At 48.4% G+C, this 121,896-nt stretch overlaps 1 protein-coding gene across 1 annotated transcript; it reads left to right on the plus strand.

Annotated features, from left to right (window-relative positions):
• The first annotated feature begins 43,915 nt into the window (after positions 1-43,915).
• Positions 43,916-121,676, plus strand: smyd2a (SET and MYND domain containing 2a). Its single transcript, XM_072508982.1, has 12 exons — positions 43,916-44,339; positions 53,309-53,372; positions 64,885-64,995; positions 72,333-72,393; positions 73,939-74,063; positions 85,832-85,899; positions 94,956-95,058; positions 95,903-96,013; positions 100,624-100,744; positions 106,556-106,730; positions 119,444-119,555; positions 121,390-121,676. The coding sequence occupies exons 1-12, from the start codon at positions 44,179-44,181 to the stop codon at positions 121,468-121,470; spliced, it is 1,293 nt and encodes a 430-aa protein (XP_072365083.1). The 5' UTR covers positions 43,916-44,178; the 3' UTR covers positions 121,471-121,676.
• The last annotated feature ends 220 nt before the right edge of the window (positions 121,677-121,896 follow it).

The following is a 121,896-nucleotide window of genomic DNA, read 5'->3' on the forward strand; positions in this document are numbered from 1 at the left end:
GACTAGCCGCTACTCCCAATTTCAGGCGGCCGAATCAGCGCGGCAGGGGTCCTGCGCGGCCGGAATGGCGAGGCAGGCGTCCTACGAGGCCGAACGGGTCCAGGCGATCGAGTTCCTCCCGGCCCGCGGCCCGGACGAGGGCGACCATTTTGTGCGCTTTCCCGCCTCCCGCGTTTGTGCACGCCAAAAATGACGTTGACACAGAGGGATGTGATGCGCAGGCCCGCTCGACGCAAGACCGAACTGCGCATGCGCGGTGGCGCAACGAACGCCATGACGTCACGACGTGCGGCAACTGCGGAGCCGCACATTTAAAGCGGCAATGTCCTGCAAGAAACCGACAATGCCTCCGCTGTGGCAAGATGGGCCACTACGCTACCTGCTGTCGAGTAGCTCAACCTGCCAATGTTCCCCAATTCCAACAACCACGCAGGGATGTGCGGACCATTCAGCCTGCTTACTACGAGTCATGCCCAGACGATATTCAGACCAGTGACACAGACGACCGGGACGCCTTCCGTGTTGCGGTCATTGTTGGGAACTGGATGTCTCCAGCCAGGACCCACCAGCCGTTGCAAGTGAACACTGTCAATCTGGGTGATGAATGGTGTGCCACCCTAACGGTCAACCGATCACCGATAACATTCCGTCTGGACACTGGCGCATCCGCCAACCTCATAGCATGGTCAGACTTCGACGCCATGAATGTCAGACCACAAATTTGGCCATCCCGTTGCAAGATGGTCGACTACAATGGGAACGTTATCCCGGCTTTGGGATCCTGCCAGCTCCAGGTGACACACAACACACACACGGCCACACTCTCATTCGAGATAGTCGGGTCATCAAAGGACTCCCTGCTAGGTGCACAGGCATGCAAGGTTCTACACCTCGTGCAACGAGTCCACGCTCTGTCTCCAGAAGGCACATCTAACTGCCCGGATGCAGAATTCAGGGCACAGCTCCAATCGCTCCTCGCCCACAACCAGGAGGCATTCGAGGGCATGGGAACACTGCCCTACACCTACAGAATTCGGCTCAAACCGGACACCACCCCGGTCATTCACACACCTCGCAAGGTCCCAGCGCCACTCAAAGACCGCCTCAAGCAGCAGCTGCAGGATCTCCAGGGGTGCTATCCCGGGTCACAGAGCCCACGCCATGGGTCAGCTCCATGGTGTGTGTTAAGAAGTCCTACGGCGAGCTCCAGATCTGCATTGGTCCAAAAGACCTCAACAACAACATAATGAGGGAACACTACCCCATACCCAAACGGGAAGAGATCACAAGCGAAATGGCCCGGGCTAAAATCTTCACAAAACTGGATGCCTTGAAGGGTTTTTGGCAGATCCAACTGGATCAGTCCAGCCGAAAGCTGTGCACCTTCAACACCCCTTTCGGCAGGTTCTGCTATAACAGAATGCCATTTGGCATCATCTCGGCATCCAAAGTCTTTCACAGGATCATGGAGCAGATGACGGAGGGCATCGAAGGGGTGCGCGTCTACGTGGACGACGTCATCATCTGGTCCACCACACCACAGGAGCACATCAATCGTCTCCAGCGCGTCTTTGCGCGCAAAAAGGGAAAACGGCCTGCGCCTCAACCGAGCCAAGTGTTCTTTCGGCCAAACGGAGCTGAAGTTCCTGGGGGACCACATTTCCCGGTCAGGGGTCCGTCCGGATGCAGACAAGGTGAGCGCCATCACAGCCATGCCGCAGCCGGCAGACAAGAAAGCAGTGCTACGCTTCCTAGGCATGGTCAACTTCCCGGGGAAGTTCATTCCCAACCTTGCCTCCCACACGACGGCTCTGCGCCACCTCGTCAAGAAGTCCACGGAGTTCCAGTGGCAGCACACACACCAGCAGGAATGGGAGGAGCTCAAAATTAAGCTCACCACAGCCCCGATATTGGTGTTTTTCGACACATCTCGTGACACTAAAATTTCGACTGATGCCAGCCAGTCCGGCATTGGGGCGGTACTCCTACAGCGGGATGACACTGCGTCATGGGACCGGGTCGCCTATGCCTCGCGGGCCATGACCCCCACAGAACAGCGCTATGCGCAGATCGAAAAGGAGTGCTTGGGTTTGCTGACTGGAATAGACAAGTTCCATGACTACGTGTATGGTCTCCCCCAGTTTACCGTTGAGACTGACCATCGCCCCCTGGTCAGCATCATAAATAAGGACCTGAACGCGATGACCCCTCGCCTCCAGCGCATCCTACTTAAACTCAGGAGGTATGAGTTCCAACTGGTCTACACCCCGGGAAAGGACCTTATCATTGCGGATGCCCTATCTAGAGCAGTGAGCACACCGCCAGATTCGGAGTGGGTTCGTCTGTCAGGTCGAGGCGCAGGTGGCCTTCACATCTGCAAATCTCCCAGCTGATGACTCCAGTCTGGCCCGTATTCGCCAGGAAACTGCGGCTGACCCCCTTCTACAACGGGTGATGCGCCTAATGACGGATGGGTGGCTCAAAGGACAGTGCCCGCAGTTCTACAATGTCCGAGACGACTTGGCCATCATTGATGGTGTCCTTCTGAAGCTGGACCGGATTGTGATTCCGCACAGCATGCACAAGCTGGTTCTCGACCAACTACACGAAGGCCATCGGGGGGTCGAGAAGTGCAGATGGAGGGCCCAAGAGGCGGTATACTGGCCGGGCATCAGTGACGATATTGCCAATATGGTGCTCAACTGCCCCACCTGCCAAAGGTTTCAGCCGGCGCAACCTCCTGAGACGCTTCAGCCCCATGAGCTGGTGACGTCCCCCTGGGCGAAGGTGGGTGTGGACCTTTTTCACGCGTTGGCAGGGACTATGTAATCGTCATTGATTACTTTTCCAACTATCCAGAGGTCATACGCCTGCACGATTTAACATCGTCCGCTGTCATAAGGGCCTGCAAAGACACCTTCGCTCGCCATGGCATTCCAATTACTGTCATGTCGGACAATGGGCCCTGTTTTGCCAGCCAGGAATGGTCGTCCTTTGCTGCTTCGTATGGCTTCACACACATAATGTCCAGCCCTCTGCATCCCCAGTCCAATGGAAAGGCGGAAAAGGGCGTTCACATCGTCAAGCGGCTCCTCTGCAAGGCTGCTGCTGCCAGATTGGATTTCTGCCTAGCCCTGCTGGCCTATCGCTCGGCCCCACTAGCCACTGGCCTCTCACCAGCCCAGCTGTTGATGGGTCATGCCCTCAGGACCACTGTGCCATCCATTCTGGTACCCACAACCAACCATGCTCCGGTACTACACAGAATGCAACAGTAGCGCGTTCGCCAGAAGATGGCATATGACACACGGGCAACTGATCTTCCCGCCCTGGCGCCTGGAGACGACATCCGCATCCACCTACCAGAAAGTGGCTGGTCAGCACCTGCCGAAGTTCTCCAACGCGTGGCTCCCCGCTCGTTCCTGGTTCGCACGCCTGATTGATCCATTCGCAGGTGCAATCGGCGGGCTCTTCGCCTACTTCCACGCTCGCTACGGGAACTTACACCGACACCGTGCCCTCCTGTTGTTCCTGATATCGACTTTGTGGAGCTTCCTGCCACCATGCCCCTTCCGTCGTCGCCCGTGGCCAGGCCCATTCCTCAGCCGGTGGATCTAGACCCACCCTTGAGGCGGTCAACCCGAATTCGTTGCCCACCTACTAGACTGGACTTATGAGCCTGTTTGTACATTGAACTCATAATACCACTGTGTTAATATGTTTCTGTTCTTCCTTGTCATTACAGGAGTTTGTTTTTGTCGTTCAACATTTCCCCGTTCTTTGTTTATGGTACAACCTCGTTGTTATCTCGCACCCGACATCGCCCCTTGTATATAGTTTAGCCCCATGTACATGCTGTAGATATTGCACGCACACACATTCAGCTGCACTCAGTACACATCTCTATTTATAACCACATAGGCACATGTTCTTGTACAAAAGGGGGGATGTCATGATATTCAGGTAAACATCATAGCACATCCATACTGATGGACAGATCAACGGACCAAACAACACACACACAACACCACAGCCAATCACAGGCAAGAGCATACACAGTACAAAACAGGGAACACGACACTTCTTGAGCATTCCAGCAGGAGACAGTTCAGGGCACAGAGCTCATAGCAAGCCACTCAGACATCCACCATGTGCCGAGTGCCACTACAAGGTAGTATTAGGAATACGTCCACAGATTCTAGGGTTATGATCGAACCTCAGTAACCAGTTTACCACTGTAAATAAACGTTAGCAATAAAACTGAGTTGTACCATTCGCAACCGCGTTGGTTCGTCTGTGTAGCAGAGTACCCAACACATCACTTAAGGGTCATGAGGCCGCATACAGTGAGGGGTAATAGGGGCCCGCCAAATTTCAGGGTTAGGCTCTGCAGGTTGCACTGGAAGTCCAGGCCGAGTAGCAAGGCAGCGCAGAGGTTGGGGAGGACATAGAGCCGGAAGTTGCTGAACTCTATGCCCTGGATGGTGAGGGTGGTGATGGAGTACCCCCGGATTGCCACGGAATGTGATCCGGAGGCCAGGGAGATTCTTTGGTTAATGGGGTGTACCGCGCGGGAGCAGCGCCTTACCGTATCGGGGTGATGAAGCTCTCAGTGCTCCTGGAGTCCAGAAGGCAGGATATCTCATGCCCATCGACCTTCACCTTTGTCGACGTGGTCGCGAGGTTGTGCAGTCGGGACTGGTCGATCGTGACAGAGGCGAGACGCAGCTGGCCGTCGGCGGTTGCAGGCGATGAGCGGCCCAATGAGGTGCCCGACGGGAAGGGGTCCTGAGGCGGGGAAGATGGCGGCACCCACAGGCCGCACGTGTCCTGAGGCAGGCAAGGTGACGGCGCCTTGGGCTGCACGTGTCCTGGAGCAGGCAAGATGGTTCCGCCCATTGGTTGTGAGGCAAGCAAGATGGCGGCGCCCACGGGCCGCACATGTTGTGATGGGAGCAAGATGGCGGCGCCCACGGGCCGCACGTGGTCTGAGCCGAGGAACATGGCGGTGCAGGGACAATAGCGGCGATTGAGCGGGCCTGGCACACTGCAGCGAAATGTTCTTTCTTGCCACAGGCCTTGCAGAGCGCGCTTCGCGCCGGGCAGCGCTGCCGGGGGTGTTGTGTCTGGCCGCAGAAGTAGCACCTGGGTCCCCCGGGGTTGGTTGGCTGCCGCGTGGCGCAGGCGTGGGGTTGGCTGGGGGCGGTCGCTGATGGGGTCCACGATGGGGTGGCCGCTGGCAGGGTCCACGATACCCAGGAGGGGTGGGCCGAGCGGTCGGGGCATACGCCTGTACGTTGCGTTAGGCGATGTGAGCGAGAGCACTAGTTTCTTGGTTGCCGCGAGGTCAAGCACAGCCCCTTCTAAGAGACGCTGGCAGATGTAGGCCGACCCTATGCCCGTAATGAACGCGTCTCTCATTAGCAGGTTAGAATGTTCAGCGGCCGAAACGGCCTGGCAATCACAGTCTCTCACCAGGGCGAGCAGGACACGCCAGAAACCTTCCACAGACTCACCGGGAAGTTGGTGCCGCGTGGACAGGAGGTGTCTGGCATAGATCTTGTTGGTCTGCTGAGCGCAGTTCTCCTTCAGTAGCACCATGGCCTCTGTGTAGGTAGGCGTGTCCTGGATGAGGGGAAAGACATCGGAGCTCAGCCGCGTGCACAGAATCTGGAGCTTCTGAGTTTCTGGGATTGGGTCTGTCGCAGATCCGATGTATGCTTCAAAGCAAGCTAGCCAATGTGCGAAATCCTTTTTGGCGTTGTCTGTTTGAGGATGCAACTGCAGGCGATCCGGCTTGATGCGGAGATCCATCTTTGTAAAATCTCTGTGTAATAAATTGATGCACTATCAATTACGACGAGACGCGAGTAGAGAGTAATCGAGGCTTTATTACACAGAGATGTGTGGCCTCCTACAGCTGCTGCCGAAATGGCTGCCGTTCGGAGAGCACACGCATTTATACTCCGCCTACTGGGCGCAGCCAGCGGGCAGGGATTTATCCCTGTACCTGTAGTACAGGGGCCTTACCGTAATACCCTCATTTGCAGTGCAGTATATAGCAAGGCTGGTTCAGTTAGACTGAGTTACTACATTTGGATTAGCAGAGAGTCGAACTCATTGAGAACTGTGCTAATAGTTCAATAAAACACTTCAAAGTCTGGAGCATCTTTTACTCAAAACTGCATCAAGTGGCAGCCTGTGTTATTCCAAATTATATAACACAACATCCGCCAATGCTCCACCCCCAATGGACCGAGTTCCTGACTGGGCAGTTGACGTGTGATCTCAGCCGTGCGGGACCCCGGCGTGCGGGCTGCAGACTGTGTCCAGAGCCGCCACAGTCAGTCGGGAGCCATGCTGCTGGCGGAGGGGGGCTTCCGCGAGGGCTGGGGGGGGGGGGGGGGGGGGGGTGGCCAGGGGGCACTATCTGGCAGGTCAGGTCCGCGCATGACTGGCGCCAAGTTCTACGGCACGACCCCTGAGGGTCGTCGCCGTGCACATGCGCAGCCATGGACTCGGCCATTCTCCAGCCGTTTATTTCATGGAGGTTGGAGGGTTTTCACGGCGCGGCTGCTAGCCCCTCACCAGTGGCAGGATTGGCGAGGGGGCACCACTGATTTTGTCCACAAAAAACGCCACAGATCCTCCGCACTTAGCCTCAGAAACAGAGAATCTGGCCCTTAGTCTCAGGAACGGAGAATCCAGCCACATGGTTTCAGTAGTATTACATGAAAGGAGGCCGAAGCCACTAACAGCCAGCCTATCCTGTCTAGCTCTATCCACAAAGATGCAACTAACTATATCAACAGGCATTGTTGTACCTATCTGGCAATAACTGTGGAAAAATGTTTTGACAAGCTACAGTCAACGGAGAGGCTGATACAGAATGTGCCATCTGCTGCAAGGACATCTGCAATAAAATATTGCAAAGTAAGTGACAATAACAATCAGCTACGGCTCCCCATCTGTCTCCAACTCTTTCTAGGCCTGTTGCAATGGACTTATATGGAAATATGGCATGAGGGTGATCGATCAGTCCGCTCTCTTCACAACCACCTCCTGCAGTGCACCACCACTTCAGCAGCCATTAGACAGGCGAGTTGGTGTTTGCCCGCAAACTCATGCCTGCACATTGGCTTTCCTTCCATTTCAATTTCCCCTGTCATTTCTCCAGCCCCCTCCCCCACCTAACCCCAGCCCCTCCAGCCTCCGCAAAGGCTGCCAGTGGTTCGAGATATTTTTTGAGCCTTTCCAAAGGCCTTTAAGAATTTATCTCACTCTCTCTCTCTTCTATAATTTCCCTTTAATTGTACATATCCTTTTAAACTGCAGCTGCTTGCAATTTCCCACCCTCGCTGCAACTGTGCTCCTTCACCCATCCAAATCTGTGCACGGAGCTGTGAATAATTTTGAAACTGTAACGACCCGTGAAAATTGAGATATTTAAGCACGTCCTCGTTCTGCCAAGATTCATGCCCGTTCTTAACTATAAAACACAAAAGCAGCTTCATTGTGGTCCATGGAGTATCGCGATTCCTTTGTGCCCACTTATCTCTAACAGCTCTTGTTCGCGGTATGAACGGCTTTTCCTGAATTTTCCTTTCCTGCATATCCATCACTTGTAATCAGTGTCAGAGCTAACCTGCTTACTTCTTTGCACAGCGACCTAACACAAGGAGTTACGTCAAGTGCAGCAGCCACCACCCTATTAGCATCCATGTTGATAAGGAACCATAAGGCCTGCAGCTGAAGTGAATTTCAGGCAGCTGTTTTATAATGCTCTGATTCGAGATTCACAGCAGCATGAAGCCTACAGCTGGAGAGTCAACTTTCTGTGCCAGTCTGACTCCTGAGGGAATACTCTGGCAGAGTTCATATTATGACTCTGGAATTGGACCTCTACATTACAGCAATGTCACTGTTTACAGGTAATTGTAACAACAATGAACCGTTGCGAGTGTAAGTGTGTTGGTATTGCGAACTGATCAATAAAACATTTATAAGATGTTGTGCTATAAAAATGCACTGGTTTGTATTGGAGTTTAATGAAAGAAAATGGATCCCGCACTACAGTGAGAGGCAATAACAATGACTTCCACTGGTGTAACATGAATGGTATAAAGAAAAATCCCAAGGTACTTCACAAATACCACCAAGCAGTAACAGTAATGGTGTTGGGAGTCCCTCCTCATTAGGATAAGAATGGAGCTTGGCAGGGCCAGAGTTGAGTCGTGCTAGTTTTCACAACTCCCCGGCAATGGACTTCAGGCCAGAACAGCGCTGAATCTAAACTGTCTAGGCCTTCATATCAGCACCTAAACAGCATGGATGATAACCAAAGGGTTGAGCGACTGATGAAGAGATTGGAGCTAGATATCATCATCGTGATATGGAAGCTCGCCCTGTGCCTGTGGATGACTCACCAAGGGCAGAAAAAGAAGAGGAGGACAATAGTGTTAGATTCTGGGAGTCCCTGGAGTTGGTATTAAAAGGGATGAGGAACCCACGTTGGAGAAGCACTGTTTGTAGTTAATTATGTCAAATCAAAACCATATAAGTGCAGTCCTGATGACAGAGAACAGTGTTGTGTTTGGTCCCTTGTACTATATGATACACTCACCAAATACTTTGATCTGTCCAAACCAAGATCCTTTTATTGTGTCTCGTGCGGTAGGATGACAATCTGTTACAGAGCACATTATCATGGAGTCTTGCTCTGGAGTCTTACTCTGGAACTTAAACCTTGTGCTGACCAATTACATGTACGTCTTATTACCCTCTATCTCTTGTTCTGTCGCTGGCTGGATGTGCCTATCTTTATATTCAGGTCCCAGTCCCATGACCTTGATCTTGAGACTGCATGGTGTATCTGTACCATCTCCTGGTGGTTGAAGGTCCCATATCGTCCAACTATGATATGGCACATAGGCATATTACCACATCCCCCTTTCTCACAAAATATCAATGTAAATTTCTTTTTACAGGCAATATTACATATCACACTTTATGCAGATACGACATATCACTGATACAGTGAGCAAGTTTTACAAAAAGTGTCTATTTGCATTCTGTGCAGAAATCAATGTTTCCAATCGGTGTCCACGTCTTCAGAGTCTGGTTCACTTGCCGACTTCTTGCTTGTCTTATGCTTCGACCTGTGTCATTGAATGACCTTTGTCCAAGACCCCACCATATCTGCGTCAGCGGTTGCTTTTGCTTTTGTTTTCTGGCATGTTATTGCTTGTTACCTGCAAGTGCTTTCGACATTGGTTGACTGGCGGGATGTGGTGGTTCTGCCAGCATTTTCTTCCTTTATTTTTAGTTTCTGGACCCAGTGAAGTGTGTCTCTTGGTTGCCTTCTTTGCAGCAGCCTCTGATGTTGCACTGGTCGCAGTTATGTGGTGAGGTGTCCAAAGAGGTCTAGGCATCTCCTCATCTCTGGTTGGTGTGAGCACGACCATTTCTACAACCTGATCAACATTCTGGATCACCTTGGTTTCTGGTGCCGGCATGGAGGATGGAACCAAGTTTGGCGGTCTCACCTCATCTCGGCTTGCTGGATCATCAGTGGCTTGGTCGTCATCACTGGAGATGACTATGGATTCTGGTTAAACTGATCCAAGTCCTGGGTCTTCTAGATCAAATGCGTGGTCCATGGAACTGCATAATGGTACGGTCATTAGGTTGCCTTCAGAGTCAGTGTCAGAGTCGCCTAATAGTTCAACCGCCACATCACTGCAATCAACAACTTCATCGATGTCCTCCCACTCGTCCTCTGTGTTGCTGGCTACTTGAGAGTACGTCATTGGAGCAGCTTCCAGAACTTGTGATGGGATATCACATATCTCCGAGGCCAGTATTTCTAAGATCGGTACGATTTCTTGTACCTCTGGTTCCCTCAATGGCCGATCGTCAGTAGTATCAACAGCTTTTAATTCTGCTTGCGTCATCTCCAAACCCCCGCTCTCTACAGAGTCCAGCGCGGTCCGGGCTTCCTCATCAACATCGCGTGATTGTTTGCGGACCACCAAAGACTTATCTCTGGAACCTCATCGGTGCTGCTGGAGAAGAGCTGTACAAGCAGCTCATAGTGTTCATCATCTGCCTCACCTTCATCATCGTCCGTAACCTCAAACCGTTTTTCATGGTATTCGGCCTCGGACTCAGTAAAGTCGTCAGACTTTTCACCTGAAAAATATAACTTTGCATACGGAATTACATGTTTTCAAAACAGGGCGCCAAGTTTAAAATCAGCCTTTTGTTTGGCCGCCATTGCTAGGCTTAAATTCCACTCCGTGGAACTTGAGTGGGACTGAAATAGTTGAAGAACGATTCCTTGGATGTGGTTCTTGTTGCTATTTTTGGGTTGCTTCAACCCCTGTAGTTTGATTTTGTTCAGGTTTCTTGGGCTGTTACATTACTGCCCTCCCTCCAGAAAATCGTGCAGCCTGTGGAGCTGATGATCTGCGGCTCATCCATACACGATATCAGCGGCTGTGGGCCCAACTGATACACTTTAGTGATCACCTCATTCGTGAAATACTCATTGGGCCTGAATGTAAACTCAAGAGTGAAGGTCCACAGCTTTCCATTCTCTGTCCATTTAACACTCACATCGCGCAGATGTTTTAATACGGGTTCATCATATCCTCGTATCATGCCATTGAGTCGATACACGTTCTTCAAAACTGTTAGCCAGAATTGCGGAATGCTCGCCGGCAGTTCCGTCCCTAAGCCTGGTCTTCCACGAGGATTTCTTCTACATCCTCATACACCTGCACACCGTGATGTCTTGCACTTGATTCACTGTGTTCAGGTGACCAGCTATCTCCGAGGAGATTTAACCGCTCAACTAGATTCAAGGATTCACACGATTTAATACCAATTACTGAGTCCACATTCAAATCTACAATATGAAAAAGTATTGTGTGCTTTATGGCTGCCACTGAGAGCACTAATTCACAAACATCAAAAGTCTCTAGCGTTCTTGCGCTGAAGTCTACCATGAGTCTCGCTTAACATTTAGCTTCTGCAAAACATGCCGATTTACTAGGTTGGCTGATGCTTTCGGGTCAAAGTCACACTGAATGAAAATATCATTGAGCATTACCTTTGATTTGAGTACGGACGTGAAATTGTTCAGACCTTCTGATTGTCTTCATGCTTTGCTCTGATTCTGCTTCCATCTTTGTTTCTGTTCACCATATGGTTACTCTGCGTGATGAGATCAACTTAAAATTGTTCTTCTATGTTGATTTCATCTATAGCATACACCGCTCGTGCATGATCTATGATGGAGCGCGCAAAGCATTGCTTTGCAAAGTGCACAATACAGCCACACCTGGAACAGGCTTTTCCGTAGGCCGGGCATTGACATGAGGGATGTTGAATGCCACATTTTTGGCACAAGATGGCGGCACCGGCTCCTGTCAGCCGCTTAAAATGGCCACCTGTACTGGGACCACGTTTCTCTATGATGTGCGTCACAGCACTAATGGCGCTGGCTTCTTCATCCATGTTGGCGGCAAACCTTTTTGAGCAGAGTGCGCCTATTCTTTGTGCAGCCATCTCGCTCACCTGGCAAATCTTCACTGCCTTTTCCAGCACTAAATCTTCCTCCTGCAAAAGTATCGCCCAAATCTTATAATCAAACACACCATACACAATTTGGGCGCGGATGAAAGAAGATTTTAAATCACCGAAGTTACATGACTGGGCCTTCAGCCTCAGGTCTGTGAAAAAACTATCAAATGATTCACCAGATCTCTGGGTATGCATACGAAACATATAGCACTCAAACATATCATTCTTCTTGGGGGAACAATGCTTATCGAAGCTCTTCATTACTTCGTCAAAATTCTTCTGATCCCCCTCACTTTCAAAGACAAATGAGTTATATAGTTTGAGCGCTTGTGAACCTTCCAATGTTAGCAGCAACGCGATTCGCCTTTCATCAGGCTGGGCCTATAGGCCCACAGCCGAAACATGAAGTTCGAACTGCTGTTTGAACAGCTGCCTGTTCTCACCTACGTTACCGGATATCTGAAGCTGGTGGAGGCACTCAGTCCGTTCATCTCGAGCTTCAGCATTTTAATGTGTTGGGTCACTTCAGGTTGCAGTTCACTAGACTGGTCTTCAAGCCGAATGCATAGCGTTGTCACTGCCGTTGCCAACCTCAAATCTCCAGCAAACCTGGTACCATGTTGTGTTTGGTCCCTTGTACTTTATGATGAACTCACCAAACACTTTGATCTGTCCAGACCAAGATCCTTTTATTGTGTCACGTGTGGTAGGATGACAATCTGATACAGAACAAGCTTTCATGCAATCTTGCTACTCCTCTGGAACTTACACCTTGTGCTGACCAATTATATATACATCTCATTACCTTTTATCTCTTGTTCTGTCGCTGGCCTAATATGCCTCTCTTTATATACAGGTTCCAGGTCATTTGACCTTAGTCTTGAGACCGCATGGTGTGTCTGTACCACCACCTGCTGGTTGGAGGTCTCATACCATCCAACTATGATATGGCCCAGAGACATGTCACCACAGACAGCATGAGAGGAGGATGGCTTGATCATTCCTGTCAAATGGTGCTGGCAGATCGAGGAGAACAAGTGAGAATAATGTATTATTGTGTGATGCATTAAATGCGGCTCACACTGTTCTGAGACCTTTTATGAATAGTTGGGGGGGAATGAGATTTTACTGAGCAGAACCAAAGCATGTTTACCCAGACCCATTTAAACTGTGAAGTGGCAAGAATGATTTAGAAAAAGAAGGAAAAATCTAAATTAGTGTTAAACTTTAAGATTCTTCACTTTAGTTTTCAGGTAGTTTTTATTGAGATGCTGTTGTTCAGTTAAGTTTACCTCACATTGGGGGAGGATAGCACGGTGGCATAGTGGTTAGCCTTGCTGCCTACGGCACTGAGGACCTGGGTTTGAATCCCGGCCCTGGGTTACTGTCCGTGTGGAGTTTGCAAGTTCTCCCCGTGTCTGCATGGGTTTCACCCTCAGAGCCCAAAGATGTGCAGGATAGGCGGATTGGACATGCTAAATTGCCCCTTAATTGGAAAAAATAATTTGAGTACTCTAAATTTATAAATAAATACATTTTAAAAAGTTTACCTCACATGGGATTGGGTCAGCCATGGCTCAGTGGTTACACTCTTTACTCTGAGTCATCAAGTCGTTTTCTAGACACTTGAGCATGTAATCTAGGCCAACACTGTGCATTACGAAGGCAATACTGCTCTGCTAGCATTGCCAGTTTCAAATGAGACCTTACACTGATGCCCTATATGGCCTTGACTCTATACTGCCCTCTGTAAAAAGAAATTCCATGGAACTATTTTAATGAAAAGCAGAATATTCAGGCTAATATTTATCAACAAAAATGAAAATTGGAAGAGATACGTAAGGATATCTGACCTGATAATACCTAAAGTCACCCCAATATCCCACTATGTTAGTTTACATATTATAATAAATATAAAATTAAAATAAACCCACTTGTTGGGTTTACAATGACCTCATTTTATTGGAGACTTATTAACAATGTGGATGACGGGATAATAACTACGTATTAATAGATTCACTAAATAATGGTCAATGGGATTCAATGTAGGCAAATGTGAAGTCATTCACTTTGGCTGAAAAAAAGATCCTTTCTGAATGGCCAAAAGCTAGAATAGTAGAGTTTAAAAGAGAATTGGGGGTTCAGGTACATAAATCAATAAAAATGCAGGAACACAAATTATTAATATCCTGTGACCAGGTAGAGAAATTAATCAAGAAGACTAATGGGGTGCTAGCCTTTACATCTCGAGGACTAGAATGCAACGGGATAGAAGACACGCTTCAACTATACAAAGCCCTGGTTTGAATATCTCAAGTACAGCAAGCAGTTCTGCTCACTACAAATTAGGAATAATATATTGGCCTTGGAGGCAGTGCAACAAATGTATACTAGAATGATGTATGGACCCAAAGGGTTAAATAATGAGGCACAATTACACAAGCTAGGGATGTACTCTTGGAATTCAGAAGGTTATTGGGTAACTTGATTGAAGCCTTCAAGATCCCAAGTGGAGCAGGTAGGATAGATGGAAAGAACTCTTTCTACTAGATGGGGAGTCTAGGACTTGGTGGGGGATGTGGGGGCAGGCGGGGGGCATTGTCTAAAAATTAGGGATGGCTTCTCAGGAGAGAAGATTGGAAACATATCTGCATACAAAGGATGGCAGAAGTTTGGAACACTTCTACAAATGGTAATTGATCTAGATCAGTTGTTACATTTTAGATCTGAGATTTATAGATTTTTTAAAAAGAGATATTGATGCAAAGGCAGATGTTGGAGTTAAGTCGCAACCATGATCTCATTGAACGTGGAACAGGTTTGAGAGGCTGAATGGTCTACGCCTGCTCCTGTGTTCCTGAGATCACCTTCAGATGATACATCTTCAGGCTCTTGCAAGATTACAATATCCAGTTTGCATAGTAAGGGGATTAATTCTTAAGACCCTTGATCATTCGATCATACAGTTAGGTGTTCAGCCGTAAAGCTAAATGCCAGATGGAGGTTGTGACAAAAGTTGAAATATGTCTAAAGTCTCGAGTCTGACAATGTGATGCTTTCCTTGTTCATTCTGCCGATGACCAGTAGATGGCAGCAAGTGAACATTAATGTTAGTTTGATGTATGGCACTGTTAACTCGCAAGTAAATCTCCCAGCCAGCCGAGGAGTTTTGACTAGTTACACAACAACATTTAACTTCTTCGTGCGAAAAGAATTTGATTTATACACAGTTTGCATTGTACAACAACATGGAGTAAAGTTTGAGTCAAGTGTGCTATTAATATTACAGCACAGCTGGAAGAGCATGAGAGACTCCTGGTTAGCTATGCTTGAGGCAGAGTGGCACATCTCAAGCTATAAGCCTCTAGCAACAGGTTAGCAACCTGTCCCAGGTAAAACTCGTTATGGGAACAGATGAAAGTCTGTGTTGTGCATCATGAGGTGCGGGAAGGAAAACAAAAACTGCTGTCTGCTGAAATATTTTTAAAAATAAATTTAGAGTACCCAATTCATTTTTTCCAATTAAGGGGCAATTTTAGCATGGCCAATCCACCTAGCCTGCACATCTTTGGGTTGTGGGGACGAAGCCCACGCAAACACGGGGAGAATGTGCAAACTCCACACGGACAGTGACCCAGAGCCAGGATCGAACCTGGGACCTCGGCGCCGTGAGACTGCAGTGGTACCACTGCGCCACCGTCTGCTGAAATATAACAAGATACCCCAGTGCACTTCAGGAGAGACTTAGAATCATAGAATTTACATTGCAGAAGGAATTTACACTTACATTTGGCCCATCGTGTCTGCACTGGCCCTGGAAAGAGTACCCTACCCAAGTCCCCACCTTCACCCTATGCCTATAATCCAGTAACCACACCTAACCTTTTCTGGACACTAAGGGCAATTTAAAATGGCCAATTCACCTAATCTGCACATCTTTGGACTGTGGGAGGAAACCGGAGCACCCGGAGGAAACCCACGCACACACGGGGAGAACGTGCTGACTCCGCACAGACAGTGACCCAAGCAGAGAATCGAACCTGGGACCCTGGAGCTGTGAAGCAACTGTGCTAACCACTATGCTACCGTGCTGCCAAACATCTGCCCCTTGATCCAGTGTGAGTGGTGGCTCAGGTGGTAGCACACTCCCCTCAGTATCAGACGATTCCTGGCTGAAGTCCCACTCAGGGTCTGAGCATAAAATCAGGGCTGATACTCCAGTGCAGTACTGAGGGAGCACTGGTGGTGCCGTCCGTCGAATGAGGCCTTAAACCAAAGAAAAGCTAAGGAGCCCTCCCCGATGTCCCAGCCAATATTTGTCCCTCAACCTGTTGTTATGTTGCTTCAGATAACACAGGCTGCTACTTAATGCAGTCTTAACTAGAGGATGCTCCAGACTCTGAAATGAGTTCAGCGTGTTTATTGAACTATTAACACAGTTCTCAAATGAGTTCGACTTTCTGCTAATCTAACTGTAGTAACTCAGTCTAACTGTACCAGCTTGCTCTAAGCCACGTGCTGGGGTGTGATGCTGCTGATCAACCCTGTCCGACTCTCTAGATGTCTGTCTGTGGAAAGAGGCAGGGTGTGAGTGCCTCATCCCTTTTATAGTGTTTAAGTCATGCCCCCTTGTGGTGATGACACCTCTGAGTGTCCTGACTGCCCATTGGTTGTGTCCTATTCTGAGTGTTCATTGGTTGCATGTTTGCATATCATGACACAACCAACATTACTGAAAACAGGTTATCTATCTCATTGCTGTTTCCTGGAGTTAGCTGAGCACAAATCAGTTGTGCTGATTCTTACATCACAACAATGACTACACTTCAGAAAGTACCGCATTGTCTGGAAAATGCTTTGAAGTGCCTGGTGCTCATGGAAGGCGCTAATGTCAATGCAAGCCTATTTTCTTTTACCTCATGAATGGCAACACTCATTGATGTTTCCCACCTGCAATATTGCATGTCACCCGTATTGTCTGGCTGTAAGCTGCTTCGTTGCAATGCCACCTTCTGTGGATCTTTTTCTAATATTGACGGCCATGCCCAGAAAATGCAAGTTGTACCCATGCTCTATCTTGAACCGCACATGTGCCTTTTCTAGAAATACTGCAACCCGCCCACAGGCAGCACTCCTGCATTTTCCAGCACGCCTGCAATTTTTGTGGATTCACGCCTCTTCCATAGAAATACATGGTTCATGGCAGCGCAAAGGGGCCAAGACCCACGGGGAACTTTCATGTGTTCTTTCCTATGTGGGCCTCGATTATCGCTCCTGAATCGGGGAGCAGCAGCCTGGAAATGTTTTGACCTGGCATGCCTACCTCAGGAGTAAGTGTGCCGAATGATGGGATCTTCTTTCTTGAAGAATGAATGTAGGATGGAGTGGGGCCCACTGCCCAGATGTATATGGAGGCACGCACAAGTGTTGAAAACTGGTGAAACGTCCTGACCAGATCTCTGCGACTCTATCCCATACATGCCAACTCATGCATACTCGTATCTCCCAACCATCCTCAAGCCTCTTGTAGCCCCAATGCCAACTTAGTGACAGCTCATGACACTCCTCACCCACTACTCTTTGCCGTTACATCCTCCATGCCAACTCACTCAGAATCTACCATGGGCAGACCTCAGAAACCATGTTCAGATTAAACAAAATAAACTTCACCATATATCAAAAAATCAAACCCATTCATAAAAACCTATGTAATACAATGTAGAGTTGGGGTTGCAATAAGATCAGCATAATCTTACTGAATGAGGGAAAATGATTGAGTGACTGCGTGTCTACACCTACTTCTAATTGATACGCTCATATTTAAACCCCCTCAAGTACATATTTCCTTACCAAAACCAACGGTTACATCCAGTACTCCACATCAAATAAAACTAAATATTTAATAATATCTTTGAGCTGCCAAGCAAACTGTGGACTCCCAACCCTCTACTGGGGCAATGATAGGTTGTGAAAATCAGCCAAGCATTAATTATTCTAAAATGGTAGCACTTAGGGCTATAACAACAAACAGCTATTGAAAACACAGGGAAACAGTTTTTTTAATTTTTGCAGGCTGGCCATCTAAACTTGACAATTTTACAAACTTTTTCCACCCTTTAGGAGTTCAGGTTTCCAACATGTGGACGTCACACCCCATCCCCATTCCATCCCCAGCGTAAATGGCTTCTGCCAGATTGTGGGCAGAACGTCCGGAACCAGGTTCCATTTGCCATTTTGGATACACTGGAGTCTTCATGACTCTGCAAAAATTCCAGACTGTGGGATTGGCAGCCCACTGTCTAGAGAGAAATTGTATCTTTATTTTTTCTTCACGGAAAAATTCTAGGAATTACCTCTTCACTTACCTGGTGGATTTGAAAGCAGGGAGCAGGGAAAATTCAGTGGTAACCTTTCTACTGCCTACCCACCTGCCTCTGATTGAATGAAATTTTACAGGGAGAGGGGGAAGCATCGGGCAACCTGTCCGTCCTTAGATCTATTGATGTTCTTAAGTGGCCCCCCTTTCAAAATCCTTTCAAGCTGGTTTGACAGCAAACCATCTATGACTCTCCATCCTGCTTACAAAAGATGTTGGGCGGAATTTCCGTTGGCCAACGCTGAAGTTGGAGAAGGAGATTGGGCGGACAATCGGTCTTGATGCCGAAATCATGACAGGCACCTGGTTCACGCCAAATCGCAATTTCTCAGTGCCTCAACAGCGGTGTCAATGCGCTCTACTTCGCACATACAGTAAATGCCGTTTGCATATCATTAGCGGGCCTGGCCTGCCACGGGACTGGCGTGTCCAGGCACAGACCGCCATTTCTGCTGACCAGCCACCTTGGTCCATGGTTCTGCAGAGTGACAACGGCCATATGGGTGCCCCCACACCACCACCCCCCCACCGCACCCCACCCTCCGCCCCCAACCGGCCAACATGTAGCCCATTGTACCTAGCTGGGTATGGGGGTAAGCACCATGCTAACATGTCAGCCTTTCACCCCCTGCAGACAATGGATATTGGAATTCAACCAGCACTGGTGGCCTCCCTCCTCGTCGCCGCCACCCTGAGGATGCATGGCAGCTGTACGAGCTGGAGCTGCTCGAGGAGGAGGAAGCTGCAGCAATGGAGCCAGACCCGGAGGAACAGAAGGATGGAGAGCAGGCCCCCCGACAGGCCGAGGAGGAGGAGGTGCAAAGGAGGCTCTGCATGAGGCCTTGCGTGTACCGGCAGCGCCTGTCATTCGAGCACCTGCCGGACACGGCATGCTGTCAAAGACTCCAGCTGAGCAGGGGGACAGTGCAACATATTTGCCAGATCAAGGTGCACCTGGCACTGCGGGGGAATGGGAGAGGACATCCGTCAAGTTGACGGTCGCCCTGAACTTCTATGCCATGGGGGCCTTCCCGGCGGCGAGTGGGGACTAGTCCATAATCTCACAGAGCTCGGTGCATAGCTGCACCCGTGCCGTCATGGAGGCCCCATATGCCCGGTCGGCACAATACATCCATTTCAATACGGACCGAGTCCACCAGGATGCTCGGGTAGCAGGGTTCGCCGCTATCGCCGAGATGCCCCGGGTCCAGGGGGTGATCAATGGGTTGCATGCTGCCCTATGAGCACCTGCAAATGGCAAATTGATCTTCACAAACCGAAGGAGGTTCCACTCGATGAACATGCAGCTGGTGTGTGACCATGCGATGCACATCATGCACGTCTGTGCCCGATACCTGGGCAGTGTGCACGACGCCTTCATCTTGGTACATTTGACGTTCCTGGCCTCTCTGAGGCACACCCCGGATGTCTCAGGGGCTATCCGCTGTGGTCGTGGCTGATGACGCCTATCCAGAGGCCACAGATCAACGCGGAGACCCCGCTACAACGCCGCCCATGCAGCAACCAGGAACGTGATCGAAGATGCGGTTCAGGTGCTTGGACCACTCTGGAGGAGCCCTCCAGTATAGCATTGGGAGGATCTCCCAGATCGTGTGGCCTGCTGCGTCCCCCACAACATCAGAACATGGCATAGCAGAGGGGCAACGTGCTGGCGGAGGAGGATGAATGCCAGTCCGCATCCGACGAGGATGATGTGGGGAAGGGCAATGATGGGCAGGGCATGGAGCCCGGCAGGCATGCGAGGTCATACAACATGTGTGCCAGAGTTAACACGCACGTCACGCCCTTATCGCCTCCAGGTTCATCGATTAAGGAGACTGGCCAGGGGTTGGGACATCGCATCGCACCCCCAGCCAACTCCCCCCCCCCATGAACACTCTCCCTGTGCCACCCCACCCTACCTGCCTCACTACGGAGTGGGCCCTGGGTTGGCAGTAACAGCGGGTCTGGCCTAGGAGATGTAGAATGATGAAAACCCACTCTTGGATGAGCTCTGGTGCCCCACATTGTTCAGTCTGGGGTGGGGTGGCGCAGGGAGGGTGTTCATGGGGGGGGGGGGGGGGGGGGGGGGGGGGGAGTTGGCTGGGGGTGCGATGCGATGTCCCAGCCCCTGGCCAGTCTCCGTAATCAATGAACCTGGAGGCGATAAGGGTGTGACGTGCGTGTTGACTCAGCATTACTTGTTAACTCTGTACATCCCAGTCAATATACATATCATTACCGGTGTGGCTTCTGCCCGGGTGTCCCAGGTGGCATGATGCCGCCCTGTTATGCCGTTGTCTATGTGATGCACCAGGGACAGGAGGGGGGAGTCCAGGATGCTGAGGTGTTGTGGCACCTCTGCTGCGGGAGTCACCGACATGGGCCCCATCACCTGCCCCTCCCTTGGGGTGCCCGATAGCTCCCGGGCTACTCCATGGGACAGGCTGCAAGTGGAGTGAACCCCTGAGGCTCCCCCGTCACCTGGCACTGCCAGTGTTGGAGGCCCGCTCTCGTCTCGACTAGGGTCTGCATGCTCGCTGCCATGGAGCACAGGGAGTGGACCACCTCCATCTGGGACTGCGTCACATCACCCAGTGACTGTGCCATCTCCCTCTGGGACTGGGCCACTTCCCTCTGGGACTGGGCCACCTCCCTCTGGGACTGGGCCACTTCCCTCTGGGACTGGGCCACCTCCCTCTGGGACTGGACCACCTCCCTCTGGGACTGGGCCACCTCCCTCTGGGACAGGGCCACCTCCCTCTGGGACTGGGCCACCTCCCTCTGGGACTGGGCCACCTCCCTCTGGGACTGGGCCACCTCCCTCTGGGACTGGACCACCTCCCTCTGGGACTGGGCCACCTCCCTCTGGGACTGGGCCACCTCCCTCTGGGACTGGGCCACCTCCCTCTGGGACTGGGCCACCTCCCTCTGGGACTGGGCCACCTCCCTCTGGGACTGGGCCACCTCCCTCTGGGACTGGGCCACCTCCCTCTGGGACTGGGCCACCTCCCTCTGGGACTGGGCCACCTCCCTCTGGGACTGGGCCACCTCCCTCTGGGTCTGGGCCACCTCCCTCTGGGTCTGTGCCATATCAGCCAGTGACTGTGCCACCTCCCTCTGGGACTGGGCCACCTCCCTCTGGGTCTGTGCCATATCAGCCAGTGACTGGGTAATGCCGCTGACGCTCTCAACAATGGCCGTAGTGACTGGGCCACGCTCTGGAGGGCCGCTGCAATACCCAGGTGGCTCTGGCACTTAGCTGCCTGTGATAGAACAGCCCTGTCCTAGGCCTTGGCCACCGCCTGCACAGATTGCCCCAGGTCTTGGACATGTTGACCCATGGCTGAGCCCATCGCCCCTAAGGCCTCCACGGCGGACGCCACCTGTGCGGTATTGGCATGCGTGGTCAGCACCACATCCTGCTCCTGCACGCGGTTGGACTCCTCCAACTGCACCTGCCGGTACTGAATGCTCGCCGACAGCCCCTCATGCAGTCCCTGGTGTCATAATATACACCAATATATCATGGTGCAGACACACACTGATGGACACACAGCAAGACCAATCAACACACACAACACCGCAGACAATCACCAGTTAGAGCACACGCACTATAAAGACAGGGGACATCAGAGTTCCCGCTCATTCGAGCTGCAGCTAGCTAGTAGGACAGAGCTCACAGCCTGCAGCACAGACATTCACCATGTGCTGAGTACATCGACTGGCTAGGACAAGGCAAAGGTCTTTAGTTAAAGCTAGTATCGTGTTAAACCACAGTGAGAGTATGTTAAACAGTTAATGATTCAATAAAATAGTGTTGCACTATTTCAAGTGTTGGTGGCCTGTATGTGTTCCACGGATCCAGAGCGCCCAACACAACATGATACCAGGAGTTGAGGGATATTAGCACTTCTTAGATCTACCTGCAAGTGATCTGCCTTCCGCCAGCATGCCATCATCCTGCAACATGGACAACATCAGCCCGCCGCCGCCGCTCCACATCGCCGGCAACCTCGGGACCAACTGGAAGATTTTCAAACAGCGCTTCCAGCTCTTCCTTGAGGCCACAGACAGGGAGGACGCCTTGGATACCAGGAAGATTGCTCTCCTCCTATCCACGGCCGGGGACCATGCCATCCACATTTTCAATTCTCTCACCTTTGTGGATGATGAAGATAAAACAAAGTTCAAAACGGTCCTCTTCAAGTTTGACACTCACTGTAGCGTAGAGGTGAATGAAAGTTTTGAGCGCTAGGTGTTCCAACAGCGTTTGCAGGGTAAGGATGAACCTTTCCAATCCTTTCTCACGCACCTCCGAATCCTTACGCAGTCTTGCAGCTACGGGCCCACCTCCGACTCCATGATACGCGACCAGATCGTTTTTGGTGTTCAATCGGACCCCCTACGACAACAGCTCCTCAAAGTAAAGCAGCTCACGCTAGCGACCGCCATTGAGACCTGTGTCCTACACGAAAACGGCACAAGTCGGTATTCCCACATCCAAGCGGCTGAAACAGTGTGGCAAGGTCCCCACGAGGTGGAACGGGTTCAAGTAATTGAGCACCTCCAGGACCTCAGCCTGGATGAGGGCGGCCATTTTGCGCGCTTTTCGCGGACTCCCGCGCTTGTGCTTTTCAAATTACCCTGAGGTGATACGGTTGCACAATATCACATCGTCTGCAGTCATCCGTGCCTGTAAGGACACCTTTGCTCGACACGGCATCCCACTCACTGTTATGTCAGACAGTGGCCCCTGCTTCGCAAGCCAGGAATGGTCCAACTTTGCCAGGCGGTACAATTTTGCCCATGTGACATCCAGTCCCCTGTACCCCCAATCCAACGGCAAAGCAGAGAAGGGTGTCCACATAGTCATACGGCTCCTCTGCAAGGCTGCCGATGCTGGGTCCGATTTCTACCTCGCCTTGCTGGCCTATCGCTCCGCCCCACTATCCACTGGCCTGTCGCCAGCCTAATTGCTCATGAGTCATACCCTGAGGATGACGGTGCCGTCCATTCATGTCCCAGACCTCGACCACGTTCCGGTCCTTCGCCGGATGCAGCTGTCTCGTGCACAGCACAAGGCGGCTCATGACTCCCGTGCAGCTGATCTCCCTGCTCTGGCTCCAGATGACAACGTCCGCATCCATCTTCCGGATGGTGGCTGGTCTGCAACCGCTGTGGTTCTTCGGCCAGTGGGCCCCCGCTCGTTCCTGGTTTGTCTACCGGATAGTTCCATTCTGGCCCGCAATCGACGCGGTCAACCAGAATTCGTCGCCCACCTCGAGACTTAAATTGTGAACTTTGTAGACTTAGAAACTTTCTGAATTGTTCTGTTCTTCCGTTTGATCGTTTACATGGTTTGTATATAGTGTTCGTCTCGTTATTCTTGCTGCATACTGTTTTTCTGCACCAGGCACCTTCCCATGTAAATAGCTTAGTTCTCATGTACATAGTTCTGTAAATATGTCTTTCGCACACAAGTAGTCAGGGACATTCTCACCATACACTATTTATTGCCACACATGTACATTCTTTTATAAAAGGGGGGATGTCATAATATACACCAGTATATCATGTGCAGACACACACTGATGGACACACAGTGGGACCAATCAACACTCACAACACTGCAGCCAATCACCAGTTAGAGCACACGCACTATAAAGACAGGGGGCATCAGAGTTCCCGCTCATTCGAGCTGCAGTTAGCTAGTAGGACAGAGCTCACAGCCTGCAGCACAGACATTCACCATGTGCTGAGTGCATTGACTGGTTAGGACAAGGAAAAGGTCTTTAGTTAAAGCTAGTATCGTGTTAACCCACAGCGAGAGTATGTTAAACAGTTAATGATTCAATAAAATAGCGTTGCACTATTTCAAGTGTTGGTGACTTGTATGTGTTTCACGGATCCAGAGCGCCCAACACAACACCTGGCTCTGTCACTGCATCTTCACAGTTGATGGGACTGTCTGTTCCAGAAGCCTGAAACCCATCTGGACGGCAGCTAGCCCATAGGGTTGGCCTGCCCTCCGACCGTCCGACCCCTAAAGGGTTGCTAACGCCACCTGACGTACCGCTGCACATGTGTAGTGTAGCCAGTTAAAATGGCTAACTCCCGATTTAAAATGGCGAACGGCAATGGCTGATGGGAAAGTCAGCCAACAGGACACAAACAAGCAGCTGCGGGTTGAGTGTGTATTTACCTCTGGAAAGGCCAGACAAGATCGATACCGGCAACCATCAGCATAACAAAACACCAGCTATCTGCATATTAATGAGCAATCCCCGGGAACAATGGGCAACATTGGACAAAGTCCAATCACTTGGAACCAGGTACAGGGTCCGCCCCGAAAGGCGGGAAGCCCCTGGGGACTATAAGAATCAAGCCCAAGTTCAAATCGGCCCTCTGCTTCTCTTCTGGACCGGGTCATTCAGCAACGCGAACCAACCCTTGACAGTGACCGGTCCAGCCATCGCTGATATCTAGTAAGTCCTACTTCAATGCTCGCTACGAGATGGGTGCTCCTAGCTACCAATCTGTACCAACTTCGAATCCCGCAGGCTCAGAACCCGAACGAAAGGCCATTCGTTTCCCTGACCTGGTGGGCCAGTTCCAAGTTAAGTATAGGCCTGTTAGTCGTAGAAGTAGCTTAGACGTAGAATTTATGCATGAGTAGTGATTACTGTGTATAATAAATGTGCTTTGATTTAAATCTTACTAAGCGGTGTATTGGATTATTGATCATTACTCGGACTTGAACCACGTGGCGGTATCATAAAGATACCTGGCGACTCAAGAGCAAAGGTGATAAAACAGAGCAATTAAACTAAGGCAAAAGTTAGCAACAGCACCAAATAGTGCCCCAGGGGCCTCCTCATTAAAGTGCCCAGCCGAAGTGAGTTTCCCTAGGATGGTGGCGCGTGTTGGAGACAGCTGTGGCGGGAAGTCGGTGTCTCCCATGGACTCCAGCTCTGGGGTCTCACGGGCTGCAGGTCAATGTCTCCCTCTGTGTCAGTGTCATCATCGTCGCTGCTCGCCACCTGGGTTGGTGGTTGTGGTTGGGGTCGGGGGACACCTGAAGGGTCTGCCTCAGCACCAGCAGCTCCTGCAAGACACAAGACAACAAGACGCATGATTGCATCACGGGCCTGAGGAGGGGGAGGGGAGTGGGGTTGGTGGGCATTTTGGGGGGGAGAATGGTGTGCGGGGAGGGGGGTGGTGGTGGAGAGGAGGGTGGGGATGGGGTGGTGGTGGTGGAACAAAGGTCTGGGTGTGATGGTGGGGTGGGGTGGGGTGGTGTGGGGTGGTGTTGGTTCCAGTTTTGTCAGTATGAAGGTACCTTTGTCATCATATGTAGGTAGTAGAAAGTCTTTATTGATGCTTAGAACTATTTACAAATAAATAGTAAAGTGCACAAGCTGTCTCCATGCTTGCTGATATACATAGCTCTGTCCAACACTGAACTGACCCTGGCTGGGGGTCATGTGCTCTCTTACATCACTGTGTGGGCGGTACTGTGTGGGCAGTCCCACATTGACACCCAATTTTATGTCCACTGCACCTGCCACCTCACCGTGCAAAGTGGGGAGAGGGAGGAGGAGCAGGAGAGGAAGTCTAATTTGATCATGTTGGATGATTCAATAATTATCGGAGAGATAGCAAATGGACCAGATTTTCCGCCTCTGAGACAGAATTTTGATGCCAGGGCAGAATTAGTGGAGTTCTACTACAGCAAAACAGGCGCCGCACCTTGAGCAATTCACCGCCCGTTAAGGGGCTACCACCAGTGCCACGTGGAACACGACCGATTCCAATGAAAAACAGTGACTGATTTGCTGGATTCGGGATTGGCACTCAGGAGGCTGACCAGCTGCAGCCACAGATACACACTTCACTCCCCACACGCATGACCTCCAGCAGTGCTGCCGACTCATCCTGGTCGCCCTGCGGAGGTCATGCAGTTTTTTTCTGCAATGCTAGCCGGTTCTCGCATTGTTGCTGCCCATGGCCCTGATGACCTGTATCCAGACCCGACAAATGGTGGCAGTTGGCAACCTCCTTCCACCCCAAGGTACAGGATCGCTGTCTCTCCTCAACGGCCTCCAACAAGGTCTCCAGTTCGGCATCTGTAAATCCTGGTGCAGCTTGTCTTGCTGCCATCTTGTTGGCTGGGATGAGTGCATGTGGGGAGTGAAGTACCTTTGTCAACATATGTAGGTAGTAGAAAGTCTTTATTGATGCTTAGAACTATTTACAAATAAATAGTAAAGTGCACAAGCTGTCTCCAGCATAGTGGCCAAGTCTGCCACATCTTAGGCATTGTCGAGATTTGGCTGGCATGAGGGACCCCAATTCAGGGGGATCTCACTTCCTTGCCCAATGCCGACCTCTGCTCCGCAACTGCCCTTCAGGCCCTCCAAAAACATCCTGTGCCCTCTATTCTGCTGCGGTACCTGCGGTCCCTCTCCTGCTCTCGGCGGTTGTAAGCGGGATTGTGCTGGGGCGGGGGGGGGGGGGGGGGGGGACAGAAAATGCATTGTGTTAGACAGTCCGACGATGCATGCAGAACAGCGGGTGGGTAGCTGCTGGCTTCCGTGGCCAGGGCACCCGGCCACGGCAGCCGGTATGGGTGCTGGCAGGTGGTGCAGGATGGGGTTTCAGCCGGCCTCTGAAGGGTGGGGTTACGGGTATATCGGACGAGGGCTTGAAGAACACTGGGACAGAGTTGAAAGGCTGGAGTCTGATTAAAGAATTTACAGTGCAGAAGGAGGCCATTCAGCCCATCAAGTCTGCACCAGCTCTTGGAAAGAGCGTCCTACTTAAGCCCCTGCCTCCACCCTAACCCCATAACCCAGTAACCCGACCTAACCTTTTGGACACTAAGGGGCAATTTAGCATGGTCAATCCACCTAACCTGCACATCTTTGGACTGTGGGAGGAAACTGGAGCACCTGGAGGAAACCCACCTGGACACGGGGAGAAAGTGCAATCTCCACACAGAGAGTCACCAGAGGCCAGAATTGAACCCGGGACCCTGGAGCTGTGAGGCAGCAGTGCTAACCATTGTGCCAGCGTGCTGCCCTGATCATCAGATTTTGTCCTTGGTCAGGGACAGGAGGGACCGTGAGTGAAGAAAGTGTGGGGGTCCAGAAGGTAGCAATGGTAAACCACTAACTTCCTGGTGACCTGTGTTATGATTGGCAAATGGTAATTATCTCACAATGCAAATCCCAAAGGGAACTTGGCCCACATATCACAACTCTTTTTTTTTGTGTATTGACTATGAGAAAGTAGGTAATAGTAATCTATATTAGTTTCACAAGTAGGCTTACGTTAACACTGCAATGAAGTTACTGTGAAAATCCCCTGGTCACCACACCCCGTCACCTGTTCAGGTACACTGAGGGAGAATTCAGAATGTCCAATTCACATCACAAGCATGTATTTTGGGACTTGTGGAAGGAAACTGGAGTACCCGGAGGAAACCCATGCAGATGCAGGGAGAACGTGCAGACTCCACACAGACAGTGACCCAAGCCGGGAATGGAACCCCGGTCCCTGGCGGTGTGAAGCAACAGTGCTGACCACTGTGCTGCCTTTACTGAATTAAGAAGCTACACACTCCAGGAAATCTTCTGGTATTTTAAATATTAAACTAAAACATATATTAATAAAAGAAAAGAAAACTTATGCACACAAGATTACATTTACACATTTAAAATTAGTCTCACAGAAAATTCCCCCAAAAAGACTCCCTACTTGGTCAGACTCACAAGTAAACACCTTTTAGGCAACAGTCCCATACAGATATTTAGTCATAAGGATCCAGTAATATTACCCCCAACGCAAAACTCGTGACACTTCATGAGGCACACTACATGATCTCTCACTCCTCATTTCCACTCTACTGTGGAACTTCACAATCCTGGACAGCTTTTACAGTCTTAACTGGGTGGCAGATTTAAAACTGCATCTCATCTGGCCTAGAGTGATTGCCTGCAGGTCTTTCTCACACAGCGAACCCCCAGGAGATCTCACATGGCCACTCCTAAGCACAGTTCTCTTTCATTTTTTTCCATTGTCCTGAACCCCTCTTTAAAACTTACCTTTCCCAGATTATAAAAATTATTCACCTTGTTCCTATTTCCCCCACTTTCAACCAGAATGTAATAACCTTGCCATGTATATTTATTAAACCTTTGTAAGTTGTACACCCTTTTGCACCCCACTGATATTTAACAGCTAAAAATCCAACCCTCACTTATCTTCTAATGCAAATTTCTACCCACAGCTTGTTTACTTATGGAAAGTTAACTTGCCATCCTTAATTCAACCTCATGCCTTTAACAATAACATTCCTTTCATGTATAAACCTTTTAGACAATCAGTCCCCATTGTAAATAAATTATGTTAACACAGAGACACAAACACAAACCCACAATCCTACTTCACAGAATAACACAATAAACCCCCCAAATATTAAATATGATAGCATATCTCATCATACCTGGAGGTCTGCTCCCCAGACCTCAGTTCAATAACTCTGAGCTTAAGTTCCTCAAAATGCATTCACCTAGTCCAGATGTGTGGTGCCTGGGATTATAATGGTCTCACCAAACTCCCATGTGACCCAGCTGTGGAATACTACTCACACTGACACTCTTGTGAAGTCTTGTTTTATTTATTTAATTAAAACTAAATTAAAACTTGAGTTTAATTTTTGAACTGTTCCAGTTCCTGCTCTTTTATTCTGCTTTGTTCCTTATTTTTTGTTTGTTATCTCCTCAATTTAATAGTTTACTTAACTCTTATTTATTATTGATATATGTCAGGTTTTAGTTTACTGAAAATCGGGAAACCTTTAATATTCTTATTGTCTATTTAATTAATTTTAATGTAATCCCCCTAGATCTGATTAATTAACAGAACACTAATTAATTAAACCATTGATAAATAATACACTTGACTTAATCATAAAACAAATTAATCACCTATCTAAAATTCCTTGGGCTCCATCACTACTCTGAAGTCACTTTGTCAGATTTAGAATCTTTTTAAGATCCATCTCTGAATTACAGCATAACTTCCCCTCATAGCCACTTCTCCAGTGCCTCATGCCACCTAGCAGTTTACAAATATTCCTGGGTGATCTGGGGTGTGTACAGGGTGCCAAATAGGTGACGTTGCTGGCACCCTGCAGCTGTGGGAAGCAGCCAGATCTGCAAACCCAAGCACCACTCATTCTGGCTGGTGCCATTGTAGGTGAAGGTGACCCAATTGTTGGCCCATCAGTGACCTGCCTTATGCGTTTATGTGAAGTCAACTGCGAGATTCTCAATATCTCTCCAATAGCGCCCTGGGAGGATAGGGAGATAAAAACATTGAGGGCAGTGGTCATTTTCACAACCATTGGTAAGGTATGGTCAGGAGGCCTAGCAGGAAACGGGTCTTCCTCTGCGAGGCTGCAAATATCTGCCTCATAATTACACAAATGTTACAGGCAGAAGGAAGCCATTCGGCCGTAACTTTCCGAATAAATAATTCACCTAACACCATTCCCCCGCCATCTTCCCATAACCATGCACACTCTTCCTTTTTAGATAATAATTGAATTCCTTCTTGAAGACGTCCATCGAACCTGCCTCCACCGCACTCTCAGGCAGCATATTCCAGATCCACCCACTTGCTACGTGAAAAGGTTTCCCTTCTTCTTTCCCTTGCTTATTTTGCCAATTACGAAAAAATCCAAGCCTTCTCATTCTTGATCTTCTACCAGTGGAAACAGTATTTTCTTATCTACTCTGTCTAGATCCCTTATGATATTGACTACTTCGATCAAATTTCTTCTCAAACTTCTCTTCTCCTGAGAAATGTTCCTAACTTCTCCAATCCATCTAGGTACCTATAGCTCTTCAGCCCCAAAACCATTCTCCTGAATATTTTCTGCATTCTCTCTAATGTTTTCACATCTTTCCAGAACAGGACTCCAGTTGAGGCTGGATCAGTGTTTTATAAATGTTTAACATAATGTTCTTGCTCTTGTACTCTATGCCTCTATTAATAAAGCTTCATTTACTGTATGATTTATTAACTGCTCTCTCAACTTCCCCTGCCACGTTCAATGACTTATGCATATATACACCCCGGCCCATCTCTTCCTGCACCCCCTTTAGGTTCTATCCTTTGGTTTTGTCATATGAGGGAAACCATTATTGATCTCACTGTGGGACTCGCGGAGCATGACCTGTGGAATACTACTCACACTGACACTCTTGTGAAGTCTTGTTTTATTTATTTAATTAAAACTAAATTAAAATTGTATGGACCTAAGAAGCCAGAGGGACCGTAAATAGCAGAAGAAGTGGTCGAGTAAGGGCACAGTGGAGGCTGTGAGAGAGACCAGCAAGGCTGGTGTGCAGAGCAAGGAGCCGACAGCCCAGCCCACAATGGAGCAGCTGCTGCAGGCTATGCAGGGGGGCTTTTTGGCTCTGAAGCGTGACAACTTGGAGCCGCTACAGAAGTCGATTGACCAGATGGGAAAAAGGCTGGATGATCAGGCTGAGAAGCTCTAGCAGTTGGAGAAGTCAGTGGAGGAGCAGGCTGACTTTCAAACGGTGACAGATGTGGAGATTTGGAGGCTGAGAGACCAGCAAAAAGTGCTTCTGGAAAGGGTGGAGGATCTGGACAACAGATCACACCAGCAGAACGTGAGAATCGTGGGCCTCCCGGAGGGGACAGAGGGGCTAGACGCTGCCCTCCTGCAAAAAGTTAGAGCTTTTAAGTATATGTGGTGTCTCTCCCGTTTTAGGATGTATCTTTTTTTTGATTGTTTTTGCGTGCTTTTTGCGTAGTTTACCTGAATGTTTCCTGTTTGGGCTCATTGCTTAGTTTGAGTTTGGCTGGGGGAAATTAATAAAGAAAACAGTTAAAAGGTCAGTGTGTATGCCCCTAATTGGGACGGTATGGATTTTATTAGGAGGATGCTAGGGAAGATCCCCGACTTGGGCTCATGTAAGGTGATCATGGGCGAGGGCTTTAATACAGTCCTGGACCCGAGCCTGGACCGGTCATGCTCAAGAACGGGCAGGTTGCCAGCGATGGCAAAGGAACGGAGAGGGTTCATGGAGCAAATGGGGGGAGCAGATCCGTGGAGATTTAGCCGGCCGACGGCGAGGGAGTTCTCGTACTACTCCCACGTCCACAAGGTGTATTCCCGAATTGATTACTTTGTTGTGAGGAGGGACCTGCTGGCCGGAATGGTGGGGGCAGAATATTCAGCAATTGCCATATCGGACCATGCACCGCACTGGGTAGACCTGCAGTTTTGTAAGGACTGCTTTCAGCGCCCAACATGGAGGCTGGAAGTTGGACTACTCACGGACGAGGCGGTGTGTGAGACGCTGAGGAAGTGCATGCAGAATTACCTGCAGGTGAACGATACTGGAGAAGTCTCGGCAGCAGTGCTCTGGGAGGCACTGAAGGCAGTGGTGAGAGGGGACCTGATTTCAATCCGGGTGTACAGGGACAGAACAGATAGGGCAGAGACGAACCAACTGATTAAGGAAATTCTACGGACAGACAGGGGTTACGTGGAATCTCCGAGGCCAGAGTTACTCAGGAAACGACAGAGGCTGCAGTCCGAATTTGGGATGCTGACTACAGGCAAGGCTGTAGAGCAGCTTAGAAAGGTAAAAGGTGCGATTTATGAGCATGGGGAGAATGCCAGTAGAATGCTTGCGCAGCAACTGAGGAAGAGGGAAGCGGCCAATGAAATAGGGAGGGTAGTGGATGGGGAGGGTAATCTAGTGGGTGATCCAGCAGGGCTGAACAAGGTCGTTAGGGACTTTTAATGGAAGCTCTACACTTCGGAACCACCCGGGGGACCGGGGGGGGTGAGGAGGCGATTCCTGGACGGATTGACCTTCCCAAGAGTGGGGAGGGGGTTGGGGGACGGACTGGGGGCCCTGGTCAGGATCGAAGAGGTATTGGGGGGCCTGAAGTTCATGTAGTCGGGTAAAGCCCCGGGGCCGGACGGGTATCCGGTGGAGTTTTCCAAAAAGTTTGCCGGGATAGTGGGGCCGGTGCTGGTCAGGGTCTTTAACGAGGCAAGAGACAGCGGAAGTTTACCCCCGACGATGTCACAGGCCACCATCTCGCTCATTCTGATACGGGATAAGGACCCAGAGGCCTGTGGGTCATACAGGCCGATCTCTTTGATCAACATAGACGCCAAGTTACTGGCCAAGATCTTGGCGACTAGAATTGAGGACTGTGTACCGGATGTAATTGGGGAGGACCAAACCGGGTTTGTAAAGGGGAGGCAGCTGGTGGCCAACATAAGAAGGCTGCTTAACATGATTATGATGCCCCCGGAGAGTAGGGAGGTAGAGATAGTGGTAGCCATGGATGCTGAAAAGGCTTTTGACCGGGTCGAGTGGTATTATCTGTGGGAGGTACTAGGAAGGTTCATGTTCGGGGCGGGGTTCATCGACTGGGTTAGGCTCTTGTATCAGGTCCCGGAGGCGAGTGTAAGGACGAACAGGACGACATCGGACTACTTTAGACTGCACTGTGGGACAAGACAGGACTGCGCTCTCTCCCCACTGCTCTTTGCGCTGGCCATAGAGCCGCTGGCAATTGCACTGAGAGCTTCAAGGGGCTGGAAAGGGCTGGTCCGGGGGGGAGTGGAACATAGAGTCTCGTTATACGCAGACGATCTGCTGTTATATGTATCAGACCCAATGGTGGGGATAGACGGTATTATGGCAACCCTGAGGGAATTTGGCCGGTTCTCCGGATACAAACTGAACATGGCTAAGAGCGAGTTGTTTGTAATTCAGGCGAGGGGGCAGGGGATTAGGCTGAAGGGGTTGCCGTTCAGGCTAGTGGGGGAGAGTTTCCGATATTTGGGGATTCAGGTGGCACGGGACTGGGGCAAGCTGCATAAGCTCAACCTGTCCCGACTAGTGGAACGAGTGAGGGAGGAGGTCCGGAGGTGGGATGCACTCCCGCTGTCATTGGCGGGGAGGGTGCAGACTGTTAAGATGACGATTCTCCCGCGGTTCTTGTTTGTTTTTCAGTGTCTCCCCATCTTTACCCCGCGGTCCTTCTTTAAGAGGCTGAATAAAATTATTCTGGGATTTGTATGGGCAGGAAAGTCCCCGCGGGTGAAGAGGGCGATGCTTGAAAGGAATCGAGGAGAAGGGGGGCTGGCGTTGCCGAACTTCAGCAACTATTACTGGGCGGCCAACATAGCGATAAGGAAATGGATGGTGGGTGCGGGGTCAGTGTGGGTGCGGTGTCGGTTTGGGAGCGGATGGAGGCTGCTTCGTGCAGGGACACTAGCTTAGCAGCCCTGGTCACGGCGCCTCTGCCGCTTCCGCCGGCACGGTACTCCACCAGCCCGATAGTGGTGGCGGCTCTTCGGATCTGGGGCCAGTGGAGGAGGCATGTAGGGGAGGTAAGAGCATCGGTGTGGACCCCAATCTGCGGCAACCACCGATTTGCCCCGGGAAACATGGACGGGGGGTATCGACTGTGGAGGAGAGCGGGGATTGTGAGGATGGGTGATCTGTTCCTGGAAGGGAGCTTTCCGAGCATGAGGGCGCTGGAGGAGAAGTTTGGGCTGGCAAGAGGGAACGACTTTAGATACTTACAGGTGCGGGATTTTGTACGCAGGCTAGTGCCGCCCTTCCCACGTCTCCCGCCGAAGGGCAGGCAGGACCACGTAGTTTCCAGGGGAGAGGTGGTAGAGGGTAGAGTTTCAGACGTCTACAAGGAACTAATGGGAGCTGAGGATACGCAGACCGAGGACCTGAAGCTTAAGTGGGAAGAGGAACTCGGGGGGGAGATGGAGGACTGTGTCTGGGGAGAAGCCCTGAGCAGAGTAAACATGACCGGACAGCACGCTAGCCTTGTGGATAGCACAATTGCTTCACAGCGCCAGGGTCCCAAGTTCGATTCTGGCTTGGGTCACTGTCAGTGCGGAGTCTGCACATCCTCCCCGTGTGTGCGTGGGTTTCCTCCGGGTGCTCCGGTTTCCTTCCACAGTCCAAAGATGTGCAGGTTAGGTGGATTGGCCATGATAAATTGCCCTTAGTGTCCAAAATTGCCCTTAGTGTTGGGTGGGGTTACTGGGTTATGGGGATAGGGTGGCGGTGTTGACCTTGGGTAGGGTGCTCTTTCCAAGAGCCGGTGCAGACTCGATGGGCCGAATGGCCTCCTTCTGCACTGTAAATTCTATGTTCTATGACCGCAACATGCACCAGGCTCAGCCTGATCCAGTTTAAGGTTGTGCACCGGGCCCACATGACGGTGGCCTGGATGGGCAAATTCTTCGGGCTGGAGGACAAGTGCTAGATGCGCCGGAGGGTTGGCTAACCATGTAAACATGTTCTGGTCGTGCCCTAAACTCAGAGGGTATTGGCAGGGATTCGCAGATGTCATGTCCCGGGTATTGAAAACTGGGGTGGTAATGAGCCCTGAGATGGCAATCTTTGGGGTTTCGGAGGACCCGGGAAGCGAGAGAGGCCGACGTTCTGACCTTTGCTTACCTGGTAGCCCGGCGATGAATACTGTTAGCATGGAGGGACAAGGTATGGCTATCGGACATGGCGAGCTTTCTTGGCCTAGAGAAAGTCAAGTTCGCCTTGAGAGGTTCACTATCAGGGTTCGCCCGAAGGTGGCAGCCATTTATTGACTTCTTCGCAGAGGAGTAAGCGTTGGGGGGGGGGGGGGGGGGGGGCTGCTGGACACATACATTCCCCGCCCACCCCCAATGAACCCTTCACAGTGATCCAGAATAAAGTGCCCCCTATGCAGACCCAGGCATGAAGATGAGATTCAGCGAGCCTTCAGACTTAATCAGAACGTGAGGAGCAGCACAGCTTTCCTCACAGCGAGTGGTCATCACCTTCCTGCCTTGAACAATGACCTGCTGACAGCGCCCATACAGATCTATCGCCTTGGTATATTATATAGACACTTGGAATGGGGGAGAGGGAGAGAGTGATATGGGAAGGGGGGAATAAGGAGATCAGGGAAGGAGTGATGTGATAGGAGATTCTCATATTTCACCCCACCAGCCTACGTATGCAAAGCATAATCCTCCACCATTTTCGCCAACTCCCCCGTGATGCCACCACCAAACACATCTTCCCTTCACTCCCTCTGTCAGCATTCCGCAGAGACCGGTCCCTCCGAGACAATCTAGTCCACTCCTCCACCATACCCAGTACCTCTCCCATCACCCATGGGACCTTCCCATCTAATCGCAGAAGGTGTAACACCTGCCCCATTACCTCTTCCATGCTTAACATCCAAGGCCCAAAACACACATTCCAGGTTAAGCAGCGTTTCACTTGCACCTCGTCCAATTTGGTCTATTGCATTCGCTGCTCCCAATGTGGTCATTATCAGGCACATAACAGCCTTCCGGTCTCAACATCGAATTCAACAACTTCAGATGATCAGCTCTACCCCACCTAGACCCATTTGTTTGCATCCCATTTCATTTTAACTGTTTTTTTTACCATTTCTTTCTCTCTTGTCTTTCTTTATATATATATATATATATATATATTCAACCCCCCCCCCCCCCATTTCATCTACCTTTCGTTACCCTTTCTCCCCTCTGCTTCCCCCTTCCCCTCCCCCCACATCTACATCCGTCACAGTTTACCCTCTGATGTTAGTTTCTCTGCAGTTTGGCTTTCCACACCTTTTGTTCTCTCTGGGGACTGCATTAGCACTCTTTCCCCTTTCTTTCGATGGCTATTAACACCCCGTTTCCCTGGGGAAGCTCAACACCATCAGGAAAAGCAGCTCGCTTGATTGCTCCCTCTTCCACAAACATGCAAAACCTCCACCACCGACAAACAGTGGCAGCCATCTGTACCATCTACTGCAGTAACTCACCAAGGTTCCTTAGTCATCACCTACCAAACGCACGACCACTACCATCTAGAAGGACAAGAGCAGCATATATGTGGAGGTTCCCCTCCAAGTCACTCACCATCCTGATTTGGAAATATATCACCGTTCCTTCACTGTCACTGGGGCATCCAAGAACTCCCTCCCTAACAGCACAGTGGGTGCACCTACACCTCAGGGACTGCAGCGGTTCAAGAAGGCAACTCACCACCACCTTCTGAAGGGCAACTAGGGATGGGCAATAAATGCTGGTCTAACCAGCGATGACCACATCCTGTAAATTAATTTTTTTTAAAGGTGCCGCACTGTCTACCTGGTGAGATGCACTCATGGTGATCATCAGCTCGATGAAGGACCATTGCAGCCTCTACACCCTCGCTTGTCGTTGGTTTACCCTTCTGGCCCCCTCCTCAGCCTGATGGGTGGCCGGGTCTTGAGCGTGTGCAGCAGCCCACTGCCGATGTGGTGCAGGCTGCAGACAGTGCAGGCCTTGGTGCCTTTAGCGATGTCTCAGCTGCATCTATCAGGATGAAAACAATCTCAACTGGATCTATCCCAAAATTCATCTTCTTTCTGGAAGGAGTTGGAGAAGGTGAGAGACTGACTATCAGTTAGATCCTCCACCCACGACCCTCAACTCTCCTTACAGTCCCTTGTTGTCATGATTCTTGCAGCTGACCACCCATCACTGTGCCCGGTGCCCTTGGTTACGATGTAAATTGCCTGGCCCATGACCCTCAGCGCTTGCCATTGAGGCAGCCTTTCCCTGACCCTTGACAGGCTTGGAGAGTGGTGCAGCTGAGAGTGCAGAGGAAAAGTGATGATGGCCAAGTGGTTATACAGACCTGACTGGCTGGACTTTGAGGGGACACATGATCTGAGTCATTGAGGGGACAGACAACCATGCCTGCTCAATACCCAGCCTTGAACAACCCAAGATCTCATTGCTGTCATGCCATCACACTCAAAGCACCTGGGCTGCACTGTGCCTTTAAGCCTGTCGGGGTGTCGGTGTTGTAACCCTCGCTTACCCGTACCATGACTGTCCTGCCTTCTCTCAGAGTGCCACTTGCACTGGTAACCTTCACTCTGCACACTCTCTCCTGCCCAGAACAGGAGCTCCTAGACCCCAGACTTCTGCCAGCAACATTAAGGAGGTCGTCCTCAGTGTCCTCCGCTCATCCAGACACTTACCCTTTGGCCATGAGAGGGTCCTCAGTGGTGAAGCCCTGCTCTTTACTGTTTGATTGTTGGCAGCTGCCTCTATGGTGGTGGCGCACCTAGAGTACAGGCACGCTGTTCAGGCATCAAAGATTGCAGGACATCCAGTCCACAAATTATCCTCTCATGCAGGCCAGTTAATCTTTCGAGGAGGCACTTCAGAATTCAGGGACCATCAAGTGCAATCACAACTTACAAGGCTAATCCCTCCTTTGAGATATCCTTCAGCTGTCAAACTAGAGGCTTGTCACAGTCAATGGAGTGTGAAATGGAATTTCATCAACAATGAACAAGGGTAGAAAAGAAGGCAGACTGCAACATTGAACCACAGAGCCTATTGAAACTTCAAGGGGGGTGAAATGGACTTTCAAGAGATTTTCAGGCATTTTCAAAGTGGGGGTCGCGACCCGCAGGTGGGTGTCAGGAGGGTCGCCAAGCCATCCATCGCGGCATTCCCGATAACATGAATTCACGTGTAACGGCTGCAGCAGCCAGCTTTTAAAAATGCCGGCTGCGAGTGCCTTTAAAAATGATGGCTGCGACTGGCTAAGAAAATGCGGGCGCACTGCGCATGCATGCTCGCTTATCAGTGCGCATGCCCAGAGCCCGGAGAGAAACACCGCCTCCTCCTGACATCAGCACGCTGACCCAGGAGATTTTTTTAAAAATTCAATTAAGTCTTCCTGCATCTGTCTTGAATATGCTCAATGGCTGAGCCTGCAGAACTCACTTTGATAGTCAATTTTAGAGATTAAAAAGATTCACAATACTTTGAGTTAAGTAATTCCTCCTCATCTATACCTCCTCATATATATGCAAACTATATACTAGACTGTAAACCACCCATCTGAGGAAAAATTACATTCTGCATCTGCTCTGTAGAGTCCTGAGAGAATAATGCCTGTTTCAAGAAGGTCATTTATCATTCTTCGCTATTCCAGACTACAGAATATAAGCCCAGACTCACCTCTTGCATTAAAGGTAAGAGGAAATGGTGGGTCGCGAAGGTCGACTGGCATGGGTTGCGAAGGTTGGCCGACATGGGTCCCGAAGGATGGCCTGTTGGTAAAAATGGGTCCCGGGCAAAAATGTTTGAAAATCACTGAGCTACAACATGGCTCTGTCCTCGGGGCGTTTGATGGGACAAAAAGGCTGCAGCTGTGATTGGCCCTGTTACGGGTGTTCACAAGATATAAATATGACATGAATGCCACACATATCCAAAGACCCCACCCCCCCCCCAGAGCCCAGGGGCAACCTCCGAGCTGGCCCTTTCAGCCCCCAAACAACTCCAGCCCCTTGAAGTACCACCCTCCCCCCCAGCATTGGGCTATCAGCTACGGTGCCCTTGAGCTGTATGAAGGTAGGTGTAAAAGGCTACTCACCTCCTTGCTTACCCTCAGTGTCCATGGCACCTGGTCTCCACTTTTGAAGTTCAGTACTAAATGACACCTACGTGACTTCTCGCTGGCGCTGTATTCTACTTTAGTCTCGCTAATGAGATTAAAATCAATGCAAACGAGGCCCTTTCTGGGCGAGATCCTGATCATGCCAGCTGGAGTGGACCAGGAGAATGGAAAACAGTTTGGCGCCCAGCACAATTCCCGTTTTAGGGCTCTCCCTTTAGTTTCCCTACATAGCAGGATCAGTGCCCACCCCAACACCCCCCTTAACTCTGTTCCACTCCACAGATGCTGCCTGACATGCTGAGTTTTTGCAGCTTTTATGGTTCTTATTTCAGATTCCCAGCATCCACAATATTTTGCCTTCTTTCTTACTGGACTGGAAACATGCTGCCGTGGAAACTTTTCCTGAACACACACTAGGACGTCTTGTCCCTCTTTGCCCTTTACACTACTATTATCACAGTCTATATTCAGATAATTAAATCCCCCCTTATAACTACTCTATAATTATTGCATCTCACTGCAAGTGCCTTGCAAATGTGTTCCTTCTTCATCTTTCCCTATAGTTGAAGGCCTACAGATTACACCAAGCATTGTAACTGCATGCCTTTTGTTACTTAGCTCCAGATGAATAGTTTATGGCCTTTACTCCTCTGGGACATCCTCTCTCTCCAACACTGTAATGTTCTTTCTAATCAATATCACCACCCCTCCCCCTTTTCGTCTTTAGATTATATGACATGACAACTGGAGCCTCCAGGAGCATCAATCTTCCGAGAGGTGAAGGGAGTCATGCATCTGCCTTGTTATGTGGGTAGTGTCTCCTGTCACCTTGACCTCTGTAGGATTGGAATCCCCTCCAACTGGACTTTTATTAAAAATGATACCCCAAAAGCTTCATCGACATAAACACTGCAAACAAACATGCCAAATCTCAACTGAGAGAGGCTGGCTGTACTGTAAGAGGTTAATCTTCAAAGCGGGTCAACACTGAAACCAGGGCAATTCTATGTAAAGACACTGGGACATTATCATCTCAAAGTCGCAAAACAGTGGCCATCAGACAATCCTATTAAAGATAAAAGCAAATTACTGCAGATGGTGGAATCTGAAACAAAAACAGAAAATGCTGGACAATCTCAGCAGGTCTGACAGAATCTGAGGAGAGAGAACAGAACCCTGGAGTCATCCAGGCTCAAAATGTTAGCTCCGTTCTCTCTCTACTGCTGCTGTCAGATCTGCGGAGTATCATGGGCCGGGATTTAGAGAACACCAAAATATATTGTGGAATTCACCTGACCCACAACCTTTAATAGATTTTGGTTATGGAGAGCATAAGGGCCCACTTTACAGGTGTGATGCAACAGAGAACTAAAAGTATTTTAAAACAAAAACAATGTTTATTCTATGAATCTAGTTAACATTTTTATAAACACACAGTAACCAGTTTATCAACTACCACCCCTGATAACCCCCCAAAAGATACAGTACTCTATAGGTAACCCTTAATAATTTTTCAAACAACTTCCATAAATCAAAAAACCCTTTTTAACAGACAGTAGTTTGCATTCCTTACTTAAACAGGTATTACTTTGAAATCATCAAGTGATCTGGAGACATTCTTTAGATTGCAGAGAGAGATCAATATACACATCTGCTTGGTTTGAATGCAGCTCTCCAACTGAAAGCGAAACTAAACACAGAGCCAAAAAGAGCTCCCAGCTCAAAGCAAAAGTAAAAAGCAGAGCAGAGTTCAGCTCCACCCACACAATGACATCACTGCAGCCACTTAAGAAGTCAAACTTTTCTTAAAGTGACATTCACATGGCAGGAGATTGTTCGGCATTTTCTGTTTTGATCCAATTAAAGAAACTGAGGGACCGTCATAGCAGACTGTCCCAAATAGACATTATACAAACAAACATAGACAGTGCCTAAGGAGAAATGGACTTTATCATATACATATAAACTTGAGAGCCAGAGACATCACACCTGGATGGGGTCCATTGTTTCGGTCATGGAAACAACATAACAATGAATGTGTTTGTCTGGGCCAAGGCTGATACCAGGCTAAAGAAACTAAAAAAGGTGCTAAGCACTGACTATCCAAATAGAATGTTTCCAGGATATGTGTTTTGATATGTTCAATATGATTTGTAGTAAAAAGGCCAGACTGTGTGGTCTGGCACTGCAGTCGGAAGGAAGATCAGGGCTGGTCACCTTGACTCAGGCCTACTTCCATCACTGGGCAAGACCAACTGTATTGGGGATTATAAGCGTTTTCAGCAATGTTGTGGTGATATTGGCCTGGAGGTTTGGGACAGCAGTCACCTTAGTTTCCTGAGAAAGTATAGGTGCTGTTGTGCTTTCTTAGTCGTAGCATTGGCGTGGGTGGACCAGGACAGATTTTTGGTGATGTGCACACCTAGGAATTTGAAGCTGTCAACCATCTCCACCTCGGCCCCATTGATACAGACAGGGGTGTGTACAGTGCTCTGCTTCCTGAAGTCAACGACCAGCTCTTTAGTTTTGCTGAGGGAGTGAGGGTTAAGGATAATTTAAGAGTAATAACTGAATTCTGAGGGGGTTTGAGTTGGACTGAGTAGGATTTGGGGCAGGAACATGGGGTTTTGCCTATGGTTTTACTCAGTGAAGGCTTTAAAAAAAAAAAAATTGTAGTTTCAAGTGTCGTGCAACATCATTACACTAGTTCACAGGTCTTGTAATGGGGCATTAGGAGTGTTTTTGTTCATAAACAAGTTTGTGGTTGAGCCTAAAACCATGTGCCCATGTACGTTTGTCCTTTATAAAATTTGAATGTCAGGAACTACCAGTAAGGGTAAATGGGGACCTCTTCTGCCAGTGCCACCATTTTCTACTGAAGTCACCTTGCTTCTGATCCGAGGAAGAAAACCATCCTGATCTTGCGTCTTGATACTCCTAAAGTTAATCTTTCAACACAAGTACTTTATTCAAATCTTTTCCCAGTGCCAAGCAAGAAAGCAGTTGTGAACACTCTTGTTTAGAGTTTCTGCTAGACTGTGCTTGTTTTTTCAATGCAACTCACCTAAAATGAGTCAAACCAGTGCAAATAATGATTGAGGAATTCCAAGTGCAAATTATGTCTTGTGCAAATAAACTTTTCACAATTTTCTTACCCAAGTTTCAGAAAAGACGTTTCACTGGAAGCCAGCCCATCCACAAAACTGACCACACACCCAGATCAAATCAATTAGCACTAATTGAAATCATGAGTTGGCCTTCTTAGAGGCTATAAAAGGAAACTAATTTTGGAACAATAATAAGCAGCTTTTTAAAAATGCTTTTAAAAACAGTGCTAACCACTATGCTATCATGTGCTTGTGGGTTTAATTCCCACACAGGACTTCAGCACAAGGCTAACAGCCCTGTGCAGTACTGAGGGAGTGCTGCACTGTTGGTAGATGCTGCTTTTGGAGAAAAAGTTAAACTAAGTACTCATCTGACCAGGTGGATGTGGAAAATCGCATGCTCCTATTTTGAAGATGACCAGGGAAATAATCCCCAGTGTCCTGGCCAAACATTAATTCTTCAACCTGCATCCCCAAAAGAGATGACTGTTTGTGGGAGCTTGCTGTGCACAATTTGGCTGTTGCGTCACTCAGTGGGTAGTGTCTCTGCCTCTGAACCAGAAACTTCAGGTTTGAATCCCACCCCAGGGCTTGATGACCAAGGAAGGTGCGTTCACAAAGCCGTCAACAGGTGGAGTGTGTCAACTTGACAATCCATCCATACACACCAATGACTGGTGGTAAGAGGGGTCAGCCACGTTTGATGTGGAGTGGTACCCTTCAAGCTGTAAACCCTTTTCGACAGACTAGCAACTTATTCCGTGAAATTATCTGTGGAAACAGACAAATGTCTGCCTTAGTGCACGATAAGGTGTGGGAAGAGAATTGGAATTTTGTACTTTCCAATACAGTCAACTCACATTGTTCGTGACCCCCTCTATTGTGAATTTGTTTACCCGCACAAATGTAGCTGTACATGGAATCGCGGCCCCAAAACTTCACTCATCCACGATAAAAATGTTGAGCTCAGCTTTCCCACATTGTTCTCACAGAGATCCCACACACTGAGCATATGGCGACTCTGCGCATGCAGAAGTGCACCATTCACTATTTCACACTTTGCAAGAATTAACGGCGGCACGCTGGCACAGTGGTTAGCACAGTTGCTCCCCAGCTCCAGTGTCCCAGGTTCGATTCCCGGCCTGGGTCACTGTCTGTGCGGAGTCTGCACGTTCTCCCTGTGTCTGCGTGGGTTTCCTCCGGGTGCTCCGGTTTCCTCCCACAGTCCAAAGATGTGCAGGTTAGGTGGATTGGCAAGGCTAAATTACCCTTAGTGTCCAAAATGTTAGGTGGGGTTAAAGGATTAAGGGGATAGGGTGGAGATAGGGTACTCTTTTCAAAGGCTGGTGCAGACTCAATGGGCCAAATGGCCTCCTTCTGCACTGTAAATTTCTATGATGCTTCTATGATTCTAACGGAACAGAGACCCGCGAACAATGTAAACTGACTACATTTCACAAGTACTACATTGGCTGTAAAGTGCTTTCAGACATACTGTGGTTGTGGAAGATGCTATACAAATGCAAGTCTTTTTTTTCCTGCAAATACTTCACACAATACAAACAGGAAAATCTTGAAAAACATCTTGCAGTACCGGCTACTTTAGAAGCAGCATAGATTGGTAAACACTAATAGATTTATTATAAATATACTAAGTACACACAAAGGTGAGTTTAACAAAGCTCAATTTCCCCCTTTTAAGTACAAACATAATAAGGCTAAACAGTTTACACACTGAAAAACTCACAATTGAATTTTTAAACAGAATAAGGTTGTGCAGCCTATACACTGAAAAACTCAAACCCTAATTTTAAACAGCATAAGGTTAATGCACTATCAATTATGACGAGACGAGAGTAGAATGTAATCGAGGCTTTATTACACAGAGATGTGTGGCCTCCTACAGCAGCTGGTGAAATGGTTGCTGTACGGAGAGCACACATATTTATACTCCGCCTACTGGGCGGAGCCAGCAGGCAGGGATCTACCCCCGTACCTGTAGTACAAGGGGCCTTACCATAAAACCCATATATATATACAGTATAATACATCAGTGGTGAATACCACAAAGGTTATGCAGCTTATATACTGAAACCCCCCAAACCTAATTTTAAGCAGTAAAACGATATGTTTTAAAACGAGGTTTTGAGTTTTTCAGTGAGATTGCAAGAGGCAAAAAATGAAACGAGTGAGACGGTTTAGCTTAAGTTTCCCCCAAGGCCTGCGCGTAGTGCGAGAGGAAAGGATCAGCAGAGAGTGCAAGCGGGCGCTTGGACCCGAGAGGAGCAGGGAAGCAGACAGCGAGCTCACTGCAGCGATGAGCATTGGGGAGGGGGAGTGAGCGCTGAGCCGCTTCCATTTAAGTAGTTGGGGCTGGACGATGGCGGAGTGAGTAAGTGAGTGTGAGCGGCAGCTATGGAGTGTGATCGCTGAGAGGCGGGGAACGAAGTGAAGAGGAAGCGAGAGCGCGCGCCTGGGCCGCCCGGAGCTGCTGCAGCGGAGAGCGGGGAGGAGGAGCGGATCGAGCCGGCCCTCACTTCACCCAATGCCCGGGGCCATGGAGAGATTCCTGAGCGAGGGCAAAGGACGGGGGCTGCAGGCTCGCAAAGGCTTTGGCGTGGGAGAGATGGTCTTCACATGCCCAGCCTATACCCATGTGCTCACTGTCAATGAGCGGGGAAACCACTGTGAATTCTGCTTCGCCCGGTACGTGCACTGCAGCCTACAGTTCGTGGCAGCTCGCTCGTAATGCTTCAGTCTGACTGGAGTCCCACAACTGCGGGTCTTTCACTCTGGGTCCTAGTGTATGTCGCTGAGTTCAGATGGGTGGCAGAAGCAGGGGAGAACCAGCATTTTAGGGGAATTTAGCCAGGTCTCCAGGGCTATGTAGCTGTGTGGTTAAAGATCAAACACGTTATTATTAATATAGCTTCATGTGCATCATCATTGTTTTGGTGGGGGTGGGGGCTAACTGCTTTTGAGCACTTGACTTTTCCAAACATGATCCTCATTCCTTACAGTGTTTGGATGTTTTAAAACCTGAGCAACATTCTTAAATGGAGCTGGAATGGGTTTGCTCATGAATCCTGCAACTGGTATGGAGTCTGAAGGTTTCCTTGATTGAATCCTTGGGGGGGGGGCATTGATATGAGAGACTGTAAGACTTTTGACTACCTCAGGCTTCCCAACAGCTTAATAAACACTTTTTTTAAGAGTGGCCCCTGTTGTAATTCCACACACTTGAGAAATGAGGATTGTGTCAAATCATTTCTAGGGATGGGGAGAGACTGTGATTGTTCTTGGAATTGGGAAGGTTAAGAGGAGATTTATTAGAGTTGTCCAGAATTATGAAGGATTTTGTTCAGAATCAAAATGTGTCCCACTGGCAGTTAACCAGAGACAAATATAAGATAACCAGCAATGGGTCTAGAGGGGGAGATAAGAATGTTATTAAGCAGTGAGTTATGATGATCTGGAGTATGTTATCTTTAAATGGTGAAAGAAGTTGATTCAGTAGTAACTTTCAGAAGGGAATTTAATATATCTCAACTGGAAAAATTTGCAAGATGATGGGGAAAGAGCAGGGAGCAGCACTAGACATGATGGGCTGAATGGCCGGATATTATTGCTCAGTTGCTGCTGTAGATGTCAAATGGATCAAAGCAATTGTTTTCTTTGTTGCCATACGTTATCGCCCTCTGGTGGTTGGGGGCCTGATCCCATATGGGTTCAGCCATTTTGTATTGCTTATTGTACTGCTTGATTTTGTGGTTGTATTAAAACGTGGTGTTTACATCTAAACACTGTTGATCCGGTTTTGTACCAATCTGAAATTAAGCACAGCCTACTGGTACGAAATGTAGGAAAAAGTGAAATTGTTCATTTTGGCGGAAATAATAAAAAAGAAACTTATTATCTAAATGGGAGATTGGAGAACTCTATGGTTTAATTTTAATTTATTTTTATGGGATGCGGCCGTAGCTGGCTAGGCCAGCATTTATTGCCCATCCCAAGTTGCCTTTCAGAAGGTGGTGGTAAGCTGCCTTCTTGAACAGCTGCAGTCTTTGAGGTATAGGTACAGCCACAGTGCTTTTAGGGAGGGAGTTCCAGGATTTAGGAATAGTGATATATTTCCAAGTCCGGGTGGTGAGTGACTTGGAGGGGAACCTACAGGCAGTGGTGTTCCCAAGTATCTGCTGCTCTTGTCCTTTTAGGTGGTACCAATCATGGATTTGGAAGGTGCTGTCAAGGAGCCTTGTTGAGTTCCTGCAGTGCATCTTGTTGATGGGACACACGGCTGTCGGTGAAGGAGGTACTAAATGTTTGTGGAAGGGGCAGCAATCCAGTGGCTTGCTTTGCCATGGATGTTGTTGAGCTTCTTGAGCGTTGTTGGAGCTGCACTCATCCAGGAACGTGGAGAGGATTCCATTAAACTCCTGATTTGTGCCTTGTAAATTGTACAATGGTGTGGTAAGGTGTTTATCATAGATTCATCATAGATTTACAGTGCAGAAGGAGGCCATTCGGCCCATCGAGTCTGCACCGGCTCTTGGAAAGAGCACTCTACCCAAGGTCAACACCTCCACCCTATCCCCATAACCCAGTAACCCCACCCAACACTAAGGGCAATTTTGGACACTAAGGGCAATTTATCATGGCCAATCCATCTAACCTGCACATCTTTGGACTGTGGGAGGAAACCGGAGCACCCGGAGGAAACCCACGCACACACTGGGAGGATGTGCAGACTCTGCACAGACAGTGACCCAAGCTGGAATCGAACCTGGGACCCTGGAGCTGTGAAGCAATTGTGCTATCCACAGTGTTGAGTTACTCACTGCAGGATTATAGCCTTTGATCTGCAGAGGGATTTGGGTGTGCTAGTGTATAAATCACAAAAGGCTAATATATAGGCACAGCAAGTAATTAGGAAAGCTAATAGAATGTTATCATTTATTGTGAGGGAAAGTGATGTAAAAAAGTAGGGAGGTTATGGTTATGGAGTAAAACCCGGACAAGTGTGAGGTAATGCACTTTGGAAGATCCAATGCATGTAGGAATTACACAGTAAATGGTGGAACTCTTGCGAGTATTGACAGGCAAAGAGATCTGGGCGAGTATACCCACCAATCACTGAAAGTGGCAACGCATGTGGATAAGGTGGTCAAGAAGGCATACCACATGCTGCCTTTCATCAGTCGGGGCATTGAATACAAAAATTGGCAAGTCACGTTGCAGCTGTACAGGACCTTAGTTAAGCCTCATTTGGAACATTGTGTACAATTCTGGTCGCCATGCTACCAGAAGGATGTGGATGCTTTGGAGAGGGTACAGAAGCGGTTTACTAGGATGTTGCCTGGTATGGAGGGCATTAGCTATGGGGAGAGGTTAGATAAACGCAGGCTGTTCTTACTGGAAAGATGGAGGTTGAGAGGTGACCTGATAGAGGTCTACAAGATTATGAGTGGCATGGACAGAGTGGATAATCAGAAGCTCTTTCCTAGGGTAGGAGAGTCAAGTACTAGGGGACATAGGTTTCAAGTGCGTGGGGAAAAGTTTAGAATCGATGTGCGAGGCAAATTTTTTATACAGAGTAGTAAGTATATGGAATGCGCTGCCTGGGGAGGTGGTGGGAGCAGGTACGATAGCGGTATTTAAGGGACATCTAGAGAAATATTTGAATAGGGCGGGAATGGAAGGATACTGACTCTGAAAGTCCATACACCTTTAGTTTAGGCAGGTACCATGGTCGGCGCAGGCTTGGAGGGCTGAACGTCCTGTTCCTGTGCTGTATTGTTCTTTGTTCTTTGAATGGCAGAGTACTCAATGGGTGGAATGGCCTAATTCTGCTCCTATGTCTTATGTTCCTGCAGTGCATTTAAATTGTACCATTGATATTGATGTCCCACTACCAAAATGTATCACTTTACAGTTCTTTGTTAAATTGTATCTCACGTGTTTTCCCATTTCACCAGTCTGTCTCCTGAACTCTGCTAATATTCTTCTCACTGTTTCTATGTTTTATGTTATCTGGGCAGCAAGGTGGTGCAGTGCTTAGCACCGCGGCCTCACTGCGCCGAGGATCCGGGTTCGATCCTGGCCCCGGGTCACTGTCAGTGTGGAGTTTGCACATTCTCCCTGTGTCTGCATCTGCCTCACTCCCACCATCCAAAAATATGTGTAGAGTAGATGGATTGGCCATGCTAAATTGCCCCTTAATTGGGAAAAAAAGAATTGGGTACTCTAAATTTATTTAAAAAATGTTTCATGTCATCTGCAAACTTTGAAATTATGCTCTCTATGCACAAGACCATATCTAGAACATAGAACATAGAAAAATACAGCACAGAACAGGCCCTTCGGCCCACGATGTTGTGCTGAACTTTTGTCCAAGATTAAGAACAAATAAATCTACACCCAATCATTCTACCGTAATCCATGTACCTATCCAATAGCCGCTTGAAGGTCCCTAATGTTTTCGACTCAACTACTTCAACAGGCAGTGCATTCCATGCCCCCACTACTCTCTGGGTAAAGAACCTACCTCTGACATCCCCTCTATATCTTCCACCATTCACCTTAAATCTATGTCCCCTTGTAATGGTTTGTTCCACCCGGGGAAAAAGTCTCTGACTGTCTACTCTATCTATTCCCCTGATCATCTTATAAAACCTCTATCAAGTCACCCCTCATCCTTCTCCATTCTAACGAGAAAAGGCCTAGCACACACAACCTTTCCTCGTAAGACCTACTCTCCATTCCAGGCAACATCCTGGTAAATCTCCTTTGCACCTTTTCCAAAGCTTCCACATCCTTCCTAAAATGAGGCGACCAGAACTGCACACTACTCCAAATGTGGCCTTACCAAGGTTTTGTACAGCTGCATCATCACCTCACGGCTCTTAAATTCAATCTCTCTGCTAATAATGCTAGCACACCATAGGCCTTCTTCACAGCTCTATCCACTTGAGTGGCAACTTTCAAAGATCTATGAACATAGACCCCAAGATCTCTCTGCTCCTCCACGTTGCCAAGAACCCTACCGTTAATCCTGTATTCCGCATTCATATTTGTCCTTCCAAAATGGACAACCTCACACTTTTCAGGGCTAAACTCCATCTGCCACTTCTCAGTCCAGCTCTGCATCCTATCTATCTCTCTTTGCAGCCGACAACAGCCCTCCTCACAATCCACAACACCACCAATCTTCGTATCGTCTGCAAATTTACTGACCCACCTTCAACTCCCTCATCCAAGTCATTAATGAAAATCACAAACAGCAGAGGATCCAGAACTGATCCCTGCGGTACGCCACTGGTAACTGGGCTCCAGGCTGAATATTTGCCATCCACCACCACTCTCTGACTTCTATCGGTTAGCCAGTTCGTATCCAACTGGCCAAATTTCCCACTATCCCATGTCTTCTTACTTTCTGCATAAGCCTACCATGGGGAACCTTATCAAATGCCTTACTAATATTCATGTACACTACATTCACTGCTTTACCTTCATCCATGTGCTTGGTCACCTCCTCAAAGAATTCAATAAGACTTGTGAGGCAAGACCTATCCCTCACAAATCCGTGCTGACTATCCCTAATCAAGCAGTGTCTTTCCAGATGCTCAGAAATCCTATCCCTCAGTACCCTTTCCATTACTTTGCCTACCACCGAAGTAAGATTAACTGGCCTGTAATTTCCAGGGTTATCCCTATTCCTTTTTTTGAACAGGGGCACGACATTCGCCACTCTCCAATCCCCTGTTGACAGTGAGGATGAAAAGATCATTGCCAACGGCTCTGCAATTTCATCTTTTGCTCCCCATAGAATCCTTGGATATATCCCGTCAGGCCCGGGGGACTTGTCTATCCTGAAGCTTTTCAAAATGCCCAACACATCTTCCTTCCTAACACGTATCTCCTCGAGCTTACCAGTCTGTTTCACACGGTCCTCTCCAACAATATGGCCCCTCTCATTCGTAAATACTGAAGAAAAATACTCGTTCAAGACCTCTCCTATCTCTTCAGACTCAATACACAATCTCCCGCTACTGTCCTTGATCGGATCTACCCTCGCTCTAGTCATTCTCATATTTCTCACATATGTGTAAAAGGCCTTGGGGTTTTCCTTGATCCTACCCGCCAAAGATTTTTCATGCCCTCTCTTAGCTCTCCTAATCCCTTTCTTCAGTTACCTCCTGACTATCTTGTACCCCTCCAGCACCCTGTCTGAACCTTGTTTCCTCAGCCTTACATAAGTACCCTTCTTCCTCTTAACAAGACATTCAACCTCTCTTGTCAACCATGGTTCTCTCACTCGACCATCTCTTCCCTGCCTGACAGGGACATATATATCAAGGACACGTAGTATCTGATCCTTGAACAAGTTCCACATTTCAATTGTGTCCTTCCCTGACAGCCTATGTTCCCAACTTATGCACTTCAGTTCTTGTCTGACAGCATCGTGTTTACCCTTCCCCAATTGTAAACCTTGCGCTGTTGCACGCACCTATCCCTCTCCATTTCTAAAGTGAAAGTCACAGAATTGTGGTCACTATCTCCAAAATGCTCCCCACTAACAAATCTATCACTTGCCCTGGTTCATTACCAAGGACCAAATCCAATATGGCCTCCCCTCTGGTCGGACAATCTACATACTGTGTTAAATCTATAAATCAAAAGGAGAAGTGGTGCTTACCACTCTTATATTTTCCTTCTATCTGAAAAAGAACTGTTCATCAGTACTCCTTGCTTTCTTTAACTGAGCCTATTTTCTATCTGTGCTCTCATTGCTGCACTACATTCATCAACTGCACTACATTCATCAATTCTCTCAGTTACCTCAACAAAGAAATCAAACTTTGCTTGATTAAATTAATTGCTTTCAACAGATCCTTGCTGGCTGACATTTATTGACCCATATGTTTCCAAATGGCAGCTAACTTTGTCTTGAGTATTCTCTTCAATAGGTCTGGGTTTATCCCTCTTCCTGTGTTTGAACAAAGACGTTACCATTTACAATTCTCTGGCTCTCTTCCCTTATCTAAGGAGGTTGGGCAGATGTTGGCAGGAGCCTCCACCATTTCCACCCTTTCTTCCCTCCCCAATCTGTGTTGCCTGACCAGGGAGGTGACTTTTCTACTTTGAATGCTGCCAACTTTTTAAGTAGCCCCATTTTTATCCCATCCAATTTTTCTAAATCTTTTCTTTTTATTATGACATTGGCAGCATCCTCTTTAGTGAACTCTTTAGTGTTCCTCAGCCATGCCCTTCTCTGCTAAACATAAATGATAAAAGCCGAGTCAGACCTTTGAGATCCGTTTCATACGTACCCACCACCCCTTTTAATTTCCGTGTTCAGTTCTCCCCTGTACTTTGTATATTCAGCTTGGTTCTCCACTGAATAATATATTTTTAGCCAGCTTTGTCTTTCTTTCATTTTATGCTCCCTTTCTAGTCATCCAGAGAGCTCTAGCCCTGGATGCCTTCCTTTCCAGTTTGAGGGTTGTTTTTCTTGTCTTTTTCCGTATTTAAACCGAACATAGTCTCAACTTGAGTATAAAAATTGGCAAGTCATGCTGCAGCTGTATAGAACCGTAGTTAGGCCACACGGAGTAGTGTTCAATTCTGGTCGCCACACTACCAGAAGGATGTGGAGGCTTTAGAGAGGGTGCAGAAGAGATTTACCAGGATGTTGCCTGGTATGGAGGGCATTAGCTATGAGGAGAAGTTGAATAAACTCGGTTGGTTCTAACTGGAACAACGGAGGTTGAGAGGCAATCTGATAGAGGTCTACAAAATTATGAGGGGCATAGACAGAGTGGATAGCGAGAGACTTTTTCCCAGGGTAGAGGGATCAATTACTAGGGGGCATAGGTTTAAGGTGCGAGGGGCAAGATTTAGAGGAGATGTACGATGCAAGTTTTTTACACAGAGGGTAGTGGGTGCCTGGAGATCGCTGCCGGAGGGGGTGGTGGAAGCAGGGACGATAGTGACGTTTAAGGGGCATCTTGACAAATATGGGAATAGAGGGATACGGACCCCGGAAGTGTAGAAGATTTTAGTTTAGACGGGCAGCATGTTTGGCGCAGGCTTGGAGGGCCGAAGGGCCTGTTCCTGTGCTGTACTTTTCTTTGTTCTTTGGGAGTTGATGTATTGCTGTCCTAATTGCCCACGTTCAGGTATGGTGATAGATGCAGCAGGTACACCTGCAGTGTCCTCCATTGAGCCACGCCGCAGATGATGGTAATGTACAACTGCAGTGGTGATTCTTATTGTGAAAGCAGGGCAAATAAATGCTTGTTTTCTAAATCATTCCATTCCCTGTTTGATTTTTTAAAAAATTGTTTTTGGATTTGATCAGAAATACAACCACGGCCTTGACAGGAAAAACCTTTTGTTTAAAAAAAGAAAACAAAGCCATAAACAAAGATGTTATGCGACTGTAAAAGTTGAGAGCGAGATTGAGAGAATTTTGCATTAAAGAATGAGAGGCATATCAGAATATCTATTGGTCCTATTGAGATGTTCCCAGATACATTTCCGGGGATCAGATAGATTGACTTTTTGTGGTACAGTTTAATATATGCAAAGTTAAAGTTATGACATTTTTGGAAAGGCATGTGTCTGCCACGGAATCTTCAGTCTATTTTAATTTCACTGCATGTTCAAAAGGGAATGAGTACTAAAGACAAATTCGATTTAGGGGTGGAGGTGCGTTGCTGTTTGTTGTGCACCTGACGTCATTTTATTTGAGATGTGTGTGACTGTTGAGAGGAGTTATTGTCAACCTCTTTTGTGTATCAAAAAAAACAACTAGTGTTTATGCTGAACCTTTTTAATATGATAAAAGTCCCACAGTGCTTGACAGGTGCATAATTAGACAAAAGTTGGCACTGAGCCACAGAGGAACATATTAGGGCAGGTAACTAAAAGCTTGGCCAAATAATTGTTTTTTGCTTAAAGACTGTCAATAAAGGAGGAGTGAGAGGTTTAAAGAGGAACTTCTGAAGCTTGGGGCCTAATACCTGTAGGTGCAGTTTCCAAAGGTGGAGGAAGGCTGGGAGGGACGCTGTGCAGAAAAGGCTTGAGTTGGAGGGGAGTGTGCAAAGTTACAGGATGGTTGTAGGGCTGGAGGACGTTACACTTGGAGAGGTGCAAGGCCGTGGATGGATTTGAATGCAAGGATTAATATTTTTCAATTCTAGAGTTTCAGGATCCAGAGGCTGACACCATTTTTTAAAAATAAGAGGAAAACAAAGCACTGCATTATTTGAGACCAATCACTTTGAAATTCTGACTTGTAATCTACTGACTCTACTGCGCTTGAGTCAGAAACTCTTCAAGTTATTTTTGGGCTTCTGTCATTTCTACATTTCCAAACTTCCCTTTCTGGGTCATCCTACTTAAAATTGGGTCAGTTTTCCTCGATGTCTGGGGAGCTGTATACAGTCTATAGTCCTTAATGTTGTCTGGCATTTGATCTGAAAGGGCCATTTTTCACTGCGTCCACATTGTCGGTGAAATTACGGTACCCTTGCTACATACTGCACCTGGGAAAGTTAGGTAATCGCAGTGTGTCAAATCGGGGGCGTTACTATTTAAGCTGCTTTTGCAAAGCCCATGACCTAGATGATGGTTTAGGCTACCTGGTTAACTTGTTTTCTTTTCTCTTGCAGTAAAGAGGGTTTGGCAAAGTGTGGTCGTTGTAAGCTAGCGTTCTACTGCAACGTAACCTGCCAGGTAAGATTACAGTCTGTGATCTGCAGTATTCGTCGAGACATAAATGTCACTTTTATATAATGCAGTAAGTGTGCCAGTGACCGATCGGCAGTAACATAGTTTGCCAGATTGTTTTGTACCCATCTGCATTGAAACGTGGGATATGTAAGAGCTATTCCTGACAGTTCACTGTGGTAAATGTAGAAGCAAGTGTGGCACTCGGCTACATAGATGGGGAATATCCCAGGATAAGTGAGCTAACCCCTACAAGAATCATAATGGTAAATCATAATTGGTTTTCCTGTTCCCAGCAAGGGAGAAAAATGAACCTTGGATTCTACTCCTGATTGCTAAGAAATAAGTTCTGTATAAAATGGGGATCCAGAGTGAATATACCATTGGACTTAGTTGTGATGTCTTTGTCTTTGTGATCTTTTGTGAACAAAAAACAGAAAGGGTAATTAAGAAATGTGTTAGGCAGAGAAACCAAGGGCCATATTAAAACAGGGCCACAGTGGAAAAATATTTGGAGCTAGACAAGTAATGTTAAAAAGACAAACTTAAAAGCTTTATGCCTGAACGCACGGAGCATTCGTAATAAAGCAGACAAACTAATCACGCAAATAGATGTAAACGGGTATGATATAATCGAGATAATGGAGGCATGGCTGCAGGATGACCAGGGTTGGAACTGAATGTCCAGTGGTATTTAATACTTAGGAAGGGCAGACAAAAAGGAAATGGCAGTGGAGTGCCAGTGCTGACTAAAGAAGAAATCAACACAATAATGAGAAAGGATATTAGCTCTGACAATGTAGAATCTGTGTGGGTAGAGTTGAGAAACAAGGGACAAAACACATTAGTGGGTGTTGTATATAGACCCCCAAACTGCAGTGGCATTAAACAGGAAATTAGAGACGCATGCGATAAAGGAACATCTGTAATTATGGGTGACTTTAATCTGCATATAGATTGGGCAAATCAAATTAGCCACAATACCGTAGAGGGGGAATTCCTGGACTGTGGACAGGATGATTTTCTGTTGAGGAACCAACTGGAGAGCAGGCCATCCTAGACCTGGGTACTGTGTAATGAGAACGGAATCATTGGCAATCTAGTTGTGGTAGCTCAACTTGGGGATGAGCTACCCCTTGGGGATGAGCTACCATAATATGATTGAATTTTTCATCAAGATGGGGAGTGAAGTAGTTATTTCTGAGACTAGGATCCTGAATCTTAATGATGGTATGAGGTGCAAGTTGGCTATGATAGATTGGAAAACATTGACTTCCGTTTGTGACCATGGAGTGAGTGGTCACATAAAGGGCTGTTCCTGTTCAAAGTCACAGAAAAGGGCTCTTTTTACCCAGATCCGGGTGAAATTTTGATGAAAAGGCGTAGGTGAATGTTAGAGGAGTAGTTTACCCCTGGAGTGGTTTGTCTTCTGATCACCGGACCCGGCAGAAAACAGTGAGAGGTTTGGCTGGAAAGTTGAAACAGTCTTGTGCTTCACAGATACAGGAACTGTTGACTTTTATCAAGGAGGAATTCCAAACATAGAGGAAAGAAATGCGTGAGGATCATGCAAAGGCCATTGCAGAAGCTGTGGCACCCCTGAAGAGTACTTTGGAGCGGATGGAGAGGTGTTTGGAGGTGCAGGTGTCACAGATTTGGGAGATTGAAGGAGTGATCTCGGACCACAGCGATCGTGTGGTGGCTCTGGAGGCGGAGGTGGGGCTCCTAGGAGACCTTTGTAAAACGCTGAGGGCAAAGGTGGAGGAGCAGGAGACTGCCTCGAGAAGGCAGAACCTGTGAATAGTGGGCCTGCCTGAAGGAGTGGAAGGTGTGAGTGCCACGAAGTACGTCTCGAGGATGCTGGCGGGGCTGGTGGCAGAAGGGGTGCTAGATAAGGCACCTGAAGTGGGCCAAGCGCTTAGGTCCCTGAGGCAAAAGCCTAGAGCTGGGGAGCCGCCGCGGGCGGTGATCGTGAGACTCCATAAATTTGTGGAGAAAGAGAAAATTCTACGGTGGGCCAAAGAGAAGCGTAGCTGCGACTGGGAGGGAAATAACATCCGGATTTATCAGGACATCGGAGCCGGGTTGGCAAAACGGCGGGCAGGCTTCAACAAGGTCAAGGCGGTGCTGTACCGGCGGCAGATCAGGTTTGGGGTGCTTTACCCGGTGAAATTATGGGTGACGTTCGGAGGCCGGGAGTATTATTTCGAGACCCCAGAAGCGGCCGAAGACTTCATTAAGGAGCATAAACTGGGGGAGAACTGAGTGGACAATGCTTGGGAACCGGGGTGCTGGGACGATGTACATGGGAGCATGTTTTAAGTGGGTGTAGGGATTGGGGGATTTTCACCTTATTTTGTTGGGGGGTGGGGCGGGGATTTCTGTTCAATGTTGAGTTGTAGGGGTGAAAAGTCTATGTGGGGATGGATGTTCCCATCCCCCCTCCTGTTTTATGGGACTGTTTGTGTTTAACATCTGTTTGCTTGCTTTTGGAGAAGGCTACTTGGAGTTCAGGAGAAGTCTTTTGGTAAGGCTAACAGGAGGCCTTCTTCTTTGAGCTGAGGAGTGGTGGGGGAGGGGGAGGTCATGAGGATGTGCCTTTGGGTAGGGGCAGCCGCGCTAGCAGGTTATGCTGGTGAACGGAAGTGAGGTGGTGGGGGAGAAGGCCAAGAGGGGTGGCCGGGGGGAAAGGGGAAGTGGGGGGAGAAAGGGGAAGGGGAAAAGCGGGGGGGGGGGGGGGGGGGGCTTTCTGCGATGCGGCAGGGGGTGAGGGATGGCGTAGTCAAGGGTGAAGAAAGGGGCCATCTGGGATGGGCTAGATACAGAGTGGATTTAAAGGGGCGGGAGTAAAGTGGGGAAGATGACGGACGGTAGAGGGGATTGGAGATGCAAGCCTCCAGTAAGGTTGGTAATGCGGAACGTCCGGGGACTGAATGGGCCGGTTAAAAGGTAGCGGGTGTTCACGCACCTCAGGAGCTTGAAAGCGGGGGTTGTCTTTTTGCAGGAGTCACACCTCCGTGTGAAGGACCAGGTTAGGTTAAGGAAGGGGTGGGTCGGGCAGGTTTATCATTCAGGGTTTGATTTGAAATCGAAGGGTGTGGCGATTTTAATGAGCAAAAAAATGGGATTTGTGAGTGCGAAGGAGGTGAGGGATCCGGGTGGGAGATATGTGATTGTGAGTGGGGTATTGGAAGGGGCACCGGTAGTGTTGGTAAATGTGTATGCCCCAAATTGGGATGATGTGGGTTTTATGAGGGGGTTGCCGGCAGCAATCCCGGATTTGGCCACGTACCAGTTGATCATGGGAGGAGATTTTAACTGTGTCCTGGAGTCGAGGGTGGATAGATCGAGCCCCAGGTCGATGGGTATTGTACAAATGGCAAGGGAGCTGGGGGGGTTTATGGAGAGAATGGATATGGTGGATCCATGGCGCTTTCAGAACCCAGGGGGAGGGAGTATTCCTTCTTTTCACACGTCTATAAGGTGTATTTGAGGACTGATTACGTTGTAGTGAGTCAGGAGATTTTGGTTGGAGTGGAGGGGGCAGAGTATGTGAGGATAATTATCTCGGACCATGCACCCCACTGGCTGGATATTCGGTTCAGTACGGGACGAGAGCAGAGGTCGGGGTGGAGGTTTGACTCTGGGTTGTTGGCAGATGGAGGTTTTTGTGATAAGGTGCGGTTGGCGATTAGAGATTATGTGGGGTTCAATCAGAATGGGGAGGTGTCGGCGGGCATTTTTTGGGAAGCACTTGAAGTCCAGGGAGAAATTATCTCATTTATGGTTCGTGCGAATAAGGAAAGGAGGGCGGAACATGACCGTCTAGTGAGTGAGATAGTGGAGGTGGACAGGGAGTATTCGAGGGTGCCCACCGTGGAGGGATTGGTGGGGAGGAAAAAGTTGCAGGGGCAATTTGACAGGCTGACAACGGAGAGGGCAGTAGGGCAACTGCGTAGGGCAAGAGGGGTGAAATACGAGTATGGGGAGAAGGTGAGCCGCATGCTGGTGAACCAGCTGCAGAGGCAGGCTGTGTCCAGGGAAATATTGAAGATCCGGACTGGGGCTGGGGATGTGGTGTCAGAGCCAGGGAAGATAAATGATGCATTTAGAAAGTATTACCAGGGACTTTATGAGGCAGATCCAGGAGGAGAGGAGGGGGACATGTGGCGGTTTCTGGACGAGCTGGAATTTCCCCAGGTGGAGGAAGCAAAGAGTCAGGCATTGAAGGAGCCCCTGGGGCTGAGAGAGGTGCTGGATAGTATCAGGGATATGAAGTCGGGGAAGGCCTCTGGGCCGGATGGGTACCCGGCAGTATTTTATAAGGAATTTGCGACGGACCTGGCACCACATCTGTTGGGGGCGTTTAATGAAGCACTGGAGAAGGGGGAGTTGCCGGAGACGATGAAGCAGGCAGTAATCACACTAATCCCCAAAAAAGGGAAGGATCCGGTGGAATGTGGGTTGTATAGACCCATATCACTATTGAACATGGATGTGAAAGTATTGGCTAAGTTGCGGTGGGGAAGATGGAGGATTGTGCCCCGGGGGTGGTTGCAGAAGATCAAACAGGCTTCGTGAAGGTCAGGCAGCGGAGTTGGGAATGGAGATGTATGGGGTGAGACACTGCGAAGGGTAAACGGGACCTCCTCTTGTGCACGGATGAGCCTGATACAGTTTAAGGTGGTGCACAGGGTGCATATGACTCTGGCGAAAATGAGTGGGTTCTTTCAGGGGGTAGTAGATTAGTGTGAGAGGTGTGGGCGGGGGCCAGCGAATCATGCGCACATGTTTTGGGGTTGTGAAAAATTGGCAAGATTCTGGGCAGGAGTGTTCGCGGTCTTAGCCAGGATAGTGGAGGAGGGAGTGGACCCGGACCCTTTGGTGGCGATATTTGGGGTTTCCGAGAAGCCGGAGCTCATGGAGAGGAGGAAGGCCGATGTCTTGGCCTTCGCCTCTCTGATTGCACGGCGACAAATTTTGCTGGAGTGGTGGTCGGCATCGCCACCAGGGGATAGCAGCATGGTTGGGTGACCTGTATGACTTCCTGCGGTTAGAGGAGATAAAAGTATGAGTTAAGGGGCTCAGCAGGGGTGTTTGAGAAAAGGTGGGGGGTGTTTGTGACCGTGTTTGAGGAGCTGTTCGTCGCGGGGGGGGGGATGAAAAAGGAGAAAAATCTGTACAAACTGTATAGTTGATTGTCGGGAAGAATGTTTCCCGGGGTGTTTATTTGCTGTAACCTACTTTGAAGAGGCCAACGAGCGTGGCTTAGACTGATCCATCTTCGGATGCAACACTGTATTTAAATCCCCATCTAAAATTAACTGATGTATCCCAAGCCTGGGATGGCTGTTCATAAACGCTGCTCCCCCAACCCTTCCGAAACCTTAACTGACCCTTCACCCTCCAGTGGGTTTCCTGAAGCAACATCACATTTGCTCTCAGGCTCTTCAAAGGCAAAAAGACTATCACCGGTCCATGATAACATTCGGACTGGGGATCTCTCTCCCTCCCTCCCCCTCCAATCAGCCCTGATCACCACGTGGCGCATACCTGCCCCCCTCAATAAACTTTCTTAAATGTGGACACCAAAATTGAACATAGCATTCCAGATGTGGTCTCACCAAAATATTGTACAACTGTAGCAAGGCTAATACTCCAATCTCCTTGCAATAAAAACCAACATGTGCCAATATCTACTGCCTTCCAATTTGAAAATGCCCTGCTTATGCCCACTTTCTGATTTCTATTCGTGAGATTTTAAAACTGTATTCGCTGCTCACTGTTTTGCTGTAGCTCAATGCAAGCTCGAGGAATAGCATCTCATGTATTGAAGCTGCACCCTACTGCCTTCTGGGCTCAACATTTCAGTTATAGAGTCAGAGGTTTACAGTATGAAAACCGGCCCTTCGGCCCAACTTGTCCATGCTGTCCAGTTTCTACCACTAAGCTAGTCCCAATTGCCTGCATTTGGCCCATATCCCTCTATACCCAGCTTTCCCATATAACTATCTAAATGCTTTAACAAGACGGAATTGTACCCGTCTCTACTACTGCCGAACACTAGCCTTAAGTGCCTTATATAAGATCCAAACAAATATCCCCATTCTACCCTATCAAAGGCCTTCTCAGCGTCCAATGCCCCCCTCGCCGCCCTCAGGGACAATACCACATTCAAAAGTCACCTCATGTAGGACAACAGGTGTATACCCTTCATAAACACCATCTATGATGTGGAGATGCCGGCGTTGGACTGGGGTGAGCACAGTACGAAGTCTTACAACAGGTTAAAGTCCAACAGGTTTGTTTCGATGTCACTAGCTTTCGGAGCGCTGCTCCTTCCTCCTTCCTTTCACCTGAGGAAGGAGCAGCGCTCCGAAAGCTAGTGACATCGAAACAAACCTGTTGGACTTTAACCCGGTGTTGTAAGACTTCGTACTGTAAACACCATCTAGTCAGGGCTCCACGGTGGCACAGTGGTTAGCACTGCTGCTTCTCAGCGCCGAGGACCTGGGTTCAAGGCCAGTCCGGGTCACTGTCCTTGTGGAATTTACACATTCTCCCAGTGTCTGCGTGGGTCTCAACCCCACAATCCAAAGATGTGCAGGGTAGGTGGATTGGCCATGCTAAATTGCCCCTTAATTGCAAAAAAAATAAGTTGGGTACTTTAAATTTTTTAAAACCCCATCTGGTATTTCCCAATAATCTGTTGGTGACATTCCTCCAACATCAGCGCCAACACCTTAGCCAGAAACTTAGCACCCACATTCGGTGGTGAAATAGGGCGGTACAACCCACATTCCACTAGGTCACAGAGTCACAGATGTTTACAGCATGAAAACAGCCTTTCGGCCCAACTTGTCCATGCCGCCCAGTTTTTACCACTAAGGTGGGGCGGGATTCTCCCCTATCCGGCGGGGCGGGGGGTCCCGGCGTGATGGAGTGGCGAGAACCACTCCGGCGTCGGGCCGCCCAAACACTTCCGCACCTTTAGGGGCCAAACCCTCACCTTGAGGGGCTAGGCCCGCGCCAGAGCGGTTTCCGCTCCACCGGCTGGCGGGAAAGGCCTTTGGCACCACGCCAGCCGGGGCCGAAAGGTCTTCGCCGGTCCGCGCATGCGCGGGAGCGTCAGCGGCTGCTGACGTCATCCCCGCGCATGCGCAGTGGAGGGGGTCTCTTCCACCTCTGCCATAGTGAAGACCATGGCGAAGGCGGAAGAAAAGGAGTGCCCCCACGGCACAGGCCCGCCCGCGGATCAGTGGGCCCCGATCGCGGGCCAGGCCACTGTGGGGGCACCCCCCAGGGCCAGATCGCCCTGCGCCCCCCCAAGACACCGGAGCCCGCCCGCGCCACCTTGTCCCGCGTTCAAAAGGTGGTTTAATCCACACTGGCGGGACAGGCATTCCAGCAGCGGGACTTCGGCCCATCGCGGGTCGGAGAATCGGCGGGGGTGGGTCTGCCGACCGGCACGGTGAGTTTCCCGCCCCCGCCGAATCTCTGGTGGCGGAGACTTTGGGACACGGCGGGGGTGAGATTCACGCCAGCCCCCGGCGATTCTCCGACCCGTCGGGGGGGGGGGGGGGGTCAGAGAATCCCGTCCCTATTCCCAATTGCCCGCATTTGGCCCATATCCCTCTATACCCAGCTTTCCCAAATAACTGTCTAAATGCTTTTACAAGACAAAATTGTACCCGCCTCTACTATTTCCTCCGGCAACTCGTTCCACACACTCACCACCCTCTGTGTGAAAAAATTGCCCTTCTGGACCCTTTTGTATCCATCCCCTATCGCTTTAAACCTACGCCCTCTAGTTTTAGACTCCTGTACCTTTGGGAAAAGATGTTGACTACCCTATCTATGTCCCTCATTATTTTATAGATCTCTATAAGATCGCCCCTAAGCCTCCTACGCTCCAGGGGGGAAAAGTCCCTGTCTATCCAGCCTCTCCTTGTAATTCAAGTCATCAAGTCCCAGTAGCATCCTCATAAATCTTTTCTGCATTCTTTCTAGTTTAATAGTATCCTTTCTATAATAGGGTGACCACAACTGTACATAGTATTCCAAATGTGACCTTACTAATGTCTTGAGCAATTTTAGATGGTCACCTTTGCTTTTGATTTATCTTCTCATTTCTTTCTTTATTTCATTCACTTTGCACTTAGTTGGCCATTCACACCTCATCTGGACATATCTTTTTTTGGTTTTTTTATTTTACCCATTGCCACAAAACCTTTTTTCACTTAATCTCTCCAGCCCTCCACCCTTTACATAGATCTTCCCTTTTGTTTTTCACCCTACCCCGCCCTCAATTACTTAAAACCTGTGACATTTCCATCTTTCCTCACCGATCAAGGGCTGTCATCAACCTGTAACATTGAACCAAGTCCATCTAATTGATACGAGGCTGCTATTGAGCTTCAGTCTTACATTGGTCTAGTTTTGTGAATATTGATTTGCTGTGTGCTATGCTGCAGTTAGTACTTTATTTCCTCGACACCCCACCCGCCCCCCCCCCCCCCCCCACACACACACACACACACACACACACACACACACACACACACATCCATCTGTCACAGATGCATTTGATGTACCTGGGATAGTATTGGCAGAAGTAACCACCCGCATTGCCGTTGTGGAGGTGAAGCCCATCTTTAAACTGAGAACAAAAGCAAAATACTGCAGATGGTAGAAATCTGAAATAAAAATCGAAAATGCTGGAAGTAATCAAGGGGTTAGGGAGGATCCGTGGGGATCAGATGAAGGGCCAGCCTTGAACCGAAAAACCTGGGTCTTTATCTCTGACCTGTCTGACCTGCTGAGTATTTCCAGCGTTTTCTGTTTTTCTGTCAAACTGAAGGTGATCGTGATTGTAGGGTGTGGCACTACCACCTTGCTAAATGGGATAGCTTCAGAACTGTTCTAGAATCTGAAAAGTGGCCATCCATAAGGCACCGTGGATCATCAGGAGAAACCGAATTGTATTCGATCACAATATATAGCCTCATGTACCAGCATCTCTCGCACTCTGACGAGGGCAGCACCAGGTGCATCCCAAATTTCCAACCGTGTGAAGTTTCAGCATACTCCTATCCATGTTAACAACGGAAACACCATGCTCTAGACAGAGGTAAATATTCCCACAACCAGTGATTAAGATCAAAGATCTGCAATCCTGCCGCATTCTGTCGTGAATGGTAGTGGACAATTAAACAACAAACTGGAGGAGGTTTTATTATTTCCATCCTCCATGATGGTAAGGCCTAGCACCTGAACGCAAGAAACCAGGTTGAGGTGGCAAGCCATCTTTTTGAATCCATGTACTGCAGGAACGCCCACAATGCTGTTCAGGAGATGTCCTGGGATTTTGATGCAGCGACATGGTTCAAAGTCAGGATGGTGATGATGAATGACTTGGAGTGAACTTGCAGAGTGGTAGTGTTCCCATGCCTTTGTTGCCCTTGTCCTTATAGGTGGTAAATGTTGCAGATTTGGAAGGTGCTTTTGAAGGATGTTTGGTGTGTTGTTGTCCATCATGCAAATGGTACACACTGCTGCCACTGTGCATCGGTGGTGGATAGAGTGCTAATCAAATGGCCTTCTTTGTCTTAAGAGGGGTCTAGCTTCTTTATTGTTGTTGGAGCTGCACTCATACAGGCACATGGTGAGTATTTTTTCACACTTTTCCCTGATGCCTTGTAGATTGTAGACAGGATTCGGGAAGTAAGTTATTCCCCACAGAATTCCCAGACCCTGACCTCTTGTAGTTGGCTGATCAATGGTGACCCCCAGGATGTTGGTAGGGAACCTGGTATTGGCAATGCCATCGAATGTCAAGGGAGATGGTTACATTATCTCTTGTAGGAGATGGTCATCGTCTGGCACTTGTTATTGCTACTTATCAGCCCAAGCATGAATGTTGTCCAAGTTTGCTGTCTGAGGGCACGGACTGCTACAGTATCTCGAGTCGTGAATGATATTGAACACTGTAATCATCAGTAAACATCTTCACTTTTGACTTTTTTATAAGGGAGGGAAGATCATTGAAGTGGCTGGAGATGGTTGGGCTTAGGGCAGTATGGGGCAGCGCAGTGTTTAGTACTGCTTCACAGCACCAGGGTCCCAGGTTCGATTCCCGCTTAGGTCACTGTCTGTGTGGAGATTGCACGTTCTCCTCGTGGCTGCGTGGGTTTCCTCCGGGCGCTCCGGTTTCCTCCCACAAGTCCCGAAAGACGTACTATTAGATGAATTGGACATTCTGAATTCTCCCTCCCGTGTGCCCGAACAGGCGCCGGAGTATGGCGACTAGGGGCTTTTCACAGTAACTTCATTGCAGGGTTAATGTAAGCCTACTTGTGACAATAATAAAGATTCTTCTTCCAGGTCACTACCCTGAGAAACTCTTGCAGCAATGCCCTTTAGGCTGAGAGAATTGGTCTCAAAAGACCACAACCATCTTCCTTTGTGCTAGGTATGATTCTAACAGTGGAGGGTTTTCCCCCTGATTCCCATTGACTTCAATTTTGTTCGGGGTTCTTGATGCCACATTTATTCAAATACTGTATTAATGTCGAGGGCAGTCACTGGCACTTCACCGCACTGACCACAGTAATCCAAGAAGGTGACTCCCCAGAAGTAAGTTAAAAATGGAATATGAATGGGATCTACAGGGGTAAACAGGATACCCACTGAATGAGGAAGACTGTAACCTATAGGTGAATCAAAGCCCAACTCACTCGTGGTTTCCCCTCCCGTTTCACTTTCTTTTTCCTCTGCGCATTCTTCATTATCCCCAGTTCTCAGCATCCCAAGCTTAGACAGGATGACTAGTGATTTACAGTACAATTGACCTCTTGAGCACTGGGTGAGGAGAGCAATTGCTTTTGTTACGGCAGCAGCCATGATCATCAAAGTACCCTCTGTGTGGTTTGTCTGAGGAGAGTGACCACACCAATTTTATGCACTGGAGAACCAGTAGTGTTTCCTTTGAAGCTTATGCACAACACCAGCTGCTTCATAAAGATAGATTTAAGGAAGAAAATCGGAGAAGGTGGGAAAAAATGCCGCACAAACAATAAAATGGAATAGGTTGAGTTGCCCCTGTACAATAAATGCTCTCTATGATGAATTCCGATGCAGCGTTCAACTTGGCCTCTTGCATGCTTTTTAATTGACTGCTGCAAAGTTTGGATTTTCATGAATTTGAGTGGAGTAACATGATCTCCGCTGACGCCTCCAGAGTGCATAAATCACACTTTAAAAACAGGATTAAGAAGGAAAATCCACCTCACATGTTCTCTCGGGATGTGACTGAGAAAGAGAAGTGAGTTTGTCAAACATTACAAATTTGTTTATACCACAAGGAATTCCCGATCCAATCGGCACATGGAAATCTGAGTCCAATTGCTGTGTTAGAATTCTGCTCAAATTCGACCAGTGTGGTGAACCTCTCAACCAATAATTCTGAGGCTTGGAATCTTAACTTTTAAATATATCATCTCTTTTTGTTTTCTCGCAGAAAGCTGACTGGCCAATGCACAAACTGGAATGTTCTTCCATGAGCAAATTTGGACAGAACTGGAACCCCTCTGAGACAGTCCGGCTGGTGGCAAGAATCCTGGTCAAACAGGTGAGATGGATGAAGCAACAAACCACACTTTTGATGTTGTCAGTTTGGGAGGACAGCAACAGCTGTGGTGTAATAATACTGACTGGACTGCTTACTATCTCCGCTGCGTTAGCCCCTCTTGGCATGGAATGGGTGTGGCATGAGGTTGGGAATTGGCTGGGATTCCAGCTCGTGGCCACTACTCAATGACTTGTGTTGGAAGTGCAATGGCGCTCAATGTCTAGTACGGATAGGATTGTATGATTTCCCACCCTTTCCTACCCTCCAATAATAACATAGCCTGCTGAAATTAGTTTTCAGTACTAGTTTCCTTCTACAAAAAAAGGATATAGTGGCAAGAAAAAAAGTGCAAAAACATTTTCACAAGGAAGAAATGAGAACTGAGAGGTTATACTTATCAAGAGTAGCAGCATAGGCTTTGAGGGTTGACCGGGTACAGAATGGGCCAATTTTGCAGCCGCACGCGCTTCGAAGTTGGCCACAAAAGATCTAGCGATCTCTGTGAAAGCAATTTCCCACTTTTCTTCTTTTTTTAATAAATGTTTTTGTTTTGTAAATTTAGAGTACCCAATTAATATTTTCCAATTAAGGGGCAATTTAGCGTGGCCAGTGCACCTACCCTGCACATCTTTGGGTTGTGGGGGCGAAACCCACGCAAACACGGGGAGAATGTGCAAACTCCACACGGACAGTGATCCAGAGCCGGGATCGAACCTGGGACCTCAGCACCGCGAGGCAGCAGTGCTATCCATTGTGCCACCGTGCTGCCTTTTTATGAATGTTTTTATTGAAGTTTTTCATTTATGGCCGGTAAATCTAGGAAACATATAATTTAATTGCACAGTTGCGTCAATCACAACTGATGCAGTCAGTTGGCGGTTGCTCCAACAGCTGAGGTTCAGGACCGTTGAGCCCTGCAACTCTTGGACTCCATGCTCTCTTGGGACATGGCGATGTCCACTGCCCTCTGGAGGGTTAAAAGTCGGCCTCCATAAGGGGTCAGCCTTGGGTATCACCGTCTCGGAGCCCATAGATGAAATGGTCACGCAAGGATTCAGACAATACAGCCCCAAAAACGCATGCGGCGACAAGCATTCTCAAGCTTGCCAAAAAGTCGCCATTTGCTTCTCCTTGGTTGAGGATGTGTGGAATCGGAACCGGCGGACCATTATTGGGAGCTGGAGGTTAAGGTGTGCCTCGATCAGGGCAACCAGCGTGGTGAAAGCTTGGAGTCCAGTCTGTCCAGATGTGTGAGGCTCTTGACGAGCGCATAGGTAGGCCCTCCCATCTGCTGCCAGCAGGATAACGGTCTGTCTTTCATCCCCAATAATTCTGTTCGAAAAAAATATTGCACCCATATGAATTGGGTCCAGTCATTAGTACCTGCATCAAAATGGTTGAGTTTCCCTATGTGTGGCATCTCCCCATCCGGAGTGGAGGCCCCCGTGGGCCTTAACAAAGTGGTTCAGTGGTACAAAGCACAGCCGCTGTGGCAGCTCCACTTCACCCTCATCACTAGTATCGAACCAGAACGGGAGCGACGGTAGGAACGCACGGTAGGGTAGAAATGAGCGCTTATTACAGTGGACACAAAACTACAAAAGACTAATTCCTCTTCCTGAAGGGCCACGCTCCCTGACCTGCACCCAGGTCAGAGTTTTATACTGTGTGGTTTCCCCTTGTCAAGGGCAAACCTTGCCCCCAATTACCAGAGAGTTCATACACAGCTGTGTAAGGGGGAAATTGAATGGAGCACAGTCTTTGCCCCCAAGGGGGTTATAACACCCCCCCCCAATCTCCATATCCCCAAGTACAGTCACCCCCTTCCCCTGTTTACTCGTGTGGATCCACATTTTCCTTGGTTTCCCTCACTTCTTCTTCCCAACTGTTTTTGTACGAACTCATTTGCTGCCCTCGATGTGTTGAAGTAATGTTCTTTGTCATTGAACGTGACCCATAGTCTTGCCGGGTATAACATGCCAAATCGCACTTTAATTTTAACCGGTGCAGTTTTGGCCCCATTGAACTCTGCCCAGCCCTTGGGCAGATCCTCTGCAATGTCTGGTACATGTGGATTGTGTGTCCTTCGCACTTTTGCATGACTGCGTGCTCGTTGTCCAGTTCAGAACCCGTTCCTTGTCTTGAAACTTGTGAAGTTTCGTAATAATTGCCCTTGGTGGTTCCCTTGACTTGCTTTTTGTCGGAGCGACTTGTGGGCCCGGTCCGCTTCTGAGGGCTTGGTGAAGCCCTCCTCTTCGACCAGTTTCCCGCTCATCTTTAAGACTAATTCCGCCGCTTCTTACCCTCTGCGCCCTTCCGTAGTCTAATGACCCGCAGGTTCTGCCAGCAGGACCTGTTTTCTTGGTCGCCCACCTTCCCCTTAAGTGCCTTCTGGGTCGTCTACTACCTAGCCACCTTGACTTCAAGTGAGGCGATCCGCTCGTCCTGGTCAGTGGCTGTCTTCTCCAGATCCCACACCGACGCCTCTTGAGCCTCCAGTCTCTGCTCCGCTCTGTCCATTGTCCCTTTTATGGAGGTCAGTGCGGCCTCTATTATTGACTTCATTGCTGACATGAGGTCTTCTTTCGCCGCTTTTCTATGCTTTTGTAGCTCTTTGGAGATGAACTCCATCAGCTTCTCCGTCAATGATTGGGCCTGTGTTGGCAATCCTGTTGGATCCGTCATGCTCAGTTCTGGGTGGCCACATGAGTCTCTCTTCCCCCAGCCCCCCATCCCGGTAACTCAGTAACCCCACCTAACCTAAGGGCAATTTAGCATGGCCAATCCACCTAACCTGCACATCTTTGGACTTTGGGAGGAAACCAGAGCACCCGGAGGAAACCCATGCAGACACGGGGAGAATGTGCAGACTCCGCACAGACGGTGACCAAGCCGGGAATTGAACCTGGGACTCTGGAGCTGTGAAACAACTGTGCCAACCACTGTGCTACTGTGCCGCCTGTAAGTGGGGATTAAGTTGAGGGGAACTTTGTACTTTTTGTGAGTGTGTTTGATGGGTTAGTAAGGTCCAATAGGATGTTTCTAGGAGACTGCGACCTTCTGTGCGACCGCTCAGCTCATGGTCGCCATCAGAAGTCTATTTCCCACTTTCCTGACAGAAGTTTAAATCTCCTGAAAACCCAGTTATGAAGGTTTTGTCATCTCACTGATTGCTTTGGGTTTGTACTGTGCTGGTGACTTCCAACAGTGCACCTTCTGGGACGAGCATAGAATCGCTGATAGTAACTTCTGCATTATCGCGTTATTTTTGCGCACATGCATACTTCCAGAGTTTCTGTTGGTTTCAGTGGAGTACGGTAGATTGGTGAATATTGGCAGTTTTACCAATACCAGAGCAAAATCTGGCCCGGTAAAAAATATGGCTAAGCTTTGCAAGTCTGCAGAATACAGGAAGAGAAATGGGCAGGCCCAGAATTTCCCAGCCTGCAGCAGGGTATCTTCCCGCCTCTGGGCCATTTTTCTTTTCAGGAGGTGGGTCAGGTGAGGTAATGGCTACTCGCCCAAGTGCAATGAGTAGCTTGTTAACATAATTAAAAGGCCTCTTGAGGGCAATGATCAGAGACTGGCTGGAATTTCCTTTTAGCCAGCCATGGATGGAAGCAGCTCAGAGGCAGTACTCCAGGATACATTTGAGGATTCTTTACCCCACAGCCAACATAGCCGCATTGCCACAGCTGTGAAAGCACGTTTGTTTAAAAAAAAAGGAAAAAATAATGGGCATAATTCTCCAGCCGGCGGCCGTCCACACCTGGTCACTGCCGGTGGCAACAGCGCGGGAATGCTAGGGGGGGGGCGGCCTGTTCGGGGGGGGTGGGTTCAAATGGGGTCTGGCCCGCAATCCGTGCCCACCAATCGGCAGGCCGGCCTCTCTGAAGGAAGACCTCCTTTCCTCCGCCGCCCCGCAAGATCCATCCAACATCTTTCTTGCGGTGCGGCCTCTGGGAGGACGGCAACCGCGCAAGCACGGGTGACGTCTTTTACGCGACGCCAAGGCCCGGCGCGCGTAAATGATGTGACGCCGCTACTAGCCCCGCCCCCGGGGCGGGAGAATAGGGGGCTGGGAGCGGGTTCCGACGCCGGAGTGAAACACTCCGGTTTTCACTCCGGCGTCGGTACTTAGACTCGCGATGGGAGAATTGCGCCCAATGTACCTAAAGGGGTCCTCCATTTTGAGGCACCCTTACCATCCCTTACCTGCATTGGTAATCTGTAACTTGTTCAGTGCTTGAGAGCCTCCTGTTGGCCTTGCAGATTCCAGAGCCTGTCCACTGTTCCTACTTAGGTGTTGAGTGTGCCCTCTAGCCATTGATATTTTTTTAAATTCAAAAATTGTGGCATGCGTATCACACTGATGCCGTGAGGTCGGGATCCCCAAATTATCCCACATCAGGGTTCTGACCCAAAAATGAAAATCCTGTCTTGTTTCCATCTACCATGGAGACCGAACCTCGGAGCCATAAAGACAAGGGGTATGATTAACCGAGCAACCAGCCATGTGTTTTTTGGTGGCGGAGGTGGACACCAGCAGGATTTTCTGATCCTTTTGTTGTCAACTGGATTTCCCATTTAATGCACCTCTCGTCGCCCGGAAACCCAAGGTGGGGGTGCACCATCAGTGGGACAGGAATATCCCGCCAACGTGAACAGCCGGTAAATTCCACACAAGATAGTTGCCAACAAATTGAAAAGAGAAACTTTACCAAAAGGGGGGGGGGGGGATCCATGAGGGTGATGGGGTGAGAGTTTCCCCGTGCAGGGCATGAACCAATTGAGTGGAATGGCCTGTTCCATGCTGTACATTCTGTGTTGACTGGAATGGACTATTGGGTGTGATGCTGGAAGACTGTAGCTACCACTGTCCAGATTGAGTCATGAGGTTTGTGTCGCTGTCTTTGTGAGACAAAAGGGTAGAGGGAGGAAAGCAAGAAAGCTAGTAAATGTAACCAAAGAGAAAATGCTGGAAAATCTCAGCAGGTCTGGCAGCATCTGTAGGGCAAGAAAAGAGCTAACGTTTCAAGTCCTAGAATCATAGAATTTACAGTGCAGAAGGAGGCCATTCGGCCCATCGAGTCTGCTCCGGCCCTTGGAAAGAGCACCCTACCTAAGCCCGTATCTCCACCCTGTACCCACACCTCCACCCTATCCCCGTAATCCCACCTAACCTTTTTTGGGCACTAAAGGCAATTTATCATAGCCAATCTACCTAACCTGCACATCTTTGGACTGTGGGAGGAAACCGGAGCACCCGGAGGAAATCCACGCAGACACGGGGAGAACGTGCAGACTCCGCACAGACAGTCACTCAAGCCGAGAATCGAATCTGGGACTCTGAAGCTGTGAAGCAACTGTGCTAATCACTGTGCTACCGTGCTGTCAGGGTCCAGAGTCCAAAGCTGCTTTGACAAAGGGTCATCTGGACTTGAAACGTTAGCTCTTTTCTCTCCCTACAGATACTGTCAGACCTGCATTTTCTCTTTGGTTTCAGATTCCAGCACCCACAGTAATTCGCTTTTATTAATCTAGTAAATGTACCTTACTTGATGGTTTCACCACTTTTAGCATCTTCAGTCTTAAACTATGACTTTAAAGTGTGGTCGCAGGCATGATGGAGTGAATGGTCTCTTTCTGTGCTCTCAAATTCTGTGATTCTTTCCAAGTGACATGATCAGCAATTTAAAGCTGGGTCCTTGGTGTGTGTGTGTGTATATATATATATAAACAACATATGAATTGCTCTGATGAATTCCAGCAATTCAGACCTTTAATAAGGCTATGGTAATATTTCAGTTAACTAAAGGATACTTGTCAGTTAATCACCCTAATGAACCTCACTAATATTTATTCAGAGTGTCAAAATAGTATTTTGTAACACTGAGTGACATCTTGGTTTTAAGGTACTCCTATGGATAGGAACATTTTTAAACTGAAAATTGAGTTAAATATTGAAACGAGTCACATTGCATTTGAATTAACAACCGTGACCCTGTTTAGAAACAATTGTGGGATCAGTCCCAATTTTGCATTCTGATGAATCTAACCCCTGTTGTCTCCAATTTGGAAGCTGGTTTTCCCTTGGGGCTGCTAAATATTGCAGAGGGCCAATTATTAACTTGCGCTAACGCAAATGTGGTCAAGATTGTGGAAGGTTTGTGGGTGTACTGCTATTCCGTAGTTTCAGAATTGGAAGCAAAGTTCTGCCTAGTCTATGTTGCCTGTGATTTCTTGTGCGGGATTCTCCGACCCCCTGCCGGGTCGGAGAATCGGCGGGGGCTGGCGTGAATCCCGCCCCCGCTGGTTGCCAAATTCTCTGGCACCGGATATTCGGCGGGGGTGGGAATCGTGCCAGCTGGCGGGCCCCCCCCCCCCCCCCGGCGATTCTCTGGCCCCCGATGGGCCAAAGTTCCGCTGCTGGAATGCCTGTCCCGCCGGCGAGAATCAAACCACCTCTCTTACCGGCGGGACAAGGCGGCGCAGGCGGGCTCCGGGGTCCTGGGGGGGGCGCGGGGTGATCTGGCCACGGGGGGTGCCCCCACGGTGGCCTGGCCCGCGATCGGGGCCCACCGATCCGCGGGCGGGCCTGTGCCATGGGGGCACTCTTTTCCTTCCGCCTTCGCCATGGTCTCCACTGTGGCGGAGGCGGAAGAGACCCCCTCCACTGCGCATGCGCGGGGATGCCGTGAGCGGCCGCTGACGTCCCGCGCATGTGCCGCCCGGCAAAGTCATTTCCGCGCCAGCTGACGGGGCACCAAAGGCCTTTCCTGCCAGCTGGCGGGGCGGAAATCAGTCCGGCGCGGGCCTAGCCCCTCAAGGTGAGGGCTCGGCCCCTCAAGCTGCGGAGAATTCCGCACCTTTGGGGCGGTGCGATGCTGGACTGATTCGCGCCGTTTTTGGCGCCGGTCGGCGGACATCGGGCCAATTGCGGAGAATCCCGCCCCTTGTTTCTCAACATACTGGACATGTGTACCTAGAAAAAAAATTTAAATTGGGAAATGTAAGCCCTGTCCCGCAAGTATTAATGCAATATAGTATCTCAGAGGACAGGGGATTATAACTAGTCTCTGCCTGATCTTATTCTGAAATACTTGAAGAATAAGAGGGATCTGGAACATTTCCATTACCAGAGATATTAATTGGCGCCTCCGTCAAGCCCGCTCTTCCAATCATTTATACCAATGAGTAACTCATTTTTAAAATGAATATTAATGTCATTAGATTGGTCTTTGTTTTAAACAACATGTCTGACTCTTGCCAAATTATATCCTTGCTATAATAAATATGCTTCAAATTTTTGTTGATTTTTGATTTTTGTTATCTAGAAAATGCACCCAGAGAAAACACCTTCAGAGGAATTACTGACTGTGAGTGAGTTTGAGTCACGTAAGTATTCTTTGCAGTATGAAGCCAAAACTAGATTAATGGATTCTGTAATTTCTTTTTGAAAAAAAAAAAGCTTTAGTTCTAAATTAACAAAAAAAAAGGATCTGTCGTGCTCCAACCAACATGATGCTGTTCGTACTTTGAGATCAAGGAAGCTGCATTACTCCAACAGGCTGTCTGTTTCACTGTGCTTGCCTTCACTGAAGCTTGGCCCTGTCCCTTAAACAATAAGAGAAAAGTTTGCTGCTTTAATGTTTCAGACTCCAGGGTCTAGCTTATCCTCTGAACCATGTCCTGTTTTGGGGTGGAGTTGTGGTGCGGAATTGTGTTCTTGAAGGCCAGTGCCTTATCTGTTATCTTCTCAGAAAAAAGAATGAGCTCCCTTTAACTGTTACTGAGAGCCCAATGCATTTTGAATCTCAGGTCATGGGGGCTGCACTAGCTCCTTAATATTTCCGACGGGGATCTTTAGGGGATTCAGTCAAGATATTTGCTGCTGGTTTTAGTATTGCTTTACTTTGATGAGGATATTGGGGATTTTCACAGTAACTTTATTGCAGTGTTAATGTAAGCCTACTTGTGACACTAATAAAGATTATTATTATCAAGTGGTTAGATTAGACATCACTGAAAGCTTCTCTTCTCTATACCCTGATACCCACTGGCCAGGCGATACCATGATCTTACTTGGACTTTTCTGACTATCACTGTCAGCAGGATGCACTCTCTCCTGGAGGCTATTGGGGAAATAGCTCCAATACTGACTGACCAGCTGAAGTTCTCTTCCACTAGAAAAAAATAATTATTTACCTGTCAAGGTCGCCACTGAATTTCTTTGTGACTAAATCCTTCCAGGCAGTAACAGGGTACCTTTACCAAACGAGTCAGGCAGTGCTCGTTATTCCTGTAGAACTGGAGAACTTTATCTCATTGGTTATTTATTTCCACTAGGTAGGTTATGAATTGTGCAGCTGCCCTGAATAAAGCAACAGTGACCTTCTTGACACAGTTGTCAGGCCCTGAGGATGTCATCAGAGTCTGATCTGTAATTTCAAGGGAACTTATTTGGCAGTTTTCCGACCAGGCTGATCCTCCTGGGACCTGGTTTGAGGGCCAGAAGAGCAAGGTTTATATATTTCAAATTTAAAAAAAAGAAATCCTTATTGGGCAGGAACTGCGGGTGTGCAGTACAACCGTGGGCCTTTCTTGCCTCAAGAAGTGTCCATTCTGCCACATGAAGTAAGTGTGAGATTTGTCCTGTTGGTTACTTCATAGCCCTTGTAAGTTGACAATATCTGGCATGAGGTGAATAGCCAGCCACACTGAACGTAGGAGTCAGAAGTGTGGGAGAGGAGGACACCATTTTAGGAATTTGGCATGGTGTCACTTATTTAGTGCATTTATTTAGTGCCATTAACATATAAAATGTCCTGAATTGACTCCAGTATCATCCAATTCAATAGATGTAACAGCATTATTATATTTCTGAACAGTCATAGTTTCTCCCCAGTCCCTTTAAATTAATTTTATTTCTGTTTGATTCAGACCTAGATAAATTGGATAATGAGAAAAGAGAGTTGATCGAGAGTGATATTGCTGCCCTTCATCATTTCTACTCTAAGCATTTTGATTTTCCTGACCGTGCTGACTTGATTGAGCTATTTGCTAAGGTTTGTACCAGATTTAAAATGTTACGGTTTAAAAATACATTTTAGTACCTGTGACCACGTGGCTTCGGAGCCCGGAGCTGAATGTTATGCGTGTAGATACTTGATTTGTCACATAAAATATTATTAGACTTGTGAGGGTTCCAACAGGACTGAGATGCACATCTATAGATTAAACTGAAAATTTCCAACTTTCCTCTGTATAACTCCTTGTGTGGACCGATTTCTGATGTGTTGCTTGGAGAAGGGGAATGTGCAGCTCTCTATTGCGTTTGCGCTTGATCTGCATTTCCAGTCACTGGCTAGTTGAGCCAGAAACAGAACACATGTAAAGGATGCTGAATTTAAAAGTGCAGGAAATTATGTCACTGTATACTCTAGGGCTGTTTCCTCCCTAAAGCTGGTTGCAGTTTTGGCTCTAATTGCACCAATGTACTCTGAGCATTTTCAACTTCAATGGTTTTGTCTAAAATCCATTGATACTTCGAGACAGGCACCAGCTTGGATTGTGATTGGAAACTCTACCTTTGAGCAAGGAGACCATCAATACAAGATTTGTAGCAGCTATACTGAAAATTGTTAAGGAAGGGCTAGTGAGTGGCAAAGTCTTCTGCTCTCGCCATCCCTTTGGCACACTGGGGATTCAAAACGTGGCTCCATTATACTCCCGGGAGGATCAGACAAACCTTTTGAATGCCACAGAAAGTGCCACAATATTGGAGGAGGAAGACTTCTACCTACCATTACCCTGCTAAGCCTGCAGAGGCACAGTATTACAGAGGCTCCATTTCATCAAGATGTTGTGACAGAATTGTGCAATGTATTGCTGGCCAAACTATAGAGCAGGAATGGTGCTGCTGCTAGATCTTGCACCAGAAGTGAGGCAGCTTAAATTTCTTGACTCTGGCTGTTTCCAAGGAATGAGTGAGGGAGGCATGATCAATATCAGATTGTAATACATAACTCCCAAAAGTAGATGATTGGATTCCTTATTTGATGAAGCAAGTGACCATGACCCCATTCCCAATGATAGTGGAAGAAAACACCAGTTTGTTTTTTGAAATGGCAATATCCTCAAGTCCAGAATGCCTTTGATACCTGCACATCTCTCTAAACTGCTGCAAACAATGATGCCCGATAAAAGAATGGCAAAGGCTTAAATTATCAGCTTGTATGACCATCTGCACCAGTTACTATTGGTGAATGCCAGATTCCCTGCCAACAACCATGTTGCATTTCTTTTACAGCAGTCCACTCTCCCATTCTCTGCAGATACCCAGTAAGTTAAGGGGTGGATCCTGGCAAGTTGAGAATCCCTGCTGTTGCCTTGGATTTTGACCCCACTGTTCCATCCTCACACACCAGCAAGGCAGATACATTGAGGTGAACGCTTCCACCAAATCCATGTTGAACACACAATTGGATTGCTGAAGCAGAACTTTTGAAACCCTGGCAGTTCTAGGAGCATCCGTCAGTTTAACCGAGTCAACATTTTCAAGGTCACCGAGACTTGCAGCATTTTGCATAACTTTGCAACTTACGGGACATTCTTAAAAAGGTCCTTTTGATGAACAGGGGGAAAATGCTGCTGTGATGCTGAAAAAGCCAGGAGAAGCATCAATGCAAAACACCTTCAGCTCTAGCAGATCATTATGCAGGGTACTCTATCCCTGGGTCCCTTTTTTGATTTTCTCCATTATTAGCCTTTTGTGTATGTTTCTTGATGAACATCCAGTGCACAAGACAGCTTGTCCGGATGAGCAGAGATAATTGCAGTAGTGACGATGTGGAGAGACAGAGTAGCTCTCTAACATCTAATAAAATGATCAGTCAAAAAGGCAACTGTGAAGGATATATAAACATTCAAGTTACCTTTTGGGGAAGTTGAGGTGAGAGTTTACAGAAGTTTTTTGTTTTAGGGTGTAAATTAAGTGTTTGAGTTACAACAGAAGTGGACCGTACATTGTTACAATTCCTGTAGAGACCATTAATTTGATGTGAATTCGCTAGTAGTCGATGGAAGAAATCACATGACAAAATTTCACATTTTAAGTCTTTTACTGTATCAAACTAAAATAAATATCGACTAAATGTTACTTGGTCGCCAACCCTAATACACTAAACTGCAGAGAAGATACTTTCTACGTGAACTAATTAACGCAACCAAAAACCCGATGCCTCATTTATATGTGGTGTCACACTCTCAACAGATACATAGCCTTGCAGATAAAGTCCCAAATTCCCCCCCCGTTACAACAGGCTTCTTTCTCCCAGCCAGACCAGGGTGAGTTTCCAGTGACCCCTTTGAACGTCCCCTCACTCACTGAGCATCATTGAACTGACCTCCAGCAATAGGGCACTCTCTCCTTGGTCTTCAAGACTCTACAAGTCCCATCTCTTCAAAAGGAATCTATTCTTACCAGCAGTCTGACTGGTAGTTAATGCAAAAACAGCATCCCTCAGCACAGTAGCTGCTGATTTCGTTCTTCCTTTCTCGGTCTCCGTGTCTGTCAGAGTTGGTGTCTAGCAAGACCAGTTTGCCCATCTTTTGTGTCAAAGTGTGAAAACCGGCATTTGAGTTTATGTGGGTTTTGATCTGGGCCTCTGTCCCCATGGCAACCCAATCATATGAGCCAGTCTCCAGGCTGAGTTCAGATTGATTAGCCACCCGCTCTTCAGACAACCTGGGCGCGATTCTCCGCTCCCGCGCCGGTTGGGAGAATCCCCTGGCGTGCCATTTTTCCCCGCGACGCTGGTCCGACGCCCTCCTGCGATTCACCCAAGCGGCGAGAACGGCCCTGACGAGTTCTGCGCGGCGCAGGCCGGAGAATTGCCCGGGTCACCCAAAATGGCGATTCTCCGCTACACCCGCTATTCTCCGGCCCGGATGGGCCGAGCAGCCTGCCCAAAACGACGGCTTCCAGCCGGTGCCATCCACACCTGGTCGCCGGCGGGAACAGCGCGGGAACGCTGGGGGGGCGGCCTGTGGGGGGGGGGAGGGAGCTTCCTGCACCAGGGGGGGCCTCAAATGGGGTCTGGCCCGCGATCGGTGCCCACCGATCGGTGGGCCGGCCACTCGGAAGGAGGACCTCCTTTCCTCCGTGCCCTGCAAGATCCATCTGACATCTTCTTGTGGGGCGGCCTCGGGGAGGACGGCAACCACGCATGCGCGGGTTGGCGCCAGTTACGCGGCGCCCGCTGCATCATTTACGTGGCGCTGCTTTTACATGGTGCCAATGCCCGGCGCGCGCTGACGACGCTGCTTTTGCGACATGCCCCCCCCCCCAGAGTTTCTCGCGCCGCCGATCCTAGCCCATTTTCGGGCCCTGAATCGATCGAGATCGGGGCCATTTCACGCTGTCGTGAACCTCAACGGCGTTCACAATGGCGTGGGCACTTAGTCACGGGAGCGGAGAATCGCGCCCCCTATTTTAGCTGAGACTAAAGGAAACATTTTTTTTTAAAGTATTTTTATTCAACAAATTTTCAACAATTTTACAATACAAAACACCCCCCCCCTCAACCCCCAACGGTAACAAACTCCAAAAAATGCACGATAAAACCCAACAATTGTAAAAGCAATCATTCACCACCCTCAGAGCAAATTTAACCTTCTCTAGGGTCAGAAACCCCAGCAGGTCCCCCCCACCATGCTGAGGCACCGGGTAGAAAGCTGACCTCCACCCCAACAAGACACACCTATGAGCAATCAGCCAGGCGAAGGCTAAAACATCTGGCCCCGCACCCGCCTGCAGCTCCGGGGGATCCAACACCCTGAATATGGCTTCTAGGGGACATCCTCCACCCCTTTGAACAGCTGGCTCATCCTAGACTTTGTGAGGTGCATCCTGCACACTAGCTTCAGCTGTATCAGCCCCAGCCTCATGCACAAAGTCGAGACATTTACCGTCTGCAGCACCTCTAACCACAGACCCTCCTCCAGCACCACCTCCATATCTTCCTCTCACTTTGCCTTAACCCCCTGCATGGACACCCCGTCCTCCTCCCTGATCCTCCCGTAAATTGCCGAGACAACCCCCGGCTGACAGCAACGGGGTCTAGTGATACCAGATCATGCTCTGCATCTGGGTGTTTTGGGGATGGGGCAGGCACAGCGGTCGGCGTGGAGTTTAGATGTGGGACTGTTGGCAGATTTGGGATTTTGTGTGAAGATGGCTCTGGTGATTGATCATAGAATCAGAGTTTACAGTGCAGAAGGAAGCCATTCGGCCCATTGAGTCCACATCGGCCCCTGAAAGAGCACCCGTCCTAAGCCCACATCTCCACCCTATCCCCGTAACCCAGCAACCCCACATAACTTTTGGACACTACGGGGCAATTTAGCGTGTCCAATCCACCTAACCTGCACATCTTTGGACTGTGGGAGGAAACCGGAGCACCCGGAGGAAACCCACGCAGACACGGGGAGAACGTGCAAACTCCGCACAGACAGTGATCCAAGCCGGGAATTGAACCCGGATCCCTGGCGCTGTGAAGCAACAGCGCTAGCCACTGTGCTACCGTGCCACCCCTGATGAATATGTGGGTTCAACAAGAATGGGGAAGTGCTGCCCTCGGCACTATGGGAGGCCCTGAAGGCGGTGCTACAAGGGGAGATAATTTTGCACAAAGTGCAGAAGGCTAGGGAGACGAGCGAGGAGCGCCGGTGGTTGCTGGACGAGATATTGGAGGTGCATAGCAGATACATAATTGACCCAACGCCGCCAGAACTTCTGGTTAGTAGAAAGAAGTTGCAGAGGCAATTTGATGTGCAATCGACAGAGAAGGGCAGTTGTGACGCTCGAGGGGGATAGTGTACGTGCATGGGGAAAAAGACTGAGTTTGACTGGTCAGCTGAGGTGGCAGGCAACTTCCCAGGAGATCGTACGGATTCAGGACTCGGGTGGTCGGCCAGTGTCGGCGCAGGATAAAGTTAATGGGGCGTTTGAGGCGTCCAAAAGACTGTGTATTGGTCGGAGCTGCCGGAGGAGGAGTCAGACATGCAGAGGTTTTTGAGTGTCCCTAGTTGGAGGAGGAGGATTGGGAAGCGATGGGAGGGGCCTCTGGGGCTGGAGGCGGGCACAACGACAATTGGGCAAATGCCGCACCGGGGCTGGCTGGGTTCCTGGTGGAGTTCCATAAAACATTTGCTGACCAACTGGTGCTGCTGCTGGTGGAGATGTTTGAGCACTTGGTGGCTCGGGTGTCCCTTCCAGAGACGATGATGCAAGCATCCATTTTGCTTCTGCTAAAGAAGGATAAGGACAGTTATCCTTTATGGGAAAGCTGGGTATAGAGGGATATGGACCAAATGCGGGCAATTGGGACTAGCTTAGTGGTTAAAAACTGGGCGGCATGGACAAGTTGGGCCAAAGGGCTGTTTTCATGCTGTAAACGTCTATGACTCTATGACCTAGTGGAATGTGGGTTGTACCGCCCTATTTCACCACCGAATGTGGGTGCTAAGATTCTGGCTAAGGTGTTAGCGCTGAGGTTGGAGGGATGTCACCTACAGGTTATTGGGAAAGACCAGAAGAGGTTTTAAAAATTTAAAGTACCCAATTTATTGTTTTTGCAATTAAGGGGCAATTTAGCATGGCCAATCCACCTACCCTGCACATCTTTGGGTTATGGGGTTGAGATCCACGCAGACACTGGGAGAATGTGTAAACTCCACAAGGACAGTGACCCGGGCTGGGCTTGAACCCGGGTCCTCAGCGCTGTGATTCAGCAGTGCTAACCACTGTGCCACCGTGCAGCCCTGACTAGATGGTGTTTGTGAAGGGTATGCACTTGTCATCCTATATGAGGTGACTTTTGAATGTGGTATTGTCCCTGAGGGGGGAGGGGTCGAGGGAGTGGGGGGGGGGCAAAGGATGCTGAGAAGGCCTTTGATAGGGTAGAATGGGGATACTTGTTTGGATCTTATATAAAGCACTTAAGGCTAGTGTTCGGACAAACAATGTGAGCCTGAGATATTTTCAGTTGCACCGGGGAACAAGGCAGGGTGGCCTATGTTTCCCTTCTTGTTTGGATTGGCAATAGAGCCTTCGGCCATTGCCTTGAGAACTTCAGATAGGCGGAGAGTGATAGTAAAAGGTGTGCGGGGGGGGGGACATGTATGCGGATGATCTTCTTTTGCACATAAAGGACCCGATCCCCGCAATGAGTGACATCATGGCACTGCTGAAGCGATTTTGGGATTTTTCAGCGTATAAATTGAAATGGGAGAAGAGGTAGTGTTTTCCGGTAACCCAGCCGAGGGAGGGGTTATTTTGGGGGTGTTGCGTTTCATTTTGCGGGTTCCCATTTGAGATATTTCGTAGATCATAGATCTTACAGTGCAGAAGGAGGCCATTTGGCCCATCGAGTCTGCACCAGCCCTTACAAAGAACATTTAGGGATCGGGCCCGGCTTCGAAAATTTAATTTTTGGAGTCTTGATTCACAGGATGAAGTCGGATCTACAGAGTTGGGACAGCCTACCTCTGTCCTTGGCGGGCAGAATTCTGTCGGTGAAAATGAATGCCCTGCCACATTTTCTGTTTTTATTCCAATGTTTTTTGTTTGCCAAAATCCTGTTTTGGGGGCGTGGAGAGATTAATTTTGATGTTCACCTGAGCAGGAAAATTAGCCAGGATTAGGAAGACGGTACCTCAGAGAGACAGGCAGTCGGGAGGTTTGGCATTGCCAAACATGATATTATTTGGCGGAGAATGCTGGTGTTGGGTTGGTGTGGGGATCCAGAGGCTTTGAGTGCTGATGGAATTGAGCTTGTGTAGGGGGCCGGGGTTAAGGGTGTTGGTCACAGCTTATCTACCTTTTTCTCCGGGGAAGTACTTAGGGAATCGGTGGTGGTCTGCACACTGAAGATATGGAGACAATTTCAGCAGCACTTTAAATTGAGGGCGATATTGGCGTTGGTGCCTGTTTGTGCGAACCACATGTTGAGCCGGTGAGGTCGGACACTAGGTTTAGCGGATGGGAGGAGAAGGGGATTTATTTTCAGAGGGCTGATTTGTAAGCTTTGAGGAGTTGGTGGAGAGATTTGGACTCTCGCATGCGGATGTATTTAGATACTTACTTACAGGTGTGCGACTTTGTGAAGAAGATCTTTCCCACGTTTCCGGGGCACCTCCTTCCTCATTGAGTAACTCGGGAGTTTAGGGGAGGCCTATAGTGGAGATGACAGTACCCTTGGAAGGGGTGAAGGCAAGGTGGGAGGAGTTGGGGCCAAGTGGGAGGAGTTGGGGTCCGCGTTGGAGGAGGAGATGTGGTGTGAGATTCTGCGTAGGCTGAACGCAACATCATTGCGTGCGAGGTCAGGGCTGGTACAGTTGAAGGTAGCGCATAGGGCCCATTTGACCAAGTCCAAAATTGAAAAAATATATATTTTTAAAATAAATAATTTTAAATCCCATCCTTTTGCTTTCTTTAATTGGAAATGCTATTTGAATGTAATAAGAAATGCCATGGCCTGAGTATTTCATCCAGCAGGCATGCACGCTCAGCAGGCCCAGAAGCAGATGTCAAACTCGTTCCCGGCCACGGTTGCCTCCTGAACACAATTTCATGCTGGCTGACCAATTAATGGCCATCCAGCGTGAACTGCCATCTGTGAAAGGCTGAGAGCTGCTGGGGAGGGCAGGAGACGAGTGGGTGCCCAGAAAAAGGGAGTTTGCAGGCTGGCACCCCCAATGTACCCCCTCAGGGTGACAGCCACTGCGGAGCTGTCTCGGGGAGCTGTTGACCCTTGAAATATAAATATCAATCTTAAAACTACACTACGAACATACCCTCAGTTCCCAAACACTTTAACAACTTTTATTTCAACCCTGACAGTTCACCCCGTCCAGGATGGAGGTTGAAGCTAATAGGTAAACGCCACCTGGCCATTCATCCTGACTGCCAACCATAAAAGAAGGTCCATGTATACTTGCATTCAATTTGCCCCTCAATGGGCAAAATTTCCTGCATGATTGTTGACAGGTGTCTACAGCCTCAGAGTCTACAGTGAATGCTATTTACCCTAATGTATGCACTGGATGGTGCTTTAATGCCATATAATTCTGATGCCTCTTTACGGCAGGTACCCAGGCTTATAAAGATCTGGGTTGAAAAGTACAGATAAAGTTTAATCAAAAGTGTAAGGGAATTATCCCTTTACCCTGGCTTTTTTAAAATAAAATATATATGTAGAGAAATGCTCATTTCTATCTCAAAAGCTGAATCTATGTCTGGCTGTGACTGCGAGCAAAAAGAGCTACCTATCCGTAGCGGAGAAATTTGTACCTCGTTACCCTTGAAGAGCCATTAATGATCCCTCCTGTGAACTGCACAGACCAAATTCAAAGAGAGCAATCTGCATTTCATATCCCAGGCTGGCCAACAGGAATCTACTCTCATCCTAACACAAAGGACCGCATCACCTTCCTTTCAATTTCTAATGGTTGAGACATGCAACAAAATAGGGATACACATCCTTTTTCAAAGACCGTGAGAAGCGGTGGGTTTGTGGAACTGGTATACTGCCTTCCTGTACTTCAATGTCTCAATCTGCCATTTAACTTGCAGCATCGCAGACCAGGAGTTCTGGCCCAAGTTGGACCTGACCCTACCTGCACAGAAATTCTGTACTGTAGCCCGATAAGACTGATGCATCTCTGCATAACTATCTCGTCATGGGAAGACAACACCACCAGCATTGGTTTTTAGTTTGCCATCCTCTGTAGAGGAATTCCTCGTTGGACTTTAATTCTGTACTCTAGAAGCTATGAGAAACAATATTTATTTTCTCTGTGTCTGCATTGTCAGTCTTTTCTTTTCTCTCACACCTCTTTTACTGTGCGAATGCACAGGAGGCAATGTTGTGTCCCACCCACATTTTGAGTGTGTACAAATAAACTAACCCTGTGAGTTCATCCTATTTCAAGTTTACTGTAGAGTTATTAAAAGAACTTGAATCAAACCAAACCAAGGGATTAGGAAATGCACCACTGTTAATACAGGGGGAAGCAATCAAGACACCTTTCTGTTTATGACTGGGTAGTGAGAGGATAAATTAGCGCGGTTTAAATTAACCCCCTCCTGTCCATAGCAAAAGCCACATTAAAGTAAGCAGCAAAACTTTAGCCGGGTTATGATACATCATGAAACTGGGTGTACAAAACAAAAAGTCCATACACGTTACTTAAACAGCTTTTATGTGAGCAATGAATCATGTCATGCCCTTCATTAGCCTTTGGTCATATGGCAGGAAGGGAACCACAAAACAAGAGCTACTACGCTAAATTATATTTTGGCCGGGACTTTGTGGCCATTCCCACCAGCAAGATTTTCTGGTGCTGCCGATGGCGACCCCCCCTCTGCCACAGATTCCACAGTGGTGGAGGATGCAAATGGTGGGAAATCCCATTGACAGGGGCGGGAGACCGCCTCCCCCCTTTGCAAACCACGCATGGGGAGCGGTGGAAAATTCCATCTTTTTCCCTGTATGATGATAGAAGAGATAATGAAAGATAGACATATTGGCGGGATTTTCAATTCCCCCACCGGTGGCATGTTTTGTGGCAGCAGAGGGGGCTTGCTATTGGCTGGCAGCGTGATCTTCTGATCATTTTTTTAAAATTCATTTACGGGATGTGGGTGTCGCTGGTTAGGCCTGCATTTATTGTCCATCCCTAGTTGCACAGCAGAAGGTGGTGGTTAGTTGCCTTCTTGAACTGCTGCAGTCCTTCAGGTGTAGGTACACCTACTATGCTGTTAGGGAGGGAGTTCCAGGATGTTGCCCAAGCCATAGTGAAGGAACGGCGATATATTTCCACGTCCTGGTGGGGAGTGACATGGAGGGGAACCTCCAGGTGGCGGGGTTCCCAGATATCTGCTGCTGTTGTCCTTCTAGATGCTAGTAGTCATGGGTTTTGAAGATGCTGTCTAAGGAACCTTGGTGAATTACTGCAGTGCATTTTGTAGATGGTGCACACTGCTGCCACTGTTTGTCGGTGATGGGGGTTTGAATGTTTGTGGAAGGAGCAATCAAGTGGGCTGCTTTGTCCTGGATGGTGTTGAACTTCTTGAGTATTGTTGGAGCTGCACTCATCCAGGCAAGTGGAGAGTATTCCATTATACTCCCGACTTGTGCCTTGTAGATGGTGGACAGGCTTTTGGGGTTCAGGAGATGAGTTACTTGCCGTAGGATTCCTAGCCTTTGACCTGCCCTGGTAGCCACAGTATTAATGTGGCTCGTCCAGTTCAGTGTCTGATAACCCCCAGGATACTGATTGTGGGGGATTCAGCGATGGTAATGCCATTGAATGTCAAGGGGCGATGGTTAGATCCTCTCTTGTAGAAGATGGTCATTGCCTGGCACCTGTCTGGCGCAAATGTAACTTGCCACTTGTCAGCCCAAGAGTGGATATTGTCCAGGTCTTGCTGCATTTGGACATGGACTGCTTCATTATCTGAGGAGTCGCGAATGGTGCTGAACATTCTGCTGTCATCCGCAAACATCCCCACTTCTGACCTTATGATAGAAGGGAGGTTATTGATGAAGCAGCTGAAGATGGGTGAGACTTGGACACTACCCTGAGGAACTCCTGCAGTGATGTCCTGGAGCTGAGATGATTGACCTCCAACGACCACAACCGTCTTCCTTTGTGCCAGGTATGACTCCAACCAGCGGGGAGTTTTCCTCTGTTAACAGGGTTTCCGGTTCTATGCACGCTCTGCCACCAAGAAATTCACGAACGGGATTTGCGGTGGCCATCATATCTGGCAATGCTGCTGAGTTGTCAGCTCTCCAATTAGCTGGCAGCCTCTGGAGACGAGCAGCCACGCTTGGTAGGGACGAGCTTCCTTGATGGCATATAGTTGGTTGGCTGCTGCTTATAAAATGAGCCCTGGGTCCCGCCGACCACTGAAAAGGGGCTGCCCTTCAATTTCATACCTGTCAACAGCACCCCAGTTGCAAATTCAGCCGTGTTTCCAATCAATACTGTGGTTCCCTATAGTAAATGCTTGTCAAAAGGGAACCAAATTGGCTTTAGCACTGATGACTAAACAGTTGAACAGTTTACTAAATGTTCACTAGCCCAGACTTGTGTGTGAAGAATTGACACGTTAATGAAATACGAGGTAGCTGCTGGAACTGTGTCCCTCCACACATTTGGTTGGGGGAAGGGTGAAAAGAGGAAAGTGAAAACCTTTTAAAAAAATATATATATTTACTTTGTAACCGAAAATCTGTGTAAAATGGCCTCCTAAAGTAAAATTTATTTACTGGAGCTGTGTATGTACCATTCTCCCATTTCCAGGGGGATTGGCTATATTACTGCAATATTGAGAGAGGTAGGAATATGCCATTTAAAATCAGAGCCTTGTAACTTTAAATGTAACTTTCTCCTATTCAGTAGCAGTCGCAAGCAGTACTGTATTGTGATTGCAGACAGTCAACACTGCAAGGTATTTTCATGTGGTTTCATCTTAACCTTATGTGAGCTGTTGGAGATCCCAGAATTAGAGGGCCATAGCCTTGAAAGGTCCTGAAATCAGCCCACACACCCAGTATTTTTGTACAATTGTGTATGTTTGACGTTCTGATTGTGGCCTTTTTCCCTCTCCCATCGCCTTTATAAACCAGGCTCGGCTTGAACCTGAAGTAACACTAATCTAAAGCTGAGAAGAACATTGATCGAGTTCTGTCTATAGAGAATAACTGAGGAAGCGACTGTTTTTGCAAAGTGTTTAATAATTATCATCTTTCCTTCGATTAAGGTCAACTGTAATGGGTTCACAATTGAAGATGAAGAACTGTCTCACTTGGGTTCTGCAATCTTTCCAAGGTTAGGACTGTTTTATGTTGTCATTTAGTAAGCTTTCTCGATTTAAAATTGTTCAGTGCTATAATAACTTTGTCAGGGCTGTCGATCTAACAATATCTCCCTTTATTAAGGGTCACAGCCGTGGAATATAATACTCACGTCCCAGCCCGCGGAGATGCTGGTCTGGGTCGGAACTGCAGGTTTTATACTCCTGCATGTATCTCCTTTTGAGTGAGCTTCTGCCCCCTCGAAGCTTATTTGTATTCCACGAAGCTCTCGTGGGGAGAATCTATCGACGATGCCACTTGTCCTTCGTGGAAATCATAACATTCCTCTCCCCTTAAATCCGTTTCCCCTCAGTGCTCCCGCAATGAGGAGGTCTCTTCTGCCTCTTTACAACCGGCCTGAGGTCCGATAAGGGTGGAAAGGGATCTGGTGGTTTGAATTAGAAGGGATCTGGTTGTTTGAACCGCATTGATGGTCTTCGCTACCGGAGGGAACGCCGATGCAGATTCCTTCTCAGTGTCAACTACCGACGGAACACATGGCCCGGCATTCTCCGAAAAAAATGGGGCTATGTCCCCATGCCTGCCGGAAAATGGGCGCAAGTCACTCCAGAATTTTTTCAAAAAGTCCGGAGTGATTCTCCGATTTCAAGAGGGATAGGAGGGCCCTGGCATGCGCCCCGCAGCTCCTGCTGCCGATTTGGGGCCCTGCACTTCCGGCTGCGGGTCTGCGCATGCGCGGGGTGGCCGTTTTCACACCGGCCCCCGCGCAACATTACGGAGCCACACAGCGGGCTGGCGCAGAAGAAGATAGCCCCCCCCCCCGGATCGCGCTTGCCAGCCGATCGGTAGCCCCGATTGCGGACCTGGCTGTCGTGGTGGCCCCCCTGGAGTCTGAACTCCCCACCAGCGCGGCCGCGAGTCCGAGCTCCCGCCGGGTGGAACCATACGGCAACCATGCCGGCGGAACTTGGAGGGAACTCGACCGGTCGATCGCGGAGAATCACCGCGGGGGCCTCTTTCAACGGCCGCCGACCGGCACCACGTCAACCGCGCGCGCGGCTGGCGGGATTCTCGGTCCCTGTGGTGGCCCCCGAGACCATTCCTGGTACTTTTGCAGTAGAATGTGTAGTGGAGACAGCAAGGAGGCCAAATTTGGGATAAACGTCCCATAATAATTGACTAATCCCAGGAAGGATTTCAATTCCATGGTGTTTCTTGGAGTTGGTGCTTCCTTAATGGCCCTGACCTGTCCTCCATTGGGTGCAGCTCTTTTTTGTCCACCCAATAGCCCAAATAGGTCACCTCGCTCCTCACTTGGTAAATTCGTCTCTCCTTTTTGAGATGTACCCCTGCTTTCGAAAGTCACTACAAGACCTCATTTAGGTATGCCAGGTGCTCTTGTTCTAAAGTCCCTGTGGTCAGAATGTCATCCGAGGACACGGCCACTTTGGGTAATCCTTGGAATATGTTCTCCATGACGGTAGCATTGTGGATAGCACAATTGCTTCACAGCTCCAGGGCCCTAGGTTCGATTCCTGCTTGGGTCACTGTCAGTGCGGAGTCTGCACATCCTCTCCGTGTGTGCGTGGGTTTCCTCCGGGTGCTCCGGTTTCCTCCCACAGTCCAAAGATGTGCAGGTTAGGTGGATTGGCCATGATAAATTGCCCTTAATGTCCAAAAATTGCCCTTAGTGTTGGGTGGAGTTACTGCGTTTTGGGGATAGGGTGGAGGTATTGACCTTGGGTAGGGTGCTCTTTCCAAGAGCCGGTGCAGACTTGATGGGCCGAATGGCCTCCTTCTGCACTGTAAATTCTGTGATGACCTGTTGGAATATGGCACCCGCTGTCGAGACCTGGAAGGACAAGCACGTATACTCATACAGGCCCAATGTGTGTTGATCATGACTTATTTGCAGGAAGACTTGTCTAATTTGAGTTGAAGATAGACGTGGCTCCTTTCTAACTTTGTAAATGTCAGGCCACCTGCTAGTTTGGCATGTCAGTCTTCTATTCATAGCATGAGGTACCTATCCAATTTGGAAACCCGATTGACTGTAAGCTTGTAACCCTCCCAAAGGAGGACCGATTTTTCTGGTTTAAGGACGGGGACAACAGACTCTGCCCGCTCTGCGAAATGCACAGGTCTTATTCTACCTAGACTTTCCAGGTACCCAGTCTCTACCTTCTCCAACAGGGAATATGGAAACTGTCTTACTCTGAAATATTTAGGCATCGCATCGGGGTCGACATAAATTTTGGCTCTAACTCCATTTATTCTCCCAAGACCCTCTTGGAAGACTTTCTAGTCCTCCATCGTGCAGTCTAAAAATCTCTAGCCATTCCAGCCTTATCCGCTGGAGCCAATCTCTCCCTATACCACTTGGTCCCTGTCCTCGAACCAGCAGTGAGTGGAAGCCGGGCTGAATGCTACCTGTAAGTCACCGGGGTTGTTGAAGTACCTTGTATCCGTAACGGTTCCACCATGTAGGTGGCTACTTTGGCACTAATGTCTTCAAACTCAATGACTCTATCAGTTTGAAGGCGATCAGATGTCTTTTCCCCACTGACAGAGACAGCAGCCCCGTGTCCACGTCCATCGCTAATGGATGACCATTTACTTGTAATTTTATCATTGGGGCAGCCTTGGTCATGATCATACAGTTTAATTACATTATCTCTTCATCTGCGAGTGGGTATAACTGCAGGGTACGAGCCTGTGCTGGCCTTGACTTCTTCTCTGAGTAGCACACATATTGCCGATTCCTATAGCCTTGCCTTGGTTGTGCCCTTTTACATTGTTTACAGTAGTCCATCATCTGGAATCTGCATTCTTCCTTAGGACTTTCATGAAATTTCCTTGACTGACAGGGGACACCAGACGATTTAGTGATGGACGATTTACACAGGCGCCTTCAACCTAGGAATGTGTGCCTTTACATGAGGCCCCTCCCCTTAACCGGCCAACATTACTGTCAGATCACGCTGACTTCAGGGTTTCACATGCTGTCAGCAGATTCACTTTCCATTTCTCATCTCCCCACAATGTTATTAGCCGAGAAGAAGTAACACTTGTGCTCCGCATATTGGGCCCAGTCTTCTCCGTTAACGTCATAAGGTTCAGGTTTACATTTTGTTTCTTACCAAGAAGCTGCCTGCATTCAACTCTGAAGGCTGCTTGGAAAAACCTGTCTTTACTCCTCGTCACCAATGTTTTAACTTTGCCAAGGCCAGGCTAACTCCCTTTGATAAAGTAATGAAAGGGGCGCAGCAGGGGCATGCAACACTCACATCCCAGCCCAGGGACCTATGAGATGCCGGTCAGGGTCGGAACTGCGGGTTTTAAACTCCCGCCATGTATTTCCTATTGGGTGAGCCTCTGCCCACGCAATAGGGGAATTTGTATTTCACAAAGCCCAAGAGGAGATCTATTGACCACCCCCAGTGTCCTTCATAACCATCATAAAATGTGCAATATTAACAATTAAACTGGACTTTTCCCATGTGCTGGAAGCAGTTACCAGGTATTCCTGAAGGACCACTTCCTGGTAACACCCATCTGAATGTTGGACTCGATAGTATTCTTCAGGCTAGCAGTCTGCAACGCATTTACAATGTAGAACATTTCATAACTAAAAGCAGGTTTGATCAGACATCATCTCTGTGCAGATGACCGAGGATTGGTGATCACATTTGACTACGACAATGCATTTCAACTGAGGAAGCAAACTTTATTCAATTTCTCAGAGCCAACCTATAGGGGGCAGGAATGGTAATGCAGTGCACCAAGCATATTAACACCAGACCTGGCTTTAAAATGGACACTAAGGTGAGCGGGTTGATTCACTGGTTCCTCTTGAATTTTCCTTTATTCTCACTCTGCCTCTTAGATTTCTTCATCGCTCGGCCCTTGCCTTGTTGTCCAGCTGAGAGGCAGCCAGGGGTCTAATGTTAAGGCAGTCGCCCTGACAATAAGCGGTGCATCAGAATAACCAGTGTTTATTGATGCTCGCTGGTAGATCATTGCCACAGAACAATATACAAGTTGGAGTAGCCACCTGGAGGGCAGGAGGCATAGAAGGAGCAATTCAAAGAATAAGTTAAAATCCTGTCAGTTTGATGCGAATTGGAAATACAAAGATCAATAGTTGGGAATTTTCTATCCAAAATATGAAAACCAGGAACTCCAGGTTTATAGATTAATCCCAGCTCTTGTTCAATGAGATTTTCCTGCTTTAATCTGTGTAGGTTAATAAAAGGACAGTTGATTCAGTGTGACCAGACAGCATAATATTTCTCTGTCTCCCCTCATCAACCTTAAAAACCGGGATTTCAAATGATCATGGGTTAGCAGATGGCTTTTGATGGTATAAAGGTTTAAATCTATCCATGATAGGGCATTCGTGCACGGATGGGAGCTGAACTCCCACTCTATTCTTCTGTGAGCTGTGTTGAATGTAGATGATGGCATCTCTAACCAACGGGTAATGAAAAGTTTGAAAGGAAGATAAAGGCTTATCCAACCTTGATGCCCTTCCAATTGCTATTTTTAAGTTTTTATATTTAAAAAAAAAAAAAAAATTCAACTGCAAATGTGGATGGTGCCTTCGGGTACCTGCCTTGGGGGAGTTAGTAAGCTTGACAATGTCAGAACACTGTAATTACACACACAGTTGGACTGACCTAATTGCTGAAGCTCTCTGTATTAATGCCTGCTGAGTATTTATTTAGTTCCATTATTCTGTCAGGTTTAGTAACTCCTCCAAGATTGTTAGTGCAGAGATGTGGGCTGCACTATGTGTTTACAAAATGATCAACATCTTTACAAACTTTTGTTCCTTGTCCTTTAACTGTTTGTAACTTTTTATTCTACATTTCTTACCGATGGCAAGGCACTCTCCTGAAGAGGTGTTCTACTAGGGGAGGGAGGATATTTTAAGATGGCCTCCCTCCGTACCGGGGACTATTCAAGTACCATGCTATATCACAGTTTAATTGTATTGTCACACAAGCAAATGCCAAGGCTGTTCAGTTATTGACGAGTCTTTGATTTGTTAATGCGTGTTAAGAATTACTAGACTGAGACCAACGACAACGGGGAGGTCCAAGTGGGGATGGTATGGGAGGCACTGAAGGCGGTGGTGAGGGGAGAGCTGATCTCCATTAGGGTCCACAAGAAGCGGAGGGAGCGGTGAGAGAGGGAGAGGCTGGTGGGGGAGATGGTGAGGGTAGACAGGAGGTATGCGGAGGAGCCCGAGGAAGGATTGTTGAGGAAGAGGCGTAGCCTCCAGGCCGAATTCGACCTGGTGACCACCAGGAAGGCAGAGGTGCAGTGGAGGAAGGCCCAGGGGGCGATTTCCGAGTATGGGGAAAAGGCAAGCCGGATGCTGGCGCATCAGCTTCGGAAGCGGGACGCAGCTAGGGAGATCGGGGGAGTTAAGGACAGGGGAGGGAGTGTGGTGCGGAGTGGAGCTGTCATCAATGGGGTCTTCAGGGACTTCTACGAGGAATTGTACCGATCCGAGCCCCCACAGCCCCATGGGCCGCTTCCTGGACCAATTGAGGTTTCCAAAGGTGGAAGAGGGACTGGTGGGTGGGATTGGGGGCCCCAATTGGGCTGGAGGAGCTGATCAAAGGGATAGGAAGCATGCAGGCGGGGAAGGCACCGGGGCCGGATGGTTTCCCGGTCAAATTCTATAAAAAATATATGGACCTGTTGGGCCCGCTGTTAGTTAGGACCTTTTAATGAGGCAAGGGAGGGGGGGGTGGGCTTTGCCCCCGACGATGTCCCGGGCACTGATCTCCTTGATCCTGAAGCGAGACACGGATACCCTGCAGTGTGGGTCTTACAGACCGATTTCCTTGCTAAATGTAGATGCCAAGGTGCTGGCGAAGGTCTTAGCCACGAGGATTGAGGATTGTGTGCCGCAGATCATCCATGAAGACCAGACGGGGTTTGTGAAGGGGAGGCAGTTGAACGCGAATGTGCGGAGGCTTTTGAATGTTATCATGATGCCGGCGAGGGAGGGGGAGGCGGAGATAGTGGTGGCGATGGACGCTGAGAAAGCCTTCGATAGGGTAGAGTGGGGGTACCTGTGGAAGGTGCTGAAGAGGTTCAGGTTTGGGGAGGGGTTTGTCAGGTGGGTTAGGCTGTTGTACGAGGTCCCGATGGCGAGTGTGGCCACAAACAGGAGGAGATTCGAGTACTTTCAGTTGCACCGAGGGACGAGATAGGGGTGTCCCTTATCCCCCCTGCTCTTCGCACTGGCGATTGAACCCCTGGCTATGGCACTGAGGGAGTCAAGGAACTGGAGGGCGTTGGTGCGTGGTGGGGAGGAGCATAGGGTGTCACTTTATGCGGACGACCTGCTGTATGTGGCGGACCCGGTGGGAGGAATGCCGGAGGTCATGAGGATTCTTAGGGAATTCGGGGACTTTTCAGGGTACAAGCTCAAAATGGGGAATAGCAAGCTGTTCGTAGTTCTTCCAGGGGACCAGGAGAGGGGGATTGGTGAGCTCTCACTAAAAAAGGCGGAGAGGATCTTCAGGTATCTGGGAGTCCAGGTGGCCAAGAGCTGGGGGGCCCTGCATTTTACAAGGCTGGTGGAGCAAATGGAGGAGGAGTTCAAGAGGTGGGACGCGTTGCCGCTGTCCTTGGCGGGTAGGGTGCAGTCAATCAAAATGACGTTGCTCCCAAGGTTTTTGTTCCTGTTCCAGTTCCTCCCCGTGTTTATCCCAAAGGCTTTTTTCAGGCGGATTAACAGTAGTGTAATGGGGTTTGTGGGCACGAGGGACTCCGAGGGTGAGAAGGGTGTTCCTGGAGCGGAGTAGAGATAGGGGGGGGGCTGGCGCTGCCCAACCTCTGTGGGTACTACTGAGCCGCCAATGCGACAATGGTGCGCAAGTGGGTGATGGAGGGGGAGGGGGCCGCATGGAAGAGGCTGGAGACGGCATCTTGTGTGGGTACCTGTCTGGGGGCGCTGGCAATGGCTCTGCTGCCACTCCCTCCAAGGAGGTATACCACGAGCCCGGTGGTGGTGGCTGCCCTCAAAATTTGGGGGCAGTGGAGGCGGCACAGGGGGGAAGTGGGAGCCTCGGCGGGACCCCATTACGGGGGAACCACCGGTTCACCCCAGGAAGAACAGGTGGAGGGTTTGCGGGGTGGCACAGGGCAGGGATACGCAAGTTGGGGGACCTGTTTGTGGACAGGAAGTTCGTGAGCCTGGGTGAGCTGGAGGAGGAGTACGGGCTCCCCCCCGGGGAACACCTTCAGGTACTTACAGGTAAGGGCGTTTGCCAGGCGGCAGGTGGTGGAATTCCCGCGGCTGCTGCCACACACAGTACAGGACAGGGTGACGCGGGGGGGGGGGGGTTGGGTGGAGTGGGGAAGATCTCGGAGACTTACCAGGTGATGCAGGAGGACAAGGAGGCCTCTGTGGTGGAGGTTAAAGGTAAGTGGGAGGAGGAGTTGGGAGAGGAAATTGAGGAAGAGACGTGGGCAGATGCCCTGGGGAGGGTGAACTCTTCCTCATCGTGCGCGAGGCTCAGCCTCATACAGTTTAAGGTGCTGCACAGGGCACACATGACCGGGACAAGGATGAGTCGGTTTTTTGGGGGTGAGGACAGGTGTGTTAGGTGCTCAGGGAGCCCAGCAAACCACACTCATATGTTCTGGGCATGCCCAGCGCTGGAGGAATTTTGGAAGGGCGTAGCGAGGACGGTGTCGAGGGTGGTAGGATCCAGGGTCAAGTCAGGCTGGGGGCTCGCAATATTTGGGGTGGCAGCGGAGCCGGGAGTGCAGGAGGCGAAAGAGGCCGGTATTCTGGCCTTTGCATCCCTGGTAGCCCGGCGAAGGATTCTTCTTCAGTGGAAGGATGCGAGGCCTCCAATCGTGGATCCTGGATCAACGATATGGCGGGGTTTATTAAGTTGGAGAGGGTGAAATTCGCCTTGAGGGTACAAGGGTTCTTTAGGCGGTGGCAACCGTTCTTAGACTTCCTGGCAGAGCGGTAGACATTGGTCAATGGCAGCAGCAACTCGGGGGGGGGGGGGGGGGGGGTCACTTTATTTTATTTTTTGTTTTTGTTATTTACACTGGAGGGTCTGAGGGGTTGTATATACTTGTTGTATTAAGTCGGGGTGTTAATGCTAATTTATTATTTATGTACAGGGTGGGAGGGGGGGGTATGGAGGGTTGTTTTTCTGGACTGTGTTTTGTACTTAACCCTGTTGGGTTTCTTTTTCATTTTGTTATTGATATTTTGTGAAAACCTTCAATAAAAATTATTTTTTTAAAAAAAGAAGAATTACTAGACTGCAAGAGCAGCTTGATAAACCATAGGACACTGTTTTCTGGATCCTAATTGAATCAACTTCAAATTTTCATTGCTCATCAATTGGGTTGTTTCATAGAATTATAGAATTTACAGTGCAGAAGGAGGCCATTCGGCCCATCGAGTCTGCACCGGCTCTTGGAAAGCGCACCCTACCAAAGGTCAACACCTCCACTCTATCCCCATAACCCAGTAACCTCACCCAACACTAAGGGCAATTTTGGACACTATCATGGCCAATCCACCTAACCTGCACATCTTTGGACTGTGGGAGGAAACCGGAGCACCCGGAGGAAACCCACGCACACACGGGGAGGATGTGCAGACTCCGCACAGACAGTGACCCAAGCCGGAATCGAACCTGGGACCCTGGAGCTGTGAAGCAATTGTGCTATCCACAATGCTACCGTGCTGCCCTCAATGAGCTCTCTTGTCACACTGAAACTTTACACTTTGGGAGAGAGAGTCCTTGATGACCCTCAAAGCAAGCACACCCATCCTGTTAACTCAGCAGCTGAGTTACTCCCACAGACATCTTGACTACTCCACCATCAAACTGACTGGGTGACAAATAAACAATTCACAGACTTTTGCCACAACATTATATTTGCAAATTAATTTTTCTTGCTGTCTTTGGATATTGGATATGAATTGTGTATATCCAACTTGTTTATGGAGTCGTGCATATTTTTAAACTGAGCTGCTGACTTTGCTGTGTTTTTATCACTCCTCATCCACAGCGTTGCCCTGATGAATCACAGCTGCTGCCCGAATGTGATTGTAACCTACAAGGGGACAACTGCAGAGGTCAGAGCTGTGAAAGAGATCGGCCCTGGAGAAGAGGTGTGCAAGAGCAATGACCAAGTTTGATTTTTTTTGTTTTTTAAATCGTAATAATTCTGTTTAAATATATTGTACATTTGGAAGTAGAGTGTCATGACTATATGGATGGGAAAGACCAGTGTAGTCTTGTATCCCCCATGTTTTGTTTGGTAAATGCAACTGTTGGAAATTAGAAATAATGTGTACAATATTGCAAAGTGACTGATACCAACTCCCATAATAGATATTAGGGAAAGCCTTGTGCACTGTGTTTAGGAAACATGTTATTGAAGTTTAGTCAGATATAGTCAGTCGTTTGTGTCTTTGTACCTAAAAAGAAAATGCTGGAAAATCTCATCAGGTCTGGCAGCATCTGGAGGCAGAGAAAAGAGCTGACGTTTCGAATCCAGGTGACCCTTTGACAAAGGGCCTCTTGAAAGGAAGAGTCTGGTTAGCCCTTTTCTCTCCCTACAGATGCTACCAGACCTGCTGAGATTTTTCTGCATTTTCTTTTTGGTTTCAGATTCCAGCATCCGCAGTAATTTGCTTTTGTTCATGTCTTTGTGACTGACAGCATTGTGTTGTTTGATGACATTATGTTTATGTGCATGATGACATCCAGAAGAATCCTACAAGTAGTATGAATGTACATGCATGTCCTCAAAAGTATTGAGCTACAAAGTACTCCAGTAATAAATAACATTTTCAGAATGCTGCTTTTATATTGCAAAGTGGTCTTGCCTGCAAGCTTATGGAATCTATATTATTTTATAATTATTATTTTATATTATTTTAGCTCTGATGCTAGTTTTGAAATGAAAGTCACACTTTTGCGCATGTATTGGTTTGGCCCACTCCACTCCAGATTTTCACCAGCTACATTGATCTGCTGTATCCAACTGAAGATAGACAGGATCGATTGAGGGATTCCTATTTCTTTACTTGCGACTGCAGGGAATGTGCGACAAAAGCAAAGGTAACATTTCTAAACTTCATTCGCTCTCTTTATCTCCTCCCTCCGCACTGGGCACCCTACCCCCCTCACCCACTCACTTGTGCACCAGGGTGTGCACTGTCGCTCTCAGACGTGCACTGTCGCTCTCAGACAGAGGGATCTGAGCGCTACCAGGGTCACTGTGGATTAGACATGTCACATACACACGGACACAGAGTGAGACATGCACACAAACACAGTCACACATACACACACACGGACACCAAGTGAGAGGCACACACAAGGACACAGTGAATGAGAGAGACACATACACATAAACACGGTGAGTGAGAGAGGCACACGCGCGCACACAGACACGGAGAGTGAGAGACGCACACCGTGACACATAGAGTGAGAGACGCACACAGACACGGTGAGTGAGAGGCACACACGCACAGACACGGAGAGTGAGAGACACATAGTGAGACGCACACACATGGACACCGAGTGAGACACACACACATGGACACAGTGAGAAAGAGAATCGCGCTAACACACACATACATGACACCACCGCATTAAGTGAGTGAGGCACACATACAGACATGAAGAGTGAGAGACACATAAACACAGGATGTTCTAGCCATCCTGTGGCATGTTTTTCCATGGTGGGGGTGACTCGCCATTGGTCCCCGATGGGATCTTCTAGTCCCGCCAAAGTCACTGACCATTTGTTTTGTTCGCTTGCCGCACCACGGGGCGGCCTTCGACAGGACCAGAATATCCCACTTGCGGGAAGGCAGGAAAGTTCTGCCCAGAGTGAAAGAGAGGCAAATATGGACATCGAGTGAGAAATAGTGAGAAATATTGTTCTTTTTTATTAATTCAATGGTTCATTCAAGGGATGTGTGCTTCGCTGGCTAGGCTAGCATTCCTAATTGCCCTGCAGACGGTGGTGGTAAGCTAGCTTCTTGAACCACTCCATGTAGTGTAGGTACACCCACAGTGTCGTTAGGGAGAGAGTTTAGGGTTTTGACCCAGCAACAGTGAAGGAGTATCGAGATATTTCCAAATCAACAGGGTGTGCCGGTTGGAGGGGAATTTGCAGGTGATGATGTCCCCATGTATCTGCTGCCCTGATCCCTCTCGATGACGGTGGTCGTAGGTTTGGAAGGTCTTGTCTGAGGAGCCTTGATGAGTTTCTGCAGTACATCTTGTCTGTGGTACTCACGGCTACTACAGTGCGTCCGTAGTGGAGAGTGTGCATTTGGTTCTCCAATGTGGAGGAGACCATACAGTGAGCAACAAATGGAGTAGACAAAATTGAGGAAGTATCAGTAAATTGGTCTTTCACCTGGAAGGAGCATATGGGACGATGGACAGGGGGAAGATCAAAGGGCAGGTGTTGTCTCTCTTGTGATGGAATGGAAAGGTGCCAGAGGAATGGGAGGGCATGCTGGAGGTGAATGAGGAATGGACCAAGATATTGTAGTTGGAACAGCTCCTCATGCTGAAAGGGGAGGGGAGTGGTGGCAGAGTGCCATTTTGCTGGTTACACTCCTGCTCAACATTGCTGTGCCATTGCAACAGTGAACATATGGGTTGTGATAACAACAAATAGTATTTACATAGCACAATTACTGTGATATTTATCTGGATTAATGTTGATTTTATATAAATACAAGTTATTCTAAAATGCTCAAGGCACTTCAGAGGTGTTCTACGGCTAAATAAGATATTCCAAAGTGTAACCGAAAGCTGGATCAGACTTGGAATACAAGGAGAACCTTAGCAGTAGTGAAATTTCGGAACATGACACGGGTGTTTGAGGCGGTCAGTGGTGGTGCAAAGGAAGACATAATTGCATCTTAGGCTGCAGTTGATGGGGGAATGGCGGGCAGGATTGGGGAAGACTACATCATAGAGAATTAAAAATGTAGTTCAGTTATTCCGCAATGGTCAGCGAGGGCAAACTAAAACATCATCCCTACAGCCAGAGTTGTGTTCCTGCAATTTGTAAAGTTAAGGAGTGATTTGAGAGTTTTGAAGGTATAAGAGAGATCTAATGCGGTAAATGCAGATGAACTATTTCCACTGAGGAGTCTAGAACTAGGGGGCACAGCCTAAATGTTGGAGCCAAACCTTCTGAGAGGTTAGATAGAAAAGATTTGTACACATGAAGGATGGAGGAAGCACTGAACTCTCTTTTTCCCATGACAATTTGCTGTGAGGTTAATTGTTAACTTTAAATCTGAGATTGATAGATTTTTGTTAACCAAAGACATGGGCCGGGATTCTCCGAGCCCGTGGCGGGTAGGAGAATCACCGGGGGGGGGGGGGGGCGCGTGAATCCCGCCATGCCGCTCTGACACCGGGCCGCCGATTCTCCAGAGAATATGGGCCAATTGCGTCACCGCGGCGCCAGTCGGGGGCTCTTGAACGTGGTCCCCTTGCCGATTCTGCGCACTCGACGGGCCGAGTCCCGCCACCGTCATTTAAGTATGGTCCTACCCGCGGGACCTCGCCATTCTGGCTGCGGGGGCCGTCCTGGTGGGGGGGGCGGGGAAACGGCTCCGGAGGGGGGGGCGGCCCTCCATGGTGGCCAAACCCGGGATCGGGGGCAAACGATCGGCTGGCGCGCTAATTCCTAGCGGGGGCCTATGTTCCTCCGCGCCGGGCCCCTGTAGGGCTCCACCATATTGTCCGGGGGCTGGCGCGGAGATGGCTGTGGCGTGCGCATGCGCGGACCCGCACTGGCCGTGGCACGCGCATGCACGGACCCGCATCGGCCGTGTGGGGCAGGCGTTCGGCGCCGGAGCTGCGCACAGCACTCCGCCGTTCTAGCCCCCAAAGAAGGGGTAAACGCCGGTGTCGCACGTGCCAGTTTTGACGCCTGCGTCAACTCTTGGCCGGGATTTTGGAGAATCCTAGCCATTATGTGATATGGGGCGAAGGGTAAAGGCAAATATGGAGTTAAGTCACATCATCAAAGTTCCCATTTAATGGTGGAACAGACTTGAGGGACTAAACGACTAGCATTGCAAGGAAAGCGAGAGTTGTTGAGTGATGGGATGTGGATAACCAAGTTTTTGATCATCTGAAATTTGAGGGAGAAGTGGGGGGTGAGGTGGAAGGCTTCACAGATGGGATAAGAATCCAGAGTTGACATGGGCATGGCTGGGGATTTTGGAGACAGTGCTGAGGTGGATGACATTAAAGGTGGGCATTGGCGGCTTGAGATTTTGAGATGAGACCATAATCTGGACATCCTGTTTACTCATCCAGACAGATGAAATAGATTCCATGGCACGATTAAAGGAAGCACGGGAAGTTCTAAAAGAGCCTCGCCAACATTTTATCCTTCAACCAAAATCACTAAAGTATACTAATTTGGTCATTTTATCTCCCTTCTATTTGTGGGATCTTGCTGTGCACACATTGGCTGTCGTGTTCCTCTGTATTGCAACAGTGACTATACTTCAAGATGTTCCAGGCTAATGGAATACATTTGAAGATTTGAATGGTGCTATATGAATGCATTATTACTTCCATCCAAAACCAGATGTCGGCAAGCAAATACAGCACAGAGACAACAGAGGGGTTGAGAGAACGGGTGGAGTTGGGTGTCTTCAGTGTTATGTGGAACATGAGCCCATGGGCTGGATTTTGCTGATCCCTTGGAGATGGCAGGGTGGGGAGAGTTGAGGAGTCCCGTCATAGTGGTTTTCTGATGCTTTTCCATCTCCGAGACGCTGCCCAGGATAGGCAGAGGCGAAAGTGAGCAGCCTACTCTGACTTGGCAGGCAAACAATTGGGTCACTTAAGAGCCCAGTTACGGTCCATTTTCCCGATGGAGAAGAGAATTTCCTTGTCTCTGGAAGCAGCCTCCTGGTGTCCTGCCGGGCAGAGATTATTGCCGCCTTCTTTAAAACACCTCTTCCAGAGCCAAGGGGACCAGTCGGCCACAGCTGATGGCGATCCAGTGAAGGGGCTCCTCTCCACGATAATCGCCTGCCAGCTGAGGCCACACATACATTTAACAATTTTAGAGTCATCAGACGGTGCCTCCATCTTGAGGCACCCTCACAGTCTCCCACCTATATTAGCAGTGTCTACGTTTTCCAGTTGGACAGTTGGCTGCCCACAGCTTTGAGTGCTCCAAGTGGTCCTCCCATCTGGGAAACCTCCACTCATTGGACAAGGCTCTTGGAGGCAGATTACAGAACAGGGTTGGGGGGGGGGTGGGGGGGGGGGTGCAGGACTACGGCACCATCAGGGTCAGGACCTCTATATGGTCCTGAAATTGGGGTTCCAGCACTCACTGGAAAATCTATCCCCGTGTCTTTGGATCATCTTGTCAAGGGGCAGAATGTAGATGAGGAAAAGGAGTGCACTAATAATAAATTCTTGAGAAATTTAGTTCAGGGAAGAGAATCCATTCGTAAAGAGACTTTGGCAATAATTGGCTAATTAAGAGTGGAACAAAACACTGGTAATCTCCCCAGGATTGACATTGGAGGAGAGATGGTTGAGGATTAGGAGGATGGGGTGATTGATTAAGGCCATCAATCTGGTATTTTATCATTATGTTGCTTCCTGTTCCCTGATGTTTTTTCATTAATGGTGCTTCCTTCTCCCATTCTTCTCCGCAGGACAATGAAAAATTGGAAATTACAAAATATGGTGAACCGCCAAAGCCAGAGGTCATCAAGGATATGATTAAATATGCTCGGAATATAATTGAAGAGTTCAGGAGAGCTAAGCACTACAAAAATATCCTTTCCCTATGAATTGGTCATAAGGCCATTCACCTCTCAAAGAACCAAACTACTGCATGCTTGATTAGTGCTGCTATTTCATGTTAATTAATATGATCTATGTTCGTTCTGATGCTCTTCACCGCTTGTATACTTAGATTGGCCATTCTCTCCTCCTATTCTTGGCCCACATAAAGGAGGGATTCACCAAAATGTGGCTACGTCCCCACTCCAGCGTCAAAAATCAGGCATTTCACTCTGTACTTTCCTTAAGAAAGTCTAGAGTGATTCTCCAATTTGCAGGGGACTAGCAGGGCCCCTGAGTGCTTCTCGCAGCTCTGGGCTGCGGATACGGCATCCTGCACTTCCGGTCGGAAGTCCACTCATGCGCACGCCGGCGGCCGGCTGGGTGACATGGCAGACTCAGCCCGTGGAGCGGCACCAAGAATGTAGGTCCACCCAGGATTGTGCGTGCCCGCGGTTCGGTGCTGACCGATCGCTTGCCTGGCCGCCTGTGAGTCTCACCCCCCCACCCCCGGTGAAAGATCCCCCTGCCCCCCACTAGCGGCTACGGACTGAGTCCGCAGCTGCCACCGGCTGTCGGGAATTCGGCAAGTTGTCCTCGGAGATCACCGCGGGGGCTTCTGTCAATGGCCCCTACTCGCACCGCGTAGACCGCGCGTGATTTGCGGCGATTCTCTGGGGATCGCGATTTCGGCGCGGAGGCTCGGAGAATCCCGCCCAAAGTGTGTGGTCAAAAAATCAAGGAAATCTGGAAAAGGCGAGAGGCAGATATAGACAGAATAAGGAAATGGCAGATTTAATTTAGTTATAGTGAAGTGTGAGGTGGTGAATTTTGAGAGGGAAAGCAGAGAGCAGGAGCATAAACTGAATGTAAAAATGCAAAAAGTGATGAAGAAACATATAATTAATTAAAACACATTTGCTTGCAGTTGCAAGGAATTTTAAAAAGATTAATCGTATTATTTTGGGTTTCATAAATCAGGCCTTGGAGATTAGGAGCAGAAAGAATGTCAGGCTGCAATTAGTACTGTTTTTTTGAGTGTATGATCATACAAAGGATATTAAAGCCACAGCGAAGATTCAGTCTGTGTCAGGAAATTTGACTTCAGTGGTGACACTAAACGGATGGTATCAGATTGTAAGGCCTGTTTTTGTTTGATTGGCTGTAATGGAACTGAACATTAAGCACAGCGTTGTTTATAACACGAGGAATGAGGAGTAAAAATAGGGATATTTTGATACAGTTGGCGAGACTGCATCTGGGAGTACTCTGCATAGTTTTTATTTTAGAAAGGTGTAAATGAGTTGGAAGCAGTTCAGAGAAGATGCCCTTAACTGATATCTGGGATGGTTGGGGAGGTACTAGTCCCCTTGTGAGGAAAGGTTGGGCATGTCTCCATTGGAGTTCAGAAGAATTTGAGGTGGCCTTGCAGAGACATCAGATCCTGAGGGGATTTGACAGGGTGGATGGCTAGAGGATATTTCTGTTTGTGGCAGAGACTATAACTAAGGGATACAATTTTTTTTTTTTAAATAAAAAATTTGAGTACCCAATTCATTTTTGCCAATTTAGTGTGGCCAATTCACCTACCCTGCACATCTTTGGATTGTGGGGGCAAAACCCACGCAAAGACGCAGAGAATGTGCAAGCTCCACACAGACGGTGACCCAGAACCGGGATCGAACCTGGGACCTCGGTGCCGTGAGGCAGCATTGCTAACCACTGCGCCACCGTGCTGTCCCGGACACAGTTTAAAAATTAGGGGTCTCCCATTTAAGACAAGAGATGAGAATTATTTTCCCTGACGGTCATGAGTCTTTGGAACTGTCTTCCCCAGAGAGCAGGGGAGGGCAGGGTCATTGAATATCTTCAGACAGAAATAGAGAGATTCTTAACGAACAAGGAAGCCGAAGATTATTGGGGGTCGGCAGGAAAGTGCACTTGGGGCCACAGTTAAATTAGCCATGGACTATTGAATGTGGGGCACGCTCATGTTGCCAAATGGTCTACTGCTCCCAGTTGGTATGTTTGTAACAGACATCCAATCTCATAATGCCTATTTTGTACCACCGACCGAGAGCCATTTCTATTCCTAGGTATGAAGAAATTTTTTTAGATACCGTTGAATTATTACCACTGAGATTGTGTAGGTAAGAAGGAATTTTTAGTTTCTGTTTTGATATACAAAATGTTGTGAAGATGGATCATAAATGTAATGCCCTCCGGTTGAAAGGAAAATGCCCATCTGCAGTCCCAGCACTGCTGAGGACACAATTTGTGCAAAAGTCTAAAGAGTTGGAGTGACACAGAAGAATTTTTTATTTTTGTTCATTTTTTATGGGATGTGGGCTTTGCCGGCTAGGCCAGCAATTGTTGCCCATTCCTAAATGCCCTTGAGCAGGAGGTGGGGAGCTGCCTTCTTGAACCGCTGCAGCCTGTGTGGTGTAGATACACCCACAGTGCTATTAGGGAGGGAGTTCCAGAATTCTGACCCAACAACAGTGAAGGAACAGCGATATATTTCCAAGTCAGGGCGGTGAGTAACTTGGAGGGGAAAACTACAGATGGTGGTGTTCCCATGTATCTGCTGCCCTTGTCCTTTTAGATGGGTTTGGAAGGTGTTGCCTAAGGAGCCTTGGTGAATTCCTGCAGTGCATCTTGCAGATGGTACACACTGCTGCTACTGTGCATCAGTGTTGGAGGGAGTGAATGCTTGTGGAAGGGGTGCCAATCACGCAGGTTGCTTTGTTCTGGGTGGTATTGAGCTTCTTGAGTGTTGTTGGAGCTACACTCCTCCAGGCAAGTGGGGAATATGCATCACACTCCAGACGTGTGCCTTGTAGATGATGAACTGGTTTTGGGAAGTCAGAAGGTGAGTTACTCACCACAGGATTCCTAGCCTCTGACCTGCTCTTGCCGCCACAGTATTAATATGGCTAGTTCAGTTCAGTTTCTGGTCAATGATATTGATAGTGGAAGGGATTCAGTGATGGCAATGCCATTGAACATCAAGGGGCGATTGTTTGATTATCTCTTATTGGAGATGGTCATTGCCTGCACTTGTGTGGCGTGAATGTTACTTGCCACCCCAAGTCCGGATATTGTCCAGATCTTGCTGCATTTGCATGTGGATTGTTTCAGTGTCTGAGGAGTCTTGAATGGAGCTGAACATTGTGCAATCAGTAACGAACATCCCCACATCTGACCTTCTGTTGGAAGGTAGGTCATTGATGAAGCAGCTGAATATGCTTGGGCCTAGGACACTACCCTGAGGAACTCCTGCAGTAATATCCTGAAGTAGAGATGATTCCTCAAACCACCACAACATCTTCTTTGTGCTTGGTATGACTCCAGCCATTGGAGAGTTTTTCCACTGATTTCCATTGACTTCAGTTTTGCGAGGGCTCCTTGATGCTGCCTTGATGTCAAGGGCAGTCACTCTCCCCTCGCCTCTGACATTCAGCTCTTTTGTCCATGTTTGAACCAAGGCTATAATGAGGCCAAGAGCTCAGTGACCTGGCAGAACCCAACTGAGCGTCTGTGAGCAGGTTACTGCTGAGTAAGTGCCACTTGATAGCACTGTTGAAGACCCTTTCCATCATTTACTGATGATGGAGAGTAGACTGATAGAGTGGTATTTGGCTGGGTTGGATTTATCCTGCTTTCTGTACAGGGCATACCTGGGCAATTTTCTACATTGCCGGGTAGATGTCAGTGTTGTAGCTGTACTAGAACAGCTTAGCTAGGGGCAAGGCATGTTCTGGAGCGCAAGTCTTCAGTACTATAGAATCATAGAATTTACAGTGCAGAAGGAGGCCATTCGGCCCATCGAGTCTGCACCGGTTCTTGGAAAGAGCGCCCTACTTAAGCCCACACCTCCACCCTATCAAGACCACCAGGGCAGCATGGTAGCACAAGTGGCTAGCACTCTGGCGTCACAGCGCCATGGTCCCAGGTTCGATTCCCTGCTGGGTCACTGTCTGTGCGGAGTCTGCACGTTCTCTCCGTGTCTGCGTGGGTTTCCTCCCGGTGCACCGGTTTCCTCCCACAGTCCAAAGACGTGCAGGTTAGGTGGAGAACGTGCAGACTCCGCACAGACAGTGACCCAAGTAGGAATCAAACCTGGGACCCTGGTGCTGTGAAGCCACAGTGCTAACCACTTTGCTACCGTGCTGCCCCCATTATTGCCATAATATTGTCAGGGCCCATAGCCTTTGCTGTATCCATGCCTTCAGCTGTTTCTATATATCATGTGGGGTGAATCAAATTGGCTACAGACTGGCATCTATGGTGCTGGGGACCTCTGGAGGAGACTAAGATGGATCATCCACTCAGCACTTCTGGCTGAAGATCGTTGCGAATGCCTCCGCCTTGTTCCCCCATCATTGAGGATGGAGATATTTGTGGAGCATCTTCCTCCAGTGAATTGCTTAATTCTCCACCACCATTCACGACTGGATGTGGCAGAACTGCAGAGCTTAGATCTGATGCGTTTGTTGTGGGATTGTTTAGCTCTATCACTTGCTGCTTATGCTGTTTGGCACAGAATTGGACCTGTGTTGTAGCTTCACCAGGTTGAGTCTTCAGTTTTAGCTATGCCTGGTGCTGCTCCTGGCACGCCCTCCTGCACTCTTCATTGAACCAGTAAGAAGTCTTACAATACCAGGTTAAAGTCCAACAGGTTTGTTTCAAATCACTAGCTTTCGGAGCACTGCTCCTTCCTCAGGTGACCACATCATGGCCTTCATTGAACCAGGGTTGATCCCCTGGCTTGGTGGCAATGGTAGTGGGGATATGCCAGGCCATGAGGTTACAGATTGTGGTTGACTACAATTCTGCTGCTGGCCCACAGCGCCTCATGGATGCACAGTCTGAGTTGCTAGATCTTTTCTAAATCTACCCCATTTAACATGATGGTAGTGCCACGATGAATGGTATTCTCAATGTGAAGATGGGTCTTAGTCTCCATAAGAACTGTGCAGTGGCTATTCCTACGATGCTGAGCTGAACAGATGCATTTGCGGCAGGCAGATAGGTGAGGATGAGGTCAAATATATTTTTCCCTCTTGTTGGTTCGCTCACCATCAGCTGCAGTCCAAGTCTAACAGTTGTGTCCTTTAGGACCCGAATAGCTTGGTCTGTGGTGGTACTACCGAGCCACTGTTGGTGATGAACAGTGAAGACCCCCACCCAGAGTACATTCTGCGTCCTTGCTACCCTCGGTGCTTCCTCCAAGTGGTGTTCAACATTGAGGAGCACTGATTCATCAGTTGAGGGTGGACGGTACGTGGTAATCAGCAGGAATGTAAGTGGTTTCCTTATCCATGTTTGACCTGAAGCCATGAGACTTCATGGGGTCCGGAGTCAGTTGAGGACTCCCAAGGCAACTCACTCTCGATTGTATACAATTGTGCCGCCACCTCTGCTGGGTCTGCCCTGCTGTTGGGACTCTGGGATGGTGATGTTGGTGTCTGGGACATTGTCTGTAAGATATTGTCTGTAAGATATGATTCTGTGAGTATGACAATATCAAGGCAGTTGCTTAACTAGTCTGTGAGACAGCTCTCCCAACTTTGGCACGAGCCCCAAGATGTTAGTAAGGAGGATTTTGTATGGCGACACGGCTGGGTTTACCGTTGCTGTTTCTAGTGTTGATGTCGGCTGGTCCGTCTGGTTTCTTTCCTCTGATGACATCTTTTATTATTTTTTTTAAAAAAAAGTATATTTGTTGTAATCTCCCAATGCGTTTTGGCTTTTGGGAGCTCCCTGGTATTCTCGGTACAATTCTTAACTATTTGGCACCCCCTAGTGAGCTGCTGGAGATCTGCGAGTTAAGCCTGGATAAAATGGGCTCGATCTTTGAGGATAACAATGTCTATATGCTGCACATGATGTACCAGGCCATGGGAGTCTGCCTGTACATGCAAGATTGGGATGGAGCTCTACGTTACGGTCAAAAAATAATCAAACCTTACAGGTGAGGAATAGAGTATATAACTGCTGTTGATACAGAATTTTCTGTAGTTTCTGCACAAGATGAGTCCCAGAGGGAGCTTGTATTTACTTTCTCCAGGTTTTCGAACCGTAATATTAAACATAGACAAATCCAACTACTGCAGGAGTCACACTAAGAGTTGTGCAGAATACGCCTTTGGTAATAAATTGTTGCATGCAGTGCACAGTTGCAAGCATGCTTAAAAAATGCATGGCAGTAGTTGCTGGCAGATTTGAAGTTCATAAAATCATAGAATCCCTACAGTGTAAAAGGAGGCCATTCGGCCCATCGGGTCGGCACCGATCCTCTGAAAGAACACCACTACCCCCTCCGTCTTATCCCTGTAAACCCTCAACCTAACCTACACAGCTTTGGACACTCAGGAGAAATTGATCATGGCTAATCCACCGAACCTACATATCTTTGGACTGTGGGGGAAACCAGTGCACACGGAGGAAACCCCCGCAGGCATAGGGCGAAAGTGCAAACTCCACACAGACAGGCACCCAAGACCTGCGCTGTGGGACAACAGTGCTAACCGCCGTGCCACCCCTGTTGTGTTCTGGATAAATTTATAATTTTTTTCAGCTAACAAACTTATATTTGTATGCGATGGCCAACAATTTCCGTGAGAGGAGCCGACATTCTGTGCATGTGCAAGGAACCTAAAAGCAATGGCCTCCTCTTGTCCTAAGAAATATGGTGTTTATTGTTTTTTGTACTGAGAAGCATGCCAGAAAATACAGGTCATTTCAAATTAGTGAGTTGGGAAAATAAGATCATGGAACTCAGTCTGATTCCCTGTGTAGAGAGAACATGATCAATAAGGAAGATGTGGAAACGAGCTTGTACTGACCCAAGTAAAAAGAGACCTATGATCTCCTGCTTGTACTGCATGGGCTGAATCGAGCTGGTTTGGTGTTTGCAGTCCTCCACGTGGCAATTTTCCAATTTTAACTGTAGTGATAGTGTTGAACAAGAGATTTCTTTTCTCTGCCTAATCTGGTGTGTCACCTTAAGTTATCTGCCTGCCTACCCTTTTCGATCACAATTGATGTTCAGTTCGAGACCAAAACCATCGAATAAATTCTATCCAATATTCGCCCTTTAATATTTCTTCTTTGTCTCCCTCCGTATGCAAATAAGAAGCCTTATCACTCAGTCTTGCCAGTCAAGTGATGCTTTATGCCTTCAGGGTCTATATTGCGCTCTGGTTTTGAGTCTTAGGACTCATCCAGTACAGAACAGAAACAGGCCCTTCGGCCCATCATGCCTACACTGACCATCAAATACCAATCTATACTAATCCCATTTGCCAGCACTTGGTCCATGCAAACTATGCCGTGGCGATTTAAGAGCACGTCCAGATGCTTCTTAAATGGTGTAAGAGTACCTGCCTCCACCACCCTCTCAGGCAGCGTGTTCCATATTTCCACCACCCTCTGGGTGAAAAAATGTTTCCTCAGGTTCCCTCTAAACCACTTACCCCTCACCTTAAACCTATGCCCCTGGTCTTAGACACCGCTGCCATGGAGAAACTATTACAATGGGATTTCATTTTTTAATAATAATCTTTATTATTGTCATAAGTAGGCTTACATTACCATTGCAATGAAGTTACTGTGAAAATCCCATTTGTAGCTGTAATATAGTTTTGTCTTCTGGAATAGAGAGTGTCGATGGGCAGCACGGTAGCACAAGTTGATAGCACTGTGGCTTCACAGCGCCAGGGTCCCAGGTTCGATTCCCCGCTGGGTCACTGTCTGTGCGGAGTCTGCACGTTCTCCCCCTGTCTGCGTGGGTTTCCTCCGGGTGCTCCAGTTTCTTCCCACAGTCCAACGACGTGCAGGTTAGGTGGATTGGCCATTATAAATTGCCCTTAGTGACCAAAAAGGTTAGGAGGGGTTATTGGATTACGGGGATAGGGTAGAAGTGAGGGCTTAAGTGGGTCGGTGCAGACTCGATGGGCCAAATGGCCTCCTTCTGCACTGTACGTTCTATGTATATTTAAAACTCTCTAGGTAAGCATTTAAAAGGGGATCATACCTTTCGATATGATCTGTACCAAGTATAATGACATTTTAACCATGTTCTGAATCTCACCTCCTGGAAGCTGTTGCTTTGTGCAGGAAATTATGGGTGCCATGAAGTGGCAGAAGGCTCCTGGGAGGGCACTGGGTGCCGGTGATGTCTCCAGAAGGCAGTGTCCTTCTGCAGGGATTAGAGTCACATGTTGGCGAAACTGGGTAAGGACAGCAGGTTTCCTTCTCGAAAGGACTTCCATTCCCTCTCCTAATAATCGGCTCAACTCCTGATGAACAGGGACCTGCGGGCGATGCTTCCAGCCATACACCTGCCCAACCTGGAACACCTCCCGGTGCTGCAGAAGATGCAGCAGCTCAGAGACCGTCAAAAGCAGGACTACCATGCCACCGATCTGGCCGTGATATCCCCAGCAGACACTGTCAGGATCAAGACACCGGATGGTGGGTGGTCTGCCCTGGCTGTCTTTGTTCGACAGGCCGCGCCCCGCTCTTATGTTGTACATTTGGCTGATGGTTCCATCATGCGAAGGAATCGATGGGCACTGTGCAAAGTTGCCTGCCCGCAACCACTTTCTCCTCCATTTCCATATGTTGAATTGCCACCTCCTGATACCTCGCACCCAGTCAGGCCACCAGTCAGGCTTCCATCCCGCCTGTCAAGGCGCCGTTGTCCCCTCCGCCACACCTCCAGCGGTCGACCAGGATCAGACGCAAGCCTCAGAGACTGGACTTGTGAACATATGTTTTGTTTGCTCTGTTCTGTTGTCCTCCGCCAGTCACGTTAGACAGACTCATTCACATTTAAATACATTCACATACGCCAACAAAACATTAAAAAAGGGGCGATGTCATGATATGTAAACTTGCAGCTAATGAACACATAGAATAGGACACGACCAGTGATCAGTCAGGACACTCGGGGGTGGTATCTCACTATAAAAGGGATGAGGCTCTCACACCCTGCCTCTTTCCACAGACCAACATCTACAGAGTGAGACAGGGTGTATCCTTAGCATCACACCCCAGCACGTGGCTTAGAGCAAGGCTGGTTCAGTTACACTGAGTTACTACATTTAGATTAGCAGAGAGAACTGTGCTAATAGTTCAATAAAACACATTGAACTCACTTCAAAGTCTGGAGCATCTTTTACTCAAAACTGCAACAAGTGGCAGCTTGTGTTATTCCAAATTACATAACACAACAGTGATTGAGAATGTTTTTTTGTCTTGCACCTGCTTCAGTACTAAAAGGGGCAAAATGGAAACAGTCCGGGAAAATGTGACTCCTTGTCAGCCCTTTCAAGGGTCAGAAACAAGTTAAATCAGAAAAAGGGAAGGAAACAAAACTAACAACTATTTTGGGTGGCGAACACACTGCAGAGATGTGAGTGTGATGCAGCAGACAATCAAAATGTTTTAAATTAGGTGACCATTCAATTGCAGAAGGTGCTTTTTGATAACCTTTGATATGCAAAAACCTGTCAATCAACCACTTCCTTCAGCGTTTGAGAAATATATTGGGCAATTAGCAGTTCTCTTCCAATAGCCTGAGTGAAGTTTCTTCCTGTGACTGCCCTCTAGCCCAAGTGAAGTTTAGCGTGCACTTGCATCGCAGATATTGATCTAAAATCATTTTTAGGAGAATCCGTGAGACCATGCATATTTTCTTGAGCCATGGAGTTGTAAAATTTAAATATTACAATTTAGTGTAATCTGTTTTATTGATCTATGGTTGAATTTAACATGCATTTTAAATAAAGCTGGGTAATTGATCATAGACAAAACTACACAATTCACTAGAATGATGATTATCCAGTCTTTTTTCCCCCAGTAACGAGGCTTTCTGTTCCTGAAGAATGCAATTTCTAAAGGAAGGTAACACTTTTCCTCATTGGGAGCAAGGGCTGACATGCGGGCCTGGTCCTTGATGTTGAGCACACACTGCAATAATATGTGTCGCAGAGTAAAACATGTCATAACTGTTCCATTACATGATTGGGCAATGGATACATTGATGCAAAATGAGTGTCTGTTCAGTGGCATTGACTGGATCGGTTTCTGTTGGGATATTTGATAACTTATTCTGCACGGTAAAAGGTGTCAATACTGGGAGGTTCACCATCTTTCCCGTCCGAATGCCAAAGGACCAATTTAATAAAGCTGGAGCTTATGCATTAGAAACACTTGTCAGGAAGTCACGAATGAGCTAATAGTGCCTTTGCTCCCGCTAAAATGAAAGCTCAGGTGCCATGGTTTCCTGGCATGCGCTGCTGGTGGATGAGGGGTGGGATTCTCGGAGCCCTCGCCAGGTCGGAGAATCGGTGGCGGGCCACACGAATCACACCACGCCGCCCTGACGGCAGAGCGGAGAATCGGCGCCGTTGGCGCGGCACCAGTCTCGGGCCGCTCTACCCGGCTGGCCCACCGATTCTCCAGCCCGGATGGGCCGAGCGGCCGTAAGAAAAGAGCCGAGTCCCGCCGGCGCCGTTCTAACCTGCTCTGGGACGGCGGGACCTCGGCGTGTAAGAGTCGAGTGGGGGGAGGGGGGCTCTGACCCTGGGGGGGGGGCCTCCAATGTGGCCTGGCCCGTGATCGGGGGCCCACCAATTGGCGGGCCAGCCTCTGTGGCTGGGGGCCTCCTTTCCTAAGCGCCGACCCCTGTAGTTCTGGGCCATGTTGTGTCGGGGCCGGCACGTTGAAGGAGGCCACTGCGCATGCGCGCGTTGGCGCCGGCACAACTGTGCATGCGCGGATCCCGCGGCGCACAGTTCACGCCAGGATCTGCAGCTGGAGCGGCACGAACCGCTCCAGCACTGCGTTGGCCCCCTGGAGGGGCCAGAATTAGCCCTGGGAGTGGCCCGTTCACGCCGTCGTAAAACGTGACGGAGTTTACCACGGCGTGGACACTCTGCCGCGGGATTGGAGGATCCCGCCCGAGGTTTCTCACTGGGAGAGCAGTTTCCAAGGGGATGATTTTGAGCTCCCTCTCTCCGTCCGTGAGAAAGTTGATGCGGGCTTAAAATTCGGAGCGAATCAAAACCGTGACTTTTTCAGGCATGATTAGCTTTTGGAACCCCCCCACACTCTCCCGTGGCGTAGTCGGAATCGCACCGAGGAAGTCCAGGAACCTCAATTTAAGACATTGCAATGTCATTAGTGAGAACTTTCTCCGGATCTTCCACCTTCATGGAATGAGGGGACGGGTGGGAAGCGATTTGCCACCGATGTCTGTCTGTGGGGGGGGAAGAGGAGGGAGAGAGGTAGAGGAAGGAGAGGGGGGGCAGAGGAGGGAGAGAGAACTCCCAAGACCACCGAGTGGCCTGGGTGCCGTTCAGCTGCAGCACTGGTTGGGTGACCTTTAAAGATGGCGCCCCGATCTGTTTGAAGCTGGTTTCCAGCTCGAAGAGTCTCTGCCTCACCCGAGTGATGGTATTATCTACACACACACTTTCTATTTTCTGAGAGGCTCAAGAGTCTGTGTAATTCACAGTTTTTCACGCCAGAACTGACAAGTTGCCATTTTTTTGTTAAATTCTGCCCGTCAAGTCAGCATTTCAGGTCTGGTGTGCCATTAGAGGTGACATTTGGGGTAAAACCTCCTCACTGTGTCCAAATCTCCAAGAAAAGTTGAGGTGCCTGCGATATCACTGAATAGCTGAATTTTCCACATCAACTCTTTCAGAGACAAATTCTTAATTTGGTCCCAGATTAAAGATGGATTTGTGATTTGGACATACAGCTCACTAAGAACAAAGTTAAGACAGCGCAAAATCAGAGCTGACAACAAGTAGACTTTCATCCAATTGTTGATTTAATCTGTCTGAATTTGAGCACAATTTGAACTTGTGTCCATGGCAGTAAAATGATTGTGGGTTTATCCATGGCAACACCTAATCACTACCAGTGTTTTTATATATTTTAAAAAGAGAAACATATTTATTAAATATTGGTTTATCAGCAACAGTGTGCATTTAGTGCTGAAAAAATGTCTACAGATTGGATTTGTTTATTGTCACGTGTATCGAGGTACAGTGAAAAGTATTTTTCTGCGAGCAGCTCAACAGATCATTAAGTACACGGGAAGAGACTTCCGGGTGCGGCGATGACCAGCTGAGTCGCACGTTTCGGCAGCTCCCTGTGAAACTGACTTTTGGGCTCTTGATAGGAGCCCCAACGGCAATTTTGACGGCTAAAAACACTGTGCGGTAAACCAGAAGGGAATCCCCCCTGGATACGGATGGAAAAAGGAGGAGAGAGTGGCCAGATTGCAGTGGATCCTTTAGAACAGCGGCAAGGAAGGCAAGCAAAAACCAAGATGGCGTCGGAAGGTGGCAGTTTAACATGGGGCCCTGAACAACAAGAGTTCTTGAAATGCTGTGTGGAAGAGATCAAAAAGGAAATGAAGAAAGAGCTGTTGGCCCCGATACTACAGGCGATCGAAGGGCTAAAGGAGGAACAAAAGACCCAGGAGCGGGAGCTTCGGGTCGTGAAGGCAAAGGCAGCCGAGAATGAGGACAATATACAGGGCCTGGTGGTGAAGACGGAGACGCAGGAGGCACATCAGAAACGATGTGTGGAAAGGTTGGAGGCACTGGAAAACAACGCAAGGAGGAACAACCTGAGGATTCTTGGTCTTCCTGAAGGTGTGGAGGGAGCGGACGTCGGGGCATATGTGAGCACGATGCTGCACTCGTTAATGGGAGCGGAGGCCCCCACGGGTCCGTTGGAGGTGGAGGGAGCATACCGAGTGATGGCGCGAGGACCGAGAGCAGGAGAAATTCCCAGAGCCATAGTGGTGAGATTCCTCCGTTTTAAGGATAGAGAAATGGTCCTTAGATGGGCGAAGAAAACTCGGAGCAGTAAATGGGAGAACGCGGTGATCCGCGTTTATCAAGACTGGAGTGCGGAGGTGGCGAGAAGGAGGGCGAGCTTTAATCGGGCCAAGGCGGTGCTTCATAAAAAGAAGATAAAATTTGGAATGCTGCAACCGGCAAGACTGTGGGTCACATATCGAGGGAGGCACCACTACTTTGAGACGGCGGATGAAGCGTGGACTTTTATTGTGGAAGAAAAACTGGAATGAGCGGGTTATTAAAAAGAACGTTCGAACAAAGTGGTGGGGCGAATGTGGGGGGCAAAGAGGGGTTTTATGTACTAATCCTGCGATGTGGTAACTTTTCTCTCTCCCACAGGTGGTGATGGGGGGTGGAGGAGATGGGGCGTTGGCCATTGGGGGCGGGGCCAAGGGAGAAGCGCGGGCTTGGTTCCCGCGCTATGATAATCATGGCGGGAATAGAGAAGCAGGAAGGAGGGGGCGTCGCACGGTGCGAGCCGAGGTCACGGGGGGAAGCCGAGGTCAGCCAGAGTTTGCTGACTTCTGGGAGCAACATGGGGGGAGTAATTACGCTAGCGGGGGATCTAGCGGGGGGGGGTGGGAGGGGGGAATTACTGGGTTGCTGCTGCTGGGGGGAGGGGGGAGCTGGTATGGGAGAGGATGGGCGGGGGGGCACCGCCTGGGGGAGATACAGCTGCGTGGGAACCGGGTGAGGAGCTGGAAAAAGGTGATGGCTAATCGACAAGGGGGGGGGGGGTAGGAAGCCCCCCAACTCGGCTGATCACGTGGAACGTGAGAGAGCTGAACTGGGCCGATAAAGAGGGCACGGGTACTCGCACACCTTAAGAAACTTAAGGCAGATGTGGTTATGTTACAGGAAACGCACCTGAAACTGATAGACCAGGTTAGGCTACGCAAAGGATGGGTGGGGCAGGTGTTCCATTCGGGGCTAGATGCGAAAAACAGGGGGGTGGCTATATTAGTGGGGAAGCGGGTAATGTTTGAGGCAAAGACTATAGTGGCGGATAACGGGGGCAGATACGTGATGGTGAGTGGCAAACTACAGGGGGAGACGGTGGTTTTGGTAAACGTATATGCCCCGAACTGGGATGATGCCAATTTTATGAGGCGGATGCTAGGACGCATTCCGGACCTAGAGATGGGAAAGCTGATAATGGGGGGAGATTTTAATACGGTGTTGGAACCAGGGCTGGATAGGTCGAAGTCCAGGACTGGAAGGAGGCCGGCAGCAGCCAAGGTACTTAAAGATTTTATGGAGCAGATGGGAGGTGTAGACCCGTGGAGATTTAGCAGACCTAGGAGTAAGGAGTTCTCGTTTTTCTCCTATGTCCATAAAGTCTACTCGCGAATAGACTTTTTTGTGCTGGGTAGGGCATTGATCCCGAAGGTGAGGGGAACGGAGTATACGGCTATAGCCATTTCGGATCACGCTCCACACTGGGTGGACTTGGAGATAGGGGAGGAAACAGGAGGGCGCCCACCCTGGAGAATGGACATGGGACTAATGGCAGATGAGGGGGTGTGCCTAAGGGTGAGGGGGTGCATTGAAAAGTACTTGGAACTCAATGATAATGGGGAGGTCCAGGTGGGAGTGGTCTGGGAGGCGTTGAATGCGGTGGTTAGAGGGGAGCTGATATCAATAAGGGCACATAAAGGGAAGCAGGAGAGTAAGGAACGGGAGCGGTTGCTACAAGAACTTTTGAGGGTGGACAGACAATATGCGGAAGCACCGGAGGAGGGACTGTACAGGGAAAGGCAAAGGCTACATGTAGAATTTGACTTGCTGACTACAGGCACTGCAGAGGCACAATGGAGGAAGGCACAGGGTGTACAGTACGAATATGGGGAGAAGGCGAGCAGGTTGCTGGCACACCAATTGAGGAAAAGGGGAGCAGCGAGGGAAATAGGGGGAGTGAGGGATGAGGAAGGAGAGATGGAGCGGGGAGCGGAGAGAGTGAATGGAGTGTTCAAGACATTTTATAAAAAATTATATGAAGCTCAACCCCCGGATGGGAGGGAGAGAATGATGGGCTTCTTGGATCGGCTGGAAATTCCCAAGGTGGAAGAGCAGGAAAGGGTGGGACTGGGAGCACAGATCGAGGTAGAAGAAGTGGTGAAAGGAATTAGGAGCATGCAGGCGGGAAAGGCCCCGGGACCGGGTGGATTCCCAGTCGAATTCTATAGAAAATATGTGGACTTGCTCGCCCCGGTACTGACGAGGACCTTTAATGAGGCAAAGGAAAGGGGACAACTGCCCCCGACTATGTCTGAAGCAACGATATCGCTTCTCTTAAAGAAGGAAAAGGACCCGCTACAATGCGGGTCCTATAGACCTATTTCCCTCCTAAATGTAGATGCCAAGGTAATGGCAATGAGAATAGAGGAATGTGTCCCGGGGGTGGTCCACGAGGACCAAACTGGGTTTGTGAAGGGGAGACAGCTGAACACGAATATACGGAGGTTGTTAGGGGTAATGATGATGGCCCCACCAGAGGGAGAAACGGAGATAGTAGTGGCGATGGATGCCGAGAAAGCATTTGATAGAGTGGAGTGGGATTATTTGTGGGTGGTGCTGAGGAGATTTGGTTTTGGAGAGGGGTATGTTAGATGGGTGCAGCTGTTGTATAGGGCCCCAGTGGCGAGCGTGGTCACGAATGGACGGGGATCTGCATATTTTCGGCTCCATAGAGGGACAAGGCAGGGATGCCCTCTATCCCCATTATTGTTTGCACTGGCGATTGAGCCCCTGGCGATAGCGTTGAGGGGTTCCAAGAAGTGGAGGGGAGTACTTAGGGGAGGAGAAGAGCACCGGGTATCTTTGTATGCGGACGATTTGCTACTATACGTGGCGGACCTGGCGGAGGGAATGCCAGAAATAATGCGGATACTTGGGGAGTTTGGGGATTTTTCAGGGTATAAATTGAACATGGGGAAAAGTGAGTTGTTTGTGGTGCATCCAGGGGAGCAGAGTAGAGAAATAGAGGACCTACCGTTGAGGAAGGTAACAAGGGACTTTCGTTACCTGGGGATCCAGATAGCTAAGAATTGGGGCACATTGCATAGGTTAAATTTAACGCGGTTGGTGGAACCGATGGAGGAGGATTTCAAGATATGGGATATGGTATCCCTGTCAATGGCAGGGAGGGTGCAGGCGGTTAAGATGGTGGTCCTCCCGAGATTCCTCTTTGTGTTTCAGTGCCTCCCGATGGTGATCACGAAGGCTTTTTTAAAAAGGATTGAAAAGAGCATCATGGGTTTTGTGCGGGCCGGGAAGACCCCGAGAGTGAGGAAGGGATTCTTACAGCGTAGCAGGGATAGGGGGGGGCTGGCACTACCGAGCCTAAGTGAGTATTATTGGGCCGCTAATATTTCAATGGTGAGTAAGTGGATGGGAGAGGAGGAGGGAGCGGCGTGGAAGAGATTAGAGAGGGCGTCCTGTAGGGGGACTAGCCTACAGGCTATGGTGACAGCCCCATTGCCATTCTCACTGAGGAACTACACCACAAGCCCGGTGGTGGTGGCTACACTGAAGATTTGGGGACAGTGGAGACGGCATAGGGGAAAGACTGGAGCCTTGGGGAGGTCCCCGATAAGAAACAACCATAGGTTTGCCCCGGGGGGAATGGATGGGGGATATGGAATGTGGCAAAGAGCAGGAATAACGCAACTGAAAGATCTGTTTGTGGATGGGAAGTTCGCGAGTCTGGGAGCGCTGACCGAGAAATATGGGTTGCCCCAAGGGAATGCATTCAGGTATATGCAACTGAGGGCTTTTGCGAGGCAACAGGTGAGGGAATTCCCGCAGCTCCCGACACAAGAGGTGCAGGACAGAGTGATCTCAAAGACATGGGTGGGGGATGGTAAGGTGTCAGATATATTTAGGGAAATGAGGGACGAAGGGGAGACTATGGTAGATGAACTAAAAGGGAAATGGGAAGAAGAGCCAGGCTAAGCCTGATTCAGTTTAAGGTATTACACAGGGCACATATGACTGGAGCACGGCTCAGTAAATTTTTTGGGGTGGAGGATAGGTGTGCGAGGTGCTCGAGAAGCCCAGCGAGTCATACCCATATGTTTTGGTCATGCCCGGCACTACAGGGGTTTTGGATGGGGGTGACAAAGGTGCTTTCAAAAGTAGTAGGAGTCCGGGTCGAACCAAGCTGGGGGTTGGCTGTATTTGGGGTTGCACAAGAGCCGGGAGTGCAGGAGGTGAGAGAGGCCGATGTTTTGGCCTTTGCATCCCTAGTAGCCCGGCGCAGGATATTGCTAATGTGGAAAGAAGCCAAGCCCCCGGGGGTGGAGACCTGGATAAATGACATGGCGGGGTTTATAAAGCTAGAGCGGATTAAGTTCGTCCTAAGGGGGTCGGCTCAAGGGTAGAGCAGGCGGTGGCAACCGTTCGTCGAATACCTCGCAGAAAGATAGACGGAATGGGAAAAAGAAGGCAGCAGCAGCAGCCCAGGATCGGGGGGGTGGGGGGGGAGGAGGAACCAGAAGGACTCTCAGGGTTGTTAATATATACTGTATAGTATGTATAGGTCGTTGCTACAGATAATTATATATTGGACTGTTAAATTATATTTTTGGAGAGTGTTACTTGTGACAAGGCAGTTGCCAATTAGGGCTAGTTTTCATTTTTGTTATTTATTATTTATTCTTTTTTTTTTTGTTTATAAAATAGGTCGTTGTTATTTGTGTTGTTATAATATTGTGTAAAGGATGCACAATGTACTGTGTTGGTTGACCAAAAATTTTCAATAAAATATTTAATAAAAAAAAAAGTACACGGGAAGAAAAGAAAATACATAATAGGGCAACACAACGTATACAATGTAACTACATAAGCACCGGCATCGGATGAAGCACACAGGGTATAGTGTTAATGAGGTCAGTCCATAAGAGGGTCATTTAGGAGTCTGGTAACAGAGGGGAAGAAGACATTTAACTGAAAGGAGATATTAAGGGTCCTGACTAAAAGCTTTGTCAAAAAGGTGGGTTTCGAGGAAGGCCTTAAGAGGAGGGGGGTGATGGAGAGGTTGAGGGAGTGCAGTGCCTAGACCACTGAAGGCAAGGCCAATAATAGAGGGATGAAGAGAATGGGAAATGCACAAATGTCCACAATTGGATGGATTCTTTGGGGATAGTAGCGATTGAAGAGAGAAGGAATTCAAACATTCATATGAATTTTTTAAAATTTGAGGCTTTGTGAGACTAGAAAACAATGTAGGTTAATGAGTACAATGGAGTTACGGGAGCAGGATTTTATATGAAGCAGATTTTTGGGTAACAATATGCCCCGAGAAGCCGGCAGGGGAGTAATAGAATATTCAAATTTGGAGGTGGTAGGCATGGATGAAAGTTTAGGCAATGGAGGGGTAGAGGCAGAGAGGGGTAATGTTGTGGCGATGAAATAGGTGTTTTTTTTGTGATGGAAGGAATGTGAATTTGGAAGCTTATCTTGCAGTAAAAATTGCAAGCAGGCAAAATCCTTGGGATTCCACTTATTATAGAATACAGTTGTCCTGGAGGTTGAAATTCCAGTGCTTTCTCGCAATTGCTGTCTGTTTATTTAAGAGTGGTGTGGGAGTAGCAGTCAGTCCCATTCCATGATGGGTTGGTTACTCTTCGTTTGGTCTGACATTGGTGTACATGGTCACAGAATAACATTTTTCCACCTGCTTATGTGCGATTCTACAGTGAGAAAGAAAATGAATTAAAGGAAGGCAGCAGAAGATTAGAATCTTACTTGTTTTTTAAAATAAAATTGAATGCCGTTTTGTTTTGTTTTAAAAAAGCAACAAACACTATCCAGCATATTCCCTGAATGTTGCTTCAATGTGGCTGAAACTGGGACGATTATATATGGGCCTAGAACACCATTCTGCTGGAGCCAAGGCACTGAGGAAGGTAATAAATTCATCGTGAGATTTTCTCTTTACAGGCACCAAGCATTGAGTTTAAAACAAATAATGGTCATTTTGATTGCTTGCATTTAAAGGGAGGGCTGTGGCATGCTGTACCTAGTTGCATGAGAAATTAGATTTAGACCTAATCCTGCCTCATTTTATTAAATTGTACTTATTGGGGTTATTGCAGCCAGTAGGCTGTTCCCCTGCTTGTTTTCAAAGTGCTCGAAGGAGAAATCTCCAAGGAGCACAATGTGCTGCCATTCGTTAACGCTGCACACCCATTTCTTCATTTTTAATACATCTAAACAGATGTCTAGAAGTACGTCAATTATTATTTATTCACTTAAACTAACTCTGAATAATAGTTTTCTGCCAGAGCGCATTGAGATTGATGGATTTTAGGGTGATTTAATGAATCCAACAATTAAGAGAGGTGAATTTAATTCAGCAAAACTCTTAATTGGGAAACTAGGGGCTAGTTTAGCAAAGTGGGCTAAACAGCTGGCTTGTAATGCAGAACAATGCCAGCAGCGTGGGTTCAATTCCCGTACTGGCCTCCCCGAAATGTGGCGACTAGGGGCTTTTCACAGTAACTTCATTTGAAGCCCACTTGTGACAATAAGCGATTATTAGTATTACTTTAAAATGCACTAATCTTGGAGAAGACTGCTTCTGCGCAACACAGGTAAATATAGTTCACAAGTATATATGTTTAAGAAGCACCAACCATAGTTAGTGTGAAACATTGCAGTCTTTCCTCTTCACCAAACTTTGGGTTTTCTCTTTTGAACTAATGAGGCAACACACCTTAAAGATTCGAGGTTTTTGTCCAGCAGTTATGAACAGTGCGTTTGACTTCAAAAGGGTGATTGCTAAGAATGTTGGCGTGCACTGCTCTTCCATCCAGAATGCAGTAGATTGGTATGAGTCCTTTGTCTTGACCTGTTGGAGTGGTCCATTACCATTTGGGCTTTCTTTCCTCTGCTGCTCTGATGCAGTTATCCCAAAATCCATCCTGATTTCCCAGCAGGATGACGGCTCACCGACCTGAAACATTGGCTGGGATTCCACAACCCCTCTCCCCCTCGCTCGCCCCCCGCCCCCGCCCGGTGAGTTTTGTCATGGCAGGTGCAACAAGCCATTGGCCACTGGCAGGATCTTCTGGTCCAGCCAAAGTCAACCGGCTTTTGCGTGCCTCGCTCACCTACACCGCCGGGGAAGCCTCCGCGAGGGGTTGACTTCGGAGGGACCAGAAGATTCCTTCAGCGGGAGGGGCCAGAAATTTCCATCCATTATCTCTATTTCTCTCTGCATATGCTGGCTGACCAGCAGAGTATTTCCAGCATTTTCTGTTTTAACGTGTGGTACACGCTATTTTTAAAATCCTCAAAAAAACAAATCAAATTTCACAAATAGCTGAAATTGGGAGTTTAATATCGTGAAATAATTGAAAGACATCCTTGGAGGTTTTTGTTTTCCTGCCGTATCACTAATGCTCAGAAAAGCACAGAAACATTGGAGTGTCTAACCTTAAATGGCATTTTTTTGTTTTCTTTTAAAAAAAGCTGATTTTAAACTTAGCTCTCTGGTGTGTAACAGGCAGTCTGGTTTTTGTTTTACAAAAGGAGAGCAAAACATTTTTTTTAATGCTTTGAATCCAGAAAAATTCCCATTTTTGGCATTTAGGTTTTTGCAATTACAATTATTTATTTCAGTGCCATGTGACTGAAGTAGTTGGTAAAATTAGCAACTTCTTTTAAAAGAGAGTTATGCTTTGGAATGGATCTTGAGAGTGGTGCTAACTAACCCAAATTGGGCATTTTTGTCCACAGGCATTGGCTATTATGGAAGTGGCACATGGCAAGGATCATCCATATGTCCTTGAAATTGAAAAAGAGCTGGAGGAAAAATGAATGTTTTCATTCAAAGCTTCAATTCTTTGAAAATGTGAGACTGTATGCTGGTGTTTCGGTCAACAAACTGATTGTTTGAAATATTTGTTCATACCTGCAACAACCAGTCTCGGAATAATGGCACGATAATCAAAGGAATGCTGTTTTTATTTTTGTTCTGTTTTTAATATTTAAATGCACATTGCAATAAACTTATTGTAAAAAGCTTTGAGTTGTGTGGGTTCAATTAATTTGTGTTCGCAGGAGCAAAGGTTCTGTAAGCATCCTACATTCAAAGGTGAGTTACAATTGAAAAACAGGGAAGTTGGCTAAACCTGTATTAAACTTTGATTAGCCTGTATGCAGTTCTGGTCCCCATGTTCTATAAAGGATATAGTGCAGTGGGTATTCACTAGTAATACCATAAGACATAGGAGCAGAATTGGG

Source organism: Scyliorhinus torazame, chromosome 1, assembly GCF_047496885.1.
Source record: "Scyliorhinus torazame isolate Kashiwa2021f chromosome 1, sScyTor2.1, whole genome shotgun sequence".
NCBI lineage: Eukaryota > Metazoa > Chordata > Chondrichthyes > Carcharhiniformes > Scyliorhinidae > Scyliorhinus > Scyliorhinus torazame.

Coding starts and splice junctions, on each gene's coding strand:
- smyd2a (XM_072508982.1), top strand. CDS start 44,179: ATGCCCGGGGCCATGGAGAGATTCCTGAGCGAGGGCAAAGGACGGGGG. Junction 44,340..53,308: donor TGTGAATTCTGCTTCGCCCG/GTACGTGCACTG, acceptor TTTCTCTTGCAG/TAAAGAGGGTTTGGCAAAGT. Junction 106,731..119,443: donor AAAATAATCAAACCTTACAG/GTGAGGAATAGA, acceptor GTTTTAAAAAAG/CAACAAACACTATCCAGCAT.